The sequence below is a fragment of the Dromaius novaehollandiae genome, chromosome 3 (genome assembly GCF_036370855.1).
Source record: "Dromaius novaehollandiae isolate bDroNov1 chromosome 3, bDroNov1.hap1, whole genome shotgun sequence".
Classification (NCBI taxonomy): Eukaryota; Metazoa; Chordata; class Aves; order Casuariiformes; family Dromaiidae; genus Dromaius; species Dromaius novaehollandiae.
In genome coordinates this window covers 50350270-50494144 of record NC_088100.1, presented here as the reverse complement: position 1 = coordinate 50494144, position 143875 = coordinate 50350270, and the positions used below count along the sequence as shown (strand labels likewise).

Here is a 143875-nt window from a genome sequence, read left to right as displayed (position 1 = left end):
AGGCAATATGGGTGTGGAATTGAAGGCATGAAGAATGAGGTGGAGAGGTATTGTCCGTCAGTACTGAGAAGGGGCATCTGCCTCACAGGAAGGACAGAGAGTCACCAGTTTCTTGAAAGAAGCCCTTCCAGTGCTGTTGGAGGGTAACTGAGTAAGGAAGAAAGGCAAAAGGTGTGAAGCTGTGTTCTTTGGTATCTGACAGGCACTGAACCCTAGTATCAAGACATAACATATCTCTCTATTTAAAAATATGTGTGCATAGATATAGCAATTTCAGCAATCATTTTGTAAGTATTTCAGGCTTCTGTTTTGTTTTTTAACCTCTGGGAGTGCCTTTTTAGGACTTACCAATTCACTGGGCAAAGGTCAAACAGAAAATGGTGACAGGGATTGAGGTTGTGCAAAGCTTCACATGTACAGAGAGAAGAGGCTGACATCCATTACTGGAGAGAGTTAGAAGAAACTAGCATTTTTCTGTAAGGAATCAGATAGCTGAAATATTTGTAGCTGCCATCCAAAAACAAAGGGATGTGTAAATAAAGTGGGAATGGGGGGAGCCTGCTGATTATTGTCTTGCACATCTGTGAAACTGGAGATGAAAGTTCAAAGAAGAAGGAGGGGGGAAATCCTTAAAAATAGTGCACAGAAAAGCAGCAAGAACACAGAAGTAATGGAGAGAGTTGTCCTGAGAAAAGCCAACAAGCCTATGGACTGGATATTGCACAGGGCATGTCTAAGAACCACAAACACAGGTTCTTCTCCATGTTTGGTTTCCTCGGTATTAAGGAAGTTGAGAACCAAGAAAGGTTCTCAGTAAATAGACAGGCTTGGAGCCAAGAAACAGCAATTCCATCTTCAATTTCTCCTCCTAAAACACTCTGAGCGTGGCCTATGTGGGACCAAAAAAAACAGAATAATAAGGCTGTTGAGACAAAATAGACATATGAGTATCATATCAGCAACAAAAGGAAGAATGTGGGCCTGCTGCTGACTGGGGCTGGGGTCCTGGTGACAAAAGATACAGAAAAGGCAGAGATACTGAATGCCTTCTTTGCTTCAGTTGTTACTGCTAAGACTGGCCCTCAGGAATCCCAGGCCCTAGAGACCAGGGAGAAAGTCTGGAGAAAGGTGGAGGAGGATCGGGTTAGAGATCATTTAAGCAAACTTGACATCCACAAGTCCATGGGCCCCAACTGGATGCACCCACGAGTGCTGAGGGAGCTGGCAGATGTTACTGCTAGGCCACTCTTGATCATCATTGAAAGGTCAGGGAGATCAGAGGTGCCTGAGGACTGGAAGAAAGCAGATATCACTCCAGTCTTCAAAAAGGGCAAGAGAGAGGACCCAGGGAACTACAGGCCAGTCAGCATCACCTTGATCCCTGGCTCCAAGCATGTGAATGATAAGAAGGTGATTGGGAGTAGTCAACAGGGATTGACAAAGGGGAAGTCATGCTTAACCATGATGAGATGAGGGGAGAGCAGTGGATGTTGTCTATCTTGACTTCAGTAAGGCTTTGACTCTGTCTCCCATAACATTCCCATAGGCAAGCTCAGGAAGTGCAGGCTAGATGACGACAGTGAGGTGGACTGAGAACTGGCTGAATGGCAGAGCTCAGAGGGTTGTGAGTAGTGGCTACTAAGTGAGCTTTTCCTGGCAAATTAGTTGTCTTAGTTCTGCTTTTTGCTGTGGGCTTTGGGAGAAGAGTAAAGACATGTCTTTCAAGAGTGGACCTTGGAAGTACCTGGGAAGATACCTCCTTATACAGCCACTTTTTGCCACATCCTCCCATGCCCCAGAGATCAGCCCACTATGCTGGGTTAAGGCAGTTCTGTCACACTCTCTGCTGCAGAAAGGGAGCCAGTGGACTGACTCTTGTCAGCAATGTGGTGGGTGTAAGACCTTAAGCTTAGTTTCAGGAAGAAAGAAATTTTGTTTACTTTTTCAGAGAGAAAAAAAAAACACAGCTGAGATAGGTCCTCAAAGGTTACCTTTGTTCTGAGGAAGTTAAGCCTCTGTCTACCTCTCAGGAACACAAAGCCAATGTGTATAGTTATTTCAGAGTGATGCAAATGTAAGCTGACCTGCTGCCATGGGGAATGGATGAGGGGAAAGACTGGGAGAGGTCGGGATAAAGTGAGAACATGAACTAGGAGACAGTGAAGGGCAGAGACCAGTTTTTAGCTTGCGTCCCCTACATCGCCTCACGCAATAACTCTGATAGCTGAGAGAGGCTGCGAGACTTCCCTACAACATCCAAAGCTGATGAGGGGATTTTGTTAAGAGCAAAGAGAAGGAGTTGTGTCTCAAGATCTTGATCTGGGAGGCACTGGGAGAGGCAGAGGCACCCACAGAGGAGGTTTAGCAGGAAGGCAGGTTGACAGGTACAGAGCAAGAGATAGGGGGGGAAGTGTGAAAGAAAGGGGGCTATGGCAGGACTGCAGTAACGGGAGACCATGTCAGGGACTGCAGGAGCACAATAGATGTGGAGAGACCAGATTTCCGTGCAGAAGCAATCTCTGCAAACCAGCGGCTCCCTGCTCTGTACCTGTTCAACCATGCTTTGTAGCATGTTGAGGAGAGGGGCAGAGGTATCCCTGGGCTGCCTCCTCCTTACCTCACCCGAGTGACCGTCTCAGCCACCAGTCCTGCCGTCCTTGCACTTGCAGTGCCTGGAGGTCTCAGCCGAGCTGGGAGGCCCTCTGTGCTTGGCATGTTGAAATGCAGTGGGAAAGAGGGGGACAGCACTGTGTACCTTGGGGAGCTCACCTGCTCCAGGGAGACCCTACAGAGACACGGGCTGGCAACGAGAACATGCCACTTCTTAATCAATGGACCTTGCTCTAATAGCCTGTGAAACAAATGCTGCTTCCTACTGTGCCATATTGCTTACAAAATTGCACCATAGCAAATAAAATGAAAATCCAAACTTTCCAGGTCATGAACTCTAGGCTGCCGCAGGCTGTGCCAACGCACTCCAAAGCACTGAGCACAGCAACCCTCCCAGCACCAGTAATTACACCCCGGCGTACTGCGCTCTGTTGGACCTGACAGCCCTCTCAGGGTGCTTAATACTCCCTTGGCCAGGGCTGTTATCCAGGGAAGCTGAGGAGGATCTTTTCTTTGACTCTGGTGGGCTTTGGATCAGGTTTATATTCCTTTTGAAACCTTCGCCACATGTGCAAACAAGTTGCACTGGGTGGTGTAATTTGAAACCAAAATTAAATTAAGAGGTGACATGCCAACAGTGTACACAAAACAAGGGAAGCATTTCCAAATCACAAGCTGCCATGGAATGAGGAGTTTTTACATAATAGCAAAATTAGGGTTTGGATGACTGGTATTCTTCAACAAACTTTTCAGAAATATTTCCTGGAGCAAACCCAAAGAGAGAATCCTCATTTACCCCATTCCTTTCAGAAGTAATTGAATTCACTTGTTTAGGGTTTCTGCCTCCTCCACCTTTCATTCAGTGGCAATGTGAATTCTGCTAATCTCTCTACAAAACAGTCAATCTCCTCTAGTCTCACTAACCATCATTCAGCCACCCAGTAATTCAAAATTGCTTTGATCCTCTCTGTTTACTTCATCTCCAAAAAATATCCCCATAAAAAAAATCTTTAATAAACTCTACCAGCAAAAGGAATCTGTATGCTTAGTTCAGTAGATTTTTCCCCCTGCAGTGGGTTGTTTGAGAAACCCTGGGAGTTAAGAACACTGTGTAAGCGGCTCATAGCTTTGGAAATGTGTATACAGCAGTAATATAAGTGTCAAATGGCTAAACAAGCCATGGAAAATTATGTGGAGGAGAAGAGGGAAAACTCAGGGAGCAGACTAGTGGGCAGTCTTTCTGGATACCACACTTACAAATAAATCTCTGTTACAGATTTTTCAGACTACAGCGGTCCTGCTGCATGCGGCTACCCAGTGGTGTATTCACACAGCGTTAACTTTGATAAACAGGACAGTGCTTTTGACATCTTTTCAGGGAGGAGATACGAAAACCATCTCGCCAGGAGATTACATTGCTTAGTGTGCACACTAGTCAGAACGCTCTCCCCATGCTGGTCAGGGCTGCTTGCTGCACTCTGTCTGCCTTTATTGACTGCGAGCTTTTTCACAGGTACATTTCCAAATATTCATTTTTACAGCAATTGGCAAAATTTCTCAGAAAACATATCCATGGCTCCTTCTCTGCTTTCCTTGGGTAAAATTGGGAATTGCACAAATTGTAAAAGACTTTAGTTTTGTCTGAGAGAGGACACACAAAAATGAATCCTACTCTATTCTCATTTTCTCACATTCTGAAGAAGCCACAAAGCCTGTCATTTCTTCATTTCTAGAAGTGAATACCTTTTCTCATTCCTATAGTTCGCTTGGAATAGGGTTTAACTAGTCCGATATGGCACAAACACCCAGTATTTCTGTGATCAGTTTCCAGGCTAATTTCCTTCTGCCTGTTCCAGTCATCGGCTCCTGAGATTTGATTCTTGTAAAATATTCTGTAACACCTGGGAAAAAGTTACAGTGCTTTGAAGTCATGTAGCACTCTTCAGTTCAGAATCACAAGGTGCACTGCAAACACTCAGGGATGGATCAAGGGAACGCTGTGAGCGAATCGTTTCACTTGAATGAAATACACTTCTATTCCACGCACAAATATGTGTCTATATGTGTGCTTTTATTTTCCTAGACACATTAGTTTTAGTTATTTATCCATTTGTGCTCCGGATAATTATATGCTTCAGATTCAATTGGATGCAGATTTATTCTTCACTTCCTGTCCTAAATTCTCCGCAATTAAACAGCTGCTGTGTGCTTGGTGCAATAAACTTACACAAAATCTGTGATGGTTTGGCATACCAGAAAGGTTATTTGGCAAGGATTTCTGATGGCTACATTACTTACAACTGGCAACCCCTGAGTGGGCTATGCTTTCTCTCCCAAATGAGAATCACCCTGCTACCGTGCAAGCAGAACATGCCATTTGCATGACAGAAATGTTTACGGATTTAAAACTTGTTTTGCTTGCAGTATTTTTAATATTCCCCCCAACCTAAAAGGTGGATTTCCTCAGTTTTCATGGGATGAATCTTTCAGGAACTAGGTGGGAGGGAATGACAGGAGGAAATTCTCCAGAAAGCCTCTGTCTGGTAGGAATACCTCCATGCCACTTTACCAGGTGGAGCTTTCTCCCCTGGCTACTGAGAAGGCCAAGAAGTACAGGACTGGGGTCTTTTATCTCTTTCTGTGTGTATCATAATGTTTTGCACTATTTTGCATCATTAATAATCAAATACAGATCAGATGGTGATCTTACCTTTTGCAAGGCACAGGATAAGCTGCATTTCTTGGTCCTCACTCACCTAGAGCCTGTTCTGACCTGTCTCGCTCAGGACTAAGATTTCAAACCCATGGAGTCAGACAGCTCCCTTTTGAAAACTGCTTGTCGTCCATGCAGTGTCTCCATCTCCCCATGGCATTTGCAGCCCCAAAGGACTTTGCTTGGAGTATCAATGTGAGCAGCACAGAGGAGGAACAGTTACAGGGTCTGCTACATTGGTGCCTGCAGACTGGAATTACTTCTGTTTATGAGTTAGCACATGTGTCTTTTTGTTTGCTGATACCTTCTGCATAATGAAGTCAATGAGAGTTAAACTGCTCAGCTGTGTTTCACATATTCATTAATCTTCTGCAGTAACAAGTACAGATTTTACAGCACATACAGTATGCTTATTACCAGTGTAAACAACTCGCTGCATCTAAAAAAATGTGTTGCAAGAATTATGTCCCATTGTATTGAATTTAAAGAAAGAAGAGTTAGGAAAGATTTTCTTTGCACTGCTGACTAGACCCAGACGACTGCAATATGATTATTACACTGCAGTAATTTTGGATGTTCTCAAGAGAGCTAGCCACCGGGTAAGTCTCATCAGGGTTTGTTGGGGCCCCAAATAAATTAATAGGGACTTAGCGAACACTAGGAGTCTCTCGAAAATACCTATGGAGAAAGGACATCTGTTTGAACGCAAGACTTTTTCACCTGAAAAACAAGATTTCCACTTGAACACAAGAAAACAATTCTTTACTGTGAGGATGGTTGAACACTGGAATAGGTTGTCCAGAGAGGTGGTAGAGTCTCCACCCTTGGAAATATTCAAAACCTGTCTGGACACCGTCCTGGGCAACTTGCTCTAGCTGACCCTGGGTGTGGGGGTTGGACTAGACGATCTCCAGAGGCCCCTTCCAACCCCAACTCTTCTGGGATTCTGCGAAGACCATTAATTTATTGATTCAGTGGTGAATTAATACCTAGGCGAAAGCAGAGAAGAGATCATGCTGGGTTTCTTCAGTAGGAAGTCCTGAGGTAGCTTCCTTCCAAGAGATCACCCTGCAAGCTAGCTTTGGGGGGGTGCAATTAAGGAATATCCCTCCTCACAACAGACCACTTTAAACTTGAATTAGAGGCGAGATCACTAAGGCTGAGACTCTATGTGACTCTGGATGTCCTCAGAGGCTGGGGCTGCCTTTGCTGCCACTTGGCCCTGGGGAGGTAGCCCCAGGGTGGGTTTTGAGCTGCCCAAGGCTGCAGCAGAAATGCCTGTGTGGGGGAGAGGAGACCTTTCTCCTGCAGGGCTCTGAAGGCATTTCTGTGCCATAACCACTGCCACCCTGTCTCGATATAGTTGTGCTATTGTGATTCCCTTCGAAAACCCATACACAGTACCATGCAGCTGCAGGGCCACAGATGCCTCCGAGATTAAAGTGATGGTGACGTGCCCAGGATAATCTTCACAGGAATGACTGAGGAAATTCATTTCTTTTCAAGAAGAAATATTCATCTCTTTCTTTCCACCCTTTACACAGCCTGTGCCTGTATTTCCTGCAACTGTTCCTTCTTTGGGAATATCTTCGCTCAAATAAAACAAGAAAACCAGCACCCTACTGGCCCTTGGGCATTTGAGGAACAATCATTTTCCATTTTCCAAACCCATTTGGCTCAGCTCCTGCTCAGATTATAGAGGATCCCCCCCTGCTTTTTTTTTCACCGAGTTCAAGAGGGGTAGGATCAGGCCCAAGAGATGACACTAAGCTATTTTGTGTGCTTTCTGCTCCTTGAAGATTCAACTCTAATCCACATTTTCTTCCCCCTGTGAAATGAAGTCAGAATTACCAAGACTTCTGGTCTAGCTACAAGACAGCTCTGGGCCAGATAAAAATACTAAGTGGATGTGAGCCCAAGTTAGCTGGTTATTAGATCAAGGCTGCCTATAAAGATGTACAGAGAGGAGCATCTCTGCAAAGGAGGCTGACATGTTTAGTGACACAAAGTGGCTTGACTGTTAGCTTCTTTTTTTTCTTTCTAAATGACAAGACAAAGCCACCTCTGCTCTCCTCCAACTCCCCTCACCCTCCCAGCCATCCCCTTCCCCCCTGGATGCTTGGTGTTTCTTCTTTTTAGAGGGGAAAAAGAGAGAGAGAGAGAGACATTTTCTTTCACACAAGCCCTCAGAATTACAGTTCATGAACTATTCAGTAAACTGACCGGCATGAACCTCCCTTCAACGGCCTAATCTAAGGGGTGGATCTATGTGTTTTGTTGCTTGTCAAAAACAATCACTGCTCGGCCCATTACATTTACAGCACGTCGTCCTTTAATTGGTGTAACACACTGAGGGCTGAAAGGAAGAAAGTCCTACAAAAGCCCCCGAGTGAATGAACCCTGACTCACACAAAAATACTCTTCAGAAGTTCAGAGCTGGGCACTAACAAGGGAGGTAGAGAGTTAGTTTGAAAAGGGGTTAAGTTCAGAAATGTGCCACCTTGAAGACCCTCCCATCAAAGCCATGATAGCATTGACAAGACGCAGGGGGAAAAAAGTTAATATTCCGGCCTTTAGGGTTTTAAGGAAAGGAGGGGGCAGGACTGGAGGTTCTTCGCAGCTCCCCTTCCCGATCTAACCCTTTCCACTTCGGGGGCATTCGCATTGTGTGTTTCGACTGCTTAAGAAAAATAAGAAAGGGGGAAGGAAAAAAAAAAACCGAAAAGCGAAATGCAACCCACCCCGGGCCGGGGAGCACCAAACCGGCCGGGGACAAAGCCTTCCCCGGCGCTGAATGCCACCTCCCGCCCGGCCCCCTCGCCCCGCCGCTCTCCTCGGCCCTTAATGATTAGACTAATTAACAAAATCGATGTTTAAACGTCCGAAGCCACGCTCCGCGCGGGGGGGCCGCGCCGGCGCCCCGGCAGCCCGCAGCGCCCGCAGCGCCCGCGACGGGGCCGCCGGAGGCGGCGGCTCCTTCCCGCTCGCCTGCCCCGGCCTCGGGCGGGACGGGACGGGAGGGGCCGGGCCGGGCCGGGACACAGCGGGCCGGGCCGGGCCGGGCCGGGCCCGCGGCAGCCTGCGCTGCCGCCGCCCGCCCCCGGGCACACCGGCGGCAGCGGGGCCGCGGCGGCCACCGAGCTCGGCCGCACCGCCCCACCGGGCCCGGCTTCTTGCGGTGTACCTCTGCTAACACCTCTCCCCTGCCCTCCCCTCTCTTCCCTTCCGTTCCCTTCCGTTCCCTTCCGCTCCCCTCCCCTGTCCTTCTCTTCTCTTCTCTTCTCTTCTCTTCTCTTCTCTTCTCTTCTCTTCTCTTCTCTTCTCTTCTCTTCTCTTCTCTTCTCTTCTCTTCTCTTCTCTTCTCTTCTCTTCTCTTCTCTTCTCTTCTCTTCTCTTCTCTCTCCTTCATCTTTCTTCTTCCATCCCTCCTTCTTTTTCCCTTTCTCTTCTTGCTCTAGCTTCCTTTCCTTTCCTTTCCTTTCCTTTCCTTTCCTTTCCTTTCCTTTCCTTTCCTTTCCTTTCCTTTCCTTTCCTTTCCTTTCCTTTCCTTTCCTTTCCTTTCCTTTCCTTTCCTTTCCTTTCCTTTCCTTTCCTTTCCTTTCCTTTCCTTTCCTTTCCCTCTATTCTCTTTTCTCTCCTGTCTTCTTTCTTTCCTTTCCTTTCCTTTCCTTTCCTTTCCTTTCCTTTCCTTTCCTTTCCTTTCCTTTCCTTTCCTTTCCTTTCCTTTCCTTTCCTTTCCTTTCCTTTCCTTTCCTTTCCTTTCCTTTCCTTTCCTTTCCTTTCCTTTCCTTTCCTTTCCTTTCCTTTTCTTTTCTCTTTTCTTTTCTTTTCTTTTCTTTTTTTTCCTTTCTTTTCTCTTTTCTTTCCTTTCTTTTCTCTTTTCTTTCTTTTCTTTTCTTTTCTTTTCTTTTCTTTTCTTTTCTTTTCTTTTCTTTTCTTTTCTTTTCTTTTCTTTTCTTTTCTTTTCTTTTCTTTTCTTTTCTTTTCTTTTCTTTTCTTTTCTTTCTCTTCTGCCTTCCAGCTCTTACGCGGACTGTTGCTGCTGCGGGATTTTTTTCTCTCTCTCTAAAGATACAATAACTATTTTGATGTAAATGGCGAGTCTTGGGTGGGTCCCTGGGGTAGAGAGTTAATGATTCTTCTTACACCGGCCTGTTCTTTCACTTTTCCTGTGTGCACCATGTTAATAAATTAATGCACCTTTCATTACTCCTACATGCATCAAACCTCAGCTTTGTATTTTCTGGACTGACCCTCGTCCCTATACTTTTGTGAGCGAGTTGCCCCCATGCTAAGACTGGGGCACTTTTAAATGCAGCCCCATAGTCCTATCCAGGTTTGTAATCCGCCAAAAAGCCGTTGATTGCTGCAAGCGTTACTTTTCATTAAGAAAACTTAGAAGCAATTTGGGAGAACTCTTCTCAATGAATACATTTACCCCCAAATGCTTTTTATTCTTCGCCTATACTTGATGAGTTTCTCTGGCACAAATCAGTTCTTACAGGCACAGAATGGGCAATCCCCTGATCCCCATCAATTGTCATCCAGAGTTTGGGCCACTTTGACCGCCAATAGTGGGGAAGTCAGAGCTAATCCTCAGAAGGAATCACGGGAAAAGAAAAGCAACAATAACCAAGTCAAGCGTAAAAAATGAAAGAGAAATCTCTATTATCACTCACTACATTTCCCAGCGATGTACTGAAAAAATCAGCTCGTTTGTCATTCGAGTCAGACACCCGGAGAAGAATATGGGGTCGTGGTGGGTTGGTAGACTCACACGACGTAAGGAACAATATTTTAGAGCAAAAGGCCTCTTCATTTGCCAAATCCTCCTCACATCCGCCATAACCATTAAATACAGACTGACTTTATTCTGTATGGGAAGAGCGAGGGGAGAGGAGCCTTCAGCCACAGAGCCAGACAAAAAGTGCAAAGAGCCGGGGACAGGGGAGGCGAGGCGGGAGGCGGGCGGCCACCCTCCTCCTCCGCCTGGGCCCTCCGAGCGGGCGAGGGTGCGCGAGGGGCTGCGGGTGCCCGTGCTGGGTGGTGTGTGCAAGGTGGTGTGCACGGGAGGGGTGGGATGGCGGGGGTATGGGGAGATGTTTCGCTGAAGCGGTGTGCCAAAGGTGTGCGGCTGTGTCTGGGGGTGTGTGAGCAGGTGTGCGTGCGCGTGAGTGAGCGTGCTGGCATGGCAGGGCTCTGCATGCCTGAGCAGGGCCTGTGTGCAAGAAAGGGTGTGCGGCGGTGCTTGCAGGTGCGAGGAGTCCGCACACCCAAGAGGCGGTGCGTGTGTTGGCGAGTGTGTGTGGGTGTGCTTGCGTGGGAGTGCAGAAGCAACAGGGGTGAGAAGTGCACCCACATGCAAAAACGTGAGTACAGGCCTGTGCGTGGGCACGAGACGGCAAGGGCGATGAGTGTGGGTGTGCGTGCACAGGGCAGTGTGTGCGTGCGTGTGCGGGGCAGGCGGGCCGAGGCGCTGGGCCGGGCAGGGGGTGCCCCGCTCCCTGCCGGAGACCCCGGCCCCCTCGGCCCCGGCAGCCTGGCCGGGGCAGCGGAGCTGACCGGGGCACTGCTGGGGGCGAGGGAGACGGGGAGACTTTCGAGAGGCGGCAAACACTGCCGCTTTCCACGCTGACACCTACAGTTAGCCAAAATAAGGCCATGACTCCTTTACTCGGCAGCCAAGAGAGAGGCGAAGTTAGCGCTCGCCAGGCAGCTGCCAAGCCGCCCCGCCAGCGACGGACTGCGGCCGGGTAAACAAGTCTCCAGGCGCGGGCCGTGCCGCCGCCCCGCTCTGCCCTCCCGCCGCGGGGCGCCGGGGGCTCCGCCACCCCACGGTTCAGCCCCCCCCCGCCCCCGGCGGGGCTGCGCGGCTTGGGGCTCCTTTGCGGCTGGGGGAGCCGAGCACCGCCCCTCGTTTTAGCAACTCCCTGTTGCCCTGTCTTTTCATTATTATCATTAATTTTTCGTTGCGCGATGCTTGTTTTTGTTTTTGTTTTGTTTCGCTCGCTGCTTTGAAAACCCACAGATAAACCGTTGAGCAAAGCTAGGAATAATTTTATTATCATTTTGTCGCTGCCGCTGCTCGCTTCTCGCCGCGCCTCCCCGCCCCCCCCCCCCCCCCCCGGCCCGCGGATTTCAGGCCGAGCCGCCCCGGTTTTACCGCCGCGTTTCCCCGCAGCCGCTCGGGGCGAGAGCGGGGCGGCCCCGGGGCCCCAGCCGCAGCCCCGGGTCCCCGAGCCGCAGCCCCCCGGCCCCGAGCCGCAGCCCCGCGTCCCGGGGCCGCCCCGCCGCTGCCTCGGCCGCCGGGCCCCGGCGGGCAGCAGCACCCGCACGCCGCGTCCTGCGCCGGATTTACATAAAAAGTGCGCTGCCTTTGCATCACCGCTCGTCTCGCAAGGGTGCTTGAGGGACTCGAGACACTCCGCGGTCCTAATTAGTGATTTTTGTCCTCTTGTTACGGGGCTCAGCATCTCATGCAAATGAACTCTTCATCGCCGGCACCATTACCCCCGCGCCAGAATTAACTGACTCTTATCTCTAATGATATGCCGCTGAACTTCTCGGAGCCCGGCTAGCTTTTTATCTTGATTACTCTAATCAATAAGAAATGATAGAGTAGAATTATAAACTCTATTGGCTTTTGAATGGTGCCGACGAGCCCTCTAGACGCTCTCCCCTCTCATTGTTATTTATTAAAATGATCTTCAGCGAACGGCGGACGAAAATAGGGAAATGAGCACGAAAGGGGGGGGGCGGCGAGAGGGTTCCCCCCCCTTAGCGAGTTTCGCCGGCGCTGGGCTGAGATGGGGGCAACGGGGCTTTGCAAACAAATGGCTCTTTTTAGCAGAGGCGCGGGGGGGGGGGGGTGGTAAAGAGCCTTCCTTTGCACCAAATTAGGACACATCCCCCCCTCCGCCCCCCAGGCCTGGCTCCCCCCAGCCCGGCCACGGAGCGGGGGGGCACCCGAAGGTGCAAAGCAACCCCCCCCCCCGCCCAATACCGCGGAGTCGATGCCGAGCCCACAAGCCCCGTCCCTGCTAAACCAGCAGCCCCGGCGCTGCCGCTCCCCCCCCGGCCCGCACGAAAACGTCTTTTCCCCCGTGTCAGCAGCGATTAGACACCCCGGCAGTGACACGGAGGTCCGCGGCACCGCCGACTTTGTTTCGAGCAAGCGGGGAAGGAAGGCGTGGGTATGCGCGCACACTCGCACGAAGAGGGAGAGCGAGTCTGGCGCCTGCCTTGCCCCCTTCTCCTCCTTTTCCCCTAGAAGAGCCGAGACGGAGGGGACTCGCGGCCGCCCGGCGCTGCCCCCCGCGCCCGGGCCGGCCGCAGCCCCTGCGGAGGAATTCAGAAGCCTCCTGTCTTGGCAACACAGATAGTTTCCCTGCAGCTACTAATCGGTCCCGCTGCACTCCTTTCTTTTAGCGAGGAGTCAATTTTATGTCAATGCTCGAGAATTTAGCTAAATTGTTAGGTGGGTGCGAGTGGTGGTTTCTACATGCAAACGCTAAGCGCTGCCGCACAGAAAAGGATACACTTAGTTATCTGCATGAAAATGAAACCGCTCTTAAACGAATTTCTAGGAAAGATACACACTGGGTAAAATAGCAGAGGTCTGGGGGCCATAATTTCGTCCCTGTGTAAGAAGCTTTCGGAGTATTTCCGAAACGCGGTGCTGAAGTTATTGCAAATCCCTTGCTCTTTGCAATCACCTATCGGAGAAACTCTCCGTATCTAGCTGCCTCCACAGTCTTTAAGCCTCTCCGTGGCATACAAACTCCGGCAGCAAGTATTTTTTGCCACGAGTTTAATTGCTTTTAATACTTTCTGTATGAACCCGTGGGAAATACAAGGCTCATCTCTTACGATATACAATAATACAATAATTAATCAAAGAATAGAAACAGTTGCAAGGTTCAAGATAAGTTGGATAGAAAAATAAAATTAGAAATCTGTGAGAGACAACATTGCTTTTCTATCCTTCTGTCGGGCACGCGTTTTGTATATTCAGATGTTGCACAGGCACAGAAAACATGTAATTGGCATATAATGGAGCAGTATAGAGGGTAAGATTAACAAAGTAGTCATACGCATGAAAATTGAAGTTGTGTGCCACAAAGGCAGGGTCTTTATGGGGGAAGGGCTGAATGTAGCAAAATCATGTAAAATCTCAGTTCTTGGTAACATCTCGCTATTAGGAATGATGACTAAACCTCCAGGATTATTCTGGACTGTAAGTTATCAAGAGCCCACTAATTTCACATTAAAACCCATTGACTGCAGCAGCGTGATTGAAGGGTTTTTAACAATTAACATAATCAGAAAATGAGCGGAGATAATTTTTATTCAACTCATTACTTTTTAATCATGTATTTCTTTTAATTAATATCTTCTCCGCGAAAATAACAAAAAGCCGAGTCCCAGGGCGGCCCCGGGCAGGGGCGGCGACCCCGGCGGCGGGGGCCGGGGCTGGGCCGGGGGCGGCCCCGCTGCCAGAGCGCCGCCGCGGCGCTACCCCCAACCCCCCGGCCGAAAACAAGCCACCCCTGCCCGGGGCTGACCCCCGCGGCTGGGGGTGGGCCGCCCTCCGTGAGGCCCTCGGGCCCCCGGCCCCCGGGGGGCGTGGAAAGCCCTTCGCCCGGACACACGCGTGGAAATGCCCCTGCACGGCGCCCCGGGCAAACAGCCCTCCCCAGCGCCTCCCCGGGAGCAAGAGGCGGTCTGGGGGGAGGGGGGAGGCACCCCCCCCAGCCCGCCGGGTTGCTCGTGCAGTCGCCAGTGCCAACAGGTTGCTGCCGCCTGCTTTTTCTCGCTGCCGCCCGCCCAGCCCCCGGCCCCCTCCCCGGGGCATCACGGCCAGGCGCCCTCGGCGCTAACCAGCCGTACCGCGGTCTGAGCCCCTGCACCGGCTCCTGCGCTGGGACACTGAACTTCCCAGCAGCCTGCCCCTGCGTGCGTGTGTCCGTGCTGGTGTGCGTGTGCGCTGATTTTCGTCGTCTCTCGTCCTTTCCCCTTCCGACTTGCTTTAGCCTTCCCTGAATGCTGTTGCGGCAAGTTCAAGGCTTGTGATGAAGCCGGGGGACCTGGCTGGATGGCACTAAGCTTGGAAAAGCCCGCAGAACCCTCTGCAGATGTCCATGTTCTGAGGAAAAGTTTACTGCAGCTCTCCAAAAGTCTGCTGTGGTGTGAGCCACGGAGCAGAGGCTGCCCTGGTACGGTCCTCATCCAAAGAGACTCACGAGTGAGAGGAAGCGGAAACCTGAAGTCTGTCCGTCCATCCATCCGTTTGCCCATCCATCCTTCTGTTCATCCATCTATCTGCCCATTTCTCCACCCATGCATCTCCCTTCAAGGGAAAGGCCAGGCTCGGAGGAGCAGAGCCTCTGGCAGTCTGGGCAGACATGACTTGAAAAAACCACAGGTGAGTGTGAAAGCACGGCTGCAAGAGAAAAGCTCTTGCGGTGCCACTGAAAGGTGACTTCACACATGACATTGGTGCCTGAGCAGAGGCCCACCAAAACCTGGGAAGGGGGCCAGAGGTGGCAGTGTACTCCCAGATCAGACACCCTGGGCAGGGAGATTTCTCACTGCTTGCTCAAGGCAGCAAACATTCATGTGCAAACAGATCTGGCTGTAAGACAGAAAACTGGGTCATGAGCTCGCTAAAAATGGGGACTGGCCCTAGTCAGTGCTGGGGACTCTCTAGTTTCACTGGCTTTCGTGAGGAGTGAAGATTTTTAAAACCTTCCGTGAAATTCCTGGCATTTCCCGTGGATTGCTGATTCCTTCTTTTTTATCATCTGTGGACAAAAATATGCAGCTGATAGTAGGCTCTGAATAGCTGGAATATGATGGGACATCAGTTTTTATCATATAGCCCATTCACACATCCATTGCTTTGCTGCTGAGAAATACTTTCCCAAGATGGTAAAAAATTCTCAAGTTTGTATTTAATGAGTAACTACTACTCTCTTGCAAACATTTCAGTTAATTCAGTCTAGGAAGAATATGAAAATCAAATATTATCCTTTTCTAGAGTCCTACAGCTAAACCTGACCTCTCCAGGCTTAATCCTTCGCTCTTACTAGAGGCAAAGCGTGCCATAATTTAGCTGTTGAAACTCCTCTTCCCTACAGGAATATTTCCTTCCAGGAGTCCCTTGCCCATGGAAGTAGCTGATACGATTGTCCATTTGAATATGGCTTAATCCTGCCAGCCAGAGATTTCAGGAGTGTGTCGTGGCTGTGACGGCAATATTGCCTGCGTTGTCTCTGCAGATAGTCCTGTACACAGTTCCTCCCAGCTGAGAAAAAGAGTAAATACACAGTCAGGTTTAAGACTGGGAATGAGTTGGAGCCTCTTGCTTTCTTTCTTTGAAAACTAGCATATTTTTTTAAGGAAAACACTCTAAAAGGGCAAAAAAAATTTGAAAAAGAAGCAAGTAAAAATAAAACACCCATAAATATCATCCAAGCAGGATAAGATGCATTCATTACCTGTGATATATATGTTCAAATATTACTTGTGTTGCTTTATAGTTTCTATGTGAACCCTTGGAACATGGGAAGTAACTTTCAGGTTACAGCAACAGGACTAAGATTGCAACACTACAGTTAACACTGCAAGGTGTCTCAGCAACTGTTTACAAGGTTTCATCAACAGCCTTCAACCGTTTGTGGCCTTTGGGAAGTGACTATTGGCTCATGCTAGCATAAGGAAAGACATCTGGTATTCAATATTATGTTTACACTCTCCTGACCAGAGCCTGCTCTCTTTATTTCATGTGCACAACCCCAGTGAACTAAGCTGAACAGACTTGCAAACTCACAAATGAGAAAGTTTGGCCCTTTGTGGCAAACGACAATGGAACAAGGCTGGCACAACACCCTGGGCCATAACAATGCTCAATTGTTCCAGGTATCTTGGAGCTCTGAGCGGACACGGCCAGATCAAACCACAGCTTTCCCATTTTGCAGATGAGGCAACCAGGATATACCGAGGTTGGGTGAGAAGCCAGAGTGATTCAGGCAGTGCCTGCAAGGGAGGCACAAAATGTTGTTTGCCCACCGCTCACTTGGCTGTCCTCCACTTCCACCACCTCCAGAGGTGGAAGATACCACCAGAGTGGTATCTCTGCTGACTTCTCACCAGCTGTTAAAATAACCTGAAATTGTGCTGAAGACTCATTTCTCATGATCAACGCAAAAAGTGGAGTGCTTCAGGTACGATTTCAGCTGTGTAAGCTAATTGGTCCTTAAATTCTGAGGAGGTCTTTACTGAGATAATCTCTCATTTTAGGGGCACTCTTCTGTTATGGCTCATCTTGCTCGGGCAATACATGATCCTTTAACCAGAGAGAGATGGAAAAATCTTTCAGTAAGAAATGATATTAGTAAATAGATCATTTTCAACTACTAAGGGTAAAAGGAAGTACCTAGGTGCAATGTAAAGAAGAGATGTCATGCAGCAGACTGACCAAGACAGATGTATTTAAAGTAGAGACACCTATCAAAATGTTCATCCCTAACTCATGTGATTAGTTCACGTGGTCACGTTAGTTCATAAGCATTACTTGAATCCCAGCAGTGCAGAATGTGTGGGAGGGAAACATGGCGGGAAAAGATGTCTGCATCTGTGCAACTACTGGGAGAGGTGATCTTCAACTGTCCCAATCTGGAGGTTAAAAATAAAAACAGTGAAACTTTGAAGTTCAACTTTATGGCTAAATGTATCCTGTTAAAAAGAGAGGAGCAGTTTGCCCTTGGGGATGCACGTGAACTAGTCACTACCTTTCCATTGGATAATCACAATCTGTCCCAACATCTGTCCCACATTGCTGGCATGCTTACGAGGAGAAAAGGCTTCTCCACATCTGGAGGGCAATCCTTGGTCATTGCTGAAAAAGAGAAGCTGCAAGTGGTCTTTCAGAAAATTTGATGCCTAGCTCTGTATTGAAATGAATTGAAGACAACAGGATTCAAAGTCCACTGAAGCTTGGCCACTCTCTTCCCTTCAGGGACTGTGTTTCAGGCCTGTACTTTGGCAATTCGATTAAATTCAACAGGGATATATGGTGAGGAAGAAATCTCTGCAAAACAAAATAATGGTTCTGGATTGCTGGATTCTGGAGAGAAGGCTGGGTTTATATCATGGTGACACTAGGGCAACTAAAAGTAGAATTTGGCTCGCTGGGTATATCTGAGCATAGATAGTCATCCACACTTTAATGATCTATAATAAGAGTGTACCTTTCCTACTATTTACGATGATCAGGAAGTTATTTATGGTAATTTCACTATTATGCTGCTCCTAATGTTTCTGCTGTGTTTTAAACATCATTATCTCTGAAAGTCTTTTTTTCCAGCATACTTTCATTCCTTTTCTGTACATTAGCTATTTCACCAGTATCATCCTGTTTTACTGTCATGAAAGATACCCAGTGCAACAACTCTTCTTTCATTTTATAACGAATGGCACAATTAAGATTTAATTAGAAGCATATGAGCAAGGAAATGGCATGCTACCCAGGACCTTAAATGTGATATCATTCAATCGCTCAAGTGCAGCTTTTCCCTGAAAAAGAAGAAAAATACTTAAACTTATTTCAGGCTGGATCTTTTCAGACTGACGTGATTGCCTACTGACAATTAATTGTTTTCTAGTTATGATTCTAAAAAGATAGCGTACAATTTTTTCCACAGCAAAAATGCTGACAGGTGCATGGAAATGGCATTTCTCTGTGCATTGGAATCAGAGAGAGAGTGTATTATGTGCAAACATTTAAAGTGTAAGCAAATATCATATGGTGCTAGGTATGGTTTCTCAAGCTATTACGCTCACTTATATGCTTACAGGAGATAAAATCCTTCAAACTAACAAGTGGGTTTCTTTCCTCTCTGGAAGGCTGTGATGATAAATAGGGAGGAGAGTTAGCTGGTGGATCCCCTGTCCCTGCATTTTCTGTGATTCGAAAGGGGAAAATTAATGCTAGCTTTCTGGCTACATATCTCAGATCACCTCAGTTCCTTTCAGTAGTCTAGCTCCCAGAACCATCCATGACTCCTCCACCCAACTTGTTCTGGCTGAAGGCTAGAGTATTCACCAGAGGCTACAGTAGTCATCAGGCTTCAGGAGCATGAAGCTATGGAAAACTAACCTGTAACTATGATTATGGAAAAGGTATTTTCTTTATGGAAAAGACCTTCTGGACAGGTGCCTCAGGGCAATAGTAGTCAGAAGAGCAATCTCTGATTCCTTGAGGATCTCAGATGTGGGTTAAGCCTTCCCCTGAGAGTGACCCAGGTAGCTATAAGAAGGAGGTATATGTACTAGATGGCATATAATTCATTAAAGCTTACTCTGAGATGGGTGAGATTTATGATTCTCCAAAATGAGAGCGGGGTGGTTTGGATTAGGGTGAGAAAACCCTAATTTGCCATACAATTGATCAAGACAAAAATAATGCAGATTCTGGTCGAGTTGGCTAATCAGGCATAGTGATTTTAGACAACAGCTTTTGAGGAAACTTCATTGCTAGTCGTTCTTCCTTGTTTCATTCGGTAATTTAAGGCAACCAGCCCTGAATTTGAAGAGGATTCCTGAAAAAGAGTGTGCTTTATGAGGCACTGTCACTTGCTTCCTGTAAGACTACAAGTCCTGAATATTTACTTGGTGATAGCATTTTCTTATGCTCATATAGAGGATGCTGTTTGTGAGTGTGTGCTCACATTTCAAGTGCCTGACCTGGGTAGCCAGTCCAGCTTTAATTGCTCCAGAGTGCTAGAGGCTGGAGGGCAGGATTTGGCATTTGATTTGCAAAACTACTGGTGAAGTTTGGGGTTCTTCTGAAAGAAAGGCTGAAATTATTTCAAATCGTCAGTGCCTATATCACTGAACTGCTTTTTTTTCTAACTTATTTTGCTCATTCTTCATGATTTAGAGCAGATGTGACGCTACCCTCTTGCACTGAGTGAAAAGGCTTTAATATTCTTTGCTATGCACGTAGAAAAATAATAGTTCAACAGGACTGTGCTAACAAGTACTGTGCCTCAGGCTGGTCAGAAATATTGCAGCTAGACAAGTGTTTGTCAAACATTTTTAAACAAAGGCTCACACAATCTTTCAGCATAAAAATTTGCTCAGACCATTATGCAGCATTGCCATGACGATTTTCACTTGCAACCAACCAAAAGCAGGGCTACATGCTAATAGTTTACTTAATTTATTTATTTCCTCCCAAGTTCATTTTCTTGGATGTGATGGGGATATGTGTATATCCTCAATTAAGTACTTATATGCAGTTGTCTTCTGGACCACCTTCTGATGCTCTATAGTGTCTGGGAAGTGGTCATTCAATCAGGCGACCCACTTCTAGGCTTCAACATCAGGCATAACCACCATATGAAGGAGCCAACGTCAGCCCTGTGAAGCAATAGGGACCCCCTTACTATAATGGAGAGAGAAAAAAAAAGCTTTCCATGTGCCAGATGTGGTTTTGCAAAGAAGACACTATAAGCTGATCCTTTGCTCATTTCAAGCTTTGCAGTGTTTGTAGAACTGCAAAGAAATTAGTCTTTGGTTCCTCATGTACTGTCAGTCTTGAGCAAGATTAAAAAAGTCCTCCATTTTCACAGCTTCAGAGACACTTCTCCATGGAGAATCCTCACATCTCCCTGCTCCTACCTGCCCCTTCTTAAAGACCAGGCACTGCCCGTCCTTGGGCAGCAGTTTCAGCTCAGAGGGGCAGAAGCCCGCCCTTCCTTTTCCCTGCCTTTGGAGCTGCTGCCTGCCCTGCTCCCCATTCCCACAGCCTTTCTGCTCCCCAAGCACTCAGTCTCAGCATCATCCTTGACTCCTACCCCTCTTTATTCTTCACATGCAGGTTATTGCTTAGTTTTCTGGCACTGCCTTGACATATGCACTTACATATTTACAGTCTGTCCCTTCCTTTTTCAGCCCTTTGGTTAAAACTCTTTGTCCAAGCCATCATTCTTCAAAGGTGACACGAAAACATGAAAAAAGGGTTTGGTTCTCAGCTCGCAGTGGTGTCACTCAAGAGACAGATCACTGAAATCTGCAGGGAGACACCACACAAACAGAGAGAGGAGAACCAGGTTCTCAGCTTCAAACTGATTATTTTCCCTGGCTGATATGACATCTCTACAAATTCAGCAAGATGGTATGGGAAATCAGTGTTCATTTACTGTGTTCTGCTTCTTCATTGTTAAGAGCAGACTCTTGCTTCTGCTTGATTATATATATTTTTATATTTTATTTATTATACTTATTTATTTTTATTTAGTTTTTTTGTGCAGTCAGGGCAGGTATTCAATTATTTTTATGTGGTTTTGGAATAGCTAGTACAATATAAAAACACAAGAATTCTGATGCCTACTATTCATAAAGGCCAAATCCTGCTTGCTTTAGTCATGAGTATAGCCACTTCAATGAGACTGAGTAGAAAGTTAATGGCACCACTCTTAAAGAAAACTAATCAGGTTTGCTAGACAGCCAAGTTCTCAGTTAGGACAAATGCTGATTTCTGCCTGATAACAGAATTTATCTATTTTCATAAAACAGTTCTGGACCGTGCCTTCTTCAGAACCTACTTTTTAACCACAGCTGAAAAAGCTGTTTAATTTCTAGTTTTGCTTTGTAAAGTTATACTTAATGAAAATAAGAAGGTATTTAGCGACTATATGCCTTTCCTACAAATCTGCAGCAAAAAATTTATTAACATCAGAAATGTTTATATTTGGCTTAAGTCTCAGATATTTTATCTGAAACTCTTAAGCATTTTTTTTCTCATTTTTTAGAGTCCAATTTTCCACTCACAGAGGAATACATTCTCTTGAAGGAGAATATTTAACTTTCATAAGATGTGGGAAAACATCTCTCTTGACTTGTGAAGATAAAGTTACAGCCATCAAAAACCCCTCAGCAAGTCATTCCAAGGGATTGTGTCAGTCCATAGGAGAGAAAGCACCGGTGAGGAGGGCTGCTTTAGCGATTTGAAAAGCTTGGCTAGGTGTCTTTCCATCCGCCTCTAAGATGTTCTCAAGCAGTCTATAGGTAGCGGAGATTAGCTCTTGGTTTGAGAAATGCAGAGGACCTTTTTCAGACCTGTGCCTTCGTAGAGGGATTAAGAAAGCCCGTGGCTCTGTACACTGACCCTTTCTGAAGGAAATTCTTCATTTGGGGCAAAGTGTGATTTCAGCAGCGATGTGCACGAATGCTGCTGCCCTCTCCTGGGTGGATTAAGTCCCACAAGACACATCGCCTCTTTGCACGCTCCACTTGACCGCAGTGAAGGAGTAGTGCCAGAGACACTATGCAAGACCTTGGCCCCAGGGTGCTTGGTACTCTGCAAATACATGACAATCTCCATCCCATACATTGGGAAAACAAGGCAGTTGTGCGTAAGGTGGGTAAGGGGTGGGCTGAGGGACATCGCAGAGGGACAGTCAGAGCCATGGGCTCCTGCCTCCACCTCCGGGCTCTGACTGCCGTGCTATGCTAACTTAACATATACAGTGCAACAGAGCCCTGAGGCCAACTGGTTACACCTGTCCTACTAAGCAACTTCACCTTCAAAACGTGGTGGTCTTGGTCTAAGCTGCCTACCGGACACAGTCCCTGGCTTGGGCTGACTCCTGAAACACTGCACATTGTTCAGGAGAGTATCACTTGGCCTCAGCCCAAACCTTGGTAGGGCCTGCTCCAAAACTGAACAGTGGGACCAAGTTAAGATTTGATGCCCAAATCCAGGCCCTCTCCCTGTTTAACTGTCAAGTACAGACATAGCCTAAGAGAACTATCTGATACATTTTTGCCCATACTCTCTGACATTTCTTTGTGTCATACCTGGGAAGTGGTTTTCATTTGCTTTCACTGATTGCTTTGAAAGCCCTCTCTTGGGAACTGAGGTATTCAGTCCATTCAAAAAACTCAGATGCTCTCTATCACATTGTTTGCCTGCCTGAGGGCATTTTTATAATCACCGATACAGTTGTGTTTCTACCTGACAGCATAAATCCACCTTGGACACTCTGATAATTGTTCCACAATAGGATCCTGTGACATTTATTGCAATATTGCAACAAGTTAATACTAATGGATCAGATCAAATTGAGATGACCGAGTTGGGCACAGCTGGGTACACAGAAAGCCAGTTCATGCAGCACTGAACTCTGGGCAACTGGCAAAACGACCATGCTGCTATGGCTGTTACTGCCTCCCATCACTGCTGTCACATACACATTACTGAATCAGCTGACAACTGCAAGTAATGGATGGGACCACTGCTGCCCAGCTCTGCTTTTCCTCCTGCTGAGGAGGTACATGTCAATTACTCATTATTCCTGAAGGCATCATCATATGGAGTTGCAGGGCTCTGTTCTGCCTCTTTGGTGTATCTAACCAGAGAATTAAGAAAGCAAGACACAGTCAAAAGTCCTTTGAAATCACTGGAAAGAGCTTTGGTGACATGGGATAAGCATGGGGGTCAAGATCCTACCAGATACAGAAGTCAGCAAAAAGCTCGGTACTACATGGTGAGAAGGTTACCTGTTATTTTAACTCACTCCTCCTGCTCTGGAAGGAATTTCCTTTTGGTGACTATATTTTTATTGAGAAGAGACTGTGGAAACATAGATGCCCAGGCATGAACAAAGGCGTCCAGCTCATGCAAAACATGGGAACCTTGCAGTCCCACATGCTCTTCTCGCTGGCCCTGGCCCAGGCAGCGCGACCACTATCCTGGAGGATTACCACTTGCCAGGAGCTCTTTTCTCAGGACTTCTCCAGCAGGAGGGCTGCCTTACCACCACCAGCTTGTGCCCATCCACACAGACAGCTGCACCAGCCGTGCCGCTTTCAGCCACGGGCCCAAGCCAGCCTGCAGGCAGCCCCCAGAGCAGCTGTACCAGCACGCACGGGCCCACCTCAGACGTGGGGCACACACACGCTGCTGCCCCACATGCTGTCCCACACAGGCCCAATCCCAGTGGCATCAGCCAGCCAGCCCCACAGCCCTGCCTGGTAGCAAGTGTCCCCCCACGGCCCTGGTCTGGGGGCAAGTGTCCCCCCCATGGCTCTGCCCTGGGGCAAGCGTCCCCTCACAGCCCTTCCCGGGGACAAGTAACCCCTCCCGGCCCCGCCGTCACCGCCGCCATCTCCCCCCGCCCCACGACCGTTGCCCTGGCCCCGCCCCGGCCAGGCGCCGCCGGCCAATGAGCGGCCGCGCCGTGCGCCGGCGCGGGCGGGGCCTTCGCGGCGTGCGGCCACGTGACGGCGCTTCCGCTTCCGCTTCCCCTTCACCTTCCCTTTCCCCGCCGCGGCCGCCATGGCGCCGCTCCGCAGGCTATTGCCGCTGCTGCCCGCCCTGGCGCTCGCCCTCGGCCCCACCGCCACGGCGGGCGGGGAGCGGCGGCGCCGCCGGCTGCTGGCGCTGGGGGAGGCGGAGGAGCTGTCGGCCTCGCTGTGGGGCGCGGGGCTGCCGGGGGACCTGCCCGAGCTGGAGCCCGAGTGCCGGCGCCTCCTGGCCGCCTTCGCCGAGGGCAGCGCGGCGCTGGCCGGGTGCCTGGGCCGCCGCGCGCGGCCCGTGCGGCTCTGCCAGGCTTGCCACCGCCACCACCGCCGCCTCCTGGCGCAGTACGCCTCCATCGCCCGCGCCGTCGGGGTGCGTGCGGGGCGCGGGGCCGCCCCGGGCCGGGGGGGGGGGGGCGGTCCCCGGGGACGTTTCGGGGCGCCGCGGCGGCGGAACGGGGGGGCCGGGGCGCCCCTTGCACCGGCGGCGGGGCCGAGTTTCCTGCTTGTGTCCTTAGTGCTCTGGGCTGATGTTTTCAGTCGCTTAAGTTCCTTATTAAAGCTTACTGGTGGCTTTCGCTTGTGTAAGCGCTGTTCTTTGCAAGGTGAGGGGTCTTACCGAGTGGTACTGCTGCTGTGTTCTCCTCACAACTCTTACTGTGCGGCAGCAGCTCGTTTACAGAGCCCTTTTCCCATCTTCTGTGTGGAAGGTGAAGAAAGGTGGTATAGTCAATGCCGGAGGCACGGGCTAGGCTTGCATGCAGCTGGCGATGGGACCTGTGACAGTAATGTTGTGAAGAAGGCACAGAGTTTTGCGCAACCAGACCTCGGGCATGGGAGGTCACTTCCTATGCTCTGAACTCCACCTGGGTGCCCTTAAAACAGTTTGGCAGAGAGCTGAGAGTGTGTTCAGGGAGTGTGGTGCCAAAGAGAGCTGGCTTCTGCTTCCAGGTCTTGCAGCACAGTCTGTGCAGCCTGCTCCCACTGTGGAGCAGGTAGCTCCACCTGGAGAAAGAAGCTTTTTTTCTCTGTCTCAGTAGAGAGGCTTGAGCTGTTCCTGCTGTTGTAGCAAGGCCTAAAGCAACACTCTAGCTTCTACAAAGTTGTTGTATGGCATTAATGAGAACCACTGACAGGACTTGGGTGTGTTGCGCTTTGTGGAAAATTGGCATTTGGAGTTCTGGCAAGTGATCTGCGTCTTTTGTGGGAAACCATGTCACAGTGTTCTTAATGCTAAATCTGATATGAGTGTGTGGCTGCAAATCAGAAATTCTGAGCATTTGCTGGAGTCTACGAACCCTGACTGAAGCCAGTTTTATTTACATCCTCCAGCCTCTTAATCTTCCTTTTCTCATTTCTCAGCGTTGGAGATAGTTTATTACTAATCTTGTGTATTGGAAACTCTTCTTTAGCTCATACAGCTTACCCATTTGTACAAGTCTGAGATGCTGTGAGGATGGCTTTAGTGGTTCAGACCAAAGGTCCCTGTAGCCCTTTATCCTTTCTCTGATGATGGCCAAAGTGGGTGCCTGAGAAGAATACAAGAAGAGAGGAAATATATAATGTGTCCTCTAGATTATGCTTCTGGTTCAGAGATTTCTGGATGTTTATTTGGAATTGCCATTGACATGAAAAATCAATTGCTGTTTAAACCCTCATAAACTTCTGGCAGCGCAGTGTCCTGTCGCAGTTTCACAGTTTAGTTGCCTGTCATGTGAAGAAGTATCGCATTCTGTTTGTTTTGATGTGTTGCCTGTCAGCTTTCCCTCATTTCTTGTATTGGAGGAGCCAAGGGACATTCATATGGTATTTGCCTTCTCCTAGCCAGTCACCTCTTCTGTAGTTTGGGAAGTCGTAGTCTGTTTATTGCTTCTGATATGGAAGTTGTTCCATACCTCTGATTTGATAATGTAAAAGTGAGAAATTGAGCATTGATCTGTCTGTTAGATGATGTCTTAATGGGTCTCAAATATTGCATGAATGGTATAGAGTTCTACTGAAACACAGTGCAATTCAGGGAGCAGCGAGGAATCTCTGGATACTTTCAGCTTAATGGTTTGGGCTAGGAGCAGGTTGCCAGATATGTCCCAGTACTTTCAATATGTATGAACTCATTACAGTTGCTGTTCTTGAGTACTGGCAGCCTGGGGAGGGGGGCTGGTTCAATAATTTCATCTGAAAGACCCATCTGTGTTAGAGATCACTTGGCTTTCCTTCTGTGCATGGATTAACTAATCAAATAAGAGGTGACCTCTTCTGACCTGAATCCATGATTGCAAGTAATCAGTTACCTGAGATTTTTATCTTTGCCATCATGCAGTAGTTACACTGTGATCCGAAAGAAGCAGCCATGTTCAGTTTTGGACATCTCTGAAATGTAAAATCCTCCTCTTCATTAGGCCTATTAAAGAATAAGTTAGGCAAACATCCTTAGGGAGTGATTTAGGTCTACTAGATCTTGTTTTGGATTTAAACTGCTTTTCCTCACTCACAAGTCAAGCTGATGAGGAAGTTTCACAGATGAAGGCCTTCATGAAGCAACCAGAGTTTCCTGCATAAACAACTTTCTTGCATGTCTGTATGTCATTTAGTAGAATTGAAAGTGAGTGAATGTAGGAGTTACCAGAAGTGGCAGTACTACAGATTTCTGCAGTTGAGTCTGAAAGGGAAAATTCTTATTTAAAAAATAAACCTGTTTCCACAAAGAAAGGTGAAAATTGGATCTTTCCTAAACTTCTGTAGGCAGCCCATTTCTCATTAAAGAGATTCTTTTCTTATATGTCCCATGTCATTTATGACTGTTAAAGAGGCTTTTGGCAGCTTTGGCAATTTTGAGGAGTGCTTAAGTCAATTTAGTGGCTGGAAACCAGGAGCCAGAGTTCAGGAGTCATCTGACTGGAGTTCATGGGTTTGGATCAATGTCTTGGCCTTGGGGGGGAAATTAAAGCTTTGAAGGAGAAAAATATTCTTATTTCCGATAGGGATACTTCATTTAATTTTTATTCTGTCACTACTTTTCTATTCACTATGCAATTTTTTTGGTTTGACCCAGAGAATGAGTTGCTGTAGGAATTCCACCAGTCTTCCTGCTCTGAGGATGGGATGCATTAGGTGGCTTTCTAAGATGGGATCAGTTTGACACCTAGATCTATTCAAGAAAAGAGGCTGGTCTGGTAATAGCTATATAGGAATGGCTGCTGGGGCTGCTTTTGTGAGGATTGCATTTCTGGTGCAGCTGCGTCTGGAGGAAGCTTGCTGTTGATACAATACACTGATACAGCACTTTTGGACGTTGTGTTTTGTTATCTGTTTGTTTTGACACCATTTGCAATGGTTCAGCTTCAGAATATCCCTTCGGCCTAATGAGAATGACTCTGTACTTCTCTCTGGCAGTGCGTGGCTTGAGTTGGTTCCTGGGGCAGCTATCCAGAAGTAGATAAATATGAACTATCTGGTGGGGGGGAGGGGCTTCTGTCTCTTTGCAGTTTTTCTTTTTGCAGGTGTGTATTTTTGACTGACTTGCATGCAGTCCTGGTAGATCTTTGGGGACTTTGTGTAGTAAACTGTGTTGCTTGCAATATGATTTGGAGGAGCAAAAGATGTTTATTGTTCTGTTGATTCTGCACCGCCTATTCTGGAAATTTCAGTGTGATGAGATGTTATTGTTAGCTAGGCTTCTTAAAATATTTTTCAGAATTTTCTCTTCATGTTTATAATGTTTGATTCTTTTTCTTCCAGAATTCTTCCGAGAGCCACAATTGTGCCAAAAGCATCTTGACCTCAGATAGGCTACAGGTAGTTGTGATGCTTTCAGAGTTCTTTAATGAAACATGGGAGGCAGCCAACTGCGCAAGTATGTGACTCGTTCTGTAGCTTTCATGTTTCTGTTATGTCTTGGTTTAACTTTGCTAAAATTTGCTCAGATCAGAACTGTATAGGATTTGCCATACTGTTTAAACAGATACCTCTCAATGGAGGTATTTTTCTCAAAAATTAATTATTACATAATTATTCCTTTTAGGCTACTCTTTCAAAATGGAATTGCATTAGTTTTTCCTGTGATCTGAAAATGCTGCTGAAGACTTACCGTAGATTTATTGCAGTTTCTTCTTTTTTTCCCATGTTCCTTTTTTTTAATTAAGAAACTCTCACTGTTTGCTAGTAAAAAGTCAGTCACTCTGGACTGCTTACCCGTTGAATAGGATCTCACTCTGCAGCCATGCTTTTGATCTCATTCCATGGGAGACAGGTGTCCAAGTCTATCCGTTATCTCCCCATCCCCATGCTGTTGGTGCTGTGCCACGCTTACTGCTAGAGCTGTGGTTTTGGTTCCTCTTCCTTTGATGCGGGACATGGAGCCCTATGCTAACAGGTGTGCTAGAAAACAGAGGGAATAGCACTGTGGAGCTGATCATTAAACATGCTGGGCTTGCTAGAGGCCCTTGATAGCACAGAAGAGGTTGTTTCCAGTAGTGGCTCTGGGCTCTGTGAAGGCTGGAAAGGCAGTAGAGGAGGCGCTCTGTGGTCCCTGCTTTCCTGCCATGTTCAAGCTATGACCTGTCTGCTGCCTTCCCATGTTCCAGCTGAATGCATGCTCTCAACACTAGGGGTGCTCCCTTCTTTCCCAAGGACTGTCTGGAGTGTTGGCTCTTGATGAACATCTAAGTTCCTGAGCCATTCTGATTTTCAAGGGTCAGAGCACCTGAAGTGGGATGGATGGGCATAAAGAGAGAGCATGGTGTGTTAAGTGGGTCTGTGACTGGGAGGAAGGCCCCGGGGATCCCTTCAAAGTCAATGAGAGGGTTGGCCCCTTTCTTAAACGGTAATAACCTATGCTCTGATTTCTGCTCTTGTGTTTGTGGTCTGTTTCCTGGATGTTCATGTTTCATCTCTACTTCTGATGCTTCTCTTTTCACGTAATGGCTGTTAATGTTGCTGGGCAAAGCCAGATTTGTGGGGTGGAAAATAAAAGTAATGTCTTGTTTTATCTTAAAGCTCAAAGATAATTCAGATCCCCTCTTCAGAAAGCTCTTGATGATAGTCTTCATCTTTCACTTAATCAAGGCCAATTAATTCTGGAATATCTTCTCGATGAAGAGTTAGGTCAGCAGGTCTGAGGCATCAATGGCAGGCAGATAAGGAAAATGCAGTGTTGACTAGACCTGTCTTTTTATAGCTGAGAGCTCTTTGTGTAAGAGTGGAGTGTGTGGGGCTTGTTGGCTGTGGAAATGTTAGAAATTAGAATATCCTGATGTTTTTCTTTCTCTTTAACAGATTGCTTAAAGAACAGCAGTGAGGGATTATCAAATTCTACTGTAGAATTCCTGGATTTATTTAATAAATCCCTGACGTGTTTTGAACGTAACCTTCAGGTACTTATGCTGTGTATTTAAAAGAAGCACTAAATCCTCTAATTGCTAGTAAAATCTTATTTATGCTGAATGGACTGCAGTGGATGCATATCAGGCAAATAAAATTCACAAACTCGCTGGCGATTTAGGTAGATCAATGATCTGTAAAATGCAGATGTTTACAGATTGGGAGCCTCAAACTAATTCTAATTGATATGCATCTTGACTTCATTTTCTATGTAATTGCAGTGCTACTTCACATCAGAATTTCTGAATTCACAATAGTTGATAATTATATAGTAACTAACATTTCTGCATGTTGTCTTTTTCTACGTCTTTGTGGAATTGTTGTCCTCTCACTTAATTCAATCTTTTAATAACATTCTCGTAATATATAGTAGTCCAGAAAGACCAGCTACCCTAAAGCATCGTAACAATTCTTTTAACCAGTAAGATTGTTGGTAGCCAAAGTCTGTTCATATTACAGAGGCAATATATTTCACTTTGTGAAGTAAGTGATTGTCCTCAAAGGAAATGCCTTAAATATCCTAAGAAACTGTGCATATTCCATTTCAGTCAGAAACTGGCTAAGTTCTAGGATCATTCAATAGTAAAATGGGAAATGATGAGTGTGGCACATGCTCTGAGAAGACTGTCTCTTTTTTTTCTTATTAATTAATGATTTCTAGGAAATGGGCCTTTATAGACCTTGGCCAGGAGCACTGTGGGACTGGTCTATTAATCACTTCAAGTGTTCAAACTAGAACTTAAGCCAGTGTGTTAACTTGGGTAGGTGATGCGGCAATTACTGGGTTAGAATATCTTTAGAGATTGTAGTTTTGTTTTCAAGTGTGTTGCATTGCATTCAATGATGGTGAAGGCCTATGTCTGTTGCTTTCAGTACAAGTCAGTAATAACAACAGGTATTCCTTTTTTCCTTCTTTTTTTTTTTTTAAAGCTATAGGCAAATGAAGAACAGAAAACAGTAAAGAACCTGATCTGTTGCTCCAGAATAACATTTTATTACTAGCAATCTTTTTCTTTCTTGGGAGCTGGTAGTTTCAGTTTTGTTTTGTTTTTTTTAAGCTGCTTGTTCAAGGAACAGTTCAAGATAAGTATAACTTGCTAAAAATGGATCACATCAGACAAACAGTCCAGTGAATTAGCTGTTCCCTTTTCTTCCCCCATTCTTATGTGATGATTGTCTGTCTAGGCCCCTCCCTGATCTGAGATGCTAGAAATCTAGATTTTGGTTGAAACTTGACTCTAGTTTTACAGAGTTTTAAGGCATTATAAAAATCTTTATGAATGGTATTTTGTAATCCTAGGGACAAGCTATCAATCTGTCGCCAGATAACTACACGGAAGTATGTAAAAACTGCAATGCCAGCTACAAAATGTTGAATGACCTGTATAACAACTTGCAGAGGATGAACAGACAAGGTGGTGAGTCGGGACACTCGGCGCACTTGTGTATTGATGTGGAAGATGCAGTAAGTATTTATTAATGCCAGTGGGGAGACCTTGCTTTGGAGCTCTTTATTAATCTCAGCTGTTTGTACTTGTCTTGCTAGGATTCACTTTTTCCCTTTCGGTTTGGAAAGTACTGGTGGCAGTGCCTTTGGCAGGCTGATGTCATGTGGGGAGGATGTTCCCAGAGACAAAGCTAGGCCAGTGAGGCTGGTTTGCTAGGTCCTGTCCTCAATCAATGCAGCAGGAGTGTGGCCAAAGCTCCTGATTGCCTGAGCACATTGCAGTTTGAGTAGCTAATTTCTTGTTACTGTAAAGGAGATGGATTTTTCAAAAAATCCTTTAATCTTCTGGCTTTTAATATGAAGCTTTACTTTATTGTTCTAGTCAGTGTAATAATTCCTTATTACAGTAGCTGTTTCCAGGGGTCTTAAGTATTGGCAACATATGTTTGGAAAAAGCTTTGTTATACTGTGGATTTTTAAGCAGTTGGGCAAAAGGAGAGTTGTTGAAAGTGTGAGATTGGCACTGCTCTCTACAGGCTGTCAGCAAGTTCTCAAGAAAACAGGCATGTGGCAATGTCCACGGTATATCTGAGTATAGTCTTTTTTGGAGCCTATGAAAGCTTTGATCTGAAGCCTTGGCTCCATTCAAGTTGCCCATTTCTACATTTCTGGGGTTTGCCTGCTTTAATGGATCTCCCTTCAAAATTGTTCTTTTCTGAAATCATATTTGAACACTTGAATGTCCTGAAGCCTGAGTTTTTGCCATGCTATTCCTGAGGAATGTATGTGCTCTCTCTTACCGCTTGTTCATATTTTCTTTTTAGATGAACATCACTCGGAAGCTTTGGAGCAGGACTTTCAACTGTTCTGTTCCCTGCAGCGATACAGTCCCAGTGATTGCAGTTTCGTCCTTTATTCTCTTCTTACCTATTGTTTTTTATCTTAGTAGCTTCCTTCACTCAAAGCAGAAGAAACGCATACTCATTTTGCGTAAGTGATGTTGCTGGCATTTCTCTGTTAGAGGTGGGTGGTGCCAGGGACTCTCTTGGCTCTTGTGGGAGAGGGGGCCCAGCCAGATCTGCCTGCAGCTGTGCCGACAGAGCTAATAGCGACTATTAGTCTGCTGCTGTCCCCTGAAGAAGGGTAGTGAAGAGTTGCAGCCATATCTTTTCATTGAAGTTTCTGGACGTGAACAGAAAGCTGTTTGCAAGTGTGTGTCAGATAAATAGAGGGAGTGGAGAGGCTAGTTTTGTGGAATTCTTTGTGTTTAATTTTCATATAATTTTTCCCTTTCTAGCCAAGCGTATCCAGTCAAATGCCAGTCTTGTGAACATCCAAGAAAAATACAGCTGAGCTGCAAAACAAAACCTGAGAACTGCTGCTGGTATACAGTGGGTACAATTGTGTTGGAATGAGGCCGGCACAAAAGAGGAGTTAATTATGGTTTAGTATAATGATACAGAGCAACACAAGTTAAACAAAATGCTGTCTGACTTCTAAGCGGGGATATTAACAAACATGACAAGGCAGGGCTGTGTGACACTGTATGGACTCTGGTTTTGAAAAATCTGTTTTTTCAGGCTCAGGCTGAAGCTGATGTTTTTCTGTCTTTAAGCTTTTGTACTTCTCATCAGCAGAATAGTTGCGCTTCCCTTGCATGCTTTTTTTTGGTCTTTATTTTTTCATATTTATTTCACAAAAATCTGTCATGTCATTGTCTTCCTTTCTGAACTGTCTGAGATCCTGAGTCTTTCTGAGGTGATTCTCACAGACAGGAGAAGCTTGAAATAATTTTTGATGTTCCTGTTAGAAATGTTATGTTTAATTCCATGTAATATTCAGTCTTGTCAGATCTTGGATGTATGGGAGACCATTAAAAAAAGAAAAAGTAAAGTTCCCCTGTTTCTAATATCCCTCTCTAAAGCCATGCTGCTCAGTTGATTGTAATGGTCTCTGTAAAAAGCATGAAATATGCAGAGAACTGGTAATATAGTATGCCCAATGCCAGCAACAAAAGCAACAGAACTGCCAGTGCTAGACATGAATAGTAATCATTGATGACTACAGTATTCAGCTATCTCTGAAACAGGCAGCATATTTAGTCACTTGCACACTTAAACCACTAAAATCACTGCTTTTCAAATGTTAAATTTTCAGAGGCTTATTTTAGATGTCTGCCTGTGTAACTGAATGCTTCACTGTTTATCTCTTTATTGAGTTGTTTCCTTTCCCTTTTGAATTATAAAGTCTTTTTTTAAAGTGTGTGTTTTTTTTCTTTTTTTGCTTTGGTAGAGAAGAAATGAGGTAAAGACAAGACACTGGACATGCTGAATTTCCTGGCCTAGAGCTTGCTGTGGCTTAATACAGAGGTGTTCACAGGAGCACTGTAGGGAAAATATTGCCCTTTTCTAGACACCGGGTATTTTAGCAGTGAATGAACCAGGGGATTCTCCAACTTTTAAACTGTCCTGAAGGACTGCGTTGGGAATTGGTGACTTTCAAGAAATACGTTCAAAAATTAGCCCTGTGGAATAGATGAATGTAAATAAATTCAACCTTGCAGGATTCCAAAACTGAGGTAGAGGTTGTAGAATAACTGCAGGGATGGACAGCGCTACTGACAGTGCGTGGGCACAATTCAACAGCTCTAGCAATACCGACAGTTCGGTTTGGTTGATGATGGTCCTAATTTGGGAGAGTAGTGGGTTGAAGCAATTCATAGTTACACTTGAGGTTAATGAATTCCAGAGCCTTTGCTCACATTTTAGTGTGTGTGTGTTTTATAACTGTGAGATTAAAAATGAGTGGCCATATTAGCTGAAAATTTAAATTTCTCTGGGAGTCTGTGTCTGACTTTTATCAAAAAATTACCAAATAGTCTTTTGTATTTGACTTGCTGTAGAGCTTAATGTGTTTAACTTTTCCTTTGCACAAAGGCTGAATAAATATATAACGAAAGAGTCCTAAAGCTCTTCAAGTCACTGATTCTGTTGGGATTTTTTAAGTTGGGACATACTGTGAGTTTTAGTCAAGTTGACAGTTTGTTTAGTATTAAGTAAAATAATGTGTTAGTGATCGGCCCCACCCACATGATTACTTGCTTGAGTTTCATCACTAAGAAGTATTTATCGCCCTCTCTTAACTATGTGAATTACTAGGTCAGCACTCAGTTTTTTGTAGGTAGTTTGTAACAGTAACAGAAAACAGTATTTCTCTTGCTTCTTACATGAAGTTGTCTTCTTGCGGCTGGGAGAGGCACACTGCCTTAAAAAATGAAGATATTATTTTTGTATCTCTTATGCTTTTGGGGACTTATTCAGCTGCCTCACCTAATAGCATTACATTGATTTGGGACATCATATGATTGAGAGCTGTTCAAAGCAATCCTTCATTCATGCAGATAAAGCCAATTTGTATGTGCAGCCTTTCAGAATGACAGCTTTTATACTGTAAGCAGTGGCTTTTTGAGCACATTCATGTTAAGTAGGTCTGAAAGTCATTACTTCTGGATATGGTGGTTAAGCACTTTATTATTAAAAAAAAAAAAAGAAAAAATCAGCTTTTCTTACATCCCTGGCTGCTAAACTAAATGGAAATACTCATGTGATTTTGTTCTTTTTTTTTTTTTTATTTTAAAGCAGCAGTAAAGTTTACACTTGAGATCCTTTAATCTTACATCTCCTATCTTTTTTTTCCAGACTTTATAATATTAACTTTCTTTATGCAGTGTCATATTTTTGGTAGGCTATTTCATATATAAACTGAGTTGTCCTTACACTCTGTTTCCTAGAGAAATGTGGAAGCACACAGACTGTGAAGGAGAACTAAAATTGTTTTTGCTGCTAATCTTTCATCTTGATTTACTTCTGCCTTTTTGGCGTTATATATACTGAATAGGATGAACTTTGAAATACCAGTTGTTTGTATCTTTTTGTGCAAATAAAGATTTCTTACTCTGGGATAGCACTTCAATGCATATTTATACTTGTGTTAGGAAACCTCTAAACACTGAAAATCAGCTCTAATAAAGATTGACAATAAACAGTGAGCAGTGTGGTTACTTAATTGCTCCATCTATAGTAGCGTTGTAGTCTTGCTGTTCTGGGTTTGTGTTTAGAAGCACCAGGCTATATTCCTTATACCTTTTGCAGGAAAACAGAAGGGGAAAGACATTTTCAAAGCAGTGCTGCTCCAAGTTACAGAACACATGAGGAACTTCGAAAGCATGGAGTTTGAGCTCAGTCAGAACCTACCAAAGAACATGGAAAGAGTTTTAGTTGCAAAGGAGCTTCTTGGATGGGTGTGCGGGGAATGGGATAGCGGTGATAATTTGGCTCTCTTTGTGGGAGGTTTTTACTTATCAGTAGAAGGTATTGGCCACTCTTGCAGCTTCAGTGGGCACAGTATTGAATTGCTGTTCAGCTGGAAGATTGGCTTAAAATGATACTGCGATGTGGAGATGAGACATGTAGCTCAGCTGATGACTGTATCAGTGTGCACTAGTCATGTGATACGGTTGTCTCAAAGGCAAATTTAAATCTTGGTCTGTCACTGGTGAGGAACTCCTAGAAAGGCTGGGAAAATATTAATGCTAGGGCATGAGCTATAGCTTCCTCTGGAAAACTAGGTACAGTTCTTGTTGCAAGGGTTTAACAGGGAGCAAGTGTAAGGGAAGGGCAAGCAGGGATGAGTGCAGGATTTAGCTGATGACTGGAGCAGAGGCTCAGATAGTAATAGAGGGTGGAAAGGGGTGTCTGTAAACATACTTGGGGCAAAGTGTTTGGGATGGAGAGGTGGTTCAAAGGTGGTTAAAACAACCTGAAAAGAGAGGGTATAAATGGGGCCTTGATTGCAACTGAGCTGGAAAAGGGAGATGTGGACACCTTGGAGGAGGTGAGGTTCAGGTCTGGCAGCAGGAGCAGCTAAACCCAGATCCCTGTCAGTTTTTGACAGGTGATGTGAAGCAAAGAGGAGGATGGCAACTGGGACTTGCTCCTGAGTTATCTAAAAGGAATTGCTGCTGTCCTTTGGGAGGACACTTCAGTTGTGTAATGTGGATGGTATTGAAGTAATCTGGGTACAAGGCTCCTGTCGTATTTTGAGCTAACTGAGGGCACCTCTTTAGTACCGAACTGGAGTTTTCTACAAAACAAACTAAAAATACTTGGACTTTTTTGTAATGGTTGCTTTTCCCCATCTTTGTTAAATGCCTCCTCTATTCACAAAATGGCTTCAGATTCCTAATGTTTTGCTTCTGGTGTTCACTGTCCAGTTAATCAAGCGCCATCAAATCTACTTGCATTTCTGCTAATTTATACATTTGGTTTCATGCCCTGAATACAGAGTTTCTGTGGAATGAAGAGCTCTGTGATCAGCAAAGTCATTGTGCTCCTAATCAGAATGTATGGGTAACTTACCCATTTCTCATTGTATTTTACTGTGAATTTTCCTTCTGGAAAGGGTATAAGCATTTTTAGCCTGTTTTTCAGTCTGACTGTGCAGGATGTGTAGGCAGGGTGTACCTTGTGCATTTTCACCATTGTAAGAAGCATTACTTCTCCCAAGCTTGCCATCAGCATCTGTTGCTACTTTGGTAGAGTCAGCCAGGATGACTTGTATGTAGCAGCACTAGCGTTGTGTTGTGCCAGGAGTTGAAATGCAGGCTTAGAAAGCCTAGTCTAATCCAAGGCAAAAATAACATGTAAAGGAAGGAAACGGGAGGTACCATGATCTTGTTTTAATACTGTGTGAGAGTATTAGATGATGACCAGAGCTCAGTTACCTGTTAACGTTTTTGAAGTGCAGGTATTTAATAGATAACAGGATCTCTGTGAGCTGTCAGCAGGGTTTCTGGCATGATCTATGCCTGGAACTGCTAGTCTGTCTAAGCTACAGCTTCCACCCTTGCACCTACTCTGCCTGAAAGATAGTGTTGGTCCAAAGTAGTTTCCCCAGCACCTGCCTGAGGGCCAGAGGAGTCAACTGGGGCACTTCTGGTTTGTGCTGGCTAATGTGAGTGTGTAGGAGCACCCACGAAGACTCCTGCTTCTCCAAATGTGCGGTGGAGCTAAGACAGACCTTCGTACATTGTTTGAATCACAGGGGGTGAACAACTTTCCCACCCATGTTTCTTGCTGAGTCCTTGCTTTTAAGTGCTTGTGTACAGTGTGTGGGATAGGAAACTAGCTGACTGCAAATGCCACTGGTATTTTATAGGGATTCTCCACTCTGTATGGGTACAAACAAATTACTGAAGCTGTGGTGAGGCCATTAGGTATCAGAGGGTGTTTTGCTCTTCCACTTGAACCTTAGCTGTAATTCCTGTCCTCTTCTCAGCCCTGCTTTGGGACTGGGACCCAGTTTAGGCTGCCCTAACCCAGAGCAGAGAGGGCTTCCCAGGTGCCACCTAATAACTTAGGTCAGAAGGGACCTCTGGAGGTCACCTAGTCCAGCTCCCTACTCAAGCAGGGCCATCTCCAGAGTGGGGTTGACTGCTCAGGACCTCTGGCTGTGCGTGTGTGGCTCCCTGCTAGCTACGTCGGGCTCTGTGGCGTCACCCAAGTGTGCTCCTAGCACTCCAGGCTCCTTGCTGCATGGGTAGCCACCCGGCACTGCCCTCACCACGGCTCAGAGAAATGAGTTGGAGAAAAAAAAAATGTTCCCCGTAGCTTCAGCAGCCCATCAGCCAACATGCTGTGGCCAAGGAATATAGAGTGGTATGGTAGTGGTTTTGGAAAGAGACTAAAGTTTGAAACGTGAGCTAGATTTGGGCTGCTTTTGCTTCTATGCGGTTTCCTCACAAATGTGGATGGACAGAACAGGAAGGATCAGATGGTGGGATGGCAAGGATGGTGCTGTCATGTTCTGCTGAGCCAGAGATGCAAAGTTGCATCAAGTTCACTGCTAATTATTTTTAAAAAGTGACTTAACAGATTATAATGGAAATGAGTCAAATGAATTATGAAATCTTCTCCTACCCCCATCTGAGATGAAAATGTTGGAAAGCTATTTCAAATATTTAATAAAAGAGAGACACTTGCTAGTAGCTCTGTTGAAGCTTTAACTTTTAATACTGAAAATTCCACTCTGGTGCCAGCACGGTTAGTATCATGGATTGCTGCAATTAAACCAGTGCCTTAAGTTATTCATAATACTCTTTCTGGGCAACATTCCTACCTGCTTAATCTTTGCTATACAAGCGTTTATTAGAACTGACTGTTGAAAAACGCCAAGCTAAATCGGACACTAAAAAAAATCAATATGATGCCCTAAACTGGTTTAATATGTCTTTCCTCCTCAATAATCCCACATGTTACTGATTTATTTGCTGTAATGAACATGCCATTCAACTGAAACAAGATTAGCTGCTTAAACCACAGCATTAAGCACAGAGCAACTTTAATGCTGCTTTACATTTCATTGTAATGCTCGGCACTTAGTGGTGTCTCTTTCTTTCCTTGGTAATAAGGAGTTTGTGTGAGGATCACCAAGGGCTCTGAAGTGTTGTGTTAAAACACACGAAGCAGTAAATTTGAATCTGGGTTGCAACACGGCAGCTTCTTCATCCAAACCTAAGTGGAGCCAAACTGGTGAGCAGGATTAATACATGAGTTCATATCTCCCGCAGGATTTTTCCAGGGTTAACCATGAAGTAAATGGCTTATGTCAAGTTGATCTAGGTTAAGACGGAGAAAACAGCCACTGGCAGTCAGAATATTCTCTTGGACTTTATTTATTTTTTTTTTAAGTAGCACTTGAAACAGTCACAATTTTCTGTGTGGCGAGAAATGTGAACTGCAAGGAGCAGCTGTCCTGTTTTTGCAGGGAGAAGTGCTAGGGTAAATGTGGTGATGACCGGCCTTTTCAGAACAGTATATTAAAAAGGGGCAGGGGAATATGAGTGATACCACTATGTCTATCCGGCTTAGGGCATGGGCAGGATCAGCCTCATCTGCTGGTCCTCAGAGAGTAAGAGCAGCTCTGCTTCTGCCAAGGGAAGCAAAGGGGGGCTTAGCCAGAGAAGGCCCGAGCTGGCAGGACTGGTGTTGACACAACTTCACTCGGTGGTAAAACAACTAGGTCGTAATTGAGAAATCATGAAGTGTGAAAAGAGAATGAGCTCTGGTGGGCAAATAGCTGTCTTAACCAAAGCTGCCTTAACCAAACTTGGGTGTGCATGTGCAGCGGGTGGGGGAGTTGGTTTGATTTGGTTTGTTTTTTTGGTCCAAACTAAATGGCCCGTGAGAATTGAAAGAGAAGGATGTGGTGGCTGAACATACAATTTGAAAATCTGAGGATCCCAAATTCTACCAAGAATCACTTCTTCAGCTTGTGTGCATCTCTTCCTGCTGGGGGAATGAGGAGCTGCCAGAAAATGCACGGAGAAAGTACATAACAGATGAACATGAGAGATGAATGACAGCTTGTTTGATTAAACCCAGAGAGAAGGAGTTTGGCAGGTAGAGTTCATGAGACTTCTCAAACCGAGTCCCTTTAAGGCTGCACAGTCAATTTTGCTCCTGTAAAAAGTCCTCAGATCATCCAGCTCTCGATTTTTGTTTATTGTTTGAGAGCACCTCCTGCAGAAAAAAAATCCTCTCTATCTCTGGAAGATGCTGCAGCATCCCTGGATCTACAAGCCTAACTTTCTGAAGGATGTGGGTTTTCCTGGAAATTCAGCTATCCAAACTTAATCTATGTCTGGTTCTATTTAATGTGCACTGTGTGCCAAATTCAAAGTCTAGAAACTGTAAGCTCTCCAGTTTCTAGGTAAAACTGTATCTGTATTCCTACTACAGGAACAATCATAGATACAAGTCTCTAAATTCAGTGGGTTTATTCTTAGGGTTTTGAGCCTTTCCTCTGTCATGAAAGGATTGCTTTAGATAAGTACCTTCCCTTTTGGCTGATTAACAAGCAAGTTGTATTTACTAGGTCATCAATATGTTTTCAATAGTTGTAAAAACTGAATTTTCCAGGGACACTATCTGCAGTGCAATTTTGTATTTTTTTTTCCTTTGAAAGCCTATAATGAGCCACGTGTATATGTCAGCAGCTTTTTTGGGTGTTGGTGTCAAACAGGAGCTTCAAAGTATTGCAGAAGCGTGTGGTTGTGTTTCTGACTCCACAAAGTGCATCTATCTACCTTCTAGTGCCCGCTGCTTTTCCTCCAGCTGATCAGAACTGAGAATCTAAAATGTTCTAGCAAAGGGAGAGCCAAGGGATTCAAGGCAGCTATTTCTGCAGGAGAAAACGCGCTCTGAAAGTCTGTTAGGAAGAGCAGCCTTATTTTACATTGCTCTGTTTGAAAAATAACACAGGGTTGTTTCCAGAACATCTGCCTGAAGAGCGAGTGCTGGTGTGCAAAGAGACAGCTGGTGAGAGGGCAAAGATAGTAGCTTGCCATCAATATGACACTTTTTCATGGAAAAACAGACTCTCAAGCTGAATGGGCTGGAGCGCGCTGAATGGAGCATGTATGCTGGCTGAGGGGAAATAGCTTCCCAAACAATGGGTTTAAAGTTAGTCATGTGATGAATCATAGCAGTCAAATGTTATTTCTATGAAATATGAGGGCAGTGCCTTTCTTCTCAGTCACCAGAAGCCTCCCCAGCACCATTTGCTGGCATTGCCCAGACTGCACAGGTGTAAGTGATGATTGCATCTGGTCCCTGTGATTTAATTGCTTTGCATTACAGCAGACAGTTTCACTACTGCAAAATATGCTTTTTTTTTTTTTTTGTCTCGTTGTATGGATAAGCAGTACATAAGGACACACCATTATTGCAGCCATTCACCTGAGTTAACTTAGATCCACTCATAAACTCTCAGGTTCATATTTTATTTAGGAGCAAGTGGTCTCCTAAATCATGGCAATGGAGGCACTTGGACTGGTGAGTTTGGTGTCTCAGCAAATGCCTGGAGGAGGGACAGCTAGAAAAAAATGAATGAATGAGCAAGAGCAAAACTGAACAAGGGAAAGCAGGATTGAATAGTCCTGGGAAAGTCTCTATTCTGCCTTGGCTTGTATAATGGGGACTTATACAACACATAACCCAATCTGACCCTGACCCTGCCAGTGTTCAGGGACTATATTTTTACTAAGATTAAGCTTTTTTTTGCCTTCCCCCCCCCCCTCCCCCCCAGAACAATTTTCCTTGGCTTTCAGTTTGCCTGTTGGCTGTCTGTCTGGCACGGTTAAGGCAATCTCCGTTTGCTATGCCTCTTCATTTCGATGATATTTAGCCCGCTGCCCTCTGCAGCAAGCAGTGCAGCACGTGCCCAGCTGCCCCTGCGGTGTCACACAGCCACATCTCCTGGGGAAGGCCACAGGCAGGAGCTCACTGACGACCACAAGCGGTGGCTCTTCTCCGCATTTAACAGCACTGTTCGGGGAAGGAGGGAAAACTACAATAAATATAACAATACTCCTCAGTGTAGTGAAGCAACGGTAAGCTATTTTATCTCTAAAAAACCCCCAAGGATGTGGGGGGAGCTGAGGCACCGCAAAGTCTCACCCCAGGCTATAGGTCCAACCGTGGGACACCAAGGGCTTGTTGAACCAAGTTAGTGATGGGAACCTGCAGTGCTGATCTGGGGATGAACTGCTCTCCTCAGCAAGGACACAGATAACAGGGGCAATGTGAACCGATGCATCCACCCGGATATTGGCTGTCCCAGGCTATTTTTCTGTCCCAGCTTTAAGTTGACTGGTGTTTGCTTGCTCTCATCTTGCCCCTAGCCCTGACGTTTTCCTCGTGTCTCCGCTTGCGGCCGTGGCACCACTGTGTCCACGGGACCCAGCAGTCTGAATCACTGATGAACTGCGCCAAAGCCAGCAGCTTGGTGCAGACCTGCAACTTGAAAGCTATTTGGAAAAATGAGCATCTTTCCCTGTGTTTCTCTGTGACAGCTGGCCCCACACCTTCGGCATCCATGCAGGAACAGCTAGGACTTCTGAGGGGAAAAATTATAACTGTGTGAAAAACTTTTCCCTGTTAGTGACTTGGGAGTCTGAATCCAACCCTCAAAATATGGCAGACTCTGGGAACCTAAAACCCATCAACCAGCAGTACAGTGTAGCATCCCAACAGCCAAGGCACGTTGAAAGCAGGACACGGGCTCCTACGAGCCTTAGTTGTTGCTCAAAAATTTACCTCTCCTTTTACTTTTAAGGCATTTTTGAAAATACTTGGTCAAGTTCAGCCCTAAAATGGTCTCTGGTTCATGTTTCTCAGCCTTACATCAGCCTTACATCAACTGATAGTCAACTGATAGCTCTTTCTCTAGTGGAGCTTTGAACTTTCCTGTTCAAGGACTGCTGTATCAGATGTGTGACCTTGCTTTTTCCAGTCACCTCTCGTGGCTCCCTTCAGTGCAGCCTGGGGAGCCCCTGCAGGCTGCAAACCACAGCTCCAGTTCAACCACAAGCTGTGAGCGTCAACGCAAGAGTCGGGAGCTGGACACCCGGGACTGGTGCTCTGAGACAGACCATCCTCACCATCTGTAACTCTTTCTTCTAGATTTAATATCTACAAGCGATGCCTAGAAGTCCTCCTGTGCTCCCAGGCCTTGGTGTTCCTCCTCCCGGCTATGAAGTCTGTGATCTCTCCTGGTTCTTTCAGCTCTGCACTGCTGCAACATGTTGCAGTAATATTTACCATCTCAGAAAGGCTTCTGCACCCTGTGTTTCCCATTGGATCTTTAATATTCAAAATCCTAATTCAAGCAGGATGGGTGCAGCTTCCCATAATTTCATCACATGTCAACTGGCTTCTAATGATAACGCAAAATTTGCTACAGCAGCTTTCCCCGAGGAAGCGTTATTCAGCTGACTGAGGGGGACAGCAGGGTCTCACAGTCAGTAGGGTTGGAGAGCAATGACAAGTCCAAAGCCGGGAAGGGCAAAATAGACTATCCGAGATGAAAGCAAGCGCGCATAGACTATTATCCAAAGTGCTGAGCAAAGATGGTCTCTCAGCCGAGTCACTGTAACACTTGATATTTTGCAGCACAAGCAGGTTGTGGTTTTTGGTATTAGGAAGCATCGTTCATCCCGCACTGGTACCCAACTGCTTCAGAAAGAGCTTTCCACCTGAACACTGAGATATTCTTCCCAGTTAGCACATTCAACATTAAGTCAAAGTTCCCAGGGACTGAATATCATAAATACTTGAGCTCTGCAGAGCACTACAGGGTACAGCAGCCCTTCCTAGCTAGCAGATGCTGCTCCTTTGTGTTGCTGTGGCACGCAGCTGAAAGAAAAGCTGCACACGAAGCTGGCGAGTACACTTGAACAGGGCACTTCCTAAGCGGAGAGCTGGGAAGGGGCGCTCTTGCTCTCGCCCGGCCTGAGTTTGTATGATGAAGCAGTGCTGACCATTTTCTCTCTGCGGAAGTATCTGGCCTTCCTTTGCAACTCATGCACCCCCCAGGCTCCCTTCCCCACGCAGCTGCGATCGCGGATGGGCATCCTCAGCGCCGCTGGAGCCCAGCACCAGGCTCCTGCCCCACAGGCTCCCATGCAGGTGCCGGGCTTTTGCTGGGATTTGCGTAGCATATGCTGGTATACAACACAATGTGCGGGGCGCGGGCAGGAACAGCGATCGCTGGCTGAGCCTTGAGCAGGGGCTGAAAGAGCCCCGAGAGCGACATCACCAGCACACAGGAATTCACACCCGCAACGGGCTTTGCTGGGCAACGTGCAACAGCCGGATAGCGGGGAGCCGCTGTTGACAGGGCACCACCAAGCAGGCTTCCCTTGATTACGACTTTGCTGTCATTTTTCTCGGCGGTTTCTTAATGAAGGTCTGCCCCAGGTGACTAGGGAACAATGGCAACTTTTTCGCTTCTTATTCAGAGGGATATCCACTTACTTTAGTTCAAATAAAAGCAACTCTCACAAGAAACTAAGAAGTAAAACCATACGTTCTTTGCTTTCTATCCACTCTGCAGAGCGGATGCAGCCCTGGGACAGAGACCAGGACTCTTCTTCTGGGTCGTGTATCACCCGCAGGCTGGTTTAACTGCTGCAGTGACAGACCCATCTGGCCAGCAGCCAGCTAGCTGGCAAATACATATGTAACCTAAACCAAAGAATAAAGCATATGCTGGTCCCTCACCTGCCTTCATCATCTAAGATGTACAGATTTTGCTGCTGCTGTGTCTAAAAGTTTGTATGCAAAATTGTCCTGTAACCAGGAACTTGGCAGCGTGGCCATTCTGAGCCGGGATGCCAGGTCGTGACTCACGTATTCAGTGTCTGAACTAACGGTTCTGTATCACGTGCAAAATCTTGCAGGCATCTAATCTAGGCAAAACCATGTATTCTTATTTGCTATGGGCTGTATTTATAAGCATTTCAGTTTAAGATCTGCACATTTTTTTCCCCAAGTGTTTGTTGACCCAGCTCAGAGGGGTCTGAAGGAATAGTACAATCTTTTATATAACCAAGGCAGAAATCAAGCTTGATGTTGTCTTGATGGTATGACAGCATTTTTAACACTGGAAACTCATTCCAAGGAGACTATAAGCATAAGCTAACATGGGCATGTATAAAGGTGACAGATAAAAATACTTAAAATTATATATATACACACACACACACACACCCCATATATATTTTCCTGCTAAGTGCATCCTCTTGATTTCAGAGCACATTACTTCTTAGCTCCTTTACTGAGTCAGAGGATCAGTGAAATTGGGACATACAGGTGAATTTTATATGCACAGATTGTCTAATTTACCCACTTCCAGGATCTGAGGAGGAGGAGGAGAGAGGAGGAAAAAACTGAGACATTGTTACTTACATGTATAAGAGACCCCTTCTTATTCATTGATAGAAAAAATATATTTGCTGCTAAATGGGAATAAAAAGAGCATAAATTCCAGTCAGATGTGCCTCTCATGAAAAATGACTAATTAAATGACATTGGTAGCTTAAAAATAGATCTTGCTTTAATGGGAAAATATTTTAGAGGTCATTGAAAAAGAAATCAAAAAACAGGAGAGATGAGAGAGCGTGTCTGCTGGCTGCAACCTGGGTTTTGTTATTTCTTAGAAGTAAATCTCATTTTGGGGGCAGCTTTCATGAGCAGCAGTAATACCCAGCACACGCACAATAGCTCTGCTCACACAAACAAGTGCTGTCCAGGGCTTACAAAGGGCCCACAGAGGTCAGAAAACAAGCGCTGAGCAGGGGATAGATTAATTCAGTCTCTCCTGACCCTTCGACAAACCCTCCTGCACCCACCGGTTTCAGCGAATCCCACAAAAGATTTGCTCCCGGGGAAGCAGAAGCGCTTCCGCTTCTGCCGCGAGTGTTTTTTTTTTTATTTTTGGGTGTAATGAAATAATAGTGAGTGCTTTTGCTAACGTATCGGATGGTGGCCGTTGTCCCAGCAGGTCCCGCTGATGGGGGCAGCAAGCCTGGCGGTCCCAGGAGAGCAGAGGTGCCTCTCCCAGGACAGAGCTTCCCCCTTGCCTCCCGGGCCAGCGGGTTGCCCCTGCTTCGGGGATGCACCCCATACAAGCCGCCACTGATCCCTGGGAGAGCGCGAGGACCGCTGATGGCCCTTGGAAGATGGAGGCTGCTCCTGGAGGAGGCGGAGGGGCAGGTCCTGCAAAAAATGTCCCCTGCTGATGCTGCTACAAGTTTCTGTGGTGCAAGTCCTTGGGGGGGGGGGGGGGGGGAAGGGGGGGGAGAGCAGGTGTTTAGCCCATGCAGGATAACATAATTATCTCAAAGATCAAACTGGTGGAGATGCTCATCTCCCGGGACCCACAGTCTTTCTGGTTGCTTGAACTACAACTTTTCTGGCTTACCCCGTGTTGGTCTCTGTGTGTGAGTGAAGCAAAGGCTTCACGTCCTGTAGCCTGCCCCTACGCATCCATGGGAGCATCGTTGACCAGCGAAATCCTTCCATCTGCCCTTACCTGGGCAAGCAGGAAACCATCGTGGCCATTTCACAAACAGAAAGATTGAGGCAGGGACGTGACATTGCTTGCCTTGTGGTGAGCTGATGGTGAAACCATGGCAGAAATGCCCAATGCCCTGGACTCATCATACCTGCAGCTGCTGCCACCCTAGTGCCTGGAGCTCCTGTGGCAGCTGTGACCTTGGGAGAGGACACATTGGTTGGCTCCTCTGTGTCTGGGGAGTCAGGATAATGACATCTGGGGGTGCCTGGGCCTCCTGGAGCAGCCATGACCTTGGGAGATGACACATTGGCTGGTTTCTCTGTTTCTGGGGAATTGGGATAATGATGTCTGGCAGTGTCCCTGCAAGACTGGGCCTGAAGCCATGTTGTGCTATTGCCTCTAGTAAAACTTATGAACAGAAGTAAAAACTCCAGCTCTAATCTGAATGTATCGTGTATGGAGCAGCTTGAAAATCATCTGAATATATCAGCCTTCTGCACATATTGGCAAACCCCTGTACTTGCACAGCCATTGGCAAGTCTGAGACCACTCAGGAGAGTCCTACCTAGTGGCACAATGCAACACTGGCTTATGCAGCGGTGGCCTTGCAACCACCAGATTGGGCACTGAGCACAGAAAAGGGCCTGCTTGGATAAATCTCTTGTGTTGCTGACACGCATGTCCTGGGCATCCTTAGCTCTACAGGAATGGCCTTGAGGGTCACAGCCGTGTAACAGCAACGTTGAGTTAAGGAAATAAGAACTGCCATTCTGGGTCATCTCTAGTCCAGCATCCTATGTCCACTGTGCCTGCTAGTTCTTGCATGATGAGAAAGAATAAACAGCCATTTCCCATTCACATTGTTCATGCTGTTTGTGATTTTATAAACCTTTGTCGCTTCCCTTCTTCCGTTGCTCCAGTAGCATATATGCCCCAAACAGATATTTCTCAACCCATGTGCCCGAACACCTGCAGGGTGTTTTTTTTTTTAATATTTATTTTGTATACTGGAAACATGAAAAGGATTAATGCAGAGGAGAAACGTTTGATCTCTTTGACTAAATAACCATATCAAACGCTCTTTTCAACACCTTTTGTTGAAACATATAAAAGTCAGCTAGCTAATACATCAGGATGTATGGGCCAAATTGCTGCCCAGTGCAAGCTAATGTCACTCTTGAACTGACTTACACCCTGTCTGTATTCGACCTCTAAGGATCAACAAGATCTTTGTATGACCACTACCGTTTCATGTTCTGCAAAGAAATAGGAAACTGTGTTTGAAAAATCTGTAGGTATCTTTGAGAAGAAAAGCTAGCTCCCAAAATAAAACAAATACTATCACCAAGAGAAACAGATAGAGCTTGTTTATAGGCTCTTTGAGATTATTAACAGAAAAGAAAAACAAGAATCCCTTCTAAAAAAACTAGAAGCATATTTTTTAATTTGAAACCTCACTTTTAACACTCAGATTTTGACTTCCTCTTTTTTTTCCAGCAAAGGTTGCTTCTTTATATATGGGAAATTCCCTTCAGTTCTCATTATAATAACAGCAAAACTAGGCTACAGTAAATTCTCACCTCCTGACCCACACCAATGGTTCAAAGAGAAAAGAAGAGGTTTCTTAGTGTAGTTTTTCACCTTGTACTTTTGTCCAGAGATTTGGGGAGGTACTGTAAAGGCCAACTTAGAACTATTACGGTGCTTTGCAGTTGCAATGAGGTTTGTTGCAAGGAGCAGGCATTGCCAAGCTGCTGGAGCTGCTAGGCCAGTGTGAACGGTCACTCGACACTGTGGTTTAATATCAGTGGTCATATGGGTCCCCGAAAACAACCACAGGCCACTTACCACAGCCTCGTGCCATGAACCAGGGCACTCTCTGGCCTGGGAACCATCACTGAGCCTGGGGGTCGGCAATGTTGAAGAAGTTGCTGCCTAACTCAGGAGGTGAGTGAAGGTGACATGGAAGCTGAGAGGTGCATGGCTTGCTCAAAGCCAGGTATTGTGGCATCTTCAGAGACATTTGTTCAGAGCAGGCCCGTTGGCAGTGGTGGGGCATGTATAGCATAGCTCCTGGAGTCTGCACAGTGAAAGAAACTTATTCTGTCCTGTAAATGTTTTCTTCTGCCTACTTTTCACACAAGTCCTTAGTTTTTCACTTGAGTGCTTCCTTGCAGCTACATCCAGCCCTCCACTTGCTGCTGCTGCTATGTGAACCTGTGGACATGGCTTTGAAAATTCATCCAAGATCACTCCATGGGCCAGAGACAGGTTTCCAAATCCTGTGCGGCAGCCACTCATCACTATTGCCTCATACCCTGTTCTTGCTTCTTTTGCTCTTTCTGAAGGTCTCTGTCTTGTTCTTAATCTCTAAAGACAAACACTGTAAAGTAGAACTGGTCTAAAGTAGAAGAGTGTCTCCTTTCCTGCAAATGATGTGAGTAAGTGCAATTATAATTTAAAAATGTGTTCTAATTTTTTTAAGTGTCTACGCTGTCTACAATGAACTTGGCAAAATGCAGCATCTGGTACCCTGGCCTAAAGCCAGTCCATCCACTCCCAATGGGGGATGTAAAGATCAAAACCAAACTGACCAGCACTCCAGCACTGCTTTCATTCCAGAATCACAGCTCTTATTTCATGCAAGCTTTAAACCGAGTCCAAATCTCAGGATTGTTATAAAAACCATTAAGCAGTGACACATCAGGTAGATGTGTGCATAGGTTCAATGCAGTACTGAAATCGGAGCCCTTAGTGCAGAGCAGCTGGATCGCCCCCTGCTGCAAGCAGCGGCACTGGATGACAGTGCTGGGTCAGCCAGCAACGTCCCTATGAGCACAGGAAATATCAATGTCCACAGAGTGGTGACTTGACTTGGTTTTCTCTGGTGCTTTGTTGGCAGCCCACCACTCTCAAATGCTTAGTACAGCAGAAGACATCTCATTCCTCTTCTCCAAGGTGACCCTACACTGACCTGCCCAGTAATCCCCTTTTACTGGACTCCAAGCAGGCACTCCCTGCCCTGAGAGGTGTCATGCAAACACCACTTCTGTCACAGCCCAGCAGTTGGGTTCTCCGTGATCTTGGACTGTGACAACTAAATATGCATTTCTGCCCCCATCCCTGTCACCTGCAGGTCACCGAACCATGAGACAAGCTGTCCCTCCTACTGCTGCTGTTGCGTGACCTTCAATGCCTATTTTAAATGTGAGATGGTTGAAGGCATGCTCTCAACCCGGTATTTCAACAAAAAGTCCCCCAGCAAGTAAGAAAAATGCAAGCCCATTTCTTAGCTTGGCTTTGTGTGGAAAGCAAGCTTGCACGCTTACATTCTGCGTAATTGAGTCTACTGGCAAATCTCAACCAAATTTGACTGAGGGTGAAGAGACACATAGAGAAACAAGCTCTTATGAGTTTTGCGACAAGAGCAGCTGAGAAGATGAAAGAGACCCTAGAAATTACCCCTCAGAGAAAGGCAGCAGCCTGAACTCACTATTAAACTTGACAAAAACCCACGTGATGGCATCTGTACAAGTCCAAACTGCAGGAAAAGCTTTGGTCAAGGTTTGCATCTTCACAGGCACCAATATCAACCAACCATGAGGGATAAATGTGGCTTCGTTCTTTCCAATGCTCATGCAACTACTTAAGAAAACAAGCCAGTTCAGGTTTATATCCCGGTCTTTTTGTGCCACATTGACAGCACAAGGGGTCCTCTTGGCCATGGTACAACTATCAGAGTGGTGTACAGGCAAATTAATCAGTCCAAGACAGTACTGGAACTACCTATCTTCAACAGAATCTTGGAAAACTGCAGACCATTAGAAAAGAAATGCATGTGCCCACAGTACTGACTACCGCTGTACTTCTGGAGTACAAAAGGATTTTCTTTACCCTTGATACCACTGAGTTTTATGCTGAATTGACTGAATAAGACTTTTCGGCACAGTGATTTCCCTGAAAGATTAGGAAAGTCAAATATTTCCAAGGACCTCTCTCATGTCTGAACCCTCTTTATCCTGTGCATGAATTACTTTTTTCTTTTTAAACCAACAAATGCACTAAAGCTGAACCTGATGCTTTCTCTCCCAGCTGTTGCTGTTTAGCTGCTCTCCTCTCTACTTAAAAACTTTTTTTTTTTTTTTATTTTAAAAGGAGAGAGCCTGAGAGAGGTCAGATGGAGCATAAGTGCTCTGCTTTTTTCTTTCATTAGCACAAGTGATGGCTACCTATGGATTTCAAATTTGTTTCAGCTCTTACCGGGAGCTCTTTGCAACGTGAAGCAGGGATTGATTGTCAGTGAAGAGGTTCTGCAAAAACAAAGACAGAAGTCATACGCTGCAGCTCTGACACGGGAGCTGTCAGAGGTGATGTCACCAACAGCTGACCCATCATAAGACCTCTGGGGAAAGCCAACGGGCGCCTGCTTGGGAGTTTCTAGTGCGCTGCTCCCTGCTAGTTTGTGCTTGGAAACAGATTGACTAACATAATAGAGTGATTTTGTAATCTGTCATAATACCATAAGCTACTGATCCACAGACTTTGACCCCTCATAGGTATAATGAGCTCTTTTATTCAGCTGCACATGCTCTCTCGATGGGGGACAGAGAGGGGGCCTTTTTCTAATTAGATATCCAAAGCATATGTTTTGCCCAGAAACAAAGCATTATATTCATTAGTAAGATCCTATAAGATAGGCTCTTTTTATTAGCCAGTTAACTAATTGACAGTTAAGCACGTGTATAAATATCATGGTATAACCATGCAGTCACTTAATCTGACAGCTTTATTAAAGTCATAGCATTGCTCCTCTACGTTGCTAGAGTGAAAGGTTCTAGCATTTGCATGATAAACCTTGATGTTTGGAAATGTATAGCTCAGCTGTAAAAAATTCAATATAACATCATTCAAAGTCTCAGCCTAGTGGCGGTTTCTGTTAATCCTTTGACAGGGTTGGGGAAGAGAGCTAAAAGTCTTTGCATTGTTCTTTTAAAATCTGCTCAATCAATTTTAAGTAGGCTTTAGGAGTGCACAAAAACATATGGTGGTACGTTTTCTTTTACCCTTGCTAATTCAAAAAATGATCTCATAGCAAAATGCAGATCATTACACATCTCAAGGAATAATATGAAATGCTCAGTGCAGTTCAAGGAGGGGTGTGTATGCAGGGAGAAGGGGGAACCTAAGCACAGCTGTGAATATCTCGCTGAATAGAGCCCGTCCATTTGCAATGGGAGTTTAAGAAAGTAAATGAGCTGTATATGAAAAAGCTTAGAAAATAAATACTGGTAATAGAATCAGTGTCATCATACTATGATGACATTGTACAAACCAATCTATATGTCCTCACCTAATGTAAGTAATGACTCTCTGCAGTAGTCCATGTTTGAAAAGGTGTGGTCACAGATTTATGTCACTGAGTGTTTATGTGGGGAATAATAATAAAAGCTCTATGGAATTAAATTATGCCCTTCATTATGCTTGCACACCCTCAGTATTTGGTTTATGGATCTTTGTCATCTGGTGCCTGAGATACGAGACAGGGAGAATACAATATGACTTTGTGTTCGTCAGCCTGACAGTTAAAGAGAGGGGAAAATAAAAGCCTGTCTGGCTGCAAGGTGAGGTGAACTGGAAATCAGCAAAGGAAAAATAAATAAGAAAACTCACCATGGTGTTTTTACAGGTCCTTATTTCATACAGATTGGCAAAGAGCGAGGAAAAAAAAAAGCATTAAAACACACCTCCACCTAGCAGCAAAGCTGCTCAGTTGTCTGCCCACACCATCTCCGTTTATGCTGTGTTTTGTGCTTAGCAGGTCTGCAGCTATTGAGTATTGGCTGACCCGGTGTGAATCACTAGGCAGGCTCTACCCCTGCTAATTAGGCGCTCCTGGAGCAGTGGCCTGGCCTTATCCACAGCGAAGATGTGTGTGCCCCTGCCCCTTAGATTAGGGTACATGCCACTGACTCAAGCATACAGTATACCTGTGCTCCCTGCCTTCTGCATCTGTATCTCCTGTAATCAGTGTTTTAGCTCACTGAGCAGTAGATTACGTTCTGGCACCAAAGGCCGGCTTATTCCTGATGCCCTGGGCACACAATTCATGTAGGCACTCACTGTACCTGTAGAGCGCAGCTATAAATTCTTGATGCTCTATTTTTTCAGAGTCTGTCCCAAACCCTTGCCCATAAATCTCACTGCTGCAGCTGCATGTACAGGGAGTGTACCTGGCTGAGCTGCAGCTGGGATGTCGCAGGCCAGTTTCAGAGCGCTTCCTGGCTCCACAGCAGAGCACCTCACGGAAGAGGTCCCATGCTGTCTTCACTTCCTGCAGACTCACCTCCTCTTACCTGGCAGAACGCTGAACATGTCTTGAAGCTGTGCAGCGAGGCTGAGCCTGCAAAACTCATTGTCAGCTCCCATGTCACGAAAGATCTGGGCTGGGACAGTGTGGATCCAATGGAGATCATCCGAGCTGAGGAAGATGAGTTTGGGCTGGATGTTCCTGATGCAAAGGTAGAAAAGTCAACATATCCTCAAGAAACTGTTGGTTATGCTGCAGATAAGAAGGTTGTTTATGAAAAAAGATAGTTCTTTGAAGCAAAGAAACCTCTCTGCCACAGGAAGTGGGTATGCATGAATATAATAAGCACAAGAGTTGCTGCTTTCAGTGGACGCTGGTGATAGAAGATGCTCTTTAGAGAGAGCACGTGAGCCTAGCCACCTCCCGTGGCCCATTGCCCCCGTTCTCTGCTGTATCTGGCAAGATTGTACTAGGGATGTTCGGAGAATATCCTGGCCTTTTAGCTTCCATCTACATACCTATTCTCCATCCAATCCCATTATGAACTCCCTGATACTCTCTGACTCCCGCAGCCTCCTGTAGCTGCCAGCTATGGAAGTTCACTGCCTTCTGAATAAAAAACCACTTTGTTTTATCTGATTTAAACCAGTCTTCTACTAAGTTCTTGAAACTTCCACTTTCCTCAAGTGCCCCCCATGCTGGTGTTGCAATATTTGTGATCAGCACTTCCACTTACCTGCTCTGCTGCCACAGTTTTGTCAACTTCGAGCATGTCCCTTCTCAGCAGCCTTCTCTGTGGAGTCCCAGCTCTTCTTGTCACCCCTGTAAGGTGACTGTAAGATGATCTCCTTGATCATTTTAGTTGCCCTTCCCCGTGACTCTTCCAGCTCTGATTTCTATATTATGGGTAAATATCAACAAACATCTGCTTCAGCCACAAATGTGACATGCAGATCAGTCCAGCAAGTAGGTACTGTCTTTGAAGTCCCTTTTTGCTGTGGCTTCTCTTTTATATTAATTGAATTTTAATCTTAATGAAAAACAATTTTTATCCTTTGCCTTCTGACACTTTAATCTAAACCCAGAAGCCCCTGCCTCTTAAAAGTAAGCAGAGGACAAAGAATTGCAAACCAGAGAATTGTAGTTAAATATAAATCATTAATGAAAGCTGACAAAAACCCTCTGGAAGCCAGCACAAGCTCTTATGCATTACATTGCATTCATAGTTTTGCAGCTATTTCTTGGGCAAATCTTGCACTGGTATCAGTCAGACACTGGTGTCAATGAGAATTTTGCCTGATCACTGGCAGCATGATTGAGATTACTGAGGAATAAATAAAAGGTCAGGAAAAGCCCTTCTTAAACATTCAAACAATATTCGCTAACAAAAAATAGCCATGGTGAACAGACTGTAGTGTTATGCTGTGCTAAGCTGTTGTGTCTTGGACCAGGCCTGTGGGCTGGACCATAATATCACACTTCCTGAACGTTTTTGGAGCAGCAAAGGAGTAAACAATACCTCTAATGCAAAATCAGAGGTAAAGTGAATTGGGTGATGATAACCCTTTAAAAAGAAAAGGCATTTTGTGAGTTTCTGTGTAAAGACCATTTGAGCTCTAAGCTTTATAATCAGCTTGGAAAATAGTTCAATCCACAGGAATCTTAGTGACTTACTTCTGTCTTCCCCAATTTACAAGGTCAAGTATCAAAACAGATATTGTTTGAAGAATTATGAGTGCCAAGTATTAAGTATAATTTACAATTTATTGCCTGTTTTTGAAGACAGAACTATTGCATCAATTTTAAGCCATGTTTAAAATCATGGCTTAAAATAATTAATTTAAACAAAAATGGGAAACTCAGACCAAGAAAAAGAACGGGGGCCTTTCCAGATAATCCACTTACTGCATCTTTGTTGTGCCTATCCTCATAATACCTCTGAGTCCCAGTTGCTGGATTTAATCACAGAGAAGCAGCAACAGTGCCCCAGCTTTCATTGTTAGTATTTACAATATTACCGTGCTGTGCTGATGCCTTTGAAACCCTGCAGCAAAGCCTGCACCTCCTCAGTCACAGAGCCCTCATGGCAATACCGAACCTAGGCAGGGGGCAGGCTGCTCCCTTTGTGAGAGAGAAGGAGGAAAGGTAAAGAAGAGAGAAAGAAGGGAAAGAGAAAAAGAAGAGAGAGAAGAGAAAGAGACAAAGAAGAGAGAAAGAAAGAGAGAGAAAGAAAAAGAGAGGAAGACAGAGAAGAAAAAGAGAAAGAGGAAAAGGTGAGAAAGAGAGAAAGACGAGAAAGAGGGAAGGAGTTTGTCCTTACCTCTCCCCAAGGGCCTAGAGAGGCTGGAGAGAATTTGTTACAGCTCAGCATTTTCGACCTAGGTCTGTGGAAACCCCCCACGCCTAAAGCACTGCCCAACCCACAATTCCCATCCCACAGTCATCCCCACCACCAAATTGGAAGGAGGAAAGAAGGCCAAAATGCTGACCAAATTAATTCCTGATGTAACTCCATTGACTGTTGGATTTCCTACTGAGGGTAAAGCCCCAGGATCTGCAGCCCAAATGGCACAGATGATGGTGTGGCTACGAGGTGCGTGAGCTCTTCTCTTCCCACCTTTCTCATTCTTCTGGCCCCAAACTGGGCAGCATTGTGGGTTTTGGCTGCCATTAACCTCTAGTTAGCTGAGACGTAAGCTGCGAGCAACTTGCTGGAGAAACTTTTTTCTGAATTTCTCACCTCTCACCAGGAAATACCACCTATTTCTTGTCATCCATAGAGATGAGAGACTGAGAGAGATTTTGCAGTACTCAGCACACAGCCCTTAGAGGCTCCATTTCCCTATCCTACAGATTTTTGCATCACTGCCCTTCAGTGCTCCCCTTCCCATCTCTCTGCTAGAGGACTGGTTGAATCCTTGTGATTTGTCAGGAGAGGATCTGTGGAAGATTTTGTGGAAATCACATCAAAATACTGGGAACCATGCCAAGGAGAATGCATTATGTGCCTTTTCTCATCCCTAGCTGGAACCAAATCCAAATTGCGGGAGGCAAGACTGTGGTAATCCCAACCAGAGAGACTGACACACTTGTGGGCAGCCCAGACAGAAGTTAAAACTCTCTTTCTCTTATGGTCACATTAGATGCGTTGCACAACTGAACTCCTCTAGGGTCCTGGGCAACTGCTATACTCATTTCCATCAAAACCAAGTCTGGTTCTATGTGCAAATCCTAAGGAAACCAGCATCCTGTGGCCCCAGGGTGGGTCACTGGGCCATTAATTTGATTTCGGCTTCTCTGCCAGAAATAAATAAAACAGCAGCAATAAAAAGTACTAGCAGAAAAACAACGGTGTTTGTAGGGAAGTGGATGCAGGCATCCTCCACCTGTCCCAGTGGGACTAGTTGGAGGCACCTTCCTTCTTACAAAACATTTCTCTTGAGATTTTTTTCCCTTCAGAGGCGTTCAGGGCAGTCACACACACAACTTTTGCTGACTGGAACTAACTGAATTGACCATCTTGTGCTACACAGCACACATGGAGGAAGAACATTTCTAAAGTAGCTGGATCAAATACAGAGGCTCCTATGTGTTGCTGCCTGCAGAGTGGAGGTGGCCATGGCACTAGCAGCAGAGCAAAGGGTCTGCATTGCTACTGAACACTGCCAGGTAGCCTGAGGTGGATCCTAGCTACATATACAGTGCAGATCTTGCTGCCTTTCTCATGCACATAGCTTCTCCCACACTACAGGTGCTTCTGAAGCTCTTACAAAGAACCGTTTTGTTAGTAACACCCATTTCTATGACGTATGTCATGCAAATCTGTTACCTTTTCTCCTCACCTAAAATACACTAAGAACATTCTTCCTTTGTTGGTTTAATGACCCAGATATGCTAGACTTATATACTGTCACATTGCATTTTGTGGAAAGTTGCATACCTATAAAGCTGGCAAATCATTTGAAATCCATCACCTTCCTACTAGGCTTGTTTAGCAATAGCATGAGCTGGAGAGCTTCCCAGTGCTGTGTTCGATTGCCATCTGCCGGCCATCCACTACCTCTGGAAATTCCTGCTTTCTAGTTTTCATCTGCTCTACAGTGGCAGTTCACCACCTCACACAAGATCAGCAAGGTGATGACATGTGGGATACTTGCCCCCACTGCAGCAGGCGTACCTGCTAGATTGTAATTTCCATTTCCCAAGTCATAAACTGTTTCAGTTCTTGAAATGGCACTGTAAGTGCAGTTGGTCTATTGGTGCATTTTACATATCTTATTACAGCAGAAATGTTCTAAATTTCACCATTCCTACTTGCTAAACCAGTCTGGTGCCTCTGGCACCCTTGGTGCCTTATCAGATTTCTCCCACAGAAATCCCACAGAGATTACGGGATCTTGTCAAAACACTCTTTCTACTGATCTGGCTCTTCCTCTTCTTGATCCATTGAGCTGTTTCATTCCCCCAGGCTGCTCCTGATAAAACCGCAGGTGTGCTGCCAGGCAGCACATGGGGCTGAAAATTTGTCCAGCTCATCAGAAAACAGGCAGGTTTTGAGCATGAAAGTGGATTGGTTGTTGTACAGTTCCAGATATTAGGCTTACAGCTTCTCTTCCTTCACAGTACCACCTCCCCCTTTTACCAGCAGATAACCCTGCCAGTTGTTTGGGTCTCTGGCTCATGTGTTTCGAAATTAAGGCAGGATTGAACTCTGTAGGTCATTCTTCTGTAACTTTCTCCTGATTAAGCCTGACTCTGCAAGCTAGTTTGGGGCAATCAGCAGTGAGATAGACAGCCAACATTGTGAGTGGATGTGCAAGAGATGCCACGACTATGAAAGCACTGTGCAAATGAGGGAGAGTGCACAACACTTTCTCCACAGGTAAATGTCTACCAAACAATTTGAACATGGTGCAGCAGCAGAGTGCTGAAGGAAGACCAGATTAACCACAAAAGTGTTCTGTGAGATGTAGCATAGCCCCCACTAACACAGAGGTAATTGCAGCAATCTATTCACACAGAGTCTGCTCAAGTGGAAGAGCCTCCTATGACCGATGATAGCATGACAAAGGCATGCTATGAAAAAGAGCGCTTGTGTGCACTGACACACTTGGTTAAAGTATTTTGACAGCACTTTCAGAAAATCTAATTCCTCTTGGTTAGAAATAACTATCTAGGGAGTTCCCATAATGCTGTCTTCAGCTCCAGTGGACTCAGCTGCACTTGAAATCCAAGCAGAGAGGGTTGTTTATGCTTAAATCACCTTCCAGACAGTCCATAGCTCGAGAAAGCAATGCTGATTCTCCTTTCCCTCTTGGAAGCAAGGGATAACCACTAATGTTTACAGCAAATTGTGTACACAAGCAACAGCACTCAAATAACCCAAGTCTGGTGGGTTCCATGCTAAGAATGGCCTTTGCTCATTGCTGTTCAAGCACTGGGCAACACACCTCCATTCCTGGGGTATCCTGTACTACCTGAGCGGGACAGCAGGAATGCTTTTTCCCAGGCCCTCGTTTCTGACTCCTGACTTACAGCTCTAACAGGCTGGTGGGGGAAGGTGAAATAGGATGACACCAAGAGCAGACCTAGAATTCCCCGACTAGTTGATAGCTAATGCCACAGGCAGCACCCTCACAAGCAAACCACGTAAGTGAACAATGTTGCAAACAATAGGGGACTGAAAATCAGGAGTTGGGCTCCAAAACAAGGCCTCTCAATACTCCCACAATCTGCAGCATGATCTGCAGCAGGACTCTTTTCCTCCTGATCTGGCTCCTATGATTGGCTGCACACACTGACTAGAGATTTTCTACAGGGCATTTAAACATTTTGTGTCTGTGGGTTTTTCAGTGTCTAGTGAGATGTTAGCTCACCCATTCCTGGTCCTTCAAGCTGCAGCACCCACCAGTCTCTCTCCTCTACTAGACTATTTCCACAAAACTTGTAGGAACTTAATTATCTTTGAGTGCTCTACCCTTTATCTGATTGAAAAAAACCACAGATTCAATAGTTAAGACAAAGTTGCAAAACACTTTTTCCTGCTTACAAAACCAGGCTAAGCATATATGCAGGTTCTTATTTGTCTTCTGGATCTTCTTCTTTACTGTGCAGAAAGACTTCATTGCTTCACTGTGTCATGTTAAGGGCTAGAAACCTACACCGGAAGGTGAGATTCATGCATCCTGCTGTCTTCCAAAATAGCTACTATATGAGTTGTCAGCACTGCAGAGGGTGTATGAGAGAAGACTTACAGTCAGAGGCAGGGTATTACAGCAGAAGAGATGGAAAAAAACATCGTAAGATTTGAAAATAAAACCTACAAGGCTATGATGGGGGTGATTGCAAGGAGTATCACTGAAAAAAGATGTTTTTTCTTTTATATTTTAATTAATACAAGACCCTTTCCCAAACAAACTGGAGATTTCTTCCATCAATTACAGTGCCGCCATACGTGCTGTGGCCAGCACACAGCACTAGGACACCTGCTCACTCGTTGGTTGTGGCATATTACTTTCTCTCCAGTTGCCACATCACAGCCTTTAATGCTGGGATAGCACTTTGTTCCCATTAAACTAGGGCCAATCCCTCCCTTTCTTACGATGCTATTGCAATTTCTGTGTACTGCTTTCCCATACTCTGCATTTACAGAGAGACAGGGAGTAGCACCACACTTGACATGAAGTTGGTGAGGCTGGCATGTTCTCATGAATGGGCATGATTAGCAGCTTCTCCCACTTCAAAGAGGTAACTAGCAATTAATGGTGTGATGAATGCCAACACAGTGTCGGCCTTTTGATTCCACACCTTTAGGGTCACATTTCCTTACAATGATTCCTGCAGTCAAAACCAGAATTAAACGCTTTTGAAACATTTGCCCTCAAGCTGCTGCTCAGAGAATATGTCCACTCTCCTAATCCTCAAGACTTTGCATGTCTTAACTCCTTTTCTTACTCAATTTCCTACCTTTCTTAAAAATCACTGTGTGCCTTTTGGTCCCCTATTTCCTCTCTTTTCTCCCCAGCTCCTACTCTCCTCCTCCTCTCTTCCCTAGCTGTTCCTATACCTGCTGCCTTCCTGGCTCCCCTTTCAGACCCCACTGCCCCAGGCCCAGCCCAAACCGCAGCCACCCCGCAGCCACCACCTGCAAGAGGCAGCCCAGCTTCACTCCTATTGGAGACACAGGCAGCACAGCCTCCACGGGCTCATCTGCACGAAACAAAACGCCAAACACCCTCTTCCTTGGCCCTCCCCGGAGGCCAGACTCCTCAGCAATCAGCGGGGGCGCCTATCTTCCGCGGGCGTGAGGGCAGCGAAGAAGAGGAGGCCGCACACCCGAGGCCGTAGCCCGCGGTGGGGTGGGGGGCGCCATTTTGCGGGGAGAAGGGGCGGCCCGGCGGCGGTCAGCACGGGCTCGCCACAGGCCCCTCCTTTCGGGCAACCGCCCGCAGGAGTCAGACCGGGTCGCGGTGCCCCTCAGGCCACCCCAGGACCAGGACCAGGACCAGGACCAGGACCAGGACCAGGACCAGGACCAGGACCAGGACCAGGACGGCCCCGGCCCCCGACGGCGGCGCCGACACGACGCCCGTCCGCGCGGTGACGGGCCGTTGGAAGGCGAAGGGCGGGGCCTGGGGCGAACCAATCACAGCGGGCACGCGCGCCGTGGTGGTTGGGGGGGGGCACGTGCGCCGCCTATGACGCCACAATGGCTATGGTGGCTGCACAGTGACACGTCTCCTTCCGTGGCGGAGGCCGGCGAAGGGGCGGAAGCGCGCGCCCGTTCTCGCGGGATCGCGGAGCGGCCGGCCCGGCCCCGTGCGAGCGGCGGCGGGACCAGGCCGCCCGGGGGCCGGCAGGGACAGGGCAGCGGCTGCGCGCGCGGCGCGGCGGCGGTTGAGCGGCCATGGCGGGGCAGCAGTTCCAGTACGACGACAGCGGCAACACGTTCTTCTACTTCCTCACCAGCTTCGTGGGGCTCATCGTCATCCCTGCCACCTACTACCTGTGGCCCCGAGACCAGCACGCCGGTGAGCGGCCCCCGCGGCCGGGCCGGGCCTGCGCGCCGGCCCCCGCCCCGCCCCGCTCCCGCTGGGCCGGGCCGGGGGAAGCCGCGGGGGGCGGCGCGGGCGGGGGTCGCAGGCCCTGGTGTCCTCCAGCGGCCCCTGGTGACCTCCGGGGGCTTTACCGTCTCCACGGGGGGCACCGGGCCTCTCTCTCTCTCAAAATTACTATGTATTTAACGGTGCTTGGGGGAGGCAGGGGGATCTTCGCGGCAGAGGCGCAAATCCTGCGTCCGTCCCTGGACTGCTCCTGCAGAGTCATTGTTTTCGCTGGGGTTTTGTTCTATTTGCGGATTTTCTTTTCTTTCCCTTTCCTGTAGTGCTTCAGGGTAGATGACCTGAATTTTGATGGCGAGAAAGGAAGAAATTGCCGAATGTTGTCTTGGCATTGAGGCCGAGGAGGAAAAGTTAGCAAATTCTGCTTTGAGATACTGTGAGGTCACAGGGAGCATAAAAATGGGACTTTATTTTTCCTTTTGTAAGTTGCTCTTAAACGTCTTAACTGCTAGGTTTTTATTCCGTCCTTTGGGATGCTTTTTGTGGCCCCAAAAATGTGTTAGAAAGTTTCTCTGAAGACTTGCTAAATTAAATTTTCAGTTATTTCCCTCTTTGTCCTTTCTGTTTCTCTCTATTCTTAGAAGGCATTTTGGTACATAGTCTTCACAGGAACACATTTTTAACTGGAGTTTTGAAACAGAAAATAGGACTGTTTGTGTTTAAAGACAGGATATTAAGAAGTGCTCAGTAGAACAGAGATGTTTGCTGATTCCCATCCCTGAAACTACTGACCTTTTAAAAACATTTGAGCTTTGCAATCTGAGAAAAAGTATTTTTGTTCCCTGCCTCTTCTTTACATTCAAAATAACCTTGTGGTTGTGTAGTGTTTCTTGTATGCCATTTTATATGGCTTCTGTGGTTCTCTGTTACATACAGTCTTTTAGGTAAAACAAAAATTCAGCAATGAAGTCTTAGTCCTACATCTTGTAGTAAGCGGTAAAAATTGACCAAACAATGTTTGGTAAACACCCATGATTTATCACCAAAACAGTCTCAGTTGCTGGTAGACATGTCGTGGACTTCTGATAGGTGCTGGCTATAGAACCTTTCTGGAGGTCCTCAAGGAATTAATCTTGCCCTCCGGATGCTACCTGTTGTATAGTTGAGGAGTTAGTTCTTTCTGTTGGAAGGAAAGAAAGACTTAGCTTGTCTTGCTAAATCCTGGTTGTTGAAGGCATTTTGTAATCCTTTGGTTGTTATTAAGGAATAGGAGATCAGAGAGAGAAAACTCTTCCTCTGTGACCTTTTCCTAAACCGCAGGATTTTTGTTTTTCTTGTTCTAGTGCAGCGTGGGAGGAATTGGGGGAGAAAATCATTCTTTTTCTTGAATAACGCTGTACTTGCTCTATAGTTTTTAGGTTTTAGGTTTACTGTTAACTTCACTATTTCAATGGCTGACAGAAGCAGTAAAAGCAATAGAAATGTTGTCAAACTTGGGAACACTGTACCAGTCTTATATTTGGTCTTCATATATGATGTTATTCTCACAGCCATCTTAACAACAGAAAGTGAAAATGTAAATTTGGAATATGGCTATATGGATTGTACCCAATATCAAGGATTTCCAAAGAGGTCTACTGTTAAACATTACTCATTTCTTTACCTCTAGCTAGCATTGTCTTGCATGTGTGTGGAGGCCTACTGTGTATTGTTCTGCAGACAGTACTAGTTTCTTACAAAGCTGTAATAATCCATGCTTTTTAAAACACACAATAAATTTTATAGTGCTGCTGGTACAGAAATGAGTCAACTAAGTGAAAATTACTAAGCATGGCAATGAACGGAAATGAAGGAATGTATTGTGCCTGATAATTGTCGTAATGGATTTTAAACTTTGAGTATAGTCCTACTTCATGCATACAGTGTAGTAGTGTGCCTGCGGTCTCCTTGCATGTGTCATAGTTGGTGCTCTTTGGTTCTGTATGGCTCATCTTAAATAAAAAGTTGAGGTGTTGTGCTGATCACATGTAAAACTAATGGAGTGCTTTCTTCTTCATAGTATTGCATAGTATTGTTGTTTAAGTATGCGATTCTTTTTGTGAATTGTTTCTGGCAAACTCCCCTGAGTAGTCTTCACACAACTTTGTATTGGATCCTTCCTGTTCCAGTATTGGAACAGGATTTCAGGAATAAATTACAACCATATGATGATGTAGGGTTTTGATTGTTTAGGCATGACTTCTTGTTCTCAGAATAATTCACTAGTTAAAAAAATAAAAACAAAAAACTACCCCACCCTTCCCAAATATGGAGTTTAGGAAGCTAAGGGAGGGACTATGTCCTCAGAAGAGAAATCTCCCAGCACAGCTAACTTCTGATTCCTGTAATTAGCATCCAAACTCTGATGAGATGTGAATTCTTATGCTAGTTTAGAGCAGAGTTGTCCAAACAATGAGACAGGTATAGGGCCAAACTGAATAAACCCCATCAGACCTCTGCTGTCTTAGTGTAGGAGCAACTCTAATATTTTTGTACTGGAGTTGTATTTTGTCCCAGCTGTCCTAGAGAACCTACTGCCGAGATGTTTTTGTGGTTTCGGTTAGGTCCAGCTGGACTGACCAGTTGTTTCAGCTCTAGCTGAACCTTGGAGGATAAGAAGATGGAATTAGGCTGTACTTCTGAAGCAAATCACACAGTTGTCCCCCTCTCTTCAAGACCCTTTTGCATTGTGAACCAGAGCACCCTAAACAGACTAGATTTCTTTTGGGCAAAAGTAAATTGGAAGATGTGCTTCAGACAATAATGGCTGTTTGATTTGTGAGAGCAGAGTAGAGCTAGTCTGAAGTAAAAATGAAATACTTATAGTGTGGATATTGAGCCTTCAGTGTCCCCTGTTTCACTGTGTAAATGCACTACCAAAGGTTACTGGTACTTGATAAAGTAGACATAGGCAGTGGAGAGTGAGAAACAGAAGTACAGAACATTGCCAGCTTTCTTCAAATGATGCTTAACACCACAAGTTTGGGAATTGCTGCTAACAGAGGTACAGTTCCCTCACATTTTAAGGTTTGTTCTGTGCTGTAGTTTTGTAGTAAGCGCTTTTAGTGTGAAATAAAGAAAAAACAGTGTTTATTTTTGCCATAGTGAAGATTGGAAAGTAGGAATATCTCTGTATTGCTTTACTACTTAGAGAAAACTCAGAATATGTTACTAATGTCGAATTTTTAGTAGCACAATCTCTTGGCAAGCCGGTAAGGTTTCACTCTTAGTTGTTTTTACAAGAAACTTTTGAAAGGCCATTTCAGCACTACCGTCTTGAAGAACAACATGATTTAGCTTATTGTCTCCCTCAGATGCTGAGTAAAATTTGGGCTGCTCTTATTTTCTGGGTTGCTGAGCCTTTTTTTCAAGGCATTCTGGGAAAATCCATATGAAGTGTTGTTGCAGCCTGTGGTAGGAATCAGTATGTATATTCGGAGTGGGGGGTTGGTGTTGTGTGGTATTCACTGAATGAACTACCCTGTTATTTCGTTACCTGAGCTCTGATAAACCAAACAAGCAGGTAAGTGACCCTGTAAAAGGGACTTGTCCCAAAGACAGTGTCTCCTCGCTGTTCATTGTAAAGCTAATACAGCTTTTGTAAAAGGTTAATTGGTTAGTTTTGTGTCTCAGGCTATAGTTTCTTAATTGCTTCAAGGTAGTAGTCCTCTTACAGAAGTCGTCTTGTGTTTCTCTCCTCTCTCTGTGTGCCAGATAAAGCTTCTGAACAGTGTTTTGGGCTGGAAGGAACTGATCTGGGCTGAAACTAATTGTTGTGGGTTTTTTTCTGTGTTACTTTTGATTTCTGTTAGTCTCCCGATTGGGTTCACTTCATGGATGTCTGTGCTGGCCCAAGGGTGGGAAAGGTAAGGATGCAGCTCTGAGTTGGAGGAAGGCTGATTCTTTCAGTGGTGGTGCTGGCTTCAAGTGGTGGTGAAACTGCCACGCTGTTTATCTTTGACTTGGCTCTTTAAAATATGTATATATGTGTTTTTAAATATATATTAAAAAAACCTTTCACTTGTGGACTGCTTCTGTCTTGGGTAAATATTGGTATAACTTTGGCATAATTACAGTGAGGAAAACTGTTGCCAGAAGTGTTCTTGATTTGGAATCAGAAATGTGGTTGCTAAAAGCTATTCTGGTGCAAATTCGTTTTTTAAGTTAAGATATTTTCTGAAATGAGAACTTTAAAGTTGTTTTTCAAAAAGTTATCCTTGAGAGTTGAAGAAAAGATGCTTCATCTAAGCAATTAGGCATGGATAAGTGTCCCTCACAGTATCTTTATGTTGTTGGACTTGCTTTGAGTCAGCCTGATTGTAAGTTTGTGCAGGTTAAACTTCATCATCCAGGAAGGAAATGGTAGAGCAAGAGGTGAATGGGTTAGTTGGCTGATACATCAGGTGTTACACAATGCTGAAGTGTTTGCTGAACTTTGTGTACTTTTTGAGTTACACCTTGCACTGTTGAATGGAGACACATGATTATAAACCTGTGCTGAAAAAGGTAGTCATAGATTCTGGTGTGTTTTGCAGTTATCTACACGTGTATGTGTGAAAGCTTGTTCAGTGCAATTTTGGAGCTGATTCAGGTCTACATTAAATTATCCTGTTTTTAGGGAACTGAGTATTCATAATGTGTTACAAAGCTGATGGAAAGAATAAGGTCTCTATTCTGAGCCTTTTACGTTAACTTGAACAAAACAAGATGTTGAAAACAGTTCAAATGCCCCAAAGAATAATAGCTTTGTAAGTGCAGAGATTAATGTTAATAAAAGTTTTCTCTTGCAGTCTCTTCTGTGAGAGAAAAGAGACTGTAGAAGCTTTTCTGCTTAGAATGTAGATACTCTTTACTGAAGTGAAAGAACTGAAAACTTACTGTAGCAATGACAGAAAAGGATGAGCTGCTACCTTTCCTATCTAGGGAAAAAAAAGTAAACGTATTGACATGAAATAGGTAAAGCTATTCAGTTTACTCTCATCGTGATAGCAATCCTTATAATGTGTACGAGGTTTTTTGTTTGTTTTTTTTTCCCTCCACACCCTGAAGAGCCATATGCTCATTCTTAAGGCTGCACTCTTGCTCACTAACCTTACTCTGCAACTTCCCTCCTCAAATGTGTGTGTGTTTTGGGATGTATCTGAAGTTTGCTTGAAGAATATTCAGCTGACACAAAGAAATACTTACAGAAAGCTAGTTCAAGGAGACTATTCCCTCCTAATCTTGGAAGATGCCGTGCCTCTAGAAGTAGCATAGGCAGTTTGAGAACCCCTGTTCTAGTCCAACCTTTTGCTTTGAGTCTGGGCAGAGTATAGAAATACCTATATACATAGGTAATACTTGACACGTGTTCAAAACCTTGAATGAAAGATTTGATGTTCTGTAAAGGTTTACTCTGTGAGGAATCTTTCCACTGTACTGGCTGTCTGCATGTAGTATAAATATAAAGGTGTTTTCTTTAAGTATTGGTAAGGTTTTGTGTTTGTGTGTGTGTGGTGTGTAGTTTTCATCTGTAGATCTCAAGGTCCTTTTAAGAGATGTATATTGATCCACTGCTTAATGATGAAATTAGAAGAACTGAGGCCATGAAGTTTATATGGCTGTTTACGGCCAAGCACTGATTCTGCACCTTGGATTTGACTCAGTCCAGTTTATAGAGAATATTCCACTATTTTTAGTTAAAAGAATCTGTTTTGTTCCAGTCATACCACTCTTTCTTTTTTTTTTTTTTTTTTTTTTTTTTTTTTTTTTGTTAGGCATATTAGTGACTGGGAATATACTGATCCACAGTGGTGGTGTGTGCATTTAGAAGGGCAATAGTCAAACTTGGCCATTGATGATACTGTGTTACTTACAGCAGAAGCGTCTGCCCTGTGCTGGGCAGCTTGCTGGTCCTCTGTCCTCATCCCCTCTCTGAGAGTTGAGGTAGTGCTGCCTGCACAGTCATCCTGATACAAAAATGGTGAGGGGCTGCATGCAGGCAGCTTTCCTTCCTTTTTATTTGTAATGGGATAAGGAACACTTGTACCCTAAAACAGCTGGGGAGAGGAAGGGAATCTCAGTGGTATCTCATACTGCTGCTCTCCTCTAGGGTCAAATTCTTCTGGGCTGTTTCTAATCCCCCAGCAAGATAAGATTGGTTGGAGTGGGTTGCCTGTGATTGACTGTGACCCCTTATCCTTGCTCACAGCTAACTGAAATCTCATTAACCTTCTCTCAGAAATATTTCTCAGCATCTTGCTATTTGGCAGCATTGCAGCTCTGGTAAAAACTGTTCTCTAACCAAAAATCAATGTTGAATTAGTGAATTGCCCTTTTACAAGTGTAGAAATAATTGACGATGCTCCTTACCTTACCTTTCCAGGCAGTTTTTCATTATCTGTTATTTCTCTGCTGTTAACTAAATCATAAGCTTCTTGATTTTTACAGAGACAGATAGTATTTGTAAAAGGAATTGGAATCCATAATTGGGCATGAGTATACTTTTCCCCTCAACTATCATGCAAATCACTGTAATGGGGGAAAAACACTTCTAAAGATGTGTAATGCAGTCTTGGTTGTGTTGCCTCTGTCAAAACTTTTTATAATATTACTGAAAATGAGTTGAGGACCTCTATTTTTCCTCTCTGAGCTTTATTATCTCTTAACACTTTTTGAAAAAAGACTTTCAGAGTTATCACAACATCAGTAACTTTTTTTTTTAAATAAAGCCCATTGTCTGAAAGGATGGTGTTTTTAGGCAGCTTTTTTTCCTCGTCTCTTGCTAATTAAGAAATTTTTTTGTCCTCCTAAGGAGCATTGTGACTTAAAAAAAAAAAAAAAAAAAAAAAAGCATACTGATAATTATTCATTCACATCTTATCAGTTTTCGTAGAAACAAAGAATAGACATAGTGGGGCAGGTCAGATGTCTTTACATGATATCATAGAAGTGTATACCTTTAGAAGTGGATAACAGGACAAGCACAAATGATGCTTCCGTTGCATATTCTCTGAGGTTTCCAATGGTTTTCAGTTCAGTGACTTTTTTTAGCGTAGCATCTATATTATCCTATGGCAAGGAGTTCACCAGCTCAAATGCCTGTTGTGCAAGTAACCACTTTTGTCTTGCATCTGCTTCTGATTTTATTTGATGGTTCTTAATCCTTGTATAGGAAGAGGCAGTAAACATTCAGTCCTATCCATCCTGTCATTTAGATTTTTAATAGCCTTCCATCGTCCCTCCCCAAAGTCCTCTGTCTTCTAGGCTGAGGAGTTGTAGCTTATTTTTTGAACATAAGCCATCTTATATTCTTGATGGCCCTTGTTGGCCTTAATTGAGTGTTTTCCAGTTTTGGTTGCCCCTCTCTTTGAGATGGAGGACCAGGACTGTGTATCACAATCAAGGTTGTACACATCCCAGGCTTTTGTGGTGAAATAGTGATTTTCTTCCTTTCCTCACAGTTCTTAACCTTTGCTTTGCTTTTTATCTCTACAGAGCATTCGGCTGAGGTTTTCATAGAGCTGATTCTCGTAACCCCAAGATCTCATTCCTGAGAGACAGTGGCCAGCTCAAAGCCCTTCTTGTATGTGAAATCAGGATTGTCTCTATGACTCTTCACTTTTGCATACATTTTCATACACTATATTTCATGTGCCATTCCAGTGGCTTGATCTTGAGCGTGCAAGATTCTTCTACAGTTCTTTAGGATGCCGCAGAAGTTTTTTTTGTTACACAACATTCTGGATTGATTACTTCTGTGAATATTTACTGAATAGAGGAAATCTCTTTGAAAACAACTAGGATCAGGTTATTCAGCTATACATATTTCAGTGAAGAGGCGAGCTCGGACATGACCTCTTTGTGAATAAACTTTGGTAATGATGACAATAGTTTTTTTACAACGATAGACATTAAAATTAGAAAACACATAATTTAAATAGTCACCGATATTGTTAATTCATAGCCTTTTATCAGAGTTCTATGTGATTTGTGTTCTAAAATATGCTTTCTGGTTATATATTTAAAAGGTTGATTGAGACGGTATCGGTCATTTGATAGCAGAAGTAGGAAAAAGTCTAAGACTTCAGCCCTTATGCATGTGTGTATATGTACATGTGTATATATGCATTAAGTATGCATTAAGGACTTGTAACTAGCTTTTGAATGGAGAAAAGAACCTTTTTAGAACTCAAAGTTGTGCACTGAAGTTTTAATGTTTTATAAACGGCAAGGTCAGAAACTCTTGAGAGCAGCATTTATACTGAGCCCTGTTACTCTCTTGATTTAATGGGACAGGTTGAATTCTGAGAAGTTCAGTACACAAAGGTCATAGCATACAAGTCACCTGAGTTAAAGATATGTGCATGACTTATATGTCTTGCTGCATTGCACACGTATAAATTTCTGAGGTTGGGACAGAGAGGGGATGACATGCTGCAAACATGTTTTGCGAGAGTCCGTCTTTAAAGTGGTCTTGGTATTTTCTAGGCCCCCAAACTCTGACACTCTGTGTCCCTTACTGAAAGAAATTGATATACAGATTTTCTTTCTTTCAAAACCAAGCAGCGTTCCCCTTTGGATAAATTGTCCATATCTGGTGTGCAGAATGCTTTGTGTATACCTGATTGCATTTCTCTTCGTGACAGTGTCCACTGGGGTTTTATTTTAGACTTCTTGCCTTTGCTTTCCTTACTAGCCTGAAGTTATAAAGGATGTAGAAGGCTCACACATACTTTACAGCTTTTCTGCTATTTGAGGTAGAATGATGGAAAACTTCTGGCTTCTGTTTATTCTGGACACTGTAGTTTTTTGTTAGTTTCTGGTTATCCTAGAGGTTAACTGTATAGTTTTTTTTCAAAAAAAAACTTACGTGCTTTAAATTAATACTTGTTTTTTTTTCCTAAAACTCACTTGTAATCACTGTGACTGAAAGAAGATCCTGACGATTACAACTTTCCTATTCCAATAGGATTCCAGGTGTATCTCCTTCCCTTTCCACTCTTCCAAAGTTACATGTCTCCAATAAATGACTAATCTTGCCTCTTTCCTCAAGAGGATGTAAATAGGAAAAAAAATCTCCTAGGTTTTCTTTTGGAGCATTTGTTGGAGCCCTTGGAACCTGAGACACAAAGGTTAAGCCTAAATAAACATAATTTGTCAAGCATTCCTGAGAATAAAATAGAGCCTCCTGTATCTTCAAAACAGACAAGTAAAACGTATCTAATACCTATAATAGCAGAACAGCCAAGAACACTACCAATTCGTTGTCAGAAAGAAATCAAGTAGAAATTATTTCTTAAGCAAGGGCTAGTTTAGATTACCCTATACTAGTTACTAAAAAGGAAACAAAATTCTTACAGTTCTGCTTATTGCTTTATGGTGTTTAGCCAAAAACAATTTGAATCCCAGATCTTCCTTTTGATGTCTTGACGTAGCCCAGTTACCTGCTACTGCCCACATATCAGGCTCATTCTTCTCATGGCACTGTTTTTATTGTGTTAAGTGAAGTCATGCCATGCCAATGCAGATTTTTCTGGCCACAAGAGTGTTTGTGTTCCTGAGCTGCCTGACAGTGTCCATATTGCCAGCGTTGTTTGTACTCATTAAGTTGACAGAGGTATGTGTGCTTTGTTCCTGATCACTAGTACTTTTGAGGTGTGAATCAGATTGAGGTAAAACAATATGCAATTGCTACTTTCTATGAGGACTTTTGTTTTTTGGACTGAATTCTTGTATGAGAAGCCAAAGACTTTGTATTTTTATGATGTGGGGGGAAAAAGTGTGCAGAAAGTGGTGTGTGCACCAACATCAAAAACAAACCTACGTCAGGGATGGCTGAGTTGTAGACCACAAATTGCATGTAATCTTGAGTTCCTAACCCATCCTGTCATGGGTAAATGAACATACACTGGGCCACATGCAAAATGGCTTCTTCACTGTGGAGGTGGTTAAACATTGGAACAGGTTGCCCAGGGAGGCTGTGGAGTCTGCATCCTTGGAGATGATCAAAACCCGACTGGACACAGTCCTGGGCAACCTGCTCTAGCTGGCCCTGGGTGGGGGTTTGGACTAGATGATTTCCAAATGTCCTATCCCACCTCAAATGTTCTGTGATTCTGTGATACCTAAGAACTGTGTGGTCTGGGTTACCCCACTCAGAAAAATTAGACGCTTCTGGCTTATTCATCCTAAAAGCTGTCTCCTTAAAGACCTGGAGATTCAAGCGGCACATGCAGTTTCTGGCAGAGGAGTTAATTATCTATTTAGGCATTCTATACTAATATTTGTATTGTAGTCTAGGCTATAGAGAAAGAGAAGCTTTAGTCACCAGTCGTTTGTGTGTGAGCTGCTCTATTATTATTGTTTATTCATGCATATATATATAAAAATAACATTGCTTTGAGCTTGCAGTTCAGATTTTGCATACCTGCTTGGGTTCAACATGAATTTGACTCTTGAATTTACAGATACTGTGATCTCTAGTTGTTCTCTAGTTAAGGTAGGTAGCAGAATTTCCAGTTAACTTTCAGGAAGGAAAAGTTTACTTGAGGTTAATTATTTTACTTGCACCCAGAAGTAACAACCAGACTAATTTTTAAATGACTCTTTTCACTTAACTATTTGTAGCTAACCTGTGTTTGGCTCTTGATTTTATTTTTATTTGTCTGAAAGTTTTAAACAATTGTGCCACTTGATTAAAGTACCAACTACTGTTATTGGAGGATCTGAGTAGCTCTTCCCACATCGTTTTAAGAGACAGCACTTAAAGTTTCCTTGTGTCTATCACCACACGTACTAGTAATTGTTTTATTTCTTGAAAACCTAAGAAATGTATTAAGATTCAGTTTTAGCTGAATATTCATTAGGATTATGAAGATACAACAGGTACTTGTGAAATCCCCCTGGAAGGAAGAGAGATTTATTGATGAAAAGTTGCTTGTGAATCTCTGGAAGGAGGAAATGGAAGATTCATGGCATGCTCCCCCAGATTATTTGCAAGACCGCACTGGCACTCTCTACATCCTCATCTAGGAGGGATGCTTTAACAATACCTTGATACATGGATTATTGTACTGAGATTGATTCAGAAGCCCCATGATGGGCTTTCAGCTTTGCTTTTCAAGGCTGTCTAATACCTATTTTAAGAATGGTAGGAGAGATGCAGTACTGTGAACGGTTTTATCCATCAAATGAGAAGTCATTTTGACCACAGGAAAACTGCCTTTTTCTCATTTGTTTCCCTCTAATCTCCTATCAAAGGACAGTGTCTGAAGTGCTCTTATGTGCTGTAATGTGGAGCCATGCTCTGGAGTGAGAAGAAACAGAAAACTTTTATCTGCTTTTCAAACTCTGAACTTCTTTCCCTGGCAGACCAAGGATTCAAGAGCTAATATCCAAATAAGGTACCATCCCTTCTACATTGCTGTTCAGGGTAAACCCTTGCAGAGAAATGTATTTTCTCCTGTATGCTCAGAGTCTGCAGGATATTGCAAGGGCAGAGTGCCAGTTCTGTAGCATGGCAAAACCATTTGTAGAAGAAAGGTCCTCGGGAGGGGAACACAAAAGGAAAAAGGTCCTGGTTTATTCACAACTTGTTCATTTAAAACACATTTGCTGACTTTATTAAGCACAGTAATTATCCAGTATTCAGATTCTTGCTAGATTTTTTTTCCCTCTTGTGCAACCAGTCTCATTGTAACACGAGAAGTATTTTCTTTGGTGCAATCACATGTGTTGTCTGTAAATAAACAGGAAGTCTGTTTTTCCTGAATGCAGCAGAAATGTAACACAGTTTTTTTACTCAGGGTGATGTTTCACCAGCAGCTTTCTGCCTAAGTTGGGGCTGCTGCTGTCTTTACTCTTTACTGTCTTTACTACTTCTCCTACGCAGCTGCTTGTTTTTGAATTCCACGAGTTATGAGATATACGCATTAATGATGAATTATGACAGAGGAAGTGCCTCAGGATAGTTTCCAATAGTTTGAGTAAGTCTAGACTTTAGCTTCAATTTGGGAAGGATTTGACTTTCTCTCTTTATGTTCCAGACAGATAACTATAAACTGTCATTCATCTTTTTAATGCTCCATTACTTTGGGGGGTTGATAATCAAATGAGACCATTGCAATCCCAAGACTGAAGTTTTTTTTTTTCTTTGATATGGTTTAATCAATTGTAATTAGATTTGATTTGGAGTTGTTTGTATGCATGTGTAAAATGCAGTGGCTCCTTAGCATCATAAAATATACTAGATAGTATTAATTCTGTATTAATCTGAAAATGTCTGCTGTGCAGCATTGCTGTTCCAAGATATCATTGCCAGGAACTCTTTAGCTGACTTATGTGTGTCATGTTTACTTATCCAAAGGGCTTAATTTTTGCTCACACCACTTGCCTCTCCCCCCCCCCCCCCCCCCCCCCCCCCCCCCCCGGTGCTCTTTTCAAGACTGTTCACAAAATGTTACTCCTACAAGCCGTTATCAGAAGGCTGTTTCAAAACCTCGGTTCTCTGGTTCTAATAAAACACCTTTAGTTTCTAGCCTGTTTTTTTTCCTATGGTCAGTTATATTTGGCCTACCAAGTCTTGTTTAGCTTGCATAATTTTTTCTTTTTCTTTTTTTTTTCTCCTTGGTGTTTTCTCTTAAAGGCCTTTTGAAAGCTTTTTGGCACAATAAGGTGAAGAGTATTGGCTGTTCTTGCAGGGAGGATGTAGACAGAGAAAAAAGGAAAGGATTATCTGGCACTTGTCAGGGCTGGACAATAGGCAGATTTTAGAACTGGGGCATTGTGTCACAGGGCACAGCGTGGCACAGATTTTTAAAGACAGGATGCAGCATCTTGTTAAAAACATCCTAGCAAAAACACTGAAAGGAGTCATATCCTCTTCAGTTTAGTTTTATAGGATTAAGTAAACCAAGTCCTCTTAGTCACCTCTGAGTCCCTTCCAAGTTCTCTTAGTCACCTTCCATTTCCCCAACCACACTACTGATCTATTTCCGCAATAGTTTCAGGTGTTTCTGCAAGCAACATGGTCAGTTTAAACAGTTTCTAAATAGCACTGCCCCACAGTTGTGCTGCAGAAGTGTCCAGGAGGTTGTGTTATGAATTGGATCACATAGCCGATCTGATTCAGCACAGTTGAACTGAACAATTGGCTTCATCTTGCTTCAACGTAGCACAACCACATTTATAGACAGTATTTGAAATGAGACATTTGAACTTCATATCCAGCACATCTGTCTTCTGTTAGGTTTCTCATGTCCGATTTGTTCAAGGATCTTGGGTGACTTGCATAAAAACATGACATTATGGCTCCTAGTTGTCCAGTGGCTGCTTGGAAACCCCAGAATATTTTCCTCTTTGTTTCTGTAGCAAATTTCTTTAGTTCCCAGGTGCATGGTCTTGCATTATTTAACATAATTTGCTGTCTAGATTATAAGGCCATCAGCTTTTCTGATATGCCAGTTCTGTGTTCTGGTAATGCCTCTTAGCTTTGCATCAAAAACTTTTAGTTTAATTTTAAGTGATAATTAGGTTACTCCTTGTTGTGGTGGATCCATTACTGAATCAGTATCGATCTCCAATAATTTTCATTTTAAGAGGAAAAAATTGCAGAGAGCACATACCAAATTAGTTTGGTGCAATCTACCATTAGGGAGTCAGTGTTGCATTTTAACGCTATTTTCATTGCCTACTTAATTTTCCTTCACAATGCATTCAAAAGTCTTGCGCAACAGTGAGATGAACTAAGTGTGCACTTGCTTAAATATTAATCATACCCTTTTTGTTTATGAAGTTTCACATTTAATACCTATTTGAAGTATGTGAATAATTCTTGCAGATCAGGAGAACCGTACTTGTTACACAAGAACTTGAGACAAGTTTGGAGGCTTATTTTGAAGCCCTGTATGAATTGAATCGCATACAAGGGATTGAATTATTCCCTCTTATCTGCATCTCTTCCTCTTTGAGGGTGATAGGAATAGTAAAATAATCCTCAGAAACTTGATGAGATGCCCCAACTCCAGATTGTTAGCGGTTCAGAGGAATCTTATTAAGCTATTTCGTATTGTGTTGAGGTTTTGGGAAGATACACTCTATAGAATTAAATAGTACAGAATAAGCTGATGGATTTGTCTGATTCAGGATTATTTGTCCCCGCAAGCTCTAATTTTTGTCTGCTTTACTAGTCTGTGGCTGATCAGGTATCATCTGTGTTCCTACACTCTTTCTGCCAAAGCAGCTAGAACTGACAGTACAGTCCTATGCCCACATCTGATCCAGATGAAATCTAAATGCCTGCTTGATCTGGTGCATGATATTGCTGTTTGTGATCATGGTTCTCTGGCCTTGGATGGTTTGCTGACTAAGAATTGAAGCTGCTAGATATTTCGTTGGAATTGCGTGCTTATAAATTCAATTAGATTACTGTGCACCTTATCCTTACAAAAATCTTCAGAATAACTCATTTTCTACGATAACCTTTCAAAAATTTGGCAAAGAGCAATATTTCCATGTATCATAATTGCTACTTTAGTTAAGTCGAGGTCATCACCTTGTTAAAAGTGAAGAGTTCAGGAATAAGACTTTTCTAGGAGGTGGTTGACATGTGCTTTGGATCAAAGTTGTTTATGCATTTAGATAGTTCACAATACTTGTATTAAAATGGCATATTTAGCCTGTTTATGTTCACAGGCAGCATCTAAATGTATTGAGATAGGTTGAGGATTTTTCTCTTAATTCTCCTTCAGTCTGAAAATGGCCAAGTGGTCTTGCTTTTATGCAGGTAAAATAATTATAGGGACCTCCTCACTTCAGAAGTTTTGCAGGTCAGACTGCTTATCCAAATAGACAAGTTACTTAAAAGACAGGCAGGAGTAAAGCTGCTTTACAACGTACAATTCCAGTGCTAACAGAATTTGCTCTTTGCTTTTCACCTTGTTTTTCTTAGTGTGAAAGACTTCTCTGACCAAGACTAACTTGGTCTTGATCCGTGCCCAATTACAACTAAAATTCTCCTAACAGAGATAGCTTCCATGTCTTGTCATGGTGATGGGGACAATAGTAATACAATTTAGCTCTAGTCTCGTTCTGCCATAAAAGGAGGTGGGGAGAAATCTTGCAGACTAGTTTGTTGTTAATGCATACACTCCCTTGCCAAGGGCCCATATTGCTGAGCTACGTGACCCACATAAATAGATAATGTCTTTCCTCCTTTTCCCCCTCAACAGGTGAAAAAAAAATAAATGAAGGCCTGTTACAAAAAGTAAATGTTGCAAAGAGGAGGAAAGTGCATCATATTTTTAATGGAGGAATTAGCTGTTTCTCTAGCCCCACTGTTTGGTTGTATAAAGACACCGTTCTGCACATCTTTTTTTTTTTTTTTTTTTTTTTTTTTTTTTTTTTTTCCTTCTGCACTCAGTGGCTCATATACAGAAAGGGGAGACTTGTTGCAGTTGACTATAGAATGACAAGTAAATTTTACAGTTGTGTGTTAGACAAGCAAAGACTGGATTCACAAGTGATGTTTGCTTCATGGCATGTGGCAAAGATAATTGATTCCTTCTAGATAGCGCAGAGTAATCTGGACAGACTTCTTATGGTTGTCGAGCATGCAGCATCACTCAAACAGCTGAAAAACATTCCTTACTCCTATAATTCTGGAACTTGTATTAGTCTTCAAACTGACCTTGTACTACCTACGCTGGGATGAATTTTTGTCATATATTTGTCATTCTGCTTTTGGCGTATTTGTCATTCTGCTTTTTGTCAGATCAATTAATCAGAATCTTTCTTTTTTATAGAGCAAATTCGATTAAAGAATATAAGAAACGTATATGGAAGATGCTTGTGGTATCGTTTGCGACTGTTAAAACCACAGCAAAACATAATTCCTACTGTAAAGTAAGTATGTTTCATTTGCATGCCTTTCCTCACTTGAGCAATTATTACATTTTTATTTTTATAAAAATATATTTTTTGTAATCAAAGCAGCTGGAATTAGTTATATAATAATGGCTTTCATGTCATAGAGGAAACATTTACAATCTGCTACGTTTGAATAATGAATAGTTAATCATTATGATCTAGTAGGGCTTGAGATACAGATGAATGCTGTTTTCAGCTTATAGAATACCTGCTAAATGAAACCAGTGAACTTCAGCACAAATAAATATGTAAACAGTTCATTTGTTTAAAAAAAAAAAAATGTTCACTCTTTCACTGAAATTAGTGGTGGTAATGATGCCCTTTGATTTAAATACCTAAACATATATATTTAAATCTATAATAGTAATCATTTGCATGTTCAAAGTTAAGGTCTTTATTTTCTTCTGTTCTTTGTTTCTTACTCCTGCCCCCAAAATATGTTCCTCTCTTACATATATTTTTCATGCTTTTTTCTTTAACTGTTGCCTTTGTGTAAGATTAGGTTAAAATCATTCTTCAGAAATAAGAAATACTATTGTATAACTACTAACGACAGACAGTTAAAGAGTGTAAAGAGTCTTTGCTGATAGTGGTTTGCCTGTTTAAAGTAAAAATTAGTTAGAAATCGGGTTAGCCATCTCATCTGTGTCAGAGGCTGTAAAACACTCATACCTGCTTTAAGATTGCTTTATTGTTTCTTGGTGGGTTTTTTTTTTAAGATTGATATCAAATGGCTTCATCTGGTATTTATAGAATTATATTGGACCTAGTTGATTTATGCATATTTTTAAATTATTTTTTCCAAACAGGAAGATAATTCTTCTTGCGGGATGGGCATTATTTTTGTTTCTTGCATACAAGGTTTCCAAAACAGACCGAGAGTATCAAGAATACAACCCTTATGAGGTTTTGCATTTGGATCCTGTAAGTAATAGCATCTTTCACTAGTCTGTACTGCTGTGACTGTAGGTTCTATGTCTCTATGACAAATTTAGGACTTGCTTTTTAAACAACCTAAGTATAACCAGTGTAAGCTAAATTCAGTGAATATCCCTAATGGTTTTGTTATTTTTTGGCATCTGAAAGTTGCTGCTGCGTATTGTAAAAATCCGTAGCTAGATACTCTTGCATGTGTCTGTAGTAGTTTATAACTTTCCTATCTGACTCTTTCAAAATTCTAATGACTTTCTTAATATAGTGAGATGGAAGTTTTTATCTGTTTTGGGGTCTTATTGTGATGTTATTTTCCTTTTTTTCCTCAATTAGTGCAGAAAGACTTATTTCTGTCTTTTTAGTGGAGTGAAACTGTGTGTATAGTTGCTAATTTCAGCAAAGCTGTTAAGGAAAATCATTCTGCTTTGGTACACCCTATGGAAGCCCTCTTGATAGCCATTTTCAGGGATGCTGGTGAATAAACTGTGTAAGCAAGAATGCTGATTCATGGGATTCACAGTTTCTTGTATAATTTCTCTTGTAAATGGAAAGATAGGCTGAAAAATATTGGTGATATGCATTTTGCTCTAGTAAAGGTTACCTTGAATCTCAGTTGCATCTATAGATGGAATATTGAGAACAACAAATTCTCAATAGCAAGAGGAGCCAATTAGTTTATTAAGATGATTTAAAAAAAAAGTCTTTCTCTAGAAGAAAGAGCTCTAGTGCTTTCTTTCTATTGAAGGTCTAATTCAGAACAGATTTAAAAAGGTACCTTGGAAATCTGGAGGAGACTAATAGACCTTTTGGAGATAACTTGAACTCTTATTTAGTCTCGTCAAACTCTTTTCTTTGTTTTAACCATAATATCTTAAGGAAATTTTCTACTTTATGCTAATTATTTCCGCATACAAAACTACTGTTTTGAATAGCAATAGAGCCATCTTTCCAGCAGTGCAGTCTGAGGTATGTTTTACCCTCTAGCCTAAGGAAACGCATTGTGCTTAGAGCTCAACAAAGAATAGGAAAGGACTTCGTATGTATACCCATTTGGATTTAACTTGATATGTATTGCTAGTGTGGGAAAGTTTAATATGAATACGAACGTTAACAGATAAATCTTTTACCATTAACAATATGGCTTGTCAGCGTGAGGGTAGGCATCATTGGTAATGCTTCTTTGTGCCAGGGAGGCTATTATAGCAGATCTGCAGAGTTCAGTCTTTTTCTAGCCAGGAATAGAACAAGACCTGTCTGTCATATTCAGTAGGCAAATTATTTAAATTCAACCTCTGTGTGGTGCCTCTGTGAATGACTGATTGCTGACTTGTGTTTTCTTACTGATGCACAGGAGTTCTTCTGGTGAATAGTATCTGTTAGAACTGTACAGTTTACGTGTTCTTATACCTGGGCTAACTTTGATTAAATAAATCCGGCTAGGGAGTAGGTCGTTAGGGGATTTTCCGCTGTCATCATTAGCAAACTTTTCCAAATAACAACCCTGAGGAAAAATAATATGTATAATATAAAATAATATGTACAGAATTGTAACTTAATTTGTGAATATACTCAAGTTGTTTAACTCTTGGTCCAAGGAGAGAGACCAGTACTGGAATGCACTGAGAACATACACAGGGATGGAGTGCATAGAACAGTTAGGACTGTTCGTGTTGGAGGTGTTACAGAATAGACAAAGAGATCGATATGAAGATAGATTGGTTGAAGTAAGGTTGTGTAATAGAAGCCGAGGTTCCAGGGCATGTTTGTTCTTCATATTTCTGTGCTGTCAGAAGATGCATCCCCTTGAAAATCCCCTGGTAAAGTTTCTTTCTTCAGTCTACATGAAAGTTGACAGCCTTTTTCTGTTATCACTCAAGCAGAACCTTTAGAAACATTGCCAGCCCTGCTGATGCATGATATGGATGTTGAAGTGATGTCAGATAATGGAAATGTTGTTGCAGTTAAAGAAAAAAAAAAAGCACTTTTGTTGTGGGAAAAAATGATGAAAAGGTTTCTGATGCAAGCACTTGGAAGTTTTGATACATCATAATTAATTTGATTCCTTGCTTTCACACCATGGCCTAAATTATTTCTTTATGTTAGGTTAGCGTATAAGCATGTAATTAGAGGCTCTAGAGGCATTTTTTTCTCCAGGGGACCTTTAATTCACTAGGCATACAACATGGACGAAGTTCAGTTAATGTGCACACACTTCATATATAAATATCATCATTTTGTTTTGAATGTAGAATAGCTCATTTTGGAGCATATCACTTAAATTCATTGATATGTGAGGCAGTTGGATAGTATTACTGATAAATTGAATAAGTGACCTTAGTACCATTTTACAAGTAGGATCCAAGACAGAAAGGTGAAGGTGAAAATTGGTTATAATTCTGGTTTCCTCTGGTAAACAAGACCTTAATATTTTTGTAAGTAGTTAGTGTAGGGAAGCTCCATGTTCCAAGCACGGTGCTGACTGACGTTAGCTATCCTAGACGGCTAGTCAGGCTTAGCCTCTGCAGCTAGGTTTTGAAAATGAGGAGTAAGCAATTAATGATATATGGAGAGTTTGTCATCAGCTTGTGTGGGATCACATACAACATCTGTGGCAGAGGAAAAGAAATTTTTTTTTTATCTGTTTGTTTGGGCTTTTTTGGGGGGTAGCATTCACCAAAGCCATGAAAATCCTCCTCCTTTCTGCAAACTGTATGATTTGTTTTGTTCTTTCCAGCTTCTGCTACCTTAATCTGACATATCTCATGTAGTCTTGAAATGACTGTTTTTTTTCTTGAAGTGTGAAGTGAATGCATCCTGAGCATTAAATGAGGGAGGTGTGCTGTTGAAAAATAGTGTTGGAAAATAATAGATACATTGGATAAAATGAGATAAAATTAAGGTAACATAACAAATAAAGCATAGTGGTAACTTAATTTCTGGCCTAACTTTATCAGAACAGTATCATCATTTATAAATAACTTCTTGTGTCTTTATTATGCACTTAGGGTCAGCCTGCTAGGCCTCTGCTGCCAAAATGTTGAAAAGTCCTTTGGTAATGGTTCTGTGAAACTTATCAGATAACTTGCTGGGAGAACTTTATCTGTGCTTATGTTAGCGTTTTGGGAGTTTTCTTGAGTGATGAAGTTCGCAGCTTAACCTGAAATTTAATGCACAGGGTTTTGGGTGGAATTTAACAACATTCTGTAGTAGAATGAACATCTGTCTTTTTCTCAAGTATAGATAATGTGTTCCTTTTATTCAATAAGTTTGAAATAATTTATGGGCAGGATGGTTCTAGTCAAAGGCATTTGTATGTAGCAGGGCAATCTACTATTCAATATGAAATGCATTTACAGTTTCATGATCACATTATATTAAAACATAACTGTTTAGGTGTGATGGTTCAGAGAAATATTGCATAGTGTACTTTAGAATACAAACATAGTAGAAGAGATTTATTTGGTTTAAGGTATTCATTAGTAACACAAAGTTTCTGTTTTGCTTTTAAGGGAGCCAGTATATCTGAAATTAAGAAACAATACCGTGCACTATCACTAAAATACCATCCAGATAAAGGAGGAGATGAAGTTATGTTCATGAGGATTGCTAAGGCCTATGCAGCGTAAGTTTGTTGTCTGTGAAAAACAAGAACTTGGTGTTATGGGAAGGGAAGCCTGTAAGGTAGTGGCAGGGATGACCTAAGCAGCTGCGGAAAGCATCTTCAGGTGCATAACAAAAGTCAGAACATGTCTCGGTCCAATAGATACCTGTTTAGTTTACAAGTTAGGGAGGATAATTCAATTGCTTTGCCACTCTCAAAATGCTCTAAAAGGTTACTTCTTTGTATTAAACTTTCATGTCATCTAGGAAAAGTTTTTCCAGTGATACTTACTATATCTTAAAGATGACAAAGAACGAAACAGGTGTTTGCAGTGTTTCAGCAACAGCCCCCTTTATGGCAATTCTGAAAGTTAGACCATAACTATACTGTTCATTTCACATAACGATAAAGCTAAAGAGCAAGGTAGATGTTTCATTTTGGCTCTAACTTACTTTTCTCTCAGCTCCCCCACATCTGTTTCCATTCAAACTTGTCATGCGGTCCTGATCTTTGGCTAAGTGACTGTTTCAGATTATTCATGTAGTTCTTAATGGCTGAATCCTCTTTTCCTTCAGAGTGTTGTTCCAGTCATACCTCTGCTTATAGCTTTCCTTAGATCTGAGAGTTCATGTGCAATGTTAGGATTCAGTCTAGCAGAAATCCCTTTTTTTCTGTAACAAAAATGTGTGTTTCTTTTTAAAGCTGTTTGTACATTGCATCTTGGTACAACTTAATGTTCTTTCTACTCTCAGTGATCATCCAAGGGCCTAGCAAGTTGGTGACTTCTGTGTGTGTTTTGGTTTTTGTTTTGGTTTTTGTTTTGGTTTTTGTTTTGGTTTTTGTTTTGGTTTTTGTTTTGGTTTTTGTTTTGGTTTTTGTTTTGGTTTTTGTTTTGGTTTTTGTTTTGGTTTTTGTTTTGGTTTTTGGTCAGTTGCCTATGTGGTTGGCCTTACTGACTGTTTGAATGACTTGTTTGAGGTGGGGTAAGAAGGAGAGTCAACACCAGACTCTTCTGAGCGGTTTTAAAAGTATTCTTTCTGCTTATGAACATTTACATCACTGTAGAAGTATCTTTAATAGGATATACTGGGATTGCTTTCTAAACTCCTTAAACATCTCCCTTCTCCATTTTACAAACTAGTGCTCAAGTGCTTGGTGAATGCAGTTTGATACTTCAAACCCTAGGGCAAAAGCTGTGGCAGAGGCATATCTTCAAGTGAGTCAGTGAAGTTCCTCTGGCCATGCAGTCTTGAAAGAATGTAAAACCTACCCAATTAATGAGTCTGCTTGGTAAAGCGCGAGACCATGAAACAGTTCAGGAGACCTCTGGCTTACTCACTAGGTCTCTTCTGTGACACAAGATTTTCTGCATAGTGAATGTGGGGTGTTCCATTTCCAAAAGCAGTGTTTTTCCTTGTAGTAATAGAGATTCTGTGTGAAGTGGTATAAGCAGTAAGCATATTGCCAAGAAACTGTCAGTACAGAACAGATTTAGAAACTGTAAGATTTAGGAGGTAGTACCTTTTCATTTATTTATTTCCCTCTTCTTAAATATGAAACTAGGTATTTTCAGGGGAGAGAAAAATGCCATCGAAGGCTAAAAATCTGGATGGACAACCTCTGCCATAGCAACTCATCCTGCATATTGACCTTCCACCCCAAAAAATACATTTTTAGTCCTTGCCTTTTGAGGGTTGCTATACTGTAACTTGTCACTGAAAAGTGTTTTTTGTTAAAAGAGTACACAGTCATCCTCATAAAATGGGATGTAACTGTTCCATTGCCTGTGTATTATGAAGGAATAAAGCAGTATTGTTTTGTTATGACAGATTTCATACAAGCAGTAACATAAGTTATGTATGGTTTGTCAAACGATCTCTGAAACATAAATGCCACATTTTTAAGTTTCTGTATATACTAATTATCTAGAGAAGTTCCTTTACTTTTATATTAACTTAATATCTCTTCTTGAAATTAGCTTAACTGATGAAGAATCACGAAAAAATTGGGAAGAATTTGGTAATCCAGACGGACCACAAGGTAAGAAAAGACTTAAGGTCTTTAATTTATGTGCCTTAAACTGTGTCCTGTGTGATCATCTGAGAAGCACTCAGCATGTATGAAATAACTTTTTCCTTTGATTTGAAGGAACACGGGTCAATTTTCTGCTTGTGAAACTGGAAAAATAAAAGTTCTGGGAGGGGAAAGGGAAAGCCAAGAAAGATTTTGCTTTTAAGTTTGTCAAACTTCTTATTAGGAAAAAAAAGAAAAAAGAAAAAAGTTGTCTCTGTTGTTGTTGTTTTGCTTTTTTTTTTTTTTTAATTAGCCAGCTTCTAGAGAGCATTGCCAGTATTAAAAGAATAGAAGTTATAAGATATAAGCAAAAACCTGTCAGTTTTAAGCATTTCTTTGTATTTATAATCTGATACTATAAATGTGTGTTGAAAAGTAAACTACTAGCCATAATGCAGTAAACATACTTTGGGATGTATGTGAGAATATGTGTGTGTTTAAATACTGTATACACATCTGCCTTCCATTTGGTGGAAACAGTGCAGTTTGAGTGTAGCTCTGTGCTACCTTCATTTTGAGGAATCCTGGTGATTATCTCTACGCTAGTAAACTGTTTCCTCGGCAAGTAGCTACATGTGAATTATCCTAATGATGGTGTATTAAAATTGTAGAGCAGATGGTCCACACTGTAAAACAATTTAGAACTGAAAGTTAATAGAGTTTTCCTACTGTTTGCAATTGCATCAGTTGCTTGTATAACATCTTTGTGACAGTGGTTTAAGTAGGCTAGTTCGGAGGAAGAATGTTATGTGTTCCTAGCTGCTTCTGATACTCCTTACAAGCAAGATGAAACCTGCAATCTGGTAACACCAGCCTGCGTAGATCTCCTGTTGTTGATGCCCTGCAGTCTGAGAAGCTAAGTTATACTGCATATCTACACGGAATGAGTTAAGGCCAGCTTGGAAATAGTAAATGGAATTTTTAACTTAAGTGTGAAGTGGCAGGATGACACGTGACATAAATCTGTGATGGAAATTCTTCTTATATCCATTCAATTGGGGAATTAACAACATTAAAAAATCATTTTGAAAAACCAAGCCACTACCAAAACCCTGGACCAACATTTCAAAGAAACAATCTTCCCCATCCCTTCAGAAAAAACAACTGTGCTAGCTAAATCATACCTTAACTAAGGCATTTCTGGTGGACTAGGGCAGTGGTTTTATTTCTTTGACCATTTCATTTTATAACATAGCAAATTTCTTTTAGCTTCTAACTTTTCTTGCTTTCCTAGACAAATAAGTAGGAGGACTCTGTCTCTCTCGCTGCAAAATACAAAAAAGGACTTGCTTCAGAAATGCTGTCCCAATATCACAGAACAGCAATATGGATGTTAAATAAAGTCTGACATGTCTACAAGCAGCTTTTCTAGGGTCTTTCTCAGATGCTGAACTGTGTTTTGCGTCCACAAGCTACTTTGTTCTGCCAGGACATAGGGCTTTGAGTTAGGTAGTATGTCAGTGTCCTTGAACTGGCTTGAAGCTGTGACTTCAAAAGAAGGCTTAGTTGGACACGTGTATGAGGTTTTAAAGGCAAGAAGAGCCTTGTGTGGTATGCTCGGATATAGCTTTCACAAACTTCAGGGACTCTGGATTCCTAAAGGGCAAAGTGAAACAATTCTTCTGTAGGGCAGCAGTTCATACTGTTAGTGTGCAAGCATTCTACTCTTCTGAAACCTTAACTTGGAGTACACTGGAATAGAAGTTCTCTGCTTTGCTCTAGATCATGCGTTGTTGCTGTATCTGAAGGGTGGGAAGAAGTCTGAAATTTTCCGTCTACCATCCTCTACTCTGTAGTCTTGTTCCACATTAAGGCGTGAGGAGCTTTCTCAGTGAAATTCGTCTTACCTTCGTTTAGACACCTGTAATGTAAAAAAAGTCTGTATTCAAGCTATCTACTCTAGTTCTTGGTTTTGTATAGTCAAATAAAGGAGACAGACCTTTACAGAGATGTATTCTGGCGTGAGATGAACAGCATCCTACATTAGATGTTCTAGAGTTAGATGAGGTGCATCCCACCTGCGATGCCCAGTGCGAAGGAAAAACAGTATTCCATTCTCTATCCAACTGAATCAGCATGGAGTTTAGAGGCAGGCAAGCGAGAAAAATCTTACCTTCAGCATGACTTGCTCCTTTAGTAAGCACAACAATGAATGTGCAAAATCATTTGGAGAATATTTAAAAGCAGGAGGTGGACCTGAAGAGTAAGCATATATGCTTTTAAGAACTTAAGGCAGTTTTACTAGACTATTTTCAACTGGTATCTGCTAGTACCTCAGTTCAGTGAGCGTGAATGGGGACAAGTAGATTCTCAGACCAGAAGAGAAAGTGCTTGTACTGAACTACTTCTGTACTTAGAACAGTTTGAAGAAAAAATGTAGATTCCTCAAGTTTGAAGCTAAAATCCTAAAGATCAAAAATATAGTGGGAAACTGAAGTTGATAGAGAACCACAAGTGAAAAGCACAATCATACTTCTGGTATTTTCTTCTAAAAATCTGTGGCCATTACATGTAGGGAAAAGTCTCCAGACTGCTCTCCAGACCAAGGCATTTCCCATGGCTTAATTTAGTAAATTCACTTGGCAGAAAGCTGTTGAGTTTGTAAGCTTGAGCTATGTTTTGGTCAGATGTTTAATGCTAGTTTCAGAAAATAGTAGCTTCCAACTCAGGGACTACATAAAAATCATGTTAGACCTATGCGAAACAAATGGTTGTCTGAACTGATAGCTGGTCAGGATCTGTTTGAAACGATTTCAGAATAATGTCCAAGTATACAGGGAATTGTAGTCTCGTGTTATCAAAGGCAGTACTCCTCACGGATTGCTACTAGTACTTAGGAAACCATCAGGCTCCCCCACAGTAGATGGGAGACTTTGAAGCAGGCCTTAAAAATTTTTTATATATGTGTGTGCGTATATATGTGTATATATGTGTGTGTCTGTGTGTGTGTGTATATATATATATATATAATTTTTATATATAAAAATATATATATGTATATATGTATGTATGTATCTTCCCCCCCACCCCCCCCCGGCTTCCTGGAACCTTTAGGGTTGGGACAGGTAGCATTTGCAAAGTTCAAGTTACTGGTTCTAAAGAGAACAACCTATTTTAATTCTGTCCTGTGTTCGTATCTGTGCACTGTAGCTGTTACCATTAGAGAATTGTCTTGTATTTTCTGCAACCTAACTCCTTTTCAATGGAGAAGTGTTCCTTTCTCTTTCTTATTAACCACCTAGAAATTCAAGCTGACAGGAGGTTTCGCTTTTTATAATTTACAGCTCAGAACCTTTTCTTAAAGTTAAAAATAAGTAAAACATTCTCCATAGATCTCATTTGCTCAAACAGTTGTCATGCAATGCATATATTTACTGTTATATACCTATTTAAACTGCTGAAAACTCTCCAAGGCTAAACTCATAAATTTTTGTCTGTCAAATCTCTCTTCTTTGATGTATTAATAAATCTTGCAGATCACTATAATATGTTAAGCTAAAATCTTTGGGATATCAGATGTTGTATATAGTGCATTTAAACCTATCATTTCACTGCATGCTTGAGTATATTTCTAATTTGGTTTTTCGATTGGCTAAATTTGTTAGTATTTTACTTATTAAAGTGATAAACATGAATTTTTGCTAGATTTGATGTGACTTTAAAGTAGTTCTTTAGTACTTTACAGTGAATTTCTTTGTTTCATCCTACAGCTACTAGCTTTGGTATAGCTTTGCCAGCTTGGATTGTGGATCAGAAAAATTCAATTTTGGTGAGTTAACATACTTAGCTTAAAATTTTAAGATAAACTTTAAAATGCTCACCTTAAAATACTTGTCCATGTATGCTATACATAGTAGTATTAACTGTGCCTTTTGACTAGTAATACTTTGGTCTGAATGTGCCTCTTTGAAGCAAGTCTCAAGAGTCAAAAGTAATACAGTAGCTTAAATCTAACCTTTTTGAGAGTATTAATATGTTTGGAAGTATTTCATTGTAAGGATAATAAAGTGGTAGCGTGGTCACTCTTGTTGTGAAGTGCATGTTTACTGTTGCAAGAAAACATATATAACTGTTTCTGTTTTATGGACTTCTGTAGTTCCATTTAGCTTGCTAGAGATCCTGTAATCGTACAGTGTCTGAATGTTCTTTCTGTTGCATTATATTGCTACAATATAATGCCTGCCTACTTTGTAATGCAGTAATTATCTCTGTCCACTGCATCACAGTTTAGCTGCCAGCTCTTTAATAATTAAAGCAACCCGCCCAAGACAATGTATGGATGACTTAAAAGATTACTTAAAAGATTACACTGAACAGATGCTCCTTATTTGAACGCTACCTGACTGGTTAAATTACTGATAAGTTGTTCTTCAGAAATAACAACAGGTACTATGCAATAAGCTTGTATTAATGTGCAGTAGATTTGTGGTAATACTACTTGACTGTATTTTAGAATAAAGATTAAACAAGAATGGTATTAAGTAACTGAAGTGCCTAATGCCGTATGTTTCATAATTTTTCTCTAGGTTTTGCTTGTATATGGCTTAGCATTTATGGTTATTCTGCCAGTTGTTGTGGTAAGTATTAGCTGATTAAGAAATAAAAGATATCCCTCTATGAGAGGGAAGAATGAGTAGTTCTACTCTAAGAAAGCTTTGTTTACAGCTTGTTTACAAAGGGTAGAATATTAATGGGGGTGTTTTCTTTCATTATGGAAGAAGTGTAGCTGCTGAAGAGTTTCTAAAAAAGTGAAGTGCCGTGATAGAGATACAGCTGTAAAGGAAATGCTGGATATCACAAAAGCTGGAGACTGTGTATATAATTTATCCTGTACCTTCTTTCATTCATCACACGGAAATTAATTGCATGTGATGAACTTGAGAGGATATTCAGTAGTGTTACTGTAGACCCAAGACTGAGATGTCTTTAACTGGTGGTACTAGAATGATTACTGCTTGTGGAACAAATTGCTGCTTTGGTTTCTCCTGACTGCCTTTGTTTTCATGCCTTTAATTTTTATTGATCTCTGTGCACTATGAAATGTCTGCTCTTGAGATTCCTTTGCCTGAGGAATCAATTGCTAGATGAGTGATACTGCAGGCCTCTGGTTTGCTCTACTGTGTTGCTTTTGAACAATGTCCCTTCTCCAGTGACAGAGATGCATTTGGGTTATGGCTTGAAGAGGGGCTCAGAAAATTGACACTCATAAGCCTTGATTCTCTTGAGGAAGAAGATTTTCATTTAAGAAAGTGTCCTGGGATCTTGACACCTGCTTGTGTGTCTGTGTACGAAGGCTCAGACAGGCATGTCACTTTTCTTTGGGAGTCTTTATGTGTAATTGAAGATTTAGTGTAGCAAATTTCAAATGCAGTGATTTCAACAAGGAGTTGATTGGGAAACTTAAAATCCAGGGTAAAAAGTGTGCCTACTCTTCCTCCTTCCCTTTGAAGTTTCAGTTGATGTGTGTTGATGCTTTTTGTACACACTCACTCTTAGTGATTTATACCAGGTTTATCGTAGCCCAAGTGAAAGTAAACATCCTTTCTATCATGAAGAAATGTCTTGAGCAGAGGAACATTCTGCCTCTTTTGCTTCTGTAACAGCTGTAGACTTCTGCATTCAAACTTGTCACTCTAAATTTCTTTTATAGTCAGTGAAGAGGAATAGTTATTTTTATGAAGCAAGTTATCTTATAATTTCATTCTAAAATAGACGTGTAAGATGAACAGGCCCTTTTGATGGGCCTGTTTCTCTTCTGTGAATCAATAACTAAGCCTAAGTTAATTACAAATGTAGTCATTCTTTATCTGCGATAGGCATCTAAAATAAGGTAAGGTTAGTTCCACCCTTTGAATCCAGGTGTAGGAAAGGGGAAAATACTGGTGTGGAGATCTTCCTAGACCTCCACTGACCTAAACAACATTCAGTACATGAGGCAAGAGACCTAAATTGTATCTGCAAAAGCATGTAGAGCAGCCTTTTTCATGCAGCTCTGGACTGGCTGTAGTTACATTTTTTTTTCTTCCAGTATCCAGACTCATCTTGGAAAAAATTCTAATAGATATGGGATTATGATCTGAATTCTTCTACAGAAAAACTTTTCTGCAGATGTTTACTCTTCTGTGCTAGGGGTGTTCATCTATGTATAGAGAAATCAAAACCACTTCATTTTTCAAATAACTAAGTAAATTCCAACCCCTTGCTTTGCTAGGGGAATTTACACTATTGCCTATTAATTTAACAGTAGATAGCATCACTTACTTCTTTACTGCTTGTTACCTTTAATTTGTGATAAGTTGTACAATAGATCAAGATGTATTTTGGATGATTTTATTGTTATTGAACTTTGTTTACAAGAAGGAGTTTAATGAACAAACTTCATTTTAAAACCAACCAGACCATTCTTAATAATTATGGAGTATAGTCGCTGTGCAGTGAGTTACATAATTTGAAGTCATTGGTATAATGCTAATGAAGGAATTCTAAAGCTTTGGAAGAATTATTTTATCAGCCTGAGCTGAAGGATGACTTAATTCTGAAAATATACAGCAAGGGCACTGGGCTACCTCCAAATGCCCCCTGTGAAAAGCATTTTCTAATTATGTGATTTAAAAAAAATTTTTTTTTTTCAAACTTTTTTTCTAATGAAAAAAGTCTCTTATTTTGATCTTCTGGTCTCAATCTGCCTATACTGATTTTGATTTGAATGCTGTATTGCACAATAAAGAATTACCACTTAGGAAGGAATCTCTTTTCACTAAAAAACACCAGAAATAACCAAAAGAGCCTGTGTGCATATGTTGGGGGGGGGGAATCCTCTAGGCTAAAACGAATTCTCAAAACTTTTAGCATCAAACTGTCCTTCAAAAAAATATGTACGTTTAAAATTTTTGTTGGCAAAGACTTTTTTTTCTTCCTCCTCTCTAAAATTCATTTGACTTCAACATATGTAAAATCAGTTGGGAGGAGTCTAAATTTTTGAAGTTTGCATACCTGCTTTTGAACAAATTTGAGGTGGTCTTAGCTGTCCTGATGCTTCGTCATAGCTGATATCATTTTGTTCTTATTAAATATCTCAGGGTTCCTGGTGGTATCGATCAATACGATATAGTGGAGACCAGATTCTCATTCGCACAACTCAAATATATACGTATTTTGTCTATAAAACGCGAAACATGGACATGAAACGTAAGTAAAAGGCCTCTTAATGTCAATCAGTTATGTTAAAATGCTTCTACTTTGTAAGTCTTTGCTAGGTTAAAATAACATCTCTGGTACTTCAAGGGTGTTTTTAAAAACTTCATTGTATTGTAGGTGAAGAGTATGCTATAAAACAATTTGAGTATTTGGGGGGGAGTTATATAAATACATATCTATGTCTGTTTTAAAAAAAAGTGTGTGTACACATACATACACGCACATACATATATATATAGTAAGTTGGGAAAAACGGATGCTGACCTGCCTGAAGGCCTGGGTTACTGTGTGTCCACTAGGAATGTAACCTGTATCTGTATGTTTTGTTTTGTTGTAACCACAGCAAAATAGGCTTTGGGATTTTACTAGGGACTGTCATAAGACTTTTATATTGGCAAAAATTAAATAGCCATTCCATTTTTCTGTTCTGTATTCCGTACTTGTTATGTTATAGCTGTTTCTGTTTAAAATTTTTGCTCCCTTTGATTTCATGTGGCTTTGTTACTCCTTCATAGTTTTTTATATACTTATTTTTCCTGTCTGCTCATACTTAAAAACACCAGAAAAGCTTTTTGTGGAGCAATCTGCAGATGCATTATGTTAGGCTTAATCTTGGCCTATAGCATCATCAGATGCAGAGTTGGATGTTTTTGGCTGTGAGGTTGGTATGGCCCTGAAGGATTAGTGTGGTACTGGTTTAGATTGGATTTTACTAGATATGATGCTCAGAACAATTAAAAAGCAAAATGAAATGAACGAACTCTAGAAGGAGGTTATCTTAAATATATACTCCTACTCCTTTGAATTGCACTGTTGTTCAGCCTTAGATTTGTCACAGGATTGCTGGAAGCATCCATTTTTGATGCATCCCTTTCCTACTGAACAGAATGCTTCACTGATAATCAGAGATGTGTAGGAAACAGTACAAAGGTACATTAGTATTCTAGTTGCAGTACAAACAGGTTTACAGGCGTGGGATTAATTCAGACCCAGCTTATGCTCTCAGACTTGTCATACACTCATGCTTTTTTCCCCCATTCTCCTCCTCCAAACAGCTAGCTGTGAAGGGGTGAAAGGGAGAGTAGGTGAAACTTCTTGAGAAGTTTAGGTAGGTCATGGTAAACCCCTCCTTCTTTCTTCATACTTGGAGTCAACAGCAGATTATTTCATCTTGAGCCTAGCTTAGAACCCTAGGTTTGAGACTTCTCTTGTCTCCCCTACAGATTGGTAAAAGGTTAAGCCCAAGTTTAATTGGCCTTACTTAAGGACTTAAAATCCTCAGGGAACCGTAGGGTCAGAGGTAAGTCAGGTTGCTCCGCTGAGGTCTGTTGTGCAGTCTGAATGTGAGCCACAATTGACTTGGCTTAGATAAATCACACGCTGATCAGGTGAAGACTGTGTTTGATTGTGGATTCCACAGTGATGATGTACCAGGGCCAAAACCTGAGGCTTAAGCCTGGACAAATCAAAATATGAATGTAACCAAACTGGGCTAGGGAAATGATGAGACTTGTTCCAGGTGTTTTTTTAGGTTTCAAGGCAAACTTGTGCTTTTAAAACTTCTTTTCCTTATGATCCACAGTTGTGTTGCAAACAATAGGAAAGTATACTTCATAAAACTTTTCAATATGCTCCAGTCTGGAAGTAAATGAATAATTGAGAATGGAAATGAAAATTGACACCCAGGGAGCTTGGCTTATTTTTATTAGGTGGAATACACTGAGCGCTGCAAGCAGACAAAATAAGTTTGGCTTGCTCAGAAATGAACTTGCTCAAAAATCTTGCATCAGAAATTGGTTCATGCCACTTTTGCAGTGTAGCAGTAGTATCTGATCCACTAAATGGAGAACATGGACACTCATGGTTATAAAGGAAGAGTGGAAGTAAGTTTTATGACAGAGCTCTGAAGAAAATGCTCAGTGTCATAGGATATTGCTGACATTTTATCTGTCTGCATCCAATTATTTTTGCAGGGCTTATCATGGTTTTAGCAGGAGCGTCTGAATTTGATCCTCAGTACAATAAAGATGCTACAAGCAGACCAGCAGACAACATTCAGATACCACAGGTTAGTTATTTTGAGAGATGTTTTATAAGTAACTGACCCCTTCAGGGGAAGAGGGAGACGTCGCTTCTTGCTGACAACTGTCAGAATGCAAATTCTCAAGGCATTACTTGTTGTTAGAGATGCAAGTGTATCTAAATATGAATTAGAAGCTAGACTTTGGTTTTGAAAAGAGTGATAAACTACGTTAACTGATTATAATGCTTAACTTAAATGGAATCAATTAGTATTTAGACTGCTGGGTTGTCTTTTATGCGGCGGGGAGGAGTGAACTAAATATGGAATTGTCAATCCTTGCAAATTTTGAGGATCACTGTTAGAAGGTGATTGCTATTTGATAAATTCTTTAGCTGGAATTTAAAACTAGTATCAGTTAAATCAGTAACATAGCTCTGTTTGTATATATTAATACTGAAATCAAACTATTATCTAATGTCTAAATTAATGATCTTTTTAACTGTTATAGAGATTCCTTCATGAATGTCAGTTCCCTTGTGGTGGCCTTTTCACTTCCATTCAGTCTTCCCAAGAGATACCATTATGTACACTATGACAAAATAATTATTGCTATCAGAATTTTAGCAAGGCTTATTTATCAGAAACTGACATTTAGGTTTTAAGAGCTTTCAAACACAGCATGCAAAATGCTCCACTGAGTTTTATTGTGAAATATTTTGAGTTTGCAAAGTAGGGAGAGTAGACGCTCAGATTTAAACTTTGTAATCATATAAATGCATGCACACAATTGGATTTTCCAAGTCCTGAATATATCTTCATGCTCTAAACATGCCCTAAAATACCTCCTTACTTGATTGTCTTTGTCTCCTTTACAAACGCTTCATCTTCTTGTAGATTTTAAGAGAATTGTGGTTAGGTGGGATTTTTCAGCAGGCATTGTGCTTGGGAGCTTGGAAAGATCACCTTGATCATCATTTCTTCTTCCATGCTTTTGCAAGCATTGGCATTGTGCAACCCTTTTACATTTAATCATTCTTTGTTTAAAAGGCAGTCAAGCCTCCTGTAACCATATCCTATTGAGAAGCTGTTCCAGAGCTCACTGTTCTAGTGGTTAGGAATCTTGTCTATGGCCAATTTATATATGTTTTTGTCATCGTCACTCTTGAGTTTAAGTAATTCTTGCTGTGTATATCCTTAAGGCATTCATAGACAGGAGCAATAGCCCATTTGTTTTCTTTTTGTCTTCAGTTTGCTAAGCTAGGAAAGCTATTGTATTTTAATTGCCTCTTTCCTGAAAGGCTCTTCATTTCCCTCATCCTGCTGTGCGCTGAATCAGGTACTGTTCCCAATTGATTTTTTTTTTTTTTTAATTTTATGGATGCTTTTTTCCTCATGTGGCCAGAACTGTCCACAATACCCCATGTTAAGTCTTAGCAGTGCCTTGGATATGGCACTGCTATTCCTTTGTTGCTGCAGGCAATAATTTCTTTGCAGTGTTTTGCACAACTCTTCCATATGGGTGGCTTAGGATAACTGGTGTTGGATCACTAAGTATTCCAGATTTCTGTTGTCTTAAACACCTCAGTTTTCCAGCTGACAAGATCCCATCTTCAATCAGCAATTCTTCTTAGTATGTGAGTACATGGCCTCGCATTTTATACTATTAGATTTTTTTCCATTTCTAAAGCTCCAATCCTCAGTGTCATCTGTGTTCTTTTCTCTTATTATATGCCAGTACAAGTCTCGGAAGCATCAATACAGAAAGGCATTGCCAATAATTTTTGTTAGTTCATCCTGCTTTTTTGGCCATGGTCATTGTTCCCTGTTTTTATTTCACTCTTTTATCATAAACCCAGTATCAGTACTTACAAAAGTTTTTTCTTATCAAAGTTATACTCTTCCTGCCTGGTGTTATACCAGAATCTGGCTATAAAGAACTTCTTGCAAGAAGGTCTTTTTTCAAGTGTAGGGAAAGAGTGGTCAAAAGTCAGTGTACCCAGACTGTTGATATCCTAACTTCCCTTTGTGGCTGGAGATTTTGGAACCTCAGTCTCTCCTCAGGTGACTTGTTGACCTGAAAAATTAAGCTTCTGGGCCGTGTATTGATTCTTATAAACTCTGAACTGCTGTTACACAGCTTTGCAGCCTCTCCCTCCAGGGTCTTCTACAAATTGAAGTGAGAGACCTGTTTGAACTGTGTTTCTTTGTCTAGTCAGGTTCAAGTTAGGTCATCTTGAGTAAAGAACACCATGCTTTTTCCAAGTTGGTGCTGTTTATTAAAAAACAAACAAAAATAAACTTGATCTTTTGCCTGCCAGAGGCTTTAGGCTTGTAACCTCCTTCCTCCTGTGATACATGAGATCATTTCTGAGGAAGCAGACTGAGTCTTAGATGGGAGCATCTCAAGGTGCTGCAGTAACTAGTTTATATTAATATAAATATCTTAGAAATATGGCCGAATTTAGTAAACCTTTGCAGTAAAACCATTTTTTTAAAGTATTTCTTTATCAATATAAAATTACTCAGTGCTCACTGAAGGCAAGCTTTTTGTGTTCAAATCTTTACTTTTTTTTCCCTCCCCTTTGAAACAAGGCACTCCCAGATACCTTTTGGAACTGGGTTATAGCTAAAATGGCCAGTGTTCATCTATAGATTCATCTGTGTTTCGTACAGAACTTTCCAGAGAAATGTTACTTGAAGGCTTGCTTATGTGAAAGTAAACCTTTTCTCCTTGTAAACTATTCTCCTCACATATTTGTGGCATCAAAGTAGCCATTTGTGTTTAACTATTTTATTTTAGCTAATCAGAGAAATTGGTGGCATAAATTTAAAGAAGAATGAGCCTCCACTTACCTGCCCTTACAGCCTGAAAGCCAGAGTTCTGTTGTTGACTCATCTTGCCAGGATGAAAGTTCCTGAGGCTCTCGAAGAAGGTAATAGCTTCTCTACTAATCAGATGTTATTAGAAATGAAGCACCAAATTGCATGCTACAGCTTTCATAAATGTAATTTTTGTGTGTTAGAGTTGCATGGACCACTGTTCAATAAGCTGTACACAACGCATTTAGTTTTTCAGTTCGAATGACTCTTTAAAACAATCATTTAGCATTTTCTCATTCTCTTCATAGCCTTGCAGTACTAATATTCTGCTTTTTAATGCTTTTTGGCTGCAAATGTGATTTCAATCACAATGTTTTTTTTTTTGTAATAGAATAAAAAGTTAACATTTCAAAGTGAAGTGTATTTGCTTCTCAGAGTAAAGAAATCCAAGATAAGCATTCAATTGCTCTCTATAGCATCTTTATTCCTTGCAGTTTTTTTGAGGATTTTTACTCCACAGCATATAGCAAGGGAGACTAGATTAAAACTCTAAAATATTAATTACATATGATCTTCATTTTTATGCATTTCCATTTTTCATACTTGTATGTAGGTATAAAAAGTGAAATGTTTCTGAATGCAGTTTTTAGTTTTCATCTGTGAAAGTAATGGTTCCTTAGACTGACCAGTGAACTTGTGATGTTCTATATTTTAATGCAAATTAGAAAAAAAAGCAAGATCTTTTGGTTGAAATCTTCTATTTTTTTTAAAAGAGTGATCACTAAACGTTCAGTAAAAAACCCTCCTCTTCCTTTCTACTCCTACTGTTTGTACTTACAACTTCACAGATCAGTATTCCAAACTAGATGATAGTCTACGAATCTCTCCCCCCTCCTCTTTTGGTGGTTTGCTTTTCAATTAAAGATTTTTTTGAGTTGGAGAATTCAGTTCAATCAAAGTCCCTTAGAAGAAGACGTGATTCCTTAAACCACTGTTTCAACTGGACTGGTACGTTGTCTGTGCCATCCTGCTGCGTTTTTTGGATTGTTACAACAAGTATTTCTTCATTTGGTGTTGTGGCTGCTTGTCTGGTGTGTAAGATTTATATTCACTCCTGCCCCTGGCCCTTCCTATTTTGTTAGGGAAAGTTATGGATGAATCTGCCAATGAGAATGGAGTAAATGGTATTTTCAGTAATATGGCAATAAATAGAAATGAAGACCGCACTATTAAACGCCCAGTTTATGTAAACTATCCCTTTTTTCCTAGTAGAAGTGCAACATAATTGCAGCAAGTTATGTCTTGCAGATCAACAGTTTATCCTGAAAAAGAGTCCTGCACTCCTTCAAGAAATGATTAATGTGATCTGCCAGCTAATAATAATGGCTCGTAGCCGTGAAGGTAAGTAAAGAAACTGTATAATTAAAACTAGGAAATCATCACCCTTCATTGTATCACTTCCTAAAGAGTCTTTGGTTTTTGTGGGGAAACTTATCTGTGGTATTTAGAAAACCCTAAATACGCTTTTGCTGTTACTACTGTAATGAGGGAGCTCTCCATTTTGAGAATTGAACTGCTGCTGCTGCCACCAAGCCCTGCTCTGAAATCTTGAGTATCTACATTCAGCTTGTAATTGTTGCAATTAAGTTTCTCCTTAAATGTTACTGAAAACCTTTTCTTGTTTGTTTTAAAAGCTGGTCTATTTTGGTAGCAAAACACTTAGTATGTGCCACGTTGATCTTTGTATTCATCTGTCTCTTTCTACAGGTGAACATGTGCACTTTTTTGACATTTCTTCCTTTCCTGATAGAAGCACCCCCTGCCTTTTTTTTTTTTTTTTTTTTTTTTTTTTGCACCCCCCCCATCACTTCTTTCTGTTTTTTTGCATTGCACATTTTCCCATTTCTAGTTCGTATACCATTCAGCCTCCTGTGTAGGTTTGGTGTGAATTTTTAGTGGCAGGTGCTTTGTCATAGTTGCTGTAAAAATCACAATTTAATTGAAATGTAATATTTGATATTAAAGCTTTTCTATTTTTACTATAAACAATGAATTAGTCTTATGATAGCATAAAATATTTGGTTTTAGTGTAAAGGAACTGAGACTTGGATATAGTTTCTTCATGGCAACAAACATAAACAGGGTGTGTGTATGTTTGTGTGTTGAGCTGGAGACCATTATGCTGGCCATCAACTAATACTCATCAGTTGGACTTTACTAAACCAAAACCGCTTTAACAGATGTTGACAGCCTCCTAACAAGAACAGTTTGGGGCAAGATCTTTCCTAGCACTCTTGCAAGTGCTGCTGGAAATTGTGCTCCATAACCCAGTAAAATATGTTATGGTGAGAGGAGATGAGCAGATAGGGCTGTTACAGGTTGTTCTATATGCCCTGTTTTATAAAGAAATGTTGAATAAGCATATTTCCGGGTTTTTTATTAGCTTATGAGGCTGCTGGGGAGGAAATTTGAAACATAGGAGGAAAGAGTAGCCATATTTTTCATTTGTACAATCAGTCTTCACCTAGCATTAGATTGTATTTATAAATGGGAGTATAAATTTAAATCTAGCTGTGGATGGATATATTTTTGTGAATATTCTCCAGGCTAGCACCATAACTATGTTGCAGAGAGATTTCCAATACAGATTTAAGGAAGGTAAACTAATGCTGTGAAACTCAATTTGTTTAATAGTTTATTTCATAAAAAGCTAAGCAGCCATTCTGGAAGCCCGTTATTTGTGTGTGTTTGTTTTCTTGAAGATTTGCTGGCTCAACCAGGTTGAGTCCACATAGTAGCTAGTTTAAAAAAAAAAAAAAAAGTGCTTCTGTGACAACTTTTCTTGCTTATAAGCTCTTTCATGTAGAAAGTGTAAGTAGTTCTTTCCTGTTTATCTTGATGTACAGGGTTTTCCTATATAAAAAAAAAATATTCCAAACCTGTGGAAAACGGTCTTTAAGATGGCTTACATTTATATTAGTCATCTAGCAAATACTTTCACTTTTGCAAACTGAAATGAAAATAATATGGCCAAAAGTTGAGTTTTCTTATGCAACAGAACTGAAAGCTTTTGAAAAATCGTGAGCATCTACATCTCTTCTTGTAAAAGCTGATATAAGATGCGTCATGGAGTACATGATAGACTTTTCTACAACCTCAGTGACCTCCAGGTAGCTGTATTTTTCCCCTCTAGTTCTCTATGTACATAGAGATATCTTTTTAATTTGTCAATAAAAAGATTATTCATGAGTGCAGTGTATTTAAAAAACTGCTTTGAAGTTGTAGAAAATTGATTTTTTTCATTTTAATTTATGCTAAAATAAAGCAGTGATTTTAAACCATAGGATGATCTTAAATATCATTGAGTAGTTGCTTTGATTCAACTTTATTTAAAAGAATATAATGTGAACTATTAAAAAATGAACAAATCTAAACTACCTCTCCTAGGATCAATTTATGGAGATTATCATAGTCCCTTCTAACCTCAACAATTCTCCGATTCTGTGGAAGTGGATGGGAGTGTATTGCTGCTATACGACTCATCATATGATGAAAGATGTAGAAGACTTGCCATGTGTAGTAGCATTTACTTCCAAAGTTAAAAAAAAAATCAAAATAGAATTGCATCACTGATGCAGTAGAGGAATTGTTTAGTATTTCTTGAACAGTATTTCTCAAAATTTTTTTCCAAAGTTTAAAATGGCAGTAATCAAGTAACAAGTTTAGCAAACCTTTCATCTCACTTTTCTGCTGGTGCTTTCAGCACGAAGCTTTGAGCTAGATGTCCATCTGGGCAGGTAATACCAAACATTTGCCCATCAGTCATGCCAGCAATAACAGAGCTGAGGACTGAAGGTGAACCACTTCAGAGTTTTGGTCTTTTAGCTAAAGGAACACTGCCATTTTTGCATTCATAGAAACAAAATGAGTATTATTTTTATTTTAGCCCTGTCAAAGTTTTACTTGATGCTGTGTTTTCTCCAGCCTGGTGGAGTATGTAGCAATTGTGAGCTACCTTTACATACACTGTCTTGCAGTCTCTTGTCCGGTTTGTGTATAGTCTGAGAGACTTTATTTTACTTTCTCTTGCCCTTAAAAATAAGCTTTGCCCTGCTAGCTTGCATCCATTGTTCTGTGGTCATTAACTGGTAGTTCATAGTCAATGGGCCTGAGTTATCTTGATGGCTTCCTTGTGATCATCCTTTAAGGGCGTGGTGCCCTGACAAGCAAGGTGTTTCTTGCCTAGAACATAGACTATGTTCTAGTAACTGTCTGCCGAAAGGTTGGGCATCGGTTGAGCTGTCCATATGAAATGGGTTTCTTAATTCAGATTGGAAGTTACAGTGTAATGTAGAGGTTGCTTTTTGACCCAGATGTATGCCAGTCCCTCACAAGCAACTGTTGCTTGTATTTATTTTTGTGATTCAGTACTTTAGTGTCATACGCTTCGGATGACTTGATGTATTGCACAGTTAAACCTTTAAAACTTGGCTAAAGGTCTTGCACACTTTGACAAGCAGAAGCCATCAAAATATGTGCAGTCATTATGTTCGTTTTATGGTGGGAGCCAGGTGGGTATTGTTAAAAGCTCTAGTGTCTCTCTTCAGATGTATTTGATGGGAATATTTATGATAGTATTTTATGGAAGTTGCCACCAAATATAAAGTCCCATGTTATTTCCAAGAAACAAAGATAATATTCTTCTACTTTGTTAAGATACATATTTTCCACTGACAGATGGATGAGTCAGTGCTTTAAGAAAGAGAAGAATTTTCATTCTGCAAAGTGCTCTGTGGTTTCAAAGCTCTAGATAAATTTCTTGCAAAGGCCAGTTTGTCAGAGAATAGTTATAGTTCTTTTGTTCACTTGGTTCGTAGTGCCTTTTTTTTTTTTTTTAATGGAAAAAATTCTGCAAAACCTCAGTAGCAGACAAAAAAAGATCATGGGGAGGCAGAAAATAGGATAGAAAGCAAGTTTTGTGCTGGTGTGTGTGCGTGTGTGTGAGCATGTGTGTGTGTGGGGGGTAAGTCTTTCCATGATTGTATTTTGAAAAGTAGAAGTTGCATCTTTGTTACTTACCAGTATTTTTAACAGATTGATTTTTTTAGCTGGTTACAATTACAGCCTGGTGTCATTCACAAAGAAACAGGCCATCTCAGGGCGGGGGAGGGAAGAAGCAGGTGGAGTGAACTTCCATATGCTTTTAATGTGCCAGAGTAGCTGCTTATAAATTAACAGTAAGGTAAAGGTGTAGTGAAGGAAATAACATATTGAAGACGCTGTTTTTTCCCCCCTTTGGTTAGATTTGCTACCTCTTCATATTACCTCTGCAGAGTGTTTTAAAATTAAGCTGAACTTGCTTTTTATCAAGATATGTGGCCATTTAACTTCAATTTAAACATTCAGCACTTTTTGCTTTGGTATCTTTTTGATCAGGTGCAGACTATAGTCTGTCTGCCTTCTGATCCTGATGGAGGTAAATCTGCTTTTATCCAGATCTGTAGTTGCCTTAATACTGTGGTACTTGATCAGACAGCCCTTCCATAGTGGGCATACTCCATCTGACTGTACAGATGCCTGTGTCCCTGTTGTAGTATCTCAAGTATGCCTGTACCAGTCAAATTTATCTATACCTAATACACACCTGCCCACACATATGTGTGTATAAAAAAAATACATATAGAATTTATTTTTGTGTGTGTGTGTGTATGTATGTGTAAATATACACACACATGCACATGTGCCAAATATACCTATACCAGTGAAGGTAATGAAAGTTCTTTGTTTCTGAGAATTTTTTTCTTAGATAAAATGACAGGCCTCTTAAGTTGCAGGTGCTTTCGGTAATGTTTAAAATTACCTTCATTTCTTTCATATGCCATGTATCAGTCCAGACAAATGTTTAAGTAGCTTAAATCCTTCTCGAGTCTCTCAAGAGGATTTAACTCATTTTTCTCCTCTGTCAGAAAGTATATATAGAATAACTTGAACATTGCAGATACCAAACTTACAAGAAGAGTTCTGTTCTGTTGAGCTGTTGGAGTATTCTGAAGTGAGTTTTCTAAAGAGAGTTTCAAAAAGTCAAATGAATGAACAGTTGTCTATTAAAGTTAAACGTCACTATGTAGAAACGTGTATACTTGGCTTTTTCATTTCTTTGCAGGCCATGGTGAAAGGTACTAAATGACTTTTTTCCGTTTGCTCTGTGCTGGTTAAGACTTCCTGTTTGCGCAGCTTTTAATTGTTTAAATTATGTAGAATGTATACCACTTCATACTTTAAAATATTGAACTACAGGTAATCTCTAAAGAAAAGTCATATATATGTTTGCTTAGGACATATCGTTAAACTTTTAGCTGTACTTGTGAACGCATGGAGAGTTTCAGGTTAAAATTGGCAAGAGTTGTAAGATGTGTAGTACTCGGAACGTTTTTCCTTTTTTTTTTTTTTTTTTTGATGAGTAGAAGTGATTTTAATGAATAAGTCAGTGAAAGAAAAATACGACATGGAAGACTTGTGTTCAGGTAACATAGAAGGTAGGAAATTGATGATATGCAAATAATGGGATAGAGGAATACAAAGGGAAGGTGGTTTTGCTTCACTTGATGAAGTCCAGAAACTCCTTTTTTTTTTTAGGAAGGCCTCGGTGTTCACAGATGTGAATCTGTGTGAACTCAAGTTTTGCACTGAGGATAGTCCTTTGATGTTGAGCCCCTCTTTTATTATTGCAGATATAAATCATCCAGCTTTGACATCTGCCTACACAAAGTCCCAGCTCATTTCTTGCTTCAGAACCTCCTTGCTTTTGATATCTTACAGCTATCTTTTTGCTTTCTAACATACCTAAACCTAAGCTGAGTATATTATGTATACAGTTTTCTTGCACCTGCTAGGGCTGCTACCTTCATGTTCATCTCTAAAGATCTTCTTACAACCCTTTTAAATCTCAGAAATACTGTGTTGTGTAATAAAAGATAAATGGTAAGCGTATAGAATAGACCTAAATGCATGTTGTACACAAATACATATAATAAACAATTTTAAGACAAGCTGTTTCTACTACTATTTTTTTTTGTCAGAATAAATTTAACAGAAGTCATGGTGTTATTATATATAATCAGTCACATAGATACATTGTGCCATTGTTCCCTGGAAGGAAGGGGAAGTCTTTCGCTTTGTAGCGTTCACCTGTGATAGCATGTCTTGAGGGGGGAAAAAAGTCTGCAGAGCTGTGTTACTGCAGTTCTTAGAGTAAAATGTCTACCCGGTCAATTTATGCACTCAACATTTTACAATTCATCTTTCTTCTGCTTATTTGACTGAGAGGAAGACTGTAGTCTGTAACACAAGTATACATTGTAAAAGTGTAAGAGGAAAAAAAAATAACAAAAGATGTTGTGTGTTTCATTCTCCCCAAGAAAGGGAGTTCCGTGCTCCATCTTTGGGCTCTTTGGAAAATTGCATGAAGCTTTCCCAGATGACTGTCCAAGGACTTCAGCAGTTTAAGTCTCCCCTTTTGCAGCTGCCGCACATTGAAGAGGACAATCTTAGGCGGGTCTCCAACCATAAAAAGGTATAGAACTACAAATAATGCTCAGTAACTTTTTTAAAAATTTTTTGTTACTCCTTTAAGCTGACTTTGTCCATAAGGAAGCAAGGTCATTGACTCGGAATAAAAAAGCAAAAAGAGAAAAAAAATAGCTTTTCAGGAATTTAGTACAATACCTCCTAGATCCCTGTGCTTTTTATTTCTTTAAAGTCCATCTCTGTTAGGATATGGGAATTAAGATCAAAGATCTCATAGCTGTGAAAGAGGCACATTGGCTAAAAATATTTCATTCTTACTGCAGAGTACTAGCTCCTGTTTAATGTAACTTTTTTGAGTACAGCTTGAAAAAAATGTATATATGCACATATATATTTTGCTTGTTTGACTTTACATCATTCTTTTAACTAGTTTGGGAGAAAATATATTTCGACACTAGCACAGAGGAGTTCACAGAAGGAAAAATTGTATTGGTTACTGCGTTAAGTATATCAAGTTTTGTAGTCCTTTATGTGCAAAAGGAGATGGGAGGAAAAAGCCATTGTTATGTAGTTGGGTAAGTACTGATATTTGGGGAGTTTAAGGTCAAAAAAGACCATGGGATTATGTCGTCTGACCGCTTGCATACACTCCTTGGCTCCTGCTGCACTGACAACCTCCTCATTCCCGCCTGCCAGGTTGGTTATTTGACTGTAGTACATCTTCTAGGAATGCCTGATTAGAAAAGAAACAAGCAGTTATTTTCTAGAAGAAGCTGTTGACTTTCTGTGATAGTCTTATTGCAGTGGTTAGTCATGGTCAATGTTAAAAATATTCTTTATATCTCATGTAAGCTTAACTACCAGCCTTAGGTGGTTTTTAAACATTTCTGTGTTAGTGTTAAGATGAAGAATTCTTGAGTACCACACAATTTCTTTTAAGATGTTTGAACATGCTTGTTTGCTGGAATCAAGTAGTTTCTTCTTTTGATGAGGTAAAAGAACTGATCTCTTACAGGTTTTATCAAACACTTTTTTTTTTTTTTTTAAATCCAGCCCTAAAATATGGAGAGTACAGACAGGTACACACAGTTTGAGACATACTTTTTGACATGTACCATGTAACTTAAATACAGAAATCAAGCATTGAGCTGTCTCATAATCCCACTTGTCCTTCCTTTCCACCTGTTTTTTATGAGAACAATTTATCAGGTTTGTTAGCTACAGCATAGCACAGGATTCCGATGTATTGAGTTTTTCAAAAATACATTCCTCTAGCTTGGAGGTGTGATCAGTCTAACCAGATATATGGTTTATATTAAAATAATTGCTTTTCTTAGTGGGCTGAAGTAATCAAGTGTTCAGACCAATCTGTGCTGCCTTACCTTTTCCACTCTACTCTGTGTGGAAATCTTAAAAGGAATGATTTTAGACTTGTTTCCAAATCAGTATAAAAAACTAAATAACTTATAATCTGCTAACATATAAATCTCAAAGCACTGAAATTCTCTAGTTAAATGAAGAACCCAATTAGTAAGATTTATTGGCTTGGTTTCTGAACTGGAGTAATCGTTTTCAAATAAATTATTTTAGTTTTTAATGTGTCAGCATTCAAAGCAGTACTATTTAGTGGGTTTGAATGGAACCTCTTTGTTTTACTATTTGCTAAATATATGCTTGCAAGCTTTTTGAAGTGCATTGGTTTTTTTGTAAGAATAAATCAAATAGCTGATATGTCTGTGTTGTGGGGATACAAGTGATATATTAATATGAATTTGTTTTGTCGACTGTGTTCTCTGCTACCATGTGACTTCCTTTTTCTTTTTTAATTCAGTATAAAATCAAAAGTATTCAGGATTTGGTCAGTTTGAAAGGTTCTGATCGTCGTAATTTGCTGCATTTCCTAGAAGATAAGAAATATGATGAAGTTATGGCTGTCCTTGGTAGTTTTCCATGTGTCACTATGGATATAAAACCACAGGGTGAGTGGGAGGTCCTTTTGTTCTATGCATGTCATCCTTCTGACATTTTGATAGTCTGTTGGCAGTAATATTTTGGAGGACTCTGAAACACAACTCATTGTTATTTATGTGACCTGGAAACGACAGACTTTTTTGAATGGTGGGCTCTTGTACATCAGATTTATAGTCTCAGAAGATAAAATACATTAAAACATTTTACAGATTCCCAAGCCAGCAGTAGTTTCTCCTAGAGGCGCTTATCTGGTGTTTCATCAGTTGAATTAATATTCCATGAGCAATGTGGAATTCTGGTTAAAATACCACTTTTATTAGCTGTCTTAAAAAGTTGTGGTTATTCCAGAATTTATGCTTGTGCTTACTCCAGCATGGAGAGTTCATTTTGCGATGTTTTGAATTGGAGACCCTGATGACTAAATATCCATGGAAATCTTTGCATGGTTTTGTGTGAAATCTTTGTATGGCTTTTATGTTTTCTTAATATATGACAGAGTCCAAGTTATGCTTAGCTACATTTCATCTGCACTGTTTCAATGAGTGTGTAATTCTCTTCCTCTCTGGAGATGACTTATTATTAAGCAGCTCCTGTTAGGCATCCTTCCAGTAGGAAGTGAATTTTTTCTTCCTGTGAAGAAGATCAGTGTTAGTAAATGTGAGATATTTGAAAGGTTGTTTTAATATTTATTTTTAATTTTATGTTATTGCTGTGGAGACAGTGGTCACATTCAACATGTGATATGTTTTGTTTGGGTTGCTGAACTTATTATTTGGTATATGCCTAGTCCTCTATATAAATGTGAGGAAGAAGCAGATGTGTCTGTTAAACTTAGTATTTATAAATGTGTATGCTCTTTTTAAAAGAAAGGCAATCCTTACTTTGTTGTAGCACAGGATTGTGTGCAGTCTCATTACTCAGTCTACTTAAAATTCAGTCTTTGAGTATCTTCCCATAGTTTGGCAAGCAGCCCTTTTCTGTCTATAGTCTAATCTGTCGTGGGATTTTACTGAGGTGTGATATGGAGAATTAAACAATGTTTATGCTTTTTTGTTTACTCCATATTGCCATTATATAAAATATGTATGTAAAACTAGTAAATAGGAAAACTGCTTCTTGAGAAATAGTTTTCCACGCTTGCATATGACCCTATTCCTCCTCAACTTGGGACATTATCCTGTTCACAGACTGGAGATTAAACTGCTCAATGGCCATCCTGCAGGTTTTATATTTGGTGTTTTAGTTGAAGTAATCATTGCTGTTCTTTTATTTTCCTTTTTCTTCTACTTAAAAAGGAATTAAATGCATGATTGTTAATGTGGCATTGAAATTGAGTTGTTAATCATATGAAAGTTAGGAAAATCAAAGTTATGATTCCCAGAACAAATATAACAAGGTCCCTTTGGTCATATGTGGTATTTTATGTTACTGAAGTTTTATGCTTTAATATATATATAATGCACAATGTTACAGAATTATGGTTCCCATAGTCATAACTTTGAATTTTTTAACTTTCTTGCAATTAAAATTTCAATCTCAGTGTTGCTGTAGTATCGTTTGCTGAATTACCAGTTCTCGGCCTCATATTTGACGTTGTTAAGAGACTTATTAAATAACATTTTGAGATCTTTTCTGTTAAAAATTCTTGAATTTTTATGCTTGTATTTAGACATATCAAAAACAATGTTTAATGGAAAAAAAAGGTTTCAGAAAGTTTAATAGATATATTGATTTTCTTTTTACATTAGTTTTGGATGATGAAGACAGCAACAATATTACAGTAGGTTCACTTGTCACTGTTCTGGTCACGCTGACAAGACAGACTATGGCAGTAAGTATCAAGAATGCTTGTTCTATCAGGGTAACTGCAGCTATATGTTAATAAACAGGCATTTTTTCTTTGGGAGCTAGTTTAGTGCTTTGTAAATGTAATGATAAGTTAAGATTTTTGGATTGAGCACTTCTGCTCTTGATCCTCTCTTCTATTTCTGGTTTCTGAATGGGAAACAGTTTTCCTGGGGTCACATCATAGTTTCATCTGACCCATTGCAATTGTGTAGGGAACGGTAGAAGAACATGGCAAGTGATACTGTCCTGAGGTTTGTAAATAGTAGAGGAAGAGACATTCAGAAACTTTTTTAGAACTAGAATAAATTATTCATCAAAGTCCTTAGGATAGTGCTTTTAACTAATTCAGTTTCTTGTGGACTCATAAGGAGGCAAAGCCATTGAATTTGGACACTTTCAGGAAAAAATCCAGCAGAGAATATATGTAACATGGTGTAAAGGAGGTACACCTATGCTATATAAAGCAAGTAACCTGTTTGCTGAATGAGTAGCAACATAGCATAACCAAAATAATACTATGACGTAGTAGTTGAACATTTGACTTGTGCTTATTTTCAGCTTAAAAGGTAATAACGACTTTTTCTGAACAAGAAACTTAATACACAGAAACTAAATGAACTTCTACCTAACAAAGCCTACAATATAAATTATTACATTGGTACTATTCAGATAATTGTATAGGGAAACAGGAAGCCTGAATTACGTCTCAGGGCACACAGGCATGAGTGTAGTGTTGGGGATCAGACGCCACACTGAAGCCAGTTCAGCAGAGAGCAGTTTGCATGCAACTACTGTGTGTTCACATAGTGGGATTTCAGGAGGCGTGATGGGCTGCAGGAGGGAGCAAGTAAAAGCATAGTAACACACTGTGCTGGACCTTAGACATGAAGGGTTCTGAACACTGTGAACAAATTGAACTGTACTTGGAGATTAGCTAAAAGGTCTGATAGTGTATAGAAAATTCATTTAAGATACTTTCTGTTATAAACAGCTCCCTATGACTGATTTTTTTATGCCGTGCAATACATGTAGATGGACGGGCACCTCAAAAATTTTCATTTGTACAGAGATGTTCTTGTCTATGGAATGCTAACATTGTGTTTTGTCTTAATATTTCATATTTCTAGCTTGATATTTTTAATGTTTTTGTAACTGGAACAGATTTTGGATTTTACTACTGCCTGCTTTTGTAATACAGAATTTCTGTGTTTTATAAAGCAGGCAGATTTTTTGGAAGAGGACAACTTGTCATTATCAAATTTCTTTTTAATGCTAGCGATGGAAAAATCCTAGATCAAATGTTTGAAATAGTGTTTAATTTTGATCTGTTAATCCCATGTTGTGTTTGTCACTGAGAAAAAAAGATGCCTTAATGAATAAAACCTTCAGACCTGATTTATATGCATTTATATTTTTATATTTAGTTTGTTCCTGTGGTACAGAGAGACATTAATAACTTTCATGTTTTTCTCTAATCAGGAAGTGTTTGAAAAGGAACAGTCTATATGTGCAGCAGAAGAACAACCAGCAGAAGATGGGGTAAGTTAAGAATTAATGTTCCTCTACCTAAAGAAGAGAACTTTCATTCAAACTTAAGTTGCTAATTGTGTGCTTCCTAGACATCTCTTTCAGAAACACCTACCACGTGTCTCTTGAACTCTCTTTCTAACTTTGGTTCTGAGCTTAAAATTTTTAAAGTGTAGTGAAAATGTCTGAAATTTAATGAACGGGATAAATATTTTAAACATTGCTTTCTTACAGCAAGGAGATGTCAACAAAATTAAGAGCAAAGGATGGCAGCAAAAGAATAAAGGAACCAAGAAGGCTTCAAAATCCAAGAAAAAGAAACCATTGAAAAAGAAACCTCTGCCACCTTCATTGCAGCCATCAAAACAGCAGAAGCAAAAACAAGCTAATGGGGTAACTCATAGATTCATTGATATTTTATGATTTTTATGTTCAGCCTACCACTTGGAATCTAATGTTTTTTGTATCTGTCTTGCATTTCATTCTACACCTGTACTGAGTACAGAAACCTTCTGTGAAGCGTATCTCCTAAATTAGCTTTTTTGTTTGATTGGTTTGTTTGTTTTTAATTACCAGAAAAAATACCATGGAACCACCTCAGTAGTGTTTCTAGTGGCCCATTGAAAGCTGTGCCTAACTAATTTAGAAGTTTGGATTCATCATTCCTTTTCATTAGTTCTGGTTGTGCTGTCTTCTGGTAGCTGAATTTTTGTGTACCTGATATTTTTCCTCTAAGAGGGGAAAAAATGAGATGAGATTTTCTTTTGTTAAATTAAGCAACTTTAGTATCTTCTGAGTGTCATTGTATGGTGTTTTTCTCCATTACACGAGCCATGTTGTAGGTACTTTCTTATGCCCTCTCTAATTTTTGTATGACTTGTTTGAAATGTGACCCCAGAATCATACACCGTTTTATTCTATTTGTGTTGCGGATGCCCTATAGAGAAGTAAAATTGCTTCCCTGCTTCTCTTAGAATGTGAGGTGAAAAGGATTAATTTTCATCATAGATGCATTCTGTGGCACAGGAAATATGTAGATCAAAATAGGAAATGAGCACTTTGAACTTCAGTCAGGTGCTGTGAATGCTGCGCGCTACAATAATGCAGACTAACTAAGTTAGAGTTGCTTTTTATTTTCCCCCTCCATCCCATTAGGAATTAGTTGTGAAGGAAGAAGAAGAAGAAATTTCTGATAAAGGAAGTGAATCTGAAGAAGAAGAAACAAACAGGGACTCTCAAAGTGAAAAAGATGATGGAAGTGACAGAGACTCTGACAGAGAACAAGATGAAAAACAAAACAAAGATGATGAAGCTGTAAGCTTTACTTTTTGTTGAAGGGTAATGTTTCCTCTGGGGTTGAGAGAAAAGGCATTTTCATCCTCTAGCATCCCCTCAGGCTGAACAACACTAAGATGAAGGAATAATATCAGTTCTCCGGAGGTTTTCAGGCCTCATTCTGGCATAAGAACGTTGTCATTACAAGTCCTCTTTAGAGAGAGCACTGAAGGGTCTTTGCAGAATAGACAGAAACCTTAAAAATTACAGGAGAAAAATAGCTTAACTTCAGGGAAAGATTGTACATTTTTTACATGCAGTAGTTGTTGCACACCGTAGAATGCATACTGTAAGCATGTGGTAGTTGAATGAACTTGTATGTGTGCGTAATACAAAAAAACTTACTAACTGCTATTATTAGATTAATCATTAAAAATCGTGGATGAAAAAGTTGTAACTGAGAGTGAGACAGTGTGGTGGCAGTTAGTTTCTGAACCAAAGGTCTTATGGTGGAAGACTTGAGAGAGACAGCTGGAAATCCCACACAGGGAGAGAATAAGCTTCTAATGGCAAAATGATTGTCAAGTTTGTAATCAGGACTACTGTAGCTTAGCCTAGTGTTTTATAAGCAGTGCTGTAGGAGTGAATTTTGAAGAAGAATGCACAAGTCCTGCAGGTCCATGTGTGTTTTTAAATATCTGCATGACTGGTCTATTGGCGTATTGCTGGTTGACTTTTGCTTTTAATAATACTATATACTTTAATCTATTTGTCTACTTGTTTTATAATAAGTAGCTTAGTGCAAAAGTTTTGTATATCTTTTTTAATGGACTAAAATTTCTTATTTTTATGCAAGAGATGACTAGGGCATAGTAACTCTTGAAATTTTTGTCTTTGACAGGAGTGGCAAGAATTACAGCAAAGTATACAGAGAAAGGAACGAGCTCTTCTTGAAACCAAATCAAAGATAACACATCCTGTTTACAGTCTTTTTTTTCCTGAGGTCAGTAATAGAAAACATTAGGGCTGTGAAATGATAAAAAGCTATAATTTTTGGTATATTAATTCTACATATTGTTACTGCAAATACTATGCTTTTTAATAAACTCTTATTTATATGTGGAAAACAGCTAATGTTAAAAAAAAAAAAAAACAACTAAATTCTAAAATCCCTTAAAGTTCCTTCCATTAGCTTCCTAGAACATTCTAACTTATTGTTTCTTCTCTCCAGTTTCCAGGAACTTGCAAACTTTTATTTTATGCAATTTAAGGGTCTGTTTGACAGCCACAATGCTGAAGTTTTCTTCTGCTGAGCTACTACATATACATAGATTCAAAGTGAGACCTTTCAGATACAGGGAACTTGAAATCCTTTTAAAATCCTCTTCCCTTTTGTGCTATGGAACATGAAAGAGAGCAGTGACTCTAACAGAGTTAAGGTTGAGCATTACTTACCCTTGATCTAACTGCAAGAGCCTGTGAGAGGGGAATGTCTTGACCCATCCTGTATCAACAGTAAGGACAGTAGGGTTTTGGTGTCAGTTGGATCAGCCACTTGGTTTGACTTGCTGCTTGGCTTCTAGTCTCGACATATCAGCATTCTGGCAGCACAAGCATACAGCTGTGGGATGCTGAGAGGGTTTTCAAAGCTGCCTCTTTCCAACATGGTGTAGTCTGGCAATGGCATAAGCCAGTTATGGAACAATCTTAGTATACGTTGTAAAAATACAGTATTATGCATGGGTGGGTGTCATAGAAAGGAGGAGGGGATGTATGTGAGAGTGGCGGCTCAGTACAGTAGGTACGCTGAGGTGTCTTTACTGCAGCTTTTGGTGTTGAAGTTACATTCTGGTATATTGGTTGTTATTTACATAAACTGATAACCAGTTGGTAAGTGTCTGAAAACCCATTACAGCAATAAGATCTTGAAAGAAGTTGGGTTTTTCAAAGCATAGGTTTTGTGTTCTGAGCAAATAAAATAGGTCTTTGAAACACTACCAGATTGGAACCAGGAGGAAGGAGTGTTTGGCTACAATTGCCTTCCAAGCCAGTGGTTTGGAAGGTTCCCTTCCCTGTTGTCTGACTGGGGAAAGAATCTAGGATCTCTTCTCCCTCATGCTGCCTCCAGTAACAGGGAAGGGATGCAAATCTTGTGCTTCCTCTTCTCAGCTGAGACAGGGAAGAATAGGAGAATGTGGGGGGGGGGGGAAGGGGAAAGGAAGATTCTGTATATCTTTGTTCCCTCTCTTCACTCCCCAAGACTCTAAGTCTATATTCTGTACAGCTTATTGCACATGCAGAACATATCCCATTGACACCATGCTTGTGCTCATACTGTTCCTGCTGTTTTTACCCCATTCTGCTATCATTAGAAAGCAAAGTGTGGGAGGCAAGACTTTTCTGGACCTGTGCAGAGGTGAGGATGTAATTGCAAGATTAGGGTTGGTCTGACCAATGTGCATTCATTGTCTTTTCTGATTTCTTCTTAAACTAAGGAGTCAGACAACATATACGTGAAACTGGCTTCCAAAAGGCCTTACCCAAGAATAGTGCTGCCTTGTGACATCTAGTTTTCTAACAGCTGATCTTAATGCCATGTTTCCCGGATGTTCACTTAGGTTACCCTCCCATCTCTCAACAAAGCTGCCAGCAGTGCACTGGCATAACAGCAAAAGGTGTGCTAGTGTTCTGCTCTTCTAGGCCCTTCAGATCACATTGTGCTCAGCAGAGCCTAACACCTCCTTGCTGCAAAGGCAGCTGACTTAAGTCAGCAGTATAAACTTGGACAGTGAATATGCATTATGCCCAGTGCCACAGGGGTACTAACTGCTAATGTCTGTCTTCCACTACACTGAGGAATCCTTCACAGATTTTGCCTATACTTAATCTGTACCGAGCTTAAGCTTCAGCTGTGTATAACTCAGCTGCTGATAAATTTTGTTACAAAACTTAAATGCAGTGTTATGAGTAAAAAAAAAAAAACTTAGGCTGAACTGAATATTTGAACTTGAAATATGTATGTGTGTTATCTCATAATATTACAGTTGTGAACTTTACAACTTTTCATCATTAATTTCCTGAAAGTTGAATGCAACTGTACCAATGCTGTAGCTGCAGTTGGAGCATGTTGAGATGCAGTTGACTTGCAACATCTGAAGAACAAAACCCATGGTGCTTTTTTTTTTAATTTTAATTTTTTTTTTTTGAGGGGGAGGGGGGACAGGATCACCTATAGTTTATGGTATCACCTGTATTGCGGTCTTTGCCTGTTCAGAGGTGCAGTGTTAAGGATGAAGTGGTATAGCTATGTGAATTTTTGTATTTCTAGAATTTACAGATGTTTGAGTGTAGCTGAACCTACTATGCTGGTCCCCAGGAAATAGCCCTAACACTGTTTCATCTAAGTTTCTGGGTGGTTGATTACTCTGCCAATGATGCATCTTTAATATATGCATGTTCCTAAATAATTATCTTCTGCTCTCACACCCATAGATCCAGAAACTGCACAGATTGTAGTTTTGACATTTTTAGGTAGAAACTGGCCCTGGTATTCCAATTTCATGAACATACTCGTTCCCTGGCATGCCAAAGCCTGCACCCATCTGTTAAAGGGCATATTGCCCACTTGCCTGTCAGCTTGCCAGATTCTCACAAGCATAAATTTTAAATTCCACCCAATAAGAGAGGGGAAAATGACACTCCTGCACAGTTTTTTCTTTTTTTTTTAAAAAAAAAAAAGTAATGGTAATTTGCAGTCAGAAGCTTTACTTGCAAGGAGTTTTCTCTTTATATTCCTTTGAGTATTAGATTAATGAATTTCTTTTTTTCTCCCTCCTCCTTCCCCCCCCCCGCTGTTATTTTTAAGTTGTTTGTGAAAATCTAATTGACAGTTCTGATATTTGCTCAGAAGACATGTACCTTGCCATTAAGAGAGGTGGAAACATACACAGTGTATAAGTCAGTGCAGTATTTTAGTCGCATGAAAAACAATATATTGCTACAAATGCAGATCCTTTTTACTATGATCAGAGTCCTCATAGGCCCAAAATGGCAAGTAGCCATTTCTGTAATGGATCTAGCTTCTGTAGTCATTATTCGTCTCTACTACTTACACTGTTTGGCTTTCTATTCCTAGAGCCCCCTCCTCTAGGAAATAAACACTTCTACTGCATAGGATTCTTCTGCATGACAGCTGTCAAGCAGATTGGCAATTTATTTATTTAACTGTTGGGACTTCCCATTAAAATAACTTATGCCTTGTAATCACATGGGACAGTTAATCATAAATAAAATCATTTAGAATAGTTGAAAAAAGGCCTTCTTACAGTTTTACAAATTTTGGTCATAAATAGTTGATGAATAGTTCCCTGTCCTGTTGTTGGTGCCTCATGTTCTAAACACCTGGAGGAATGCAGTTGCTTTGTTGTGAAGTGGTTGCTTTTGCTTTGATAAAATGGGCCATGAACATATTGAGCTAGTTTTGCACTCCTCTGCCCTGGGACTGAATGGGGCCAATCAGGGTGTTTCGGTTGCTAGTGTGAGAGTTCTGCTGTGGTAAGTCGATAGTTTGCCAGCTGAGTGTTTCAGTAAGATTGTAATTCTCATTAGCTTAATAAATAGTTACTCTAAAAGAAAAAAAAGAGTTGACTTAGCTTTTGTAATATTTTACCTGCATTATTTAAATTTCAAGTTCCAAATACCGGCTTCTGAAGTGTTCCAAAAAATTGAGTTTTTTAACTACTGCAATAGAGACAAGTTCTTCAAATTGTACATGTTAGCAGCATTTGCTTCCCACCGGCAGCATTTGGAAGGGGTGCAGTGGTGCTGTTGAAGATGCAAAGCCTGTGTCCTTTCAGTCAGTGTACTGAGTCTGTGCTTCCAATACTGTTTAAAAAAAAAAAAAAAAAAAAAGTCATCAGTTGCCTACACTACAACCCCCCCCCCCCGATTATTGTTGGTATGAATATATAAAAATTGACCTGTTTTAGAGCTTAACTTATAATTGTCATAAGATGTTCTCTTTAGGGCTCCAGTTTGTTGTAAACTTGATCAGTTACCAGACTGTCAGGGGAAGGTAAAACTTATTTTGGAACAGGTCAGCAGTCTAACATTTGGGTTATCTAAAATGTATAGGTTTTCTCCTTTTTTTTTCTCCAAAGGATAAGATTACGCTCTTTTGACTATTAGCTAGATACTAATGTATAGTACTTCATAAATATGAGCAAGTGTCTGCCTTTTTTCTTCATGTTTTATTTTCACCTTCCCGTCACCATATACAGTTCTGACTTTCTTTAGGAAAAGACCTAGGTGAAGGAATGGAAACTTGGTTTACAGTACTAAACTACTTTACAATAGAAGGGTTCCTGGTTTCATTAAAAGCAATGTTGTTGTTTCTCTAAGGTGTGTACCAGAGAGTTAATCAAAAAGGAACAGTGGTTAAATGAAAAGCAGTTGATGCTGTTATTTGAAGAGCTGCAGTCTTTTCCCATTTGAGAATGGTTGCGTCTCTGCTGCTGAACTGCACCACAGTTTTAAAAATCTGACTCCAGTTCCAGGGTGTATAAGCATTCTTGTGCAATGTTCCTCTGTCTTTCATGAAGGATGGGACTCCTCACTTAAAAAAAAAAAAAAAAAAAAAAAAAAAAAAAAAAAAAAAAGTGAAATTAAGAACTCTGCTTTAGTACCTTCAGTGGCAAAATCTGGCCTTGAGACCTGTGGTGGTTTTAAAACTATGTGTAATAGGCAGAAGTATCCTTTACAGTACTGATACCAATTTCATCTATAGCTCATACTTTTTAAAGTGAAATCTTGGTTTTCCCAAATTCCCCCCTTTTTTCATATGCCTGAAAAAGATTGTTTATTGGGAAGGGTACTTGAATTGTCTCTGGGCATGCCTTGATTTATATGCTAACCTTTCCATCTTTGCTGGGTTTTTTGTGTGGAGTAGGTGTTGTTGCTTGTTGCTCTTCCATGAAGTTGCTTGTTAATCCCCAGTAGACGCAGTTCATCAGAATGGCTCCATATGTCAGACAGTAGCTAAGTCTGAAAATACAGAATGAAGCCTTTGGAGATCAACAGTTACTTATGATAACTTGTTTCCTTTCAGTGTGCAGCATGTACCCTTTATCGTATTCATATATCACAAAGAGTTTAAAAAAAAAAAAGGAAAAAACTCCTGTGTATATGCATTGCAAGGACCAGTGAATCACACCTGCCTGTTATAAAATGATGCCTCTACAATTTGTAAGACTTTAATTTTTTCCCTCCCATCCCCCCTTTTTTTTTGTATAAAAGGAAAAACAAGAATGGTGGTGGCTATATATTGCAGATCGGAAGGAGCAGATGCTAATATGTATGCCATATCATGTTTGTACGCTAAAAGATAAAGAAGAGGTAAAGTATTCAATTTTCTTCTTAGGTATTACAAAACTGTGTTCTCTGCTTTTTTAAAACTGGAGATTTAATGTCTTTTGTTCTTTCATGATTTTATGTTCCGTTTCAAAAAACAGTGGAGTTGAGCTAATACTTTCAACAGACTGAGTATTTTAACCTGTTTAGGCTTTTGAGCTTTAGCAAGCCCACAACAGGGTGAAACTGTGGTTAAAATCTAGGCATACTTTGGTCTAATTCAGACGAAAAAATGTGACTCTGAGTCTTTCACTGAGGATATTGTAGGTAGGTATTCTACCTCTTTTCTGCAGGTATTTTACTATGTAGTGATTTTCAGATAAATGTCAGTTGTAAGAAACTTAGACTTTTTAAGAAAAATACTATTCTGTAGTAGTATTTATTGCCTGTTAGGGTGTTGTAGTCAGTTACTTGTTTTAATGTGTTGCCTGAAAGGTTGCTATAGTCAGGTCTCATGGAGTGAATTCTGTTTTGTAGGTAGAGCTGAAATTCCCAGCACCAGGCAAGCCTGGAAACTATCAGTACACAGTTTATTTAAGATCGGATTCATACATGGGTTTGGACCAGACTAAACCATTGAAGGTAATGCTTAACTTCATTATATACCTGTATTATATTGAAACTGACTTCATGTGGCTATTCAAATCCAAGAACCCCCCTTGTTATCTTTAAGAAATCATGCTGTCCTAATTTTAAAATAGCAGCAAGCACCTCCTGATGGTGACTGTTAAGTGTTTTTTGCCTGATGCCAAGTGGCAAATTTATGCTGGATTAAATGGGGCTCAAGTATGTGATGTTTTCCATTGCTTGCAATTTTAATATATGTGTTTTCATATCTATTCAGCCTCTGCAGTATAATTTGCTCTGGGTTTTTATGCCTTGAGTTCTGCCATTCCATTTCTCTGTCCTTAGTCCTAGATGCACACAGTTATGTGAAAATCTGACATGCTGTATTTCCGGAAGCTGCTTGATTTCCTCTCCTCCTCTCCCCCCCTACCCCCACACCATTTCTCTAACTGTCAATTTTATGTAGAGGATTGGATTTTTTTTGTTTGCTTGTCTCTAACTTTTTTTTTTCTCTCCTTCCTTTTCTTCTTTTTACCCAATCAAAGCTGGAAGTTCATGAAGCAAAACCAGTGCCAGAAAATCATCCACAATGGGATACAGCAATAGAAGGTGATGAGGACCAGGAAGACAGTGAGGGCTTTGAAGACAGTTTTGAGGAGGAAGAGGAAGAGGAGGAAGATGATGATTAAACAGTACTATTAATTGACTACAATATTTGCACACACTGCAAACTCTTGGTCTGACTGTGGAACTGTACAATAATCAAGAAACACAGTTCAGAAGCTTTGAGAAGGCTGAGTTTAATTTTTCTGTACCAATTATGAGTGCATTATGTAACTTCTCAGTGGAGGTCAAACAAATCTGTTGCCATTGATAAAATGTTGGAATATGCTTATGGCTCATTATAGCCTTTAAGTGCAGGATGGTGCATTTGTTTCAATTGAAAATAAAAGCTTTTTTATTATAAATGTCCGAAAGTGTGGGCTATGTATTGTCTGATCAGTTTAGGGTCCAATTAAAATATAAGGTACTATTAGCTAGGAGCAAACTTTAAATCAGTTTTTCTGCATTAGGAATTTATTTTAGAAAACACACTGGTATATTTGACATTTCAAATTTCTGTTGACTGAAATAACATCTGCTCAAATTTCAAACTTGATTTGTTCTGTGATACTCATTTTGCTGTGATACTGCTCACATCATTCATAGCTTTAAAATTTGTTTTACTTAACTTGATTATTATAAATTGTCATCATACCCATTACCACATTCCATATATTCTAGAGGGCTGCTTTTTTAGGACTGTTGCCTTTTTATGCCCAAGATTGTCCTGGAAATCACAAACTTTCTTGATCCTGCCATAAGATGGTATTAATGGCTTAAAACATTTTTAAGCCTTTATTTCATCAGATCAGTAGAAGATCTGAGCTTTTTGATTAACTAGATGTCTGAAAGCAATTTTGGGACCATATGTTACATAAGTTGGTGGCTTATATGTAGTAGCTTTCTAAAAGGTACATGCTGAAAGCTGAAATAAATTCTTAACACTGAATCTACCTGACACTGTCAGAAAACATTTTAAGGGTAAAGTACAACATGCAGACAGGGCATGTTTTGTATCAATTTTGAATTCCCACCAATAAACTGGACAAAATTTGATGACTTAGCATTTGTAATAGTGTGCATCTCTTTGGGTGTGTTTTATTTATTTATTTATTTATTTTAACCTCAGTGTCCTACGGGGCCATAAACCAGACAGCGATTCTGTCCCTACCCCTCTTAAAAAAAAAAAAAAAAAAAAAAAAAAATCTAATCAGAGAAAAGAGGATGGTTTGGGGAAGAGAGGATCATGGCTCTTGGTATATTTGTATGACTTGACAAAAGCCACAGACAGATTCTTCCTGACCTCCCTCTCAATAAAACAAATAAGGTGATTATTTGTAAGCTGCATTTCAACAACTTGGAAATACACACAAATGGTCTTAAAGTAGGAGCAGGGGTAACTTTTGTTACTATATATTGAACTATGAAAATTCAGTGCCATGAAACATGACAAATTGTCATGCAGAGAAACTTCCATACCATGCAAATTGCCCAAAGCCAGAATAGCTGTGCACTAATTTGTGACCTTATTATTAAAAAGGGATGTCACTTTAAATGCAGATTTACAATGATATATTCTTTGTAATTGCAATAGTTGCAAATAAAATTTGAAAATGTCCTAAATGTGATTATGGTATCTTTCAAAGTATTTCTGAAGTGCATATCACACAGGAAGAACTTCTGTAATGCACAAGCAGTGTGTCAGGTGTTCAGCACTCCAGGATAAAGATGAGGTTTAAATTAAATGGCTTTTACACTTGACACCTTTTAACTCCAATTTTTATTTGCAAAATACAATAAAGAATGAACAAAAAAAAATACCTGTTACATTCCGAAGGCTTTCAAGCTAAATATTGCACTGGTGAGAGGGATACGTGAGGAAGAGTCATTAGACTCACTATTATAAAGTGGGCAAAATGAATGCTAAACTTGGGTTGTTCTTCCTGAGCAATGTATAGTAACCTTCCGCAGTTACTACAAAGCTAGAAGGTGATTGTAGTTAGGAGATATAATTGCTAATAAGAGTATAAGGGGGGAGGGAAGATGAAGTGTTCTGACTATTCTGACTCCTAAATTTCACTATTAAAATTCAAGCTATAGCCTTGCAAGGCTTAAATATTGAAGGGAGCGTGAATGCTTTAAAAAGTCATGTCTGTTTTGAATGCTGAAGTATCTTCTTAAAGATTAAGGCTGACAGCTGGGATTACACTGAAAGTGCAATCAAAGTATAACTGTGTTGTACTAACAAACACTAAATCTAATATTTCTTCAAATGTGAGTATCTAGTCAAGGGAACTTAATAGAAGATATGAAGGAAGCAGTTGCAATGATACTGGAAATCTTCATAATGTGAAGAAGGCATGCTGGTACTTTCCTATAAATATTGGCTATCGGTAGTTTTGGAAGTTACTGTAAGGATGTAAGAGAGCTCTAAAATGGTGCTGAGGAGGTATTTAAAAGCCTCAGGTAATTAAAAATACCTCAGATACAAAATTTTTACAGATGTTGCTACATTATTGCATTGTTAGTTGGTCTGTCACATGTGGTGCAGGTCTTATTTATGCCATGTGAATGTGGGTAGGCTTTTTAAATAGGGTCTTGTGTGCATTCTGATAGCGGTTTTTAAACATCATTATACATACAAATAGCTTATAATGGCAAAAGAGCTGTGTCTTGGTAAACATGCTTCCATCCCAACTAAAACTCGTTTGAATAACAATCTGTAGTCTAGGTAAAACTTTAACACAACAGCGAATGCAAAATGTTTCTTGTTCCTGTATCTCTTGCTTTGCAATTTCATGCCCCGTTCTTCTGAAAATTGTGGGCTAGCAACTGAAGACTAAAAAAGCTGCAGAAATAAAATCTGCCCTGCTGCTGTACCCACAGTTGAATAGTGGCCTGAGCATAATCTTGAAACATCTACTATGATCATTTGTTAAGTGTTAATAGGCTGGCTTTATTAATTACATTACAATATCATTAATTAATGATATGGGACACGGTAACTTGCATTTACCAACTGTAAGTGGTATGAATTAGTTTAGATCGATATGGCTAGTTGGAATACTGGATAAATCTTAAGAATACGAAGTGTAGGTATAAGGAACAAATAATTGTGATTTTTATTTTGTTTATGTGTTTCTGTGTAAAATGATTTAATCCTCTTCCCCTGCCCCCACCCCCAAATGTTGACAGTGGTTGGTTAATATTAAAGGAAGCTCCACACCACTTTCTAGTCTGCTGCACGGTATAATCCCTCTTTAAATTGCAAATGTCTTGGGAGTGGAAAACACCCTAAGCTCTGCAGGAAGAAAAGGTACTTCTAAAAATTACTAAGTGTAGTTCCTGCTCTTAGTCCAGCAGGGGGAAGCAGGAGCATAAATTTCTTTAGGAAACGCTGAGATTGCTCAAGAGGATATTTAGCATGCTTTTAGCTGTGGGTTTCGTTTTGTTCTCCCCGTTTTTGGAGGTGGAAGGAATAGATGAAGGTTTCTGTTATTTGTTTGTTTTCTTTTAAATATAATTTGCTGGTACATGTAAATGCATATTTACCTTATCTTTATATCCGCGGATCTGTTTCTTTCTCCACCTCCTTGCTGGCTACTCATTAAGTCCTGCTGTGGGAAACCCATTTTAAGATTGAAACGACCATAGGGTTATTTAAAAATAAAAACCTGACAGAGGAGGAAAGGAAGAGTTTAATAGGCGGCATTGGGCTGTCAGTGCATGCATTTGGGGACTTAAATGTTGTTTTGCCTTAGTTTTCAGAAAAGAATTCTAATGAGATGAACAACTTGCAGCTCTCTGCTGCAAATTCAGCTATATTTTAAGATCTGCAAAGTGCTCTGGTCAGCCAAGTTTTAAACTTTAAGCAAATATGCATTATTTTTAAAATGTCCCTGGAAGCTATTGTGCAGGCTATGGCTTTCCCTGTTCTGAAGAGCTGCCAAAGACTTGGCAAACCAGAGTGCTGTATTAAAGTTGAGCGTATGCTTAAATTCATGTCTATTTATGAAGTTAAGCATGTGCTGTGTTGGTCCTTAGCAAATTGGGAGAACAAACAGAAATAGTGTGTGAGATAACTTTGGGGGACTTGTGTTCAGCAGCAAACTCTAGATCGAACACCAAATTTGTACACGCTTTATGTCTGTGTGACGTTCTTCATGGCTCGCACTTGATTACTTTCATATCCATGTTTAAACTTGTTTTAAGCTACAATTTGAGCCCATACAGACACCATTTATTTGGTAGAAGTAATTTTCTGCCAAAATCTTCATCACTCAGATAAGTATTTGAGTGGAACTGCTTTCAGAAATGAAACTTAAAATAAACTTAATTGACACAATAGATTTTAAAGCTAATTATAATGCTCTCATCACAAACTATATACACTGTACTTAGTTAGAATTTAATTTCAAAGGTGTGTTAAATTGTTAAATCGCTTACTACCCAGCGACTTTGGTATTGCTGAATCTTAGTGGATATACTTGCCTTTAGACTTAACCGGGCCAAATTCACCTGTGACAGAAGGTCGGCTATTTCTGTAAAATCACCGCTGGATGATTCCCATTGGGAATTTGGCTTCCAGGCTGTGCGTGGTGGGTGCGATCCCTCCACGGGATCGCTGTAAGGAGGGGCAAATAGCAGCTCTGCCCTGCTGCGAGCCTGACAGTGCTGCATGTGGGAGCCACCTTTAAATAAACTACTGATAAGCAGGCTTTCCCAAAAACAACACAGGACTCCAAAACGTCCCAGTTTAAAAATACTCGTTCCTGCAGTCTTGAGTCAATGTTGTTAACTTTTGTATATTTACTAGCATTTACTAGGAGAAATGTTTGCTGTTCCGTTGTTTCAGTCACTGGAGTTATTCTTGTGCATGCCATGGACAGAGCACATCGTGTTTTGTAGCCAGGATGCTTTAATCCACCCCAGTCCCTCTGATGGATACACATGCCAGATGTACGCAGGGATCAAAATGGGAAAATATTCACCGATATGCCAGCTTGTTGCTTTCCACAGCTGGGAAATGGGATAGCAGTGACTATGGGGATTTTTTCCTTGGCATTTCCAAACACCTCTGCTGATATCCCAGATTTATTTGTGCACCATCCTGCCATCGAGGAGACCCTTCAAGAGGGTGAGAGGTGTGGAAGCCAGCAACGTATGGTCCATCGACCATTTTATTTTTTCCTTCGCAGCACTTAATCGTTTGCCTGTATCTAGATCCCAGCGATAGAATTTGTGCTTTCTAATGTATGCCCATGCAGTAAATTAAACTCAGCTTGAATGGGCAATTTACTTAGAGCTGAAGCTCCATTAATTACTATGTGTAAATCACATTAGATGAGATTAGGCTATAATGGCTGTAAAATACACACTGTCTGTGACAGAGCGGCGACGTTTGGGGGCCCAGGTGACAATCATTTCGGTTGTTTGAAAGGAAAATACGAAATATGATGGTTCTGGCTTCACATTGCACTGTGCTTCTGGCCTGCTGGAGTCGCAGAGCTGTGTGTGTCCCCCCCAGATAAATTCGGATGAGCGAGAGTGCCTGTCACTGTGTCACTCCCGCGTGCCAGGATGGATGGAGGCTGCCCATTGCTGTGCTCTTGCCGTGGGGCAACTTGGGCAATCTCCTTTAGTGTTACCTTCTCTTTAAAAGTCATGTGGCAGAAGTGACTGCTACGCATAGGTATTTCTCTCTGAAGTTACAAAGAAGATTTACTCTTTGCTGTTAACTTCCTTACTTAAGGTTTCATCTTGGTTGGATCTTTTTATGGTTCCCTCCTGACGTAGATGTTAGGTGTGTTTGATCTTTCGTTGCTCCTTTTTTGCAACAGGGGTTGAACAGTTCATTCAGAGATGAAAAGCTGCCCTGTTATATTTTACATTCAAAAATTCACATTCAATATATAATATGTATGCTAAATGCTATTAGTGATTTAACATACAGATATTTCTATATGCAGGCTGCTCATGTCTTGGCAAGAACTACTCTGGACATGCAGCAGGAGGAGCAGTGCAACAGCAGCGTTTTGGGAACAGCAAGACAACACTCAAATGTTGACAGCCAGGTCAGGTGGTAAGAGTTGCGTGAAGGTGGAGACCACCGTGGTTACTAGCTCTGCAGAATCAGTAGGGTTCAAAAAGAAATAACCGGGCTGAAAGCAACTTATTTTGTCTAATCTGTTCCCTCCTTGTCTCCAGGCAGCGTCAGCTCCTAAAGCAGCCCTGATTGGTGCGCCTCTAACTCTTTCTTCTAAAACGATGTTGGTGGAGATGCCTCAAACCATCCCCGTTACATGTCATGAGCACCGCTGTGCCCAGCCCACCGTTACAGCCCAGAGCACACGGTGCCCAGGGAGCCCTGCCCAGTGCCAGCCACCTCTGCACCTACAGGTAAAAGCCGATTAAAACAAAAGGTAGAACTGTATTGTTTCAAGCCTGGCGTCGCTCCTGAGGAAAGCGCGGCCTCCTTGGTCGAACACGAGCCTGAGAGGCTCGCAGGACAGGTTGGTCAGCCCCCTGCTTTGAATCTTTTGGTAAGGGCAAAGTGTTCGATACTACAAGAGTGCCCGTGCGGAGGCTGACGCTGGCCTGTGTAATCCCGGTCTCCGCAAATTTGAGGTTGCAGGCTGCACCACAATAAAATAATTCAGCCCACTGGCCGCAGGCAAGGCTTTCTGGTATGTGCGTCATGACAACCGAAAAAAAATGATGGAAGCGTCATAGCACTGGCAGAGGGAATGTATAAGGAAATCCCTAAAATCCAACCTTTTACTGGAAAAATATAATCGCAATATTTCTGGAGCATAAATTATGAGCAATTAATCAACAAGGTCAGGTAAATATGACAAATTATGTTTTGTTTTATTTTTTCCATTTTTTTTCTTGGTGGCAGCTATCCCCCAGCCAGAAAGAAAATTTGCTCCATCTTTAGCACTGAGCACAGATCACCTGCAAAGTTTAACTCTCCTTTGCTGAGTTAAATTAATTTCTTGCCTGTGACAGCAAGTGACGTGTCTTGGCAGGGTTACGTGCAGATTGAGGACGATTGAGCCATTCTTGTACTTCCCAATGTTATGCAGCTTTGGAGTGCTTTGGGTCTAGACTACGCTAGAATCAGCACTTCCCAGCACCACCAATAAAATAAAATCCAGATGTAGCTCTTCCTCTGAAGATAGCTGAATGATAAAATGAGGTCTTTAATATATTTCTCATTTCTGATTAATAAAAATGTTATCTGGCTAGGAAATATTTGTTTTGTAAGCGTGACAGATGTGTTTGCAGGCAGCACACGTGCCCGGGGCGGCTGCACCCTTGCCTTCAGCTCCCGCTCCAGGACAGCCCTTTTGTCTGTAAGCTGAGCTCACAGATACCACAGCCATCTGCAGCCTGCAAGGTGGCTCCTTGCATTTCTTACCGCAATGACGAGTCTCAGTGAAGGGTTTCTGGAGAGGAGTCTGCATATCTGTTCCAGCTTTAGGATATCCGTGAAGTGCCCTATGCAGAAACTAATCTTTAGCACCAGTGTTGGATTTGGTGTTTTTAAATGCTGAAAGAGGAAGGAAGCCCACCCCACGTATGCATCCTTCAACCTTTCCTGAAGCGGAAAGCTGCATTTAGGTACCTAAATCTTTATTTATCACCTAAGTACTCTCTTTCACTAGGGTTTCCTCCGATATGTCCCTTTTTTCCCATCAGTAATTTTGTCTGGAAATGTTTTCGGTGGAATTCAGGGTTTTTCTTCACCTCTGTCTGGTTTCTAGACATCCAAAAGCCCAGGCAGAGCTCTGCCCAGAGCTGCTGTAACCTTAGACATTGTGCTACATGTGCAGATCAAGTGGAGAACAAATCTGATGCTTTGGGAAGGTGGCAGCCCTGTTTACCATGTATTTGTACATCTGCTCCTCAGCTCACCCTAGATTAAAGGTCAGTCTTGGTTACATGTTGTATCTGCTTGCATTTGGGACGTGCTGGAATGGGCCGAGAAATGGCTGCTGCACATCTTTGCTCTTGAAGTTGTGCTTTAAGCTCTCATCTTTGAATTTATTTTGCTGCCCAGTTAATGATCTGCTGGACAACAATTGTTTGAATAAATTGGTGCAACTAAAGCTTTTTTCCTTGAAAGATGACTGTCTAGACAAATGCATTATGTTTGGTTGCAAAAAATTGATAAGAAATATGCGTGAAAGAAGCCAATGTTGTTTGGTTCAAGTTCCAAAGACTCCTGTTTTCTCCTTTTTCATCTTTGTAATTGGAGCGAATGAAGACGGGATGTTTTCAGGATCGAAATTTCAAAATTCCCCAACCTGTTTTCTGCTTTAAGTGTTTTCGGCCACTGGGGCTAGGCCACTGTAGCAGCTCTTGGACTTTAGCATGTAGTGCTGCAGAAGGCCAGGTTCATCCAGCTCTGACCAAGGTGATGGGTTTTATTTCAATGATTCTTACGTCAGCAGAAATGGATGTTGATTTTAATACATCCTACAAGTGGGCGTTCAACGGCCTTTCCCTGCTGGACAGCCAGGAGCTCATTATAAAGTGTCTGATTCTACAGAGGAAGTCTCCATAAAGGAAATGTTAAATTGAACAATTTTCAAAGTAAAATTTAATCTTTGTGTAACGGGACGCTTATTAGCAGAAAATGAGGAAATGCTGGAAGATCTTCAGGGATGCTTGCATTATGCTAGCCTCCGTGGGACAGCTGGAAAAACTAAGCAACAGTCCTAGAAGTCGCACATCCCGTCAGCTGGACCAAGTCTTCAACATTTCGTGCAAGGTCGAGTGTGGAGGAGCCCTCAGGATGTCCCGAGAGGCACGGATGGGGAAGCAGCGTTGCACCGTGGAGAGCTCAAGCCAAGAGCTGTGGGGCAAATCAGGCCGGGGGGCACCCATGTCCCACACCAGGCTGCTCCCCAGCTCCAACCATCGTTGCTCCGAATACATGACGTACGGTTTTCCCAAACTGCCCCAATCCCGGCACTGCTCGCAACCCAGCGATCCCTTCTCTCCTCGAAGTCCGTGCATGGAAGAGCTGCCATGTTTGGGATCTCGAATCATGACTGCTAGTCCACGGGCTATAAACTGCACCAAACTTTGCCGACGGACAGGGTCTGCCCCTCCTCGACTGCACAAACAGATGGTGGGTAGGGAAGTTTCTCGGCCGAGTTTGTATGCAAACGGCATGCAGCTCCTGACTGAGCATGGCTACCCAGCACCATATCTAATTCAAATCTGTGAATTATACTGGCATATATAATTTAAAAAGCAGCTATGCTATAGCATGATTATGCATGGGTATAGACTAAGAATAGCACTTGCCGAGAGAAAAAAAGAGATAATTCCAGTAGATTTGGAAAGGGACTGATTTTATTTTTCTATTGAATTAAGGAAAACAGCTATGCAAACACACCATATATATGTATTTTTTAATATGTATTTTGCTGCTTTTTCTAACAGCAGAGAAATATCTACTGGGCTGGCACATTTTTACAAAAAGTTGTATGCAGTTGTTATTAAAGGCTTTCTCTTTGGTGAGCTTGGCTTTGGAAGGGTAGCTAGTGAGATGCAGCGTTCCTATTGCAGCAGTCAGAAGGTGGCACCATCGTAGCTAGCTTTCCATCTGGTTTTGGTGTGTGAGCAAGTGTTCAGTCTGTGAGAGACATGTTTCTACGCAATTTTGTCACGCAGTGATTGCTGGGAAGGCCCTAGAGTGGGCACGTTGTTTCCTCCCTGTTGTAATCAGTCGTGACCAGTAGATTTGGTTTGGTGACCAAATATTTGGGACCGAATACCTCACTAGGAATGGTTTTCTCAGCCTTCAGCCTCCTGAGGTGTGTGACATACATCAGCTGTTGTCACATCCTCGCTGAGTATCTTCAGCAGTATGTTCTCACCCACACATGGTGGTGCCAAGCTTTTGGGGGGTGGGGAGGGGACATCCCCGCTTTCCCACGGCTGCAGCAGCTTTCCGTGCAAGAATGGGGCTGTAGGCACTCCTTGCGAGTGAGCCGGGAAGCCCGAGCAGCAGCGTCTGTGCCGCCGGCACGCTGAGCTGCAGCTGATGGAAAAAAGTGTGGTGGTGCTTTTCACCAGAGCAGGATTTGCTGGTCGAGGTCTCTCGCCGCCGAGCAGGGAGCTGCTGCCTGCCAGCTGTGCTCGAGGTGTTTAATTGGGTAAGTGCCTGGGGAGGCCCAAGGATGAACATGGCTCTAAAAATATAAGAGTAATCTAAGGAAAAAAACTCATCTAGAGGATTTTGTGTTAATTACTGCCCAGACCCAGTTCTCTCTCCTGCAGAAAATCTTGCGATTTGAGAAAGACCCTCAAAACAGAAACTGTTTAGATTGTTGCTTGTTATCATTTCATTCATCCATTTATCATATTTATTTTATTATAATATAAAAATAGGTCCCTTTTTTTGTCAGAGTATAACATCTCCCAGCTCACAATCCCTCTCCCTACCAAAGCCACAGCTTGGAGCTAAGATGCTGGCTAATCATGTCCTAGAAATTTCCCGGAAGGGGGGAGATCGCGGCTGTGGGGAGGCTGCCCCTAGCAGCGGTCTCCGATCGCTCCCGCTGTGCCACCGCCACGTGGGAACAGGGGGCGGAGAAAAGTTCGAAAAGGTGGAAATGTTCGCCCTGTCGCCCGAGGGGAGCTGTTGCCACGAGCGGCCTCGGGGGCGGCGTCAGTCACGCTAGGACTCCCCTCCTGCAGAGTCTGCAAAGCATCGCCCCAACATGCAGTTGCACGCTGATGTGTAGCTAGCAGTTACCGCGAGAATTCGGATGGTGGGTTGAGTTTAAAACACCAAAGCGAGGAGGATTTCCGGAAATCCTTCTGTTGCAGACAGCTTTGCCCAATGCCGGTAGGCTTCTCCCCTTGCCTCCCGAGGTGGCTGTCCTCACGTTATTTAAAGCATTTCGATTTTCGCGGTGATAAAAGGACGGTTAAATTTTCACTGCAAAAGCACCGTCTAACCCTCTGAGGTTCTGCAAGGTGCCTTATACGAGCTGCTGTAAAACACACACGCGAACGGCACAAAAGCGCTCACCGCTCTCTGCTTTTTCCTCTCATCCAAACCTTCCCCAAACAAACGACTAAGTTTCTCTTCAACCTGCCCCGCGATGTCCCCCCAGGCAAACCTGGCGCTGCTGGAGCGAGCCCGCCTTCCCCGTGGCCACCTCGCCCAGCAGCCAGGCAGCGCTGTAAACTAAGATTAAAAATGACCATTGAACCAGGGTGTCGTCACCCTCGTTGAGCGCTTTTTGAAAGAGGCTCCGACGCAGGAGCGGAGGCGCGATGGCTGCAGCTGCGAAGGGTGATTTCCTTTATCGCTAAAGATGCTGCGCCACTTTATTGCCTTGCCTAGCTCTTTAACACAGCCATAAACGAGCTGTTAAAATATTTTAAAATCAATAAACACAATAAAGAACCGAGCCAATTACAAAGCCACTCCCCATGTTTAGCGACTGGGGAAATCGCCACATCATGAAGCGAGCAGTGAATCGGGGCTGGGGGTGGGGCTCAGCCTCACGAGCACGTGGCTAAAGTGTGTCGGTGAGTCTCAGGGGTTTCGGTCAACTTAAAAAAAAAAAAATATATATATATATATATATATGCCTAAATGAAGGGGGAAGGGGTGGGTGTTGCGTGAGTAATTTAGCATCTGGAAAGATTTACAGATAGAAATCTCGTTCGGCTGAAATGCTTAATAAAGACAGATGCGGGTAAAATCGCACAGGGCGCATAACCTGGGTGTCAGCCTCCCCAAAAGCCCCGCTCCCACGCCTGCCCTCCGAGCAGCGCCCGCCTGCGCATCCCGCGGCGGAGAGACGCTCCGAGCCTCCCGCCTTGCTGAGCCTCTGCAGAGACATCCCGTAGGACTGCGCACACTTAGGCTGTTTTGGGATATTTAATTTCCTTCACCGTTTACCCTGAACACTTGCCGATTCTGTGGAAACCTGAACGGTAATTGAATGTAATTGTTTAAAGAATCAAATTATTTAAATTACAGGGTAGCACTTGGAATAAAATGACAATCTGTGGGAGTTTATTAATGTTGGTGGTGGGTTTTTTTTTTTTGCCTGTGATAGTGAGCACGGGCTGCAGGGGCCGGTGGGCACCAGCAGCGAGCAGTTGGGTCCCAGCATCGGTGGCCCTCCCCCTGGCATCAGGGCTTTGAAAACCTGCTGGAACAAAACTGGAGCTGGTGCTGGGCTTGGGAGGCCGGGGGTGGAGAGAGCACGGAGCATGAAAGGGAGCCTGCCTTAGTGTTTGTTTTTAATGTTTTTGTTTTGTGGGGCTTTTTTGTCCCCTTTCTAAAGCATGTGATAGCCATTTATTAGCGCCCGTGTGTTGGGAGAGGGAGAACATTTGGCTCAGGTTTCCCCTCGGCAAGGAGAAGCAGGAGTTCTCGGATCTGGGTTTCCCCGCAAAGATGAGCAGAGATGACGGTGCAAGCACAAGAAAGCAGGACGTGGAAAAAAACCGCCTAGGGAGCATGGTCCCACCTCCGTCGGTGTCAGCTCGGACCCTTCTCGAACATCTCACTGGGGCTGAGGGAAAAAACGCGTTGGGGTGGTCGGGTGAGCTTTTTGTTGAAAATCGGGTGTTGGAGGCTTTTCTGGGGACATCGCAGGGATGGGGCTGGGCACAGTGGGGGAAAGTGGTGGCTGGGCGATGCTTGGCCCTGGCCGAGATGAGGACCATGCAGTGATGGGATGGGGAACATCTCCATCCCACATGCGTGTGGAGATGGGGAGCCATGTGGCTTTGGTTGCTTTCAGAAACCGGGAAAAAACCCATCTCAGCAAGCCAAGTGCCAGGGTGCATTTGCTTCAGCCTGGGCTTCTCCCTGTTTGTGCCGGCTCTTCTTCTGCTCTTGGGAGCACCCCACGGGGCAGGAGCCATGCAGCCAGCCGGGGAAACGGCTGGTTTCAGCGCTTGGGCTACAAGCAAAGAAATGAGTCTCAGGCCAAACAGACGATTGTGATTTGTTTTAAAAGCCCTTTAAACTGAGAAGCGTTCGGCTGCTCCTGCACCAGGAGGTTTTACGGGTGCTCTTTGCTTGATGATCGCCCACCTGGCCATGCAGAGATCCTCCGCGTTTCCCTGCAGCTTTTTCAGCATTTATGAAACCGGCTGGCACCCAGTGCCTCATGTAAATGACAATATTTTTTCCCCCACTTTTTCATCTTTTTTCATTTTTGTTTGGAAATGAAGAGGGCCCAAACTCTGCAGAGGAGTCTCGCGTTCGGTTCCTCTCAAACGTAAATGCTTTGCACCCTTCCTGTGCTGGCTCGTCCTCCCTTGCTTTTGGCCATAAGTCAAGCTGCCCTTCGGACCAGCTGTATGTTTTAACTCCCTGCATTTAAGACCCTCAAATAACCCCCGCCCCATTTTATTTCTGTATAAGAATCCATGAATACCAAGGCCCGCCCCATTTTATTTCTGTATAAGAATCCATGAATACCACGGACCAATCTTTTCCCAAGAAAAGAAAAAGAGGGAGAAGAGGTGATTACAGGACTTGGCCGGGATGAAAGTTGGGCTGCAGAGTGCTTCTGTACTTCCTTGCACAGCCTGTTTGCAAGTACCGCAGCTTTCATAAACCACTAGAAGACGACATGAAACAGTTGTTCCAGTTCTGTGCTGATAATACATTTTTTCACACCTACAACATCTGTTGACTTTGTGTATATATATATATGTATGTGTATATATATATATATATATAGGCAAAAAAAAAAAAAAAAAAAAAAAGCAGCCTTTTTCCTCCTGGATCTACCCAACTCCTCAATTATTTTTCCTTTTCTTTTTTTTTTTTCTTTAAAGGCACAAAGTTTTTCTCTGGGCTTGATTTTGAACACAGGGAACATCCCAGCCCTCCTCATGGCCTTATTCTGCCCTGGGACAGCACTAATGTGTCATACCAGAGCACCAGCTGCTGGGCTTTTATTGATAGGAATGGTCCAGATTTGGGTTTCTTTGCATTTCCTCCTCTTTCTCAGCAAATACAACAGACTTCATCCTGATCTCATCTCCTATGGTGACAAGTCAAAAGTTACCCCCTGCCTCCTCCCAAACCTGTAAAACCCAACGTGCAGTGACCGCTGCAGCAAGCCCATCTAAGGAGGGGTTCGCAGGGGTGCAAATAAAGGCAGAGGGGTGAGGGGTGTGTTTTACCTTGCAATAAATACCGAGGAACATGTGTGAGCATGTGAAGTGGGCAGCGGGGAGCCGTGCGCCACTTGCAAACAACTGCCACAAACCCCTTTGCTGGCGTAATTTGCTCTTGTACGGTCAATGGAGCACGACGGAATTATGATGATGGTTATTTATTGTACAGACGGTAGGGTTTTTTCTTTTTTTGCTAAGAGCTGCTAGTGCTGTGCTAAATAAGCAAAGACCCAGAGCTGCCTCAACGGTGCTCTGTGATGTGTAGCTAGAAATGCAGCAAAAAGCGACTCCCGCAGCCTGCCCAAATGCCACGACAGGGCTGCGATAACTGGTATTTCTGCATACGACGAATATTCCTGCCTGGCCATACCTGTAATAGTATCCATGCGCTCTTTGGGCTCCAGACTCTGTGTGTTTACACACAGGTGTGTGTGTGAGCAATGCCATACACACACATCTAGTGTCACGGGCAAAATGATCCCAAGCACTATCCCTCTAATTGCTGTATTAATTATCAGACATCGAGTCACTGGTCCTTCTCATCCGTGGTGTCACGTAAGCTCAATATTGGGCCACATTGCTGCATGATCGGGACAAAGAGATGATGATACAGTCTGGTTTCTATGGCAACAGAGGAGGGGTAGTTAAAACAGAAATGTTGCAAGCACCCACTCTGCTCATTGCAACGCCACTCGCGTTATTGCAAAAGATACTGCTGTTGGGGGGGGGGGGGAAGTAAAGTCAAAATGCCTTTACCTTTTAGCCCGTGGAGTTCTGCAACAAAAGCAAACGGCAAATTTTTCTGAGTTTAGCCGCGAAGAGAAAGGAAACACGGCACGTAGGCCTTCGCTTGCTGCGTGTAAAATGTGTGTGTTCTTTAAAAGGCAGTGGTTGGCTGGTTTTCCGGACATGATGTGGTTGAAGCTGTCATCGTAATGGAAATTCATTGCTGTAGCTATGGTAAATCGAGTTTTCTGCCTGTGCTGAATGCATTAGTCTAATGAGATGTTTGCAGCTGGAGAGCTGAGCTGCTGGAGACGTACAGTGCGCTAGCGGACAGGGAGAAGATGGCTTTTGCTGTGGTCTGTGTGCCGGTGCCGAAAGTCACCTGCCCTTGGGGTCCCAGTGCCCGGGCTCTCTAAAGACGCTGCTCAGTGCTTTAACGCAAGCAATAGGTAAGGGGAACGCATGCTGCTGCTTCTGCGCTGCTGGGTTTCTGCTGCCGGTCGGAGCGGCTCGTGCGCGCCTGCCCGCGGCAACTTTGCAGTTCCTCAATCGGAGGCTCTCCGCGGTGGGGGCACGCGGGGAGCGACGCTGCTGCCCTGCAAAGCCCACCATGGTCTTCCCGGCAGTGTGGCCTCCTCGGGAGGGGAGCGTGGTTTACGAGGAGAGGTGCCACAGGGCAGCGAGTGCAGCAGGTTGCTTCTGCGGGGCCGGGGCAGCGCGTGCGTGCGTGTGCACTAGTTTCTGCAGACTTCTGACTACGGCATACTCTGAATACAGAGCAGCTCCGTGCTTTCCCAAACCCGAATCCAAGCGTGGGTTTTTTTTGTTTGTTTTTTGCCAGTCTCTTCTGTTTTAAAAGCAATTCACCTTGCAGTAGACATAGCAGGCAGTTTTCACACCACAGATTTTGGCTGTTAGGATAGTTCAAAAAGCAATTAGTCTAATAGTAATCTTGTCACAGCTTCAAACCATCTGCTAAGTGGGATTTTGTCCTTTACCGAAAACTGGAGGAAGCAATACTGTTCGTATGCTGGGATTTTGCCTTCGAGACCGAGAGGCATCTAACTTGTGAAGGACGCTGAAGAGCGCACGCTGTAGCAGAGTTTGTGTTTGTCTTTTCAGGGCTTTTCAGGATAACTTTGCGAAAAGACCCAACACCTGGATGAAATGCGTGTGCAGCCCCCACTAGCCCTGCCGGCTCCTCCCTGACCTCCCGCGCCGCCGACACCTCCCTGCTGGCAGCAGCCAGCGGCTCCCGTGCAGAGGTGAGGTCCCGCTCGCTGCAGTGGGTAACCCAGCAGCCGGGGTCGGGAAGCTCTTCCCTTCCCTTCCCTTCCCTTCCCTTCCCGGGGCCGGGAGCAACGGAGGTTGCGAGCGCTGCTTTCTTTGCCTCGGTTTCGTCCAAAAGCAGGGAGCTGGCAGAAGCAGTTGCTCTCGGTGGGGGCGCGTGGGAGGCTCGTTGCGGGAGGCTCGGGCGGGACGGAGCAAGCTGCAGCGGGGGCGCAGCTGAAACGCGCTGCTCGGAGGGAGATTGCTGCTGACTCCTGGTTTTATTTCAAGCGGGTGCTGAAGACGCTTTGCTCAAGGATAGACCAACGACTTTGAAAATTGCGTAAAGGCACTGCGAGAAATGTAAAGCATGTTAGAAGGGACACAAACAAAATGCTTGGAAAGAGCAGGGATGTGGTTATTTGGGGGTGCAGGGTTGTATTCTAAAAAGTGTCTTTGTGCTAGAGTAACATTTACAGCCTTCTCTGCAACCCTGTGCTGTGAGTCTCCAGCTCAGGCTCAACATACTGGGCTAAATCAGCCGGCAGCATAAATCAGCCCGACCCTGGCTGAGGGTATGGCTTTGAGATCTGAAAGTTTAATTTTTGTGATCTTATTTAGATTTGGTGTCTCCCGGTCCTCTCTGGCTACAGGTGACCTTTTTTTTAAAAAAAAAATTAAGATCCCACATTGATTTTCCTGATAAGCCGGAGCCCCTCCACCCCACCACAGAAGTTGTTTAGCCCAGGCACACATTCTCCATACCAGAAAGGTTTGCAGTGACACACACTTTTTAACGATGTATTGTGGAAGAATGACAATAAAAAAATGCTGCCTCCACCAAAAAAAGTAGGTTTTCTGAATTAGATCAGAAAACCTGCAGAGGCAATACCTTGCCAAATGCTGTATTGATGTAGCACAAACTCTGAGATTTCTGTTATATCTTAGAGCTATTGGAAATGTTTGATTTAAGTACTTTTCTGTGTTTTGTCGAAAAGAATGGGTAGAAAGAGGCAGCTTTTTTTTTAAGCTGGGCAAACAATGTCTTACCCCACGGTTTCTCACATGCTGGTAAAGCATGACTGGACAGGTGCCTAATGCTGGCTGTGTTACCTGAAAGGAGAAATTGCATTTAAGATGCTTTTTTCCCTCAGCCATTGCCTTAGCTCTGTGCTTGCCGCAAAAAGTGTTTTTTGGTAATTAAAAAAAAAAGTTTAAAAACAAAGCGTTGGGTTACGTGGGTGGTACCCTGAGCTTCAGGAGGCTGAGATCTCACCAAACCGCAGCTCTTCCTCCGACACCTTCCCCCACCCCAAATTTAAGGCAATGTTAAAAAAAAAAGAACAAGAAAAAGACTGTGACTAGCCTGAAGCTAGAAAGTGGGGTGCTGGATCGCTTGACTTGCAGGCATGGCAGCCTGGCTGTCCCCCAGCATCATTTCTATCCTCCCTGCAGCTAACTTCTTCGCTCCTTCCACCCTTTCGTCCTTGCTTTTTCAGCAACCTGTGCAATTGCTCTGCTCTTGAGGGAGGAGGCACCATCCTGTGCCTGTGTGGTGATGTGCAGGGTGTCCTGCAGGGAGGAGCCACCCCGGACAGGGCACCCCATGGCACGCAGTCCCACGGGAGGCAGCCAGAAGTCCCATGGTAGAAAAGGGGAATATGCCCCATTTCTTTGCAGAAGACCAGGCTCTGACTAGTAAGGTGCCTAAGGACTCCTGTCCTCCCGCAGGCCGAATTTGCGTCACTAAAGCTAACGAAAGGAGCTATTTAACTATGTCTAGCGTTAGTTTAGAAACATGCTGGGTACTTTAAAACAAAATGCATTCCCCTCCTGCAAATTGCTGGGAAACCATGTAAACCAGGTGAAAAAAATAACAGTTCAGGTAAGGAAGACCACCTGGAAATAGTTGGTGAGAGTAAGACAAGAAGAACTCTTACTAAAGACTGGGTGAAGCAAAATTTTTGTATTTGATGGGTCTGAATCAGGAACACAGAAGTCAATAAAGCCCTTTTATCCTGAGGGAGATTTAGATCATTTTCATAGGACATATTCAATGGCATCGTGATGTTTTTTGATAGAAAAATGTAATAGCAAGAAGAAATGTCCCCATTTCCCTGAAAACCTGACCCACTTCTCTCCCTACAGCTTTAAAATGGTGCAAAGGAGGAGTCAGCTTTATTTACATAAAACACTTCCAGCTGGATTCCCTAGCTGACCATTAAGAGTAGCTACAATAGTTAACAGGTGATGGTCATCACAGGTTCCCCTCCAGTGTGAATTAACAATAATTGGTTTACTCAAACAAAGAAAAATATTCTAGGTTCACCTTAAATGGAAAAATAAATTACTTGTATTATTTTTGTCATAACATGTTGCCTTATAAGGAATTGGTTTCCTGTGCAAAGGAAGCAAAATCTTCTCTTTATTTTGCTGTGTCCTAAAAAAAGCTCATTCAGAACTGTGTGTCTGCATGCCGGGGGCTACACATTGCTCTGTTTTAACAGAATCACAATATATGGGTGCATTAAACATACTAGTTACATTTGCTGTGGACTAATAAAATTGAAAATGATTTGCAATCTAAGCTAGCATCTTTGCACCAAGTTTTCTTACTGATGAGAATGGAGGAATTGTTAAAAGAAAGGGCGATGCGCAGCAAAGGTAGGGTTAAAATTTACTAATTAAAGATCTGAACTTCTGATATTCTTCTTTTTAATAAAATCTTATAAAGATGATAAAATTGTAAGTCGTTCATTAAGATTGACTGCTCCCTTTAGGAACTAGCGTAAATTTGGCCAGAATAAAGAATTGCCCAGGGACGATCTGGATGTGTAATTATGTTACACTGAAGGATGAATAATTCCTCTCGAGCTGAGCAGCTCGCCATTGCCCTGCAGTTTATTCTGATGCCACCTCTGAAGGTGATTCTCATCATACAGCAGAAATGGTGCGAAAAACACCAGCCTTTTGCTCTCAGTGTGTTTTGGTGTGTTGCCCTGTTCGTTTTGGTGCAGGACATGAAGCACAGGGTTTCTCTTACATCCCTCCTTCGCTCTCTTTCCCAGTTTAACATATTTGCCATGTACCAAAGCGTGCTCAAAAGAGGTCCCAGCGGCTCTTTTCCTCAAAATCCTTTGCTTTTACACGTGCCTATCCGTGTATAGTAGGAGCTTGTCTAGCTTGCTCTTGAAAGGGACCTGGCAAAAAGCAGCTGTTTGTGCTTTAATAAGGCAGTAACGGGATCCTGAGGAAGGCGGATCAGTAGCTGCGGTCGTCCGCCGGCGGCAGGGCTGGGGACGTGGCTCTGGTTTCGGACACCTCTTGCCTGGGGTGCGGGACACACTTGTGCGCGGGCGCTCTCCTCCTGCCCAAAATGTCAGGCTAACAAAAGCTTTCGCAAGAGCCAGCTGGCGGCCTCGCTCCTTCAAACATTTATGTACGTGCTCGGCGGGACTCCCCTGAGGATCCCCTGGCATTTTCTTGATTTACTGCAGGTGTGACTAAAACCGAGCATCCAGGGTTGGGTCTTAAATTATTCTCGGTGCATTTTTTTTACTGCAGAGGGTCTGCTTCCACCTGCATTTCCGCTTATACGGACCTTGGGCATCCGTGTAGCCTGAGGCAGGTCCCGAGCTGTGGTGCCCGTGTTTGGGACAGGGCAGGAGGCAGCCCGGGGCTTCGTTCCTCCATTAACCTTGCATCTGGGCACCAGCACCGCACGCCTTCCCACCCCTGCCCTGCAACCCCCAGCTGCCCAGTCAGGAGATCAGGAGCTGCTGAAAGCTGTCTTCAGCTCCCACGCGGATCCACGCCTCTACGCTGAAGGTATGCCAGTAAAAACATGCTTTTCTGCACATGTAGCCTTCTCAGGGAGCATTTTCTGGCATCTGGAGCTGAGTGTGCCTCTATATGCAAGCTCACAGTGCAGAGGTGTCACCTGGGCAGATGGATGGAGGTGGCAGAGGTTGTTTAGATGCTGTGGCTGCTGCACGGCTCTGCTAGCACATGTCCAAGCCTTGTTTTCCGGGAGGGAGTGGCAAAGGGTTAATTCAGGGCACGTGAAGTGGTATTTGCAATTCCAGCGTGACCTGATGCTCACAACATCTTCTGTGATCTCAAGCGGTGCAAGTAATTTGTAAAAAATCAGTTATATTTCTCTTTCAATTGCTCCTTGGACGTGAGGAGCATGCATGCATGCATGCTTCTTTTGCAGATGGACTGTACTGCAAGTGCTGCCGTACCTCTGAATTGTGTAAATACATTTTTCTGCCACTTGCCCGAATCTCTCCATGTTTCTGATTGCATGTCAATGGTGTGAATGAGGTACCACAAAATATGGCTTGTTTTACGTGGCGGGAGGTGCGGAGAAGGTGCCACATGCTTTCTTCTTTCACCCCTGTATTCCTGCTGTTGTCACAAGGCTGACATTTCAATCCATAAACTTTCGGCGAGTGTATTTGTTTTCAAGACTGCAGCTAGATTTAACGTCTGTAGCTAGCTGGAGGCCTGAGGGAGAGTATGATCTAAGTGTCAGAGGCAAAGGAGAGTCGTGAGGCTTTCCAGGCCGTTGCTGGGGTGGGTGAGCTGTATGTCAGGGCTCTTCAGGATATTCAGGCTTTACCAGTGCTAAGCAGTTCCTCTGCTTCTAACATACGCTATGTCGAAGGGGATGTGGTCTCCTTCAGGGGCTGTGCCATTGGTGAAAGAGCAAGACCTAGGCTTTGCTTATGCGTCTCTCCCTGCTTGTGGCAGTGGCTAGTACCTGAGACGAGTCTCCAGTGTTGCACACCAGGACACACCGTCACAGCGTCCCAAGACGTGGGAGAGGCTTCTTGAACGAATTTCCCCACAGCCATCAGGAAGAGCATCTGTACGCTGGGATGTGCATTTCCTACAGGGTTTTAAAGGTGGAAATGCTCTAGCCAAGTAAGGCCCCCAGAGGAAAAGGCCTCCCTGAGATTTCTACTGAAAAGAGCAGATTGGCTTGGTGGGAGCTGTCTTTGAGCGGAGTTTTCTGTGGCGCAGCCTCCCTCCAGGAGGGAGAAGTGATGTCCCTGTAACGTAAGAGAAGTCCTTGCTGACACCAGAGCCTTTAAACTGCATTGGCCTCCAATGATTTCTTTGTACCAGCAATCCTGGGAGGACAGCATGGGCAGGTAAGTTTTTAACCCAAGACCTTGTCGTGCACCACAGATGGATTTATTGAGACTTACGGTTGCTATCCTTAGAGGCTTCAGCTAAGATTTAGGCACTCCATAAATTCATAGGCAGAGGGAATCTGTCACTCAAACACGTCAGGTCTATCAAGATGAGAGAGACGAAAAGTGGGAGAAAGGGAGCGCTGTTAGTCCTGTTGTTTGGGCGGGGAACCTGAGCACGGAGGGAAGGAATGACTTGCTCTGGGAGCTTGTAGAAACACTGGGGTAAAACCTAGCTCTCCTGTTCGCTTCATCCTCAAGACAGATCCACTTGCTGCAAAGTTCTCCCTCATCTCTGCACCTTTCCCCTCGCTAAATACCTAAGTAGTTAGGTATTGGGTGTAATTCAATTGCTGTCTTGCCTGTATCTCAGTCCCAGACTGTTTTTTGGACATGCTAAACATGTGCAATGGAATATTTGGGGAATTTCTACAGGCACCACTGTTTTTCCTGAGGTAGTTTCCCTTTGAACCGTATCTCTATTTGAAAAACAAAGCTGGGCTAAGCACGGGTGTCTCCCTGACCCTGTTACAGTACTTCCCTGAAGGAAACCATTTGCCTCCATGTGCCGATGCCATGAAATCATTCCCCCATGCGCCCTCCAGGCCCCTCGGTGCTGCCGGGTCCCACAGCACCGCAGGATTTGGGTCAGAGTGGGTGCATTTGAGCCTCAGACTGGGTCGGTCACGCTGCACCCGTAAGTGGAGACAGAGGCACCTTCTGGAGGGGCAGCTGGGACGGAGGGCAGGGAGCGCGGGACTGCCAGCATGAGCCAAGGAAGCTTTGTTTTTGGGGTTCCTTTTTATAGATTTGTTGTGTAAAATGGCCTGATTTCCAAAATATAAATCATAGGTTTACAGCTGTCTGCACCTATTGGCACAACCAGAGAGAGAGAGAAGTCTGTATCAGGAGAGAGAGGAAAGTTTTAGGGAAGGGGTTTTCAAACCTAGCCAGAAATAATTTGCAGACATAAGCAATCTTTAAAACGTGAGGTAATCACTGGATAGGGGAGAAGAGAGCTCTAGGGTCAAGCCTGAAGGGCAATGTTACGGGGGGGTTCCACGCTGGGGACAGAGAATTGCTTCGTATTTTTTGCCTTTGCCGACCACTTCTGTTTGGGGCTGAGCGATGCGAGGTGCATTACGAGCCCAGGAGGTCACTCTGGCCAGCCTGTGATGCCCGTGGACAGCAGTGCATGAGGGTATAGCGGGGCTGCCACCACCCCGGCCACCTCTGGCTGTCCCCCCCAGACAGCCAGGCAAGCGCCCTAGCTGGCTGCTCCTGCTGGTGGCCGTGGTGGGGGCTCAGTTTACATCGCTGGCTCTGTCTAAAGGCCTTCACCGCCGTGCCCTCAAGCTTGGATGAATTTACTGAAAACAAAGGTTTTGTTTCTGACTACCTGGGGCTAGGTTCTCGACTTGGTTACATATTTGCAGGCACACTCTCATGAGCATTTATCCCCAGTAAAATGCTTTGAGAACACGGTGAGGGAGTGCAGCTGTGTAGGCACAATGGGGTGTCTCTTCACCTTACCCCTGGCACCTGCCCAGAAATCCTGACTCACCTGCGCTGCACTGAGGGGATGACTGCTTTGGTCCTGCCATGCAGGGGAGAGCGACTTGGTGGGACCAGCTCTGCAGACCTCGCTCCCAGAGCAGTCACTGGTACCTCCGAAAGGAGCTCAGGGCTTGGCTGGTGATCGCTATGGGAAAGTCCTGAGCATGCAACAGGGACAGCAGAGTGCTATAGAATTTAATGGTAGATGAGACCTTTTTAAACAGGCATCTCCATGAGTATGTATGTGCATATAAGCCATCTTAGTGAACTGTGTTGTAGAGATACAGGATTTTTCCTTGTTTTCCATCTGAAAGAGTAAATGAATGAATCAGTGTTACTGGATATATTGCCATTAGGGAGACATAATGATTGGCTCCATGTCTTGTGGAAGACAAACGTCCATTTGGCATGGCATCTTGAAAGTCTTACATAGGCAACTGAAGGGGGACTTCAGCAATGAGATACTTGATTCATTTTCAACATGTATTGACTACACAAAAAGTCTTTCCTCTGCCTCAGAAGACCACAGAGCTTGTGAGGGCACTATCTTGAAAATGCCATGTGAAGCTTCTCAAGACGACATCCTAGAGAAAAATTAGAGCCAAAGGTACCTTTCCCCTTTTTTTTGTACCAGATGCCATTACAGGAAGGGCTCACATTTTGGTGCCGGGAAAACAGAGAGGTGTAGGGGGTGGATCATCTTTTTGAGGTAAGCATGGTCCATTCCTGCAGCTTGGGAAGCTGCCAGGCTGCTGAGGACAGTGACAATTGGTACCCCTGCTCTGCCTCTGGGGGTACGAGGCAGGGGACAGGAGGGGCTGCAGTGCAACAAATGGGGAACAGCAATATAACCAAGAATGACCCAAATACAGATATGTAGTATACATGCACACAGAAGAAATAAACAGAAGAGCGAACATCTTCAAGAAACTGTTTATGATTGTGATTTATGTATATGTAGAGACTCGGTATCCTTGCCCCTGTTGCCTGAGAAAAAATCGTTCGTAGCATTTATCTCCTGATTTCATCTGGCAGCCTCCATCTATTTCCCTATAAACGATGAATGAGAGATGTGCCTAGTAACTGTCTCTTATGGCTCAGTAAATACTTGAATTTATTTGCATATTAAGTCAGCCACGTTTATATTGCACTCGCTAAACGCAGCAATACGAAATACTACACAGTGGAGGCTAGTCGGCCATTAACGCGCTTAGGATTTATGTGATTGACTCCCTGCAACATTGATGGAAGTTATCTACGCACATCGCCTGTGCTTCCAGTGGGGGAATAGCCCATAATGTATGTAAATACATATTACTCACCGTGGTTTATTCATGCAAAAGCATGCCCCAGCAATCTGAAACACTCCTCTGGTGCTGATACTCAGTTTTCCTTAAGAGATGGGAAGGGTGGGTGCTGCTCGTATCGGACATGGGGCTCGTTTTTCTGTCTGACCCGCATGCCTATTTTTGCAAGCCATGTCGGAGGCTTGGTGGCCCCACGGGCACCCGGCTGGGTACATGCTTCCTCCCTGAGCTTCCCCATGGTTTACAACCTCGTGCCGCAGCGGCATTGGGCTCCGCCACACAGCCGATGCAGACCACCAGCACGTTGCAGCCGGGCTGCGAGAAACCTTTCCTGGTGCCTTCATCTTGGGCACGTTTTACTCAGCAGCTACTGCACAGGTATGAAAAAAGATCACACCTGTCGTGCCCCGGCTTTGAGAGCTTTGCAGAGCTGAGCGCGGCTCCGCCAGCCCGCAGCCCGGCTCAAACCCCTTTCGCTGTGGCTGCAGGAAGCATCTGTGGTGCAGGTTGAAGCCGTGTGCAATTAGCCTGCCTTGGGGGGACAAGCTTTTCTGTTGCAAATCTGTCACTCAGCCCTGCCACCTCCTCAGGGTTGCTCAGTGGCTACTTGCTTTATTTACTTGCAAATGCACGCCTCATTTCAGGCCGGCACCGGGCTGGTTTATGGCTTACTCTCAACCTCAGGTGAACCATGGTGGTTTTGACCGAGTTTCGCAATGAGTGTTAGAGGCAGCCCACAGCCCTGAAACTGAAAATCCACAAATCCCAGCGAGGCGACGCTGCACCGTTTCTCAGAGATGAGGTTTCAGTCTCCACTTGCCCTTTCTGCCTTTCTCTTCTCCCGGCAGTGGATCAGAGACGATGCTCTCCCCTTTCAGTCGTGCCATCCTCCCTTTCCAACGCGGTGCTTCTGTTCAGGAGAAGCATCTAGTTTTTGCATCTGCCAGGGGAAGCATGAGCAAGGGCAGGGAGAGACGTAAGGTGGGGTGCAAGAAAACCTTGTGGTAAGAGGACAAGCTCCAGGGGAGTCTCTGCCCACATGCAGGTGCTCTTGGCACGGTTGCCACCCTGCTCAGGAGGCGCCGTGCAGCTCCTACGGTGCTGGGCATCACTTGCTGCTCCTCTTCTGATTGAATATACAGGCCACGTGTGTTTTGCTCCACATGGGACTTCTGCAGATGCATTAGGCCACTGAAGTTAAACCTGTGCAAATATCCTTCTTTCTCAGGACATGGACTTCTTGGGGTGATGTGAAAGAGAAAACAGAAAATAGACCTCTTTTGCTTTTTTAACAGCTGGCTAGGCGAAGGTAAATTTGATCCAAAACTAAAAATCGAATCATTAGACTAATGGGACCCATCACAACATTTTTGCTTCAGCCTGTCTTGGGAACTCAGACTGCAATTAATTCATGAAAGGGCAACAGTTTGCTAAATTTTAGTAAATTTAGTAAATTTTTGTACATAAGGGAGGAATTCCTGGCAAGAGCAGGAGCAGCAGTAACAGCAGCCCTGTCTCTTTGCAGTAACCGGCGTTGAAGGCAGTTGCAGTGCTCTGGCTGGCCTCATCCACACACTCCTGCAGTGGCGTGTTGAGGCAGGGACGTGGCAGGAGCATCACCTGCCTGGTGCCGCTCGTACGTCATCCCTCGTCCCACCTGTGTATCCCAGCCAGCCCTGGCCATGGCTCTAAATCACCTCCTGATACCTGGGAGGGTTATTACATGGCGTTATGTTATTGAGCCTCCCGTCTGGGCCAGCGTATGCAGACAGGCAGGATAAAAATCAAATGTTTGGAGGGCAGGTGGGACGTGGAGGAAATGATCACCAGGGAGCCGTGTCTCAGGCCAGGCCCTGGGCAGGGTTGCAAAGGTGACGTTTCTGTGGCACGTCTCTGTCAGGCAAGGATAGGATCCTCCAAGGTGTAACCGTGCTGCTGGGAGCCCCAGGCACGAGCAGTGTTTTCAAGCAAACCCCAAGCTTTTTTGCTGAGTGAGTTTATTTTTGCCTGGCAGCAAAATTGCCATCGTGTCCGAATCCCTCCTCCCACGCTCAGCTGGGAAAACTGGGGAAAAGTCAGCGAAAACGCAGGTCTGCCGCCGTTGGGCACATGGGTATGGGGGCATTTGCTCCACGCAGCTCCGTTGTCTCGTGCTGCTTCCCAGAGCAGCTGCAAATGTGCGTATGTGCAAATACAGGCAGTCCCGTCAGCGCCCGGGCACGGCGAGGCAGGCGCGAAGGAGCGCCCGTGTTTCACGCCAGCTGCAGGTTTAGTGCTGCGAGACGGCGGGTTTTGCACAGCATGGCCCCGGGCAGAGGGAGGGCAGGGGCCGGTGAACGAGCTCCTATGCCAAACCTGCAACTTTGGAGGTGTTTTTATTAACAACAATATTAGAAGCAGCAATATTGGCATGATCTCAGGTCTTCCAGGTATATATATTAAATTTACCTGCCATGGCTGCCACATATGTTTCTAATTAAATCAGATTATTAAATTGGGAGGCAATATTGTGGAAAGAATTATTGATATTTTATCCTTACTCATAATTTTTATACAATCAGCAGTGGCAGTCTCTGTTGACAAGAGGGACCAAGACCGAGCCAAAAAAGAAATGAAATTGCTTGTCATTGCTAAAAAAGAAAGATCTGGTCAGGTGAGCTTCCATTAACCTTGCAACAGGCCTTTTTTCTCTATCATTTTAGATCACATGGAATAACAGGGTGTCTCAAAGAAATGACTGATGCAGGTGTTTATTTACGCTGGTAGGTAGGGGAGGCTTCATTGTGATTATTCATAAAAAGGACTGTAAAAATGTCATGTCGCTTTTGCTGCATCTCCTCTCTCCCCTTGAATAAAACCCACTCACTTGGTAAGCCAGGAGCATCTTCACCTCACTGCCAATATTGTAAACCCAGTCTGAAACCTGAAAATCCAGCTCCCTCCTCCCGGCCCTTCCTGCCGCCCCTCACCAGTTCGCAGCCCAGACTCATGCACAGATTTTGCTGGGGTGCAAGGGGGAAGGCAGACAGTTTTTTGGCCACACAGGTGTTGAATTAAAGATGGGGGCCTGACCTGCTGCTGGGTCCACCTGGTCTCCATTAGCGATCCCTGGCCCGTCGCGCTCGTGGAGAGCGGAGAAAAATCACACACGTCCCTGCTGGTGCCCCGCGTTTTCTGGCTGCTTGTTGCAAGGTTGCACGTGCTGCAATGCGCTAGGCACCAGAAAGATTTTGCTGAATGTCCTGAATTTATATAAGAAGATTAAAATACCCTGGGTGCAAATAAACAGTAATGCTCTTCAGAGAGCCAACGTAATTTCGGTTTGGGCTGCAGAGAGCAAATACACACTGTGGAGTAATCCAGGGCAGCTACCATGCCATTTGGTATAGCACATGGGTCTAAGGAGGGTATTAAACACTAGCACTTTAGTTGTCAGAAAACTGTGGCAAGCTGAAGAGACAGCTATGGAGATGGTTGTATGAGAAGCTGTATGAAAATATATGTACGCATGCGAGTTGTACGAGAAAAGCCTGCTCTGTGCAGAAAACCTCAGCTTAGCAGGGTTAGTT

General features: G+C 42.5%; 2 protein-coding genes across 2 annotated transcripts; both read left to right on the top strand.

Moving 5' to 3' along the window:
- The first annotated feature begins 23605 nt into the window (after positions 1–23605).
- On the top strand, positions 23606–32717 carry OSTM1 (osteoclastogenesis associated transmembrane protein 1). The gene is made up of 6 exons (XM_064508854.1): positions 23606–24005; positions 27371–27485; positions 28907–29004; positions 30312–30476; positions 31283–31448; positions 31756–32717. The coding sequence occupies exons 1-6, from the start codon at positions 23670–23672 to the stop codon at positions 31809–31811; spliced, it is 936 nt and encodes a 311-aa protein (XP_064364924.1). The 5' UTR covers positions 23606–23669; the 3' UTR covers positions 31812–32717.
- A 26643-nt stretch (positions 32718–59360) lies between these two features.
- Positions 59361–117125, top strand: SEC63 (SEC63 homolog, protein translocation regulator). The gene is made up of 21 exons (XM_026119938.2): positions 59361–59714; positions 75566–75665; positions 76499–76613; positions 80132–80244; positions 82202–82263; positions 86007–86065; positions 86823–86873; positions 89376–89484; positions 91467–91561; positions 94317–94449; positions 95645–95737; positions 101755–101909; positions 103695–103842; positions 105583–105665; positions 107162–107221; positions 107444–107602; positions 108365–108523; positions 109386–109487; positions 114779–114877; positions 115370–115474; positions 116005–117125. Exons 1-21 carry the CDS (start codon positions 59591–59593, stop codon positions 116146–116148), a joined length of 2268 nt encoding a protein of 755 aa, XP_025975723.1. The 5' UTR covers positions 59361–59590; the 3' UTR covers positions 116149–117125.
- Positions 117126–143875: the final 26750 nt, after the last annotated feature.

Excerpts from the sequence above, each read along its gene's own strand:
- OSTM1 (XM_064508854.1), top strand. The coding sequence starts at position 23,670 with ATGGCGCCGCTCCGCAGGCTATTGCCGCTGCTGCCCGCCCTGGCGCTC. Across the intron at positions 24,006-27,370 it reads CCATCGCCCGCGCCGTCGGG|AATTCTTCCGAGAGCCACAA; the intron begins GTGCGTGCGGGG and ends TTTTTCTTCCAG. Across the intron at positions 27,486-28,906 it reads GGAGGCAGCCAACTGCGCAA|ATTGCTTAAAGAACAGCAGT; the intron begins GTATGTGACTCG and ends TCTCTTTAACAG.
- SEC63 (XM_026119938.2), top strand. The coding sequence starts at position 59,591 with ATGGCGGGGCAGCAGTTCCAGTACGACGACAGCGGCAACACGTTCTTC. Across the intron at positions 89,485-91,466 it reads GCGAAACATGGACATGAAAC|GGCTTATCATGGTTTTAGCA; the intron begins GTAAGTAAAAGG and ends TTATTTTTGCAG. Across the intron at positions 115,475-116,004 it reads ACCAGACTAAACCATTGAAG|CTGGAAGTTCATGAAGCAAA; the intron begins GTAATGCTTAAC and ends ACCCAATCAAAG.